Raw genomic sequence first — 121,896 nt, 5'->3', positions numbered from 1 at the left:
CTAGGGCAGGGTGAGGGTGAAAGTGACCAGACCAGCAATGGTGTTGATGCAGAGTGAAGGGCGAAAACTAAATGCGCGGCAACAGTGGGGAAAAGACAGTTTGGGCCTCAGTCCTTCAACTGGAGCCTGGGGCTCTGCACAAGCCCCTGGGGCCACCTACTTGGATTCTATTCCATACTCTGGACCTTTAGAGGTTAAAAAATCCTTCAGTTTTGATTAGGGAAAGGAGCTTTTACTCACACTAGGCGGGTGGAGGTTGCATTGTTTTTTTGTGGAAGAAGGAGTTAAAATGTGGGGTTTTTTTTAAACTTTGACAGTGTCTCTCTAAAACATACACGAAAACTGGAGAAACTTTCAAGGGCCTAAGTTCCCCCCGTGACTCTGGCCAATGTGGCAGGCAGCCAGCCTTGTTGCAGCAACTTAAAAACCCACTCAGGGACCATATGCCTAATCCAGCGGTTCTCAAACTGTGGGGTGAGACCCCAAAGTGGGTCATGACCCTGTTTTAATGGGGTCACCAGGGCTGCATTAGACATGCTGGGGCCCAGGTTCTGAAGCTGAAGCCCGGGGCTGGGGCTGAAGCCAAAGCCTGAGCCCCAACACCTGGGACCAAAGCCCAAGCCCTACCGCTTCAGCCCTGGGCAGTGGGGCACAGGTTACAGCCCCCCCCACCCAGGGCTGAAGCCCTTAGGCTTTGCCCCACCCCCAGGGGCAGCCAGGCTCACACAGGCTGCGGCTTCAGTCCCTTCTCCTGGGGTTGTGGAGTAATTTTTGTTGTTAGAAGGGGGTTGCAATGAAGTTTGAGAACTGCTGGCTGATCGTTAAGCTAATCTTCTACCCTGCGGCACAACTCCTGCTCATCCTTGGCTGACATAGACTCACATGGACGTCTGGATACGTGCATGTCCCAATTGCTGAGTGTGGGGGAAAGATTCGCTTAGAATTCTACTGACCCCAAAGACTTTTGAGGAAAAAAGAGACAGAAGTATTAGTTTCAATTAGTCTAATAAATACATATGAATGTTAGATCTAATATAGCTGTATTATTTATATAGGGCACAGCAATGTGCTAGGCAGTACATAAATAATAATAATATATACACATAGCCAGAAACCTGAATTTTGGAAGTAGTTTCTTTGGAGACATTCCAAACCATTGTGAAACGAGACTCTGAAAAGAACCCTTAATACTCTCAAATGAACTGACTTCCTAGCACCCAGAGACAAGGAGTTGTGGGAATGTCTTCCATTGAACCAACTACTGTTAGGGAGAAAGACAAGTCTCTCTCCCTAACAGACGTTGGTCCAATGAAAGAACCTCACCCACGTTGTCTCTCCAATAGCCTGGGACTGACATGGCTACAATAGCACTCCCTATTGTCCCTAACATGTTAGGCCAAGTTCATCCTGATTGAATGCTCTGGAAGTTACTGGATTTACACGTGGGATGAAATGAGCCTCCACGTCACATGGGATAGCCAGGTCCACCCTAGCTCTTGTGATAAGAGAGAGGTGAAGCTATCATGCAGCTTCTCTTTCTTGTAAGCCAAGGTGCCAAAGCCAGCTGCCCCTAGCCAATGCTGTTTAACATCATCACTTGAGGCATGTGCATGTGTTACATTTGCTGACAGAATTACCCTGTGCTGTTTCTAGTGCTGCTTCAAGTATCCATGGCTTTAAGCAATGGTGCAATGGGTGCTTCTGAGACTATCCCTGGCACCGCAGACTCAATGGAAAGGTTGGGAAGAACTTGGCCTTGCAGGAAAACTCACCCAAAGGTTTACAGTTTAACTTTGAATAGTTAATGCAGCCCCGGGTACCAGGAAACAAATAGGAACTACAGAGAGAAATCAAGAAGTACCATTGACTCAAAGGAAACAGAGAGCCCAGGGAGGTTCTACCTGTCTGCACCCTGCTGACCAGCATTTCAGAGGATGCAGACTGGAGGCCCCTGACCCCCTACTGCATGCTGTTCAGTAGGAGGATGGTGGTGAAATGACAAGGGATCATTCCGTACGTACTGACTCCAGGACAGCGGCTGCCTGTGCGTGGAGGATTCCACAACACATGAAAGCCAGCAAGCAGGGGGCGCATGCTAGCGCTTGAGCTGTGATTCAAGGGAATCCTGCTTCTGCTATGAAGACCAACAGACTCATGCTAGGTGGGGCCCACATAGCAGCTGCACTTATACAGTTGCTAGCTGTAGTTAGATGCCAGTAACTGCTGACCCGATAAACACCTCTTTAAACAGATGGAAGATTAAAGGCCTGCCATGCCCTCCCTGCTGTGGACCTGTGCTTACAAACCAACTAACACCAGCTTTTTCCTAGAAGGGGCAAAGGAGCCTCAGTTTATGGGGTGCTAATCCCCTCTGAGCACCTAAGAGGCAGGGAAGGGGCACTGGGAAGCGCCTATCTCCCTTAATGAGCCTGAATGGAGGTGAGTGAAGTAGGGTGTGGCTGATAGGTTTAGCCTGTAACTTGAAGCTTTTCCAGCAGTGGTGGTACTTAGCTCTAGCCCTGAGGCCTGCTGTAGGAAAAGACATACCATCCCTTTCCCCAGGCTCCCTTGGCGTCTCTGCAAGTCTTTGCTTCAGCTAAGCTTGTGCAACACTGAGCGGAACCGGGGCAGGAGTCAATGGGGGTAATTTCTCTTTCTTTTGGGCCAAGATTCTCCCCCCAGTTCTATTGCAAACTCAGATCGCTAGTTGTGACTCCTGCAAAGAGGCCAAGAGTGATGGCCCTGCGCCCACACCAGGAGGTGCCTCCTTGCTGGTGCCAGGCATCACCCCCGCACCTGTTGCCTATATGGGACAGAATAAAATGGATTAGAAATGACACTTCAATACATGGATGGAGGGAGGGGGAAACCAACTGAAAATGCTGGGTGGCTGATTGGAAAGTCTGATCTGGTGTCAGAAAAGGCACAGGGAGAAAAATGCCCTGGTTATTGGGAAACACAAGCATGACAGTGAAAGGGAAACACCACCTGTTAGAAGAAAACCCAAGTCTAGCTGGGATAGGAGCGACTCCGCCACTTCCTTTTATCCTGCTTGAGCACAGGAAGCTGGGAGCTCCCTGTGTGTACGTTTGAAACACGCCACTTACGGTAAGGTACGTGTTCGCCGTACCTAGGATAGCTAAAAGTGCTGCATTCGGCTCCCCAAGGAGGCAATGGCTGTCTTGAGTCCAAGCGGATGGTGGGTTTTTTTGGTTGTCCCCATTTGTTCTGTCAGTGTCTTGAGGGCATTGGCTGCAGCCCTGTCATGTCGCCCAGGAGATGGCAGCACTGTGCTCCTTTGCCTTCATCCTCAGGGCCGCAATGCTGGAGGTTTTGCGGTCAGGCTCGCCGCTCAGCTCATAGCCGTTGATGCCCGGGCTGATCCCAGCGGTGCCGAAGAGGCTGCCCATGTGAGTCTGTCCCACGTGGCTGCCAGGGCCAGAGACACTCAGGAACTCAGAGACGCCGCCAGCTGCATGGGGGTGAGCATGGGGGGACATGCAGGAGGGCACCGTGTCACAGGGAACCACGCACGCGGGGACGGGGGAGGCGGCACCATTGTTGCCAATCCAGGATGGGTTCTGGATCTGGGGGAGGAAAAGAAAGCTCAGTGGAGACGGAAGAACTGGAACAGTACAGGGAGGAACAGTCCTGGTTTCTATCACCCCATGCCCTGCCTGCCCATGGGCCTCAACCCTGACCCACAGGGACCCCTTGTAGCGGAGAGAGGGACAGTCAGGGTCTGTAGCCCAGTCAATCCTCAGTCTCCCAGATGCGACCATTAGCAAGGGGGCCAGCTAATGCGAGCTGTGCTGTGGACACCTGGCCACCAGAATCTGGCCTGAAAACCATCAGCCCATTTCACAAGGGCCCCAGACAGCCACTGCATGAGAACAACTTGCAGCCTGTGCCAACCCAGCCTAGATTCGAATAAAGACCTAGAGGGGAAATGCTCCGTGTCTATTTCCAGTCCCCACAGCCCTTCATTTTAAATTCCACTTAATGCAGCTTGACATAATATACTGGGTACAGCCAGAAAATTGCTCCCATGAGCCCCTTATGTATTGAGCACCTGCTGAGCACTGGAATGGTTAGCTTGAAAGAACACGTGAGCTACAGGAATAAAAGGAGCACAAGCAACATCGGCAGCCCTCTAGGGTCTGGCAGCTGCTGTTCCTGGGTTGGTTATGAGTACTTGGGACTGTTAATCCTGCTGGCCAGGTAATAGGGTTGAAAGAAGGCCCGTTAGCCACAAACTTGGTGTAAGTAACCACCGAGCAAGGGAAAGGTGTAAGAGTAGAGGGGGAGAATTCTTAAATGTGTGTGGGGAGTAAATCCAATTCTATGTCAAGGAAAGTTTTCCAGAAAGAAAGGGTGTGTGTCTCTAAAGTCATACAAAGCATCCTCCAGCAAGGAAACTCATGAGTGAGTGTCATATTAGCCCCCAAACCACCTGAGATGAAGTTGGGCCATGCTGTTTTGCTCAGTGAACAGGGAATGAAAATGTGTTTAACCCTTTGGATGCCAGCTAATCCCAAAATGCTTTACACCATGAGGATGGGTTCCTGGGTTTTGGGAGAAGCTGCTGAAGAGGAGGGGACAGGAAGCACTAAGTGATCATCCTGAAGGACTGAGCCTGCTTCTGGGACAATTCCGTCCTGACCTGGTCTGTGGGAAAGGCTTGCCCCAGATTCCACAGTTGCTGGGTCTGCCCTACCCAGGGAAGCAGCAGAGCCCAAGAAGTTAAGCCAGGTACTTCCTGCCGTGGAGGCCAGAAGCAGTCCTGTACTGAAGGTGTGGCTGGTGAGGGAGAAGAGGCAGCTGGGGAGAAGGTGCTAGGGGGCAACATTTCTCAGTTGTCTAAAGTGCAGGCTAAGGAGATGAGAGGGGATCATGTTGTGGCGCGAGGCAGGTGGTTTGCAGGGAGAGGTTGGGATCTGAGTCAATTCTCCTTCCACACTTCACCTGAGAAATTTGATGGACACGTCTTCAAGTTAAAATGGCAATATGACGTAAGAGCTCCGATCAGCAACGAAATGCAGAGGAATCTGCTCTATTGGCATCAAGTCCATTCCGAACAGGCTGGTTGGTGTAAGTGCTCAGTCAAGGCATCCATGCAACCACCCTCCTGTGCACATCACACCAGGCGTGGCACAGGGATGTGCTAATAATGCTGACTCAGTAGCTGTTCTCTTTTATCACCACCTGGTTCTTCCCTGGCCTCTTCCCTCTTCTGTCTTCCACAGAAATTTCCTTATGAATTGACTAATTAACGTACCCTAGCTAGGGAGAGACGCTTCCCTTTTTGTAACAGAGGCATGAAATGATCAAAATGAAAGGGGGTAGAGATTGTGTTCATATGTTCAGAGATTTTGTTCAAATTAAACAGGGGGGGGGTCAAATTAACCAATGAATTGGTTACGTGGAAGGCACCGTAGACTTCAGATTGTATCTACATAAATCAGTAAAGCTCAGCAAGTCACGGGAAAGAACAATGACATCCTGAGCATTTGCTAGCAAGCTCATAGTTTTCAGAGGATTTCCCCAGTGGAACTGACCCCAGTCTCAGAATTGGCTACTAGTAGGTGCTATGCACTAAGTTAATCAGACAGCAGATCATTGTGCCTTTACTTAGCTGCCAAGGCTTGAGTGTAGGGTATTTACCCTCTAACAAAGCCTGACATCACAAATGCCTAAAGCAGCACAAGGGGGTCAGTTTCCCGCCCCGCTTTAGATGTTAGCAAAGTCACTACTTGAGGCCAAGGAAAAGCAGAACCTAGAATGCTGGTTTATACAGGGAAAAATGTTTGAGGTCATTCTTATGTCCCAGCATATTGCGAGCACTCTCAAACAAATCACACAGCTTCCATAGGAAGGTAGATGATGGTGAGCTGTTCGCACTGTCTGGGGATCCTCAGAGCATCCAGTAGATCCCCAAAGTCCCTTCCCAATGTGCACTGGGCTCCAGCTGAAACCTGCAATGGGTTCTCTGAGATAGGCTTCTTTGGCTGTTCCACAGTCCTGGGCAGGATACAGAAAGGCCATCACCAGGATATTACGTTCACCTTTAAGTCAAGGCCTTTACAAGGCACATTGCTTCTGGGGGGATTAATTACTTATTAGTATGACAGATTATGTTTAGCAGTTGAGAAATCTAGACCAGAAATTACTGCTCAAAGACTGTAGGCCACATTTAGACCCAACGGAAAAGCGAGTGCAGCTCCACTGATGTCAGTGGACTAGCACCCATTCACATTAAGTCTGACCCTAGTCTTGCGAGGCATTGACTCTAGGATAGGATAGGGCTGCAGATGGGACTCAGGAGATCGGGGCTCTGCCTCTAACCTACTGTGTGATGTTGAGCAAGCCATTTCACCTCTCTTTGCCTATACTTCCCTGCACACCCTCTTTGCCTTGTCTATTTAGACCAGGGGCAGGCAAACTTTTTGGCCTGAGGTCCACATCGGGTTTCCAAAAGTGTATGGAGGGCTGGTTAGCAGAGGCTGTGCCTCCCCAAACAGCCAAGTGTGACCCGGCCCCCATCCCCTATCCGACCCCTCCTGCTTCTCACCCCCTGATGGCTCCCTCGGGACTCCTGCCCCATCCAACCCCCCACTTTCCCCTGACAGCCCCTGGAACCCCTGCTCCTGACTCCCCCCTGCCACCCCATCCAACCCCCCCTCATTCCTGACTGCCCCCCTTGAACCCCTGCCCCCATTCAACTCCCCTGTTCCCCACCCTCTGACCACCCCAAACCCTATCCACACCCCCGCCCCTGACCACCACTCTGAACTCCCCTGCCCTCTATCCCCCTCCACCCCCTGCTCCCTTACCGCACTGCCTGGAGCACCGATGGCTGGTGGTGCTAAGCCGCGCTGCCCAGACCGCCAGGACAGGCAGCCGCTGCCCGGATGGAGCCAGCCATGCCACCACGCAGCACAGAGACCGGGTCAGGCCGGGCTCTGCAGCTGCGCTGCCGTGGGAGCTCACAGCCCCACCGCCCAAAGCATTGTGCCGGTGGCAGAGCAAACTGAGGCTGTGGGGGAAGAGGGAACCTCGGGGGAGGGCCTAGAGGCTAGTCTCCTGGCGCAGGAGCTCAGGGGCCGGGCAGGAGGGTCCCGTGGGCCGGATGTGGCCCACGGGCAGTAGTTTGCCCACGTCTGATTTAGACTGTAAGTGCTTCAGATCAGAGATTGTCTCTTGCTGTGTGTCTATTCAGTTTCTTGCAATGCTGTTGTAGCCATATTAGACCCAGGATATTTCAGAGATAACGTGGGAGAGGCAATATCTTTTATTGGGCCCACTTCTGTTGGTGAAAGAGACAAACTTCTGAGCTACGCTAAGCCCTTCTTCAGACCTGGGAAAGCTACGCAGAGTGTCACAGCTAAATAAAAAGAGGAACAGATTGTTTAGCATCAGTAGTTAACCATATTCTAAGTCAAAGTGGCTCGTTAACACCCCTGTGGTCACTGGACAGATTGTTGTAATAAGTCATAAATCCGGTGTTTTTATTAAGACCATGATTTTTAATGTCTAGCAAAGTTATGAAAATGTAGGCTCCCAGGCTCATCTTTTGAAGGTAATGTGCAGGTTTCCTTTGAGGACAAGGGTTGAGAGGTCAGATATGGAGTGATCACTTTGTGACAAGTGTGCACCTCTATGGGTTATGGTGTTTTCGTCCTTTATCATTTTTCAGTGTGAGTTCATTTGAGAGCATAGTGATTCTCTGATTTCGCCGATGTAGTTGTTATTGTGGCATTTAGTGCATTGGATGAGGTACACCACATGTTATGATAGGCATAAGTAGGACCAATGAATCTTGATAGGTGTGTTGTGGGGGAGTGTTGATCATCATAGCAGTGGAGATATGTCTGCAAGTTTTGCATCTATTGTTATAGCAGGATCATTTTGAGTTGGTGGGTCCTGGGCTGTGGAGACCTTGCTTCTGATGATGAGTTTGAAGAAGCTACGGGATTGTTTGAAGGCCAGAAGTGTGGGTTCAGGAAAGATTTCTTTCAGAATGTGGTTTCCCTCGAGTATAGGTTGTAATTGTTTAATGATGCCCTGCATGGGTTCAGTGTGGGGTGATAGGGGACAATGAGGGGTGTGCAGTCAGAGGGGTTTTCTATATGGAAGCAGGTTATCTTGGGGGTATTTGGGTGGCCCATTCCATGATGCAATCTACTTCTCTGGTGGAGTGTCCTTATTTTAAGGTAGGTATCCTGGACTTTCTCCTTGAAGCATATTCTGTGGTATCTGAGGGCCTGTTTGTAGATAACAGATATCTTGGAGCAGTTACTGGATCTGTGAAGGTAAGGATGGTGATCTGAGGGTTTGTTGCATATAGTTGTCAGTAGGGTTCCATTGCTGAAGCTGATTGTGGTGTCCAGGAAGTTGATGCCGGTGCAGAAGTGTTTGAGAGAGAATTGAATAGATGGGTGGTTGTTGCTGAAGTTGTCGTGGAAATCTATGAGGGAGTTTAGGTCTGTCCAGAGGATGATAATATTATTGATGTATCTCAGATATATCATTGATTTCACGGTGCATTTGTCCAGAAATTCTTCCTCAAAGTAGGCCATGAAGAGGTTGACAGATTGGGGAGCCACCCTAGTACCTATGGCTGTTCCCGTCATTTGGGAGTATACGGTTCCTGACTCAATTGGGCCCTGACTTTGGTTAGGGCCTCTAGGTGCTGCTGTAATACAAATAGGTAATAAAGTGTTTGCAGCACTCCAGTATGCTTGTCGGAGAGACACTGGTGTGGTCTGGTTGCAGTCTCTGGGGCAGACCCTTTCCCATTTGCTTGCTTAATTTTTGCTTAGCATATGCCGGCTGGTTAGAAGAAGAAAAAGAAAACCCCTGCACGTGCCCCCCACTCCTCAGATAGCAAAGTCAGATTCAAGTGTCCGGCCATCTGGGATCCTGAATCTTAATAATAAAACAAAATGATACTGCAGAAGAAGAGCAGAGTTTGGCAGCGGGAGGCCCTTCCTTGGGGAATAGGTGTGTTGGGGAGGGGGGGATGAGATGAAAGAATGCAACAAGAGAAGATCCAGATGGAGCGAGAGTGTGAAGAGCCCAGCATTCCACAGCTCGGCAGCATCACTGGCTTCTGTTCCACTACTGACCTTTTACCTCCTGCAAAGTACATTTTTTTAGGCTGGGGGAGGAGGTGGTGAGGAGGGAGGGAGGCAATGAAAGTACAAAGGCAGAAGAGTGTTACAAAGTGCAGTCTAGTGCGTCCTTTGCTTGAAAGATCCTTTGGTGTCTCTCAGTTGTTTAATAAGGGCCTCTTATTCCTTCCAATCCAAAGGGGAAGCCAACCAAGGGCAAAGGTCGAGTGCTCTTGGCCTTGATGCAGGAAAGCTTGCATGCCGTGCTCTCCAGGAAGGCCAACCATGCATCTGACAGCTCAGGGTTGGAGGGGAAATCCCAGCAGCTGAGGGGAGCAAAGCTCAGCTTTAAAACATCTGACCTGGCAAACCCCAGGATTTCTTAGATCCTGCATGACAAAGTCTGGGTGGCTCCAGGGGACATGCTGTGATCACCGAACCCAACTACCACTGAGAGTTTGAGTCCTTCCCTTGGCAGCCTTCTGAGAACATGAGAGAGGAAGGCCACTGTTTAGCGTGTTGGCCTAGGCGTTGGCAGATGCAGGTTTGATTCTCTGCTCTGTCACAGGCTCCCAGTGTGACCTTGGGCATGTCACTCAGGGTGGTATCCAAAAGGGACTTAGGCATTACAATGGTGGGCGTCATGGCAACTCCACAATCACAGGAACAACACTGTGATCCACAAAGCCAGGTGTAAGTGCCTCAGCCCCCATACGATGAATGGGGAAAGACAGGCGCCTAAGAATGCAATCCACAAATCTCAGCACTAGGTGAGGAGCTGTCTAAGCTAGCCAAGGGGAGATGCTAATTCTGCCTCCCTCTCCCATGGAAGGCAAACTGCAGGGAGGTGCCTATCTCCGCTTAGAAATCCATGAAAGGGAACCTGCTGCCTGGAGTCAGGTGGCTTAGGCGCCTAAGACATTTCTTGCAGGAACAAGTTAGGTGGGCTCCACACAAAATGGCTCACGGAGGGGCCCACCTTCAAGCCCAGTGGTTAGAGCACTCCCTGGGATGTGGGAGATCCAGGTTCGGTTCCCCCTTGCAGGCAGGGGAGGAGAAAGGATTTTAACAGGGGTCTCCCACCTCTCAGGAGCATGGTCTAACTACTGAGCTATGGGATAGTCTGATGTGGGGGCTCCCTCAGTCCAGTCTGGTGATAGATAATGAAAGAGTGGTTGGAGCAGGGGGACTGGAGCCTGGGTCTCCTCCCACCTCCCAGATGGGTGTCCCAACACTGGACTAGGGAGTTGTCTTTTCTCTCTCTGTCTGGCTCAATGACTATTTCAGTATTTATCCATAGTGGAACAGTCAGTGGGCCAGAGGGAGACAGAGTGTGAGAATAACTGTGGGCTTTGAATGGGACCTGATCTGGCAGGCAGCGTCTGAGCACACCTACTGGATTGGGCCCGGCATGTGCCCTAGGTGGCCAAACATCTGTTTTCCCCCAGTTCATGAATTGCTCCACAGCTTAGGTGGGAAATAGGCATACAGGCACTTAGAGGCAAGCAGCAGTGCACATGCTCAGAGGCAGAAACACAAGCCCCAAGGGAATTTTTACCCTGAAAACTTAGTCACTGAGTGAGTTTAGGCATCTACTGGGCTTGATGGGAATTTTGTGGATCACAGTGGAGCCAAAATGGGGACTTAAGTGACTAAAACAGGGGCTTAGGTGCCTATTGGGGTTTACTTTTGTGGCTCCTACTCTTAGCCTCTTGGTGCTTTTGTTCCTTATCAGTAAAAAGGGGGTAATAGCATGTTCCTATCTCACAGGGTGTTCCGAGGATAAATACATTACCAATTACGAGGTGGCCAGTTGTGCTGAAGGGGGACATACAAGTATCTAGCTAAATGGAGAACCCTTGAGCAGGGTGTTTGGTGTCTCTTCCTGCATGAATATATAAGAAGGCTATATCTGGTGATATCACAGAAGGACAAGCTTGTCCTGGAAGATTTAAACAGATGAGAAGCCTGCGCCTGATGACTCCTACTTGATTCAGGCAGGGACTAGTGTTAAAAGGGAAGGGACATCTGGGGATTTGTTTAAGGGTGACTTTAAAGGTCCTTTCCCACCTTTTCTAAACCAATTAAATGTTTTCAGGAGCTAAAATATACAGGGATTTAAACAGAATATAATTTAAGAACTGAATAGAACAGAATTGGAATGAATGGAGTGTGGCCAATGAATCATTGTCCATGCTGCTTGGTGTAGGGTTGGTCTTGGTGTCGACACTAGGGGAGGCTGCAAAGGACAGCCCTATATTAGGGCATGGGAGATCCAGATCAACCTGCCCGCTCTTACGAGCTGGGGAGAGCTGTGTAATGATAATTATCATTTATGTATTGATTTGCATTACAGCAGCACTTTGGGGGAGAGTCCAAGATCAGGAACTGACTGTGCTACGTGTTGTACAAACACCAAGACAGTCCTTGCTCCAGAGAGCTTGCAATCTAGGTTTATGACAGGACGTGACAAGCTGATGGGAAAGACAAATAAAGGGGGGAGTGGGAAGAACAAGGTAACAGCAAAAGGAGCAGAATTAGCCCAGTAGACAGTGGCTTCACTGCACCACTGGCACAGCAGTCATCGCAGGGGTAAGTCTGAAAGAGGATAGTGTATAGCTCCAGACTGTGCTATCCCAGACTGTGCCTGAGATGCTCACAGGTCAGTACAGTGTGTGTCTCGGCAGAAGGACCGACTTACTGTGGGAAGCACAAGGGACTATAAGTCAGTGTTGTGTCAGGCATCTGTTGCCCAGATACTAGAAGTGACTCTGGTTTCGGCCCACCACCTCCCAGCTAGGCCAGCATTGCCCCAGTGCATCACAACCATGGCTAGCCTCAGGGTTTGGGAGGGAGCGACTGAAAGAGGCTGAACAGGGCAGTCAAGAAGCCGGAGTGGGGCAGGGCAGGGGACACTCACCTGTGCGTAGTTCTCTGCTCGGGTTAGGAGGGGCAGCTCATAGGCTGTTGAGAAGTGGGTGCGAACCTGCTGCATCTGACCAAACCGCTCTCGCTTCCTCCATTTTGCCCGTCGGTTCTGAAACCAAACCTGAGGGGACAAGCACAGATGGCAGAGATCAGAGAGGATGGGAGCATGGAGTGAGCTCAAAGTGCCTCCGGAGAGAGCGGAAGGTAGGAGCTCCCAGAACACCAACCTGGGGGAGACTTTTGCCAGATAACACTGCTTGTGCTGGACCCAGAGTGCTTTGCAGTAGAAGTCCCAAACCTAACTGGGGGCAAGGGACAATTTTTTATTGTAAGCATCTTAATATGATGCCAAGTGCCCACATGCAGTTGCACATAGGCCCAAATCCTCAAAGGTATTTAGGCTCCTAACTTCCATTGATTTCAATACAATGGAAGTGGGCCCCAAGTCCCAGTTCTAGCTATCTAGGCACCCACTTGAGCTCCCACATAAGGCAACAGGGCACCCCACTTACTGCTTGCCCTAGAATTCAGTGAATCAGAATCTCTTGTTTATTTTTGGCTAGATGCAATTTCTTACCTGCTCAGGGGCGGCTCCAGGGTTTTTGCTGCCCCAAGCGGTGGTGGGGGAGGAAAAAAAAGCCACAATCGTGATCGGCGGCAGCTCTACCGCCGCTGCTTCATTCTTTGGCGGCATTTCGGCAGCAGGTCCTTCCCTCCGAGAGGGACTGAGGGACCCGCCGCCGAATTGCCGCCGAAGAGCCCAATATGCTGCCCCTTCCCCTTGGCTGCCCCAAGCAGCTGCTTGCTGGGCTAGTGCCTGGAGCCGGCCCTGTACCTGCTAAAGTAAAAAGGATGCTGTTGAGACGAATGTCCCTGCATCACTGATAAGTGCCGCCCCCCCCCGAGATTAGTCAACTGGAAAGAATTTAAAATCTGTTTTTTTCTTTGTGCCAATACTCCTGTGGGGTTTCTTTCAGCACTTTCATCAGCTCAGAGGATACTAGTCCTGTCATTTTCACTTTCTGTTCAGTTTCACTCCAGGGTCCCATGGCTGCTGATCCCACTTTCTGACACTCTGGGGAAATTGTAAATCCCACAACAAATTGTTTTCACAAAAAATAGATGGAAACTTCCCTCTTCCTCTGAGGATCCCAGTCCCTGAGAACTGAGCTTCCTCCCAAGATGAAGGAAAGTGGGAAACACTTCCTAGTTCAAGAGGGAAGAGAATCGCCTCTGCATTTACAGAGCTGAGATCTGGGTTTTTCCATTGTTGGATCTTTCTGGTGCAAAGGATTCCTGTGGGAGCCGTAGAAACCCACTGGGAAAATTCCTTGAATGAAAGAAAAAACATAGCTGTCTCATGTGTCAACCTGGCATCATTTTTACAGTAGGGCAGAGAGATCCAATGCAAATGATGCTGACCCAGGAGTGAAGAAACTTGGATTCCAGTTCTAGCTCTGCTACTGACTCTGTGTGACCTTGGTCATGTCCTATCACCTCTCTATAAAGATGATAATCCTGACCCACAACCCCTGTTTGCTGTGTGGATTCATTCCTATTAGATGAGAGGTGCTGTATAAAAATACATATGAGATCAACAGGCCTGGAGTCTCAATTCACAGAGGCCACTCATGGCAATCTGCACCCTACGCAACACTTCAGGGTGCCTCCCCACCATGCCACTCCAATTTGGCCCAGCTGCCCCCTCTGTCATGATGGAAGGGCAGCGGAACCAAATTTCAGGGAATGGTGTAGCAACCTGCTGAATGGGGGTCACAGTGCCACTCAGGTTTGGCTCAGCCGCTCCTCCATCGGGGGGTGGCTAGGCCAAATCTGCCACCCTAACAGCTTCCTTGTTAGCCTACAGCTAGTGCAGCCTCAGTCAATTCATGTACTTATCTACTGAGCAGGTAGCAGCAGTGTCAGCTTTTTCCTTACTGCACCCACCGCGCTGGGGCTGTGCTGGGCAACCTCTAACAAGCCTCGTTTGGGCCAATTGATGTTTTTGCCCATGGCCTCAGCCTAGCTCTAACCAAACCCTCCCTGATTTGGAGAGCCTGGGAGTGAACATGAACATTACTGGGCTGTGTCTGCTTCCCTATTCCTGCCGAGCTGAATTATCACCCTCTGATCAGCAATGTGGATCAAATGAAGATCCTCAATAAATAGACTATATGTTGGTGCCAAGTTCAGAGCATAGATCTGGGACCCAGGAGATCTTGAGTTTTAATCCTGGCTCTGACAATGGGTAACTCTAGGGTCTTGGGTAACTCACTAATCTCTCTTCCTTAGTTTTCTCATTTGTAAAACAACACTTCCTTTCTAAGCTCCATGAAATGTAGTGGGCACTTGGTTTATGCTTAAAAGTGCTAAGTTATTATTATCACACATCCCTTATTTTAAAGCTGTATATCTATGGAGGTTTCATAAGTACTTAACTGAAATTTAGTTGTTTGGGTCTTGTCTAAGCAGTGGAAAGTCTCAGACCCCCCATTCTGTTCTGACTTTTGCTGGCTGCACATCAATGTAACTGCACTGACTTCATATATCCCAAGGCCAGAAGGGACCATTTTGATCATCTGCTCTGACCTCCTGTATGACAGAGACCATTTAACTTCCCCACAATAATTCCTAGAGTATAGATTTTAGAAAAACAGTCACTCTTGATAAAGAAATTGTCAGTGACAGAGAATCCAACACAAACCTTGATAAATTGTTCCAATGGCTCATTACTCTCACTGTTAAAAAATTAAAAATTAACACCTTATATCCAGTCTGAATTTGTCTAGCTTTAACTTCCAGCCATTGGATCATGTTACACCTTTCTCTGCTTGATTGAAGATTGAACAGCCAATTATCAAATATTTGTTCCCCATGTAGATATGTGAGCATGTCACCCCTTAACCCTCTCTTTGTTAAGCAAAATAGGTTGAGTTCCTTGAGTCTATCAGCATTAGGCAGGTTTTCTAATCCCTTAATCATTCTCATGGCTCTCCTCTGAACCCTCGTCAATATATCAATATTCTTCTTGAATTGTGGACACCAAAACAGGACACAGTATTCCAGCAGTGGTCACAGAGGTAAAATAACTTCTCTACTCCTATTTGAGATTCCTCTGTTTATGCATTCAAGGATCGCATTAATCCATTTGGCCACAGCGTTGCACTGGGAGCTCACATTCAGCTGATTATCCGCCACAACTTAAATGGAGTCACTCATGATTTACACCTGTAAAGCCAGTTCCTGTGCATTCAAAGCCTCCTGAAGCTGTGGGTCAGTGAAATGTATCCATCAAGAGCTGCTTTGAAGGGATCTGACAGATGCATGCAGTCACAAGGTGCTAGCATGTTCAGGTCAGGCTGGTGCATGAAAGGAGCTGCCAGGAGCTACATGGCAGCTCAGGGAGCATTTAGCACTGACCATTCAGTCAAGTCACAGGCGGGCTCGGGGGAGAGAAACAGCTCCACTGCTTATGAGCAGATTTCCTCGCCATGTGGGCTGGGGATGGGTTAGAACCCAGCAGTGTGACAGCAAGGAGCTCACTCACACACATGCAATGGAGCCTGCTAGCTGCAGCCCTGTCAACTGACATCTTCCCATTTAGGGATAGCCTGCATCCTCTGCAGCAATTAGCAACCCTCCCCACCCCCTCCAAGGGTAGGATTTTTATGGGAGGTAATGAAACCAAAGGGGGCTCCAAAATACACAGAGACAATGCTGCATTTAAATAATATCCCAGTGGAACAGGTTTGGTGCCCCAGGCATCTGTCTGCTTTGTGCTAGCACTGGCCCCACCTCTGAGCAGCCCAGCTGGAGGCCAGTCCCAGTGCTGGCCAGCTCCACAGAGCTTTGATCTGCAGATGCAGTCAGTGGTGGTGACCCTGCTACTCCCTATGCTGGGGAGACCATGCTGTGCATAGAAGACGGGTAGCAGCTAGGGAATGTGCTGTGCACTGCACACAAGGCTGGTGAGAACATGTGCCACACACATGTGCCCATCTCTGAGCATGACAAACACATATAGCTGTCTCATGCAATGTGCACATCCCCCACCCCACACACCTGAGATCCCCACTGAGAGACAACAGAGTCCATCACATTCTGGCAACGCTATGCTACCCAGGACTTCCCCAGGCAAGGGAAATCCTTAAATGTCCTGATATTTTGACTTTAGGTCTCCTTTACATGGCCAGAGCCTAGGACAGCATCTGGCTGCTAATGTGTATAAAACTGAGCATACTGCAGCAACCTTCAGCTTTACAGGAAAACTTCAAAGGGATAAAAATAGTGCACAGGGCTCACTTTTGTTGTTTTTGTTTTGGGTCTTGAAATACCAGAGACGTTAAGTCTTTTCAGGGAAACTTCCAGCAAAACTCTGGACGAAGGTCTCACCTATGGAGTGGGAGTTTTCTGAGCCCGTTGTGGATGGGGGGGAAGTGTTTTATTTTTAATACCGAGCTTTCCTCCTGGCTGTTTATTCAGGCATTCAGCTTCAACTAGTGTTAACAAAACCCAAATGCTTTAAACAATCCCGGTCCCTTTGCTGTGTCATGTTTTAGTTGCTTTGTATCTTTGTTCTCATAAAACTGTTAGGCCTCCAGTCTTCCACAGAGTCTTCCAGGAAAAACAGGGCAGATAAGACATATAATATAACGCTCTAAGCAAGGAAAGAAAACAAATCTTTCCAGGCCTTCTCAGTGAATTCTAAAGAAACAGAAAACAGTACAAACCCAATTTTCTTTTCTTAGCAGGGTACCTTTAATAGAGAGGAGACTACAGGTCCCAGCATGCAACGTGGCCTATCCACTAGGATCCGGGGGCAGAATTGCGCACTGAGGACTGCAGCTCCATGCTAATGGTCAGGGTGGGCAGCAGTGTAGTGTAGCGTGTTCTTCACCTGCAGGCTGCATATTGACAAGCCCTGATATAGCACAGGAACAAATCAGCCCTGTAAAATCTATAGACTAGAAAATGTTCTAAGGCTCCATATACCTCTAGCCTTATAGTGATACATCAATCCATATACATGGATACATGTTTGGGGGGTAGGAGAGGCAGGGAATAGTTTGTAACAAAGAGGTCAGTAACTTCCTCCTTTCCTCCCCTCTGCTGTTCCCCCCTTTCAGCTGGCGTTGCCTGTTCTCACACAGTGCGCAAATGCCCCCTCTCCTCACAGTGCTCAGCTGGGTATTCTGAACGCCCCACTCCCATGCTTACATCCCCCTATGCTTCTGATGCAAACAGAAGTGATGAGGGGTCGGGGAGCTCAGTATAGTTAAAGGAAAGAGGGGCTCATTCATTTCAGAGCCAACCCCCACACGCTTCAAAGTTCAGGAGTAGGGCCTGGGGCTGAGGCTGGGCCCAGCTCTAGGGAAAGCTCTTTGGGTTTCTGTCTCCCTGTCTGTGGCTGCATTTCTCTGCCTCTGTCACTGTCCAGCTCCAGCTGTTTCTGTGTTGCAATCCCTCACAAGCTCTCTCTCTCTCATGGTCTCTGCCTCTTGTCTATCTTTCTCTTTCTCACGGTCTCTGTCTCTTTCCCTTCCTCTCTTGCTGCCCTTTTCTCTCTCACGCTCAGGCTTGCAGTCTGTCAGTGTCTGTCTGTCTCAGCTCCTCCCTTTTCAAGGCCAGGCTGTCTCCCCTTCCCTTGATGAGGGCCACAAGCCCTTCACTTTCCAGCCTGCAAGAACAGAGCCAGAATTCATCTTTAAGCGCTGAAACTGGACACCATTTTATCAGTGGCCTGGAATGGGAAATTGGAGCCTGGGATGAGAGAATTGAATAACTTGAGCTTGTTTTCATTTCATGTTTAATTTCCTGCAGGCTTAGCTCAGTCTTTCCGCTCCTTCCACCAGCCTCCCAGGGTTTTATGGGGGAAAAGGGATCAAGATATATTACTTCTTGCTTTGCTTTTCTTTTTTCACCAAGGCAGTGATTTTGCTACAGCAGAGTTTGACATGTCCCCCTTGCTTTCAAGCCCCTGCCGCATCACGGGGTCAACACTGAAAAGATTTTCATTAACAGCCCTGCAATCAGGAGGCCTGCCCTGGGGAAGGGCAGTGGGGTGACATTCCCTGGCGCTGACCCCATGGGGAGGTGGCAAACCAGAATCACAGCTACTGTCTGCCAGTGAGAGGTATGCTCATGCGTTGGTATTGAGCTGGGGTGCACAGCATGGGGGTTGGAAGGGGCTGCGTATAAGCAATTATGTGGGTATGCCTGGGAGGGAGAGGCGCAGTGGTACATGTGTGTACACAAGTGTGTACCTGTGTGTGTGCATGCGCATATATGCATGGGATGGAGACTTCGCAATGGTGTGTGTGTGCATGCATCAGACGGGTGGGGGGGTGCAATGATGTCTGTGTGTGCATTTATGCATAGGGACGGGCATTCGACAGAAGATGTGAGCACATGTGCACAAGGAAGGAGCTGTGTGTGTGTATTTTATGGGGTGTGGCGGAAGGTCATGCAGTGGGATCAATCAAACCTCAAAGGGCCCCCTCGGGATCTTGCCCCTGGTCACATAGCCTTCTGCAGCTCTCACACCAAAGAACCAGACCAGATCCGTATAAACAACATTAGGTGGGACTCCAGGAGTGGGGACCTGAGGGAGGAAGCAAGGCAGGGGTCCTGGGCTTGGCGGGAGAGTTGGTAACCTAGTTACATTGATCCACTAAGTCCTACAGATTTGTCTCAGCCTCTCACACTGTATTGGTTTCACTGGTAGTTATTTCTGATGGATACATGCCAAGCTGCAGTGCTGCTCACGGGGCTCACCACCCACTTATGTGGGGAGGGGGACAGGAGGAAATGCATAGACATGGCCAGTGGCCCACTTAGGGGGAGCAACCTTTTGTGCCTGACCCATTATCCCCATCCTAGCCCTGACCTTTCCTTCCCCTGATTCCCATGTTTACAAGTTTGTTACCAAGCATTTACTCCCGATGGGTATTTCCAAGAGGGCCTAGAGACTTTAGCTTCCATGGTTCTATAGTTCTGTAACTTCCTTCTGACTCCACTGAGGACCTCCAGGGCCCAGGATAATTGAAAGGAGAAAAGAAAGGGCCAGGCTGTACATAAACAAAGCTGTGCTAGAGGTTGCAGGCCTTCCTGCCTTTGTTTACATGTAGCATGTAAGGACAGGAGTAGTTTGTTGAGTGCTCACTTTTATAAAGGTGCCCCTGTAACTGCAGCAACCTTGGTGTACATTGGGATTGGCGACTGCTAAAGTCACTGCAGTTTGGGCCCTGCGATATCTCAGCTAGCTGGCTCTTTTAAATAAGGTTCAGGGGCATCTGCAGGCAGGGAGTGAGAAAAGGAACAGCATGCTGCACCTCAGGGGACACTCAGCTTTATTGCCTGTAGACACCAGCTGTGGAGATTAGAATCCGAAGCAGGCAGAAAAGTGGCCTCTTCAGCATCTGGAAAGAGGCCAAGCTGTGGAATGATTTCCAAAGACACTCCATTCCAGAGCTCCGCAGACAGAGCCCACTGTGCCGGGCCTGCTGCTGGGGTGAGTTCTCCAGGTGCCTGGCTCCCAATCGGGTATTTCACTAGCAAAGTTTGAGCTGGGGAGAGGTTTGGAAAGAAGCAGAGCAATCGCTTGTCCATCTGGGCTCTGTCTCTGCTACAACCTCGTGCTTTGGGGACTGATTAGTTCTGGAGGGAGACCAGCTTGGCCAGAGAGAAGGCAGTTCCAGGACCAGGCCAGGCTTTTACTGAGGCAGTTCACAGCACAGAGCACCTCATCTCCTCCCCGCCAGGCTAGGGAGGCGAAAGGTCTGGTTTTTGGTTCACCTATTACAATATCTGCTCCTTAGGGACCATAAAGCTCCCTGTTGGAGTCCCAGGTTCGGTTATGGGCCAGCCACGCATTCACACACTACAGGTTAGAGCCTCAGGCAACAAACTTTCATCAAAGTCAGTGGAGCTATGGTGATTGGAAGCCACCAGGAAAGGGGGCTTATCTGGCAGGTGAAATCCATTCAGTTATGTTGCAACCATTTGGCAGGTGAAAAAAATACTGTGATGCGGACTCAGGTAACTTGCTGTGTGTTCTAACACTAGGTTTTCTCTTGCTTCTTGCAGCTTGAGCTTCCTTAGGTAAAGGACTCTAGTGACCTTGGCCACTTGCTCCATCTCCACAGATCCCTGCCCATTCTCAGGACATTTTCTGTCACCCTCAGTTCTGTAGGCCACCTTTTTCTGGCACAGGTCTTAAGTGAAGGGGCAGCAGCAGGGCAAAGCTGGACAGCTTTGGCACATATGATTAACAATCTGGTCACTCCATTGTAACAAAACCCAGGTCTGCACACAACAGACACAGATATTAACTAAGTCTCTCACACATGAGCCAGGCCTAGCACTCCAGTCCTTTGGCTCCAAAATACAAGCTTCTGTCACTGTAGAGGTGAGGTAGTGCTCTATTAGTTACCAGCAGTGGCAGGCCCCCTAACTTGTCTATGGGCCAAACTCTAGAGGGGAATATTCATTCACTCAAACACGCACAGCGCCAGACTCACTGCAGCCTTGTACTCTGTGTTGTCATTGCCACCAGTAGGGCAAAGTGTACAATACTATCACTCACTTTGCACAGGTGTGAACAATAATGAAACATGCAAGGCCATGGAAGATCAGGTACCAATCCTCTCCTCTACACTCCCTTGAGCACCCCTGGAGAAGCTAAAATGCATGAACCAGACTCTCTGGGATGAGCATGAGAAGGAGATTCCCCCATCCCACTACCACTGACATAGCATTGCCATTCCTAAGCAAAAGAAGTCAGTCTGTGCCGTGTGCGATCAGTAAACCTGAGATTGTACCCTGACTTTCAGAAGAAACCATCAGCATTTGCGATGTGTCCCCAAGAAATAGCCACTTCCTGGGATCTCTTCTATGCAAGCACCGATGAAGCCTCAGCTTACAATTGTGAGAGACCTGGCAGCTTTGCAGCCCGGGGTTGTTGTTGGACTCTCCTGTTCTTTTGGAGGTGGCAGCCATACCTTCTTGCCCCAAAACAATAGGCTTCCTGCATTGTCTCTGAGCCTGCTCGTCCAACCAGGCAGCAAAACCCATTTCAATTGTGTCTCTGCATTCTCTATCTAGATTCCCTGGCATGGCAGGTCATGATGACCTCTGCCTCCCCTACCTTGCCAGCAATGGGATGTAGCATGAGAAAGGTTGGTGCCACGGAGGCTAGTGAGCCGATGTCCCCATCTGATTCTTTTGGAGCAAAATAATTGACATGAGAGCTTTGCTGGAGTAACTATCGCTGAAGACTACCTGCTGCCTTGTTGCTTGCCAAACTGCTCCATTAGCTCAAGGAACCTCTGTGAACCTCAGAGGATACTAATCCAAAGCAAAGAAGTCTGCACTAACATCAGGCAGGAATAAGATCCCCCTGCATCTTGGTCTATTGCTGCCCATTGCCTAAGAGAAGAGCATGAGTCTGTGGCATGGACTTTAGGTATAGCCCTGTAGGCTGTAAGTTTAAGTGGAATTAGGGGTGAGGTTCTAGGCAACCTCAGCTAAGATGCAACATTGCAATACAAAGCCATACTCCAGATCTAACAAGCCTCAGTGAATTTTAAGACTCATTATCTTGCTGCCTGGAAGGTTCTTGGTTCACACACTGAAGACCTCACTGCCCCCATCCACCCCAAAGCTTCCCCCATTACCTGTACTCGGGCCTCAGTGAGATCAGTCCTCATGGCTAGCTGCTCCCTGGCATAGACATCTGGGTAGTGGGTCTTCTGGAAGACTTTCTCCAGCTCCTCCAGCTGGTAGCTGGTGAAGGTGGTGCGGTTCCGCCGCTTCTTGCCCTTGTTGCTCTCCGAGTCGGCCTTGTCCATGGGGCTGGGGAGGTCAGTGCTGGCTCTGTCCTGGGGCACCTTCACCCCGGCCTCCTTCACACTGAGGTAGCTGCCGTCCATTCCCGCAGGGTCAGAGCTTGACTGTAACTCAGCCTCTCCCAAGGAGCTCTCTTTCCCTGTTTGCATGGGAGAGAGGGGGAAACAGGGATGGAGGGAGAGAGAGAAAGAAAAGAATGTAAAGCCCAGGACAAATGAATCAGTCTGAACAGGAAAAAAAACAGGAGTACTTGTGGCACCTTAAAGACTAACAAATTTATTGTAGCATGAGCTTTCGTGAGCTAAAGCTCATGCTACAATAAATTTGTTAGTCTTTAAGGTGCCACAAGTACTCCTGTTTTTTTTGCGGATACAGACTAACACGGCTGCTACTCTGAAGTCTGAACAGGAGTCACTCCAGTAGGAAAAAGAAAAAACTCCAACAGAGAGAGCAAAGGTCAGATCGGTGATGAGGTAGGAGTGAATATTAGAAATGGGGTGAGGGAAGGAACAGAGGCCAATGGGAGAATGGGGCCCTGAGAAAGGAGAGGGATAGGAGGAGAGAGACAGAGCTGTGGGGGTTGGATTAGAGCTAGAACGTGAGAGGGCTGGGAGATGAATGGGAAGAGGGGCAGAGAGAGGGGGACTCTTTTTCTGGCATAAGGGAAGATTAACAACACTTTAATTTATATTCAGTTGGAATTTTGCAACTCTGGTAATAATGCCCTGGATGTAACCCATGGCAGAAAGTGAGACTGATGCCACCAGGGGGCAGAAGCAGACCGAAGCATCCCATGAGTCCATAGGGAGGAGGAGGGGTGAGGATTCCACCCGCTCAGAATGTCCCTGGAAAGAATGGAAGCAAATTGGGCCTCTCCCACCCAGTTCTGGTTGGAGTTTTGGAAGCCTGTTTCAATGTGAAATTCAAAGCCAAACGTGTGAGGCCTGGAGGAGCCCCCACCATAGAGTGGAAGCAGAGGCAGGTTCCAAACCAACCCAAGCCTCCTTGCCTTTGCTGATTTCTAGAGGACTGACTGTCACTAGACCTCAGCTTCAGGGTGGAACTTCCCCAGGATTTGGCGGGTCTCAGTATCTGGTCTGTGGGGGTCAAACTTGACTAATTGTATTTTCTTTAAAGTTCAGATGATGTTTATTATGCCAGTGAAGGCTGATCAAAGTAATATCACCCTCCATAGAGCTGTGTGTCCATCATAGACTCCTGTGTACCAAAAGGGGTAACAGCGTATGGAATGGCTATCATTTCCAGTTCAGATGAGTGCAAGCTGCTCCCTTCTATGGGAATAGGTCATCTGAACTAAATCTCTCTATGATGCATATATGGCCATTACCATGTTATCTGAGCACCTCACAATCTTCAGTGTATTCACCCTCACAGCACCCCATGTTCCATTCTAAACAGGGAGAACTGAAGCATAGGAAGGCAGAGAGATTTGAGCAAGGCTATGTAGGAAGTTAATAGCAGAGCAAGGGATTGAAACGGGACATCCCTGTCAGCAGCCTAACTTCTGGACCATGCTGCTTTTCCTGTTGAATACAGGTTGCTAGAAAAAACAACTGCAAATGGTAGCTATATATTATGTTCCATAGGCCCTGTTCCCCTGTCATGTACACCCATATAGCTTCACTGGCATCAGGAGAACCACTCTGATTTACACCAGTGAAAAGAAGAGGGGAACCAGGCCCACTGTGTTTTGTTAGGGCTTCAATAAGTTTTGGAAGAGAGGCCAATCACTGAAGAAAGTGATAAGATAATGGAACCCCAGGAACACCCCCATTCGAGTATTACCTAGTCAGTTTACAGCCTCAGAGAAACAAAGGGAATCCAATCGTTGCTTCCCATCAGTGTCCCCAGCAATTAATAATTAACCAAGTGACATATCAAAACAGTAGAGTGAAGAAAGAGGGTAATAATTTTATTGATACTGTGTGTTAAATTTCTGTCTCAACCCCTACCCTGAAGGCTAGAACCTCTTTGGGGCTTCTTTAAAAACATACCTCGAGTTATGTACAGAAAATAAAAATTATGTTTTATTTATTTAAATGCAATGATAAAAGGAAGGCTCTTACTGACAATCTTTTAACTGGAGATGAATTGTTCCTTTACTTTCTCTCTCCAACTGTCATGTAATATCCCTGTCAGCTGTTAAACAGCTACCGTGTTCCACACGAGAGGTGGCTGACTTTCAGTGGTGGGTGAGGTGATCTCTATACAGTTAATGGCTTTGGGATCCTCTGAGATGGAAGGCACCATGGTTAAATAATGGGAATTAGGAAGTCCCACTTGCTAATTCCAGTTCCACTAGCAACTGCCTCTGGAACCTTGGACAACTCATTTAACCTCTCTCCACAGTGCCCATCTGTAAAAATGGAAACACTATAGTACACATCTGTTTAAATATTTGAGGATTAATCAGTGAACAGTTGTAAAGAACTGTGAACACAAGATGTGCTATGTAATTGCTGGGTGATTAATTAAACACTCTACAGCATGTACAATATAGGGCAGGTATCTCTCATATTATAATTGACCATAACATGCCAGACACACTTGAGGGGCTGTGTAAAATAATAAATCATATGCATGTAAGAGAGAATAATAATAAATCTCTTATTGCTCTCATCAACAGAGTCATTATACACACACACACACACATATATATTTCTCCAACCTAACATTTCATTCCACAGCAACCAGACCCCACTGCGAGGGTAGGAAGGGTGGGGTGTAAATTCAGCCTGGCTGTGCTGACGGCCCTCTCTCAACACACTAGGTGTGAATTCATACACAGTAATTTACACCTTGCCATGTCTTATTAGTTCATTTAGCCACAGCTGATTTGTGGTGCCATGTCACCTCTTTGAGCAGAACTCAGCTCCCCTTAGGAACCACTTGGTTTTAAGCCCAATTTAAGATAGGTTCAGAGTTGTCAGGACTCCAGGTGACTGGGTATGTATGTGGCTATCAACTTGCTCACTCCGCCCTGCCGTACCAGTTGTGCTGTTGCACTAGTGTCTGAGCAGTGCCCACCTGGTGCGTACCAGCCTCCTCCCCCCAGTCCCATCTATGGGAGTGGTTAATATGGGCTGCCCTAGCAGGGTCCTATACCAGAGACGACCAAACGTGGCTCAGCATTGTGCTATGAGCCCAAAGGCCAGGTCTGATCTGCATAGAATGGAGAAGATTCTGCTACTCCTATCTTCAGTAGGGAAGGACATCTCCAGGTGACTATAGTTCCCAGCATACAGTGCTCCAAGTGGCCTGGCTACTCAAGTCAAGGTGGAGCATTGCATTTTGGGATCTGGGATGACCCCTTGTGCTGAACACAGGGTGTATGTGCACATTGTAGAACTCTGTTGGTCACACTGTGGGCTGCCCTAACCTGTACTATTCAGGATTGTGCAAGCCTGTGACATGTAAGGGTTTCTTGAAGCACATTTTGCAAAGACCGAGTACAGTGCAGCATGATGTGGTTAAGAATCACAGTTCTTCAGCCAAATGACTCCCATTACTTCACTGCTAACTTTGCTTATCAGTGACTATAGTAGAATAAAGGGGAAAGCTGAACTGAACCGCTACAGGCTGAGGACCAACTGGCTAAGCAGCAGTTCTGCAGAAAAGGACCTAGGGATTACAGTGGATGAAAAGCTGGATATGAGTTAACAGTGTGCCCTAGTTGCCCAGAAGGCTAACGGCATATTCGGCTGCATTAGTAGGAGCATTGCCAGCAGATCAAGGGAAGTGATTATTCCCCTCTATTCGGCACTGATGAGGCCACATCTGGAATATTGCGTCCAGTTTGGGGGCCCCCACTACAGAAAGGATGTGGACAAATTGGAGAGAGTCCAGCAGAGGGCAACAAAAATGATTAAGAGGCCAGGACACATGACTTACGAGGAAAGGCTGAGGGAACTGGGCTTGTTTAGTCTGCAGAAGAGAAGAATGAGTGGGAATTTGATAGCAGCCTTCAACTACCTGAAGGGGGTTCTGAAGATGATGGAGCTCAGCTGTTCTCAGTGGTGGCAGATGGCAGAACAAGGAGCGATGTTCTCAAGTTGCAGTGGGGGAGGTCTAGGTTGGATATTAGGAAACACTATTTCCCTAGTAGGGTGGTGAAGGACTAGAATGGGTTACCTAGGGAGGTGATGGAATCTCCTTCCTTAGAGGTTTTTAAGGCCCGGCTTGACAAAGCCCTGGCTGGGATGATTTAGTTGGTGTCGGTCCTGCTTTGAGCAGGGGGTTGGACTAGATGACCTCCTGAGGTCTCTTCCAACTCTAATCTTCTATGATTCTATGAAAAAAGAGGGGGCAGAATCTGTAAACTTTTCAAGCTTAATTTTGAATTCCATATGTTAGAGTCCTTGGGCAACAATTCTAATGTCCTAATGGCTTTCACCATTAGGACGTTGTCCAGGCTATTCAGCCAAATTGTCAACCCACTACGCTTAGCTCAGCCTCCCCCTTGTACCAGTACCACCTTAACCACCCCCCTTGCATTTTTCAAACACTTGTGTCTGGTTACAACCTCCCTTATAGCCCATTCATTGCACATGGGGTTTTGTCACAGGCACATATTTGAAGGCAGGAAAAGATGCACAAACAGAATTTTGGAAGTGGCAGGACAGGAGTAGGAAATAGGGGCAGGACATGCTATAGATATTTAGTAGATCTAAGCCTTGTCTTTTGGGGGGTTCCAAGCAACAGTTCATTCTCTCCCCTCCCAGTACTCCTCAGCACTATCAAGTTCCAGCTGATCTAAGAAGTAGAAGTCTAAGGAAAGGACATTTTGCAGGGATCCATGAGATCTTCTGCCCTGTCTTAGAGTCTTAAATGGCTCAGATAAATGGGGAAGCATCTGTTCTGAACCCAGACTTGCTCCAAACAGTTTGAGGTTTGTCCCTCCCTGTTTGCAATAAACTGTGTTGCTAGGAGGAGAATCACCCCAGAGGAAAAAAATGACATGAGAGAGAGGATGCAATCTAAGGAAATAGCTTCTCCCCCAAATTACCCTGCACAGGCACACCTCTCCATGACAGGGGGCAACAAGAGTTTCCTCTGCATCATAATTATGGGGGATTAAACAATTCAGGTCATCTTAATGGAGCAAAACTGTTGATTAATGACTGTAGAATATGACTGTGTTTATAAAGTGCTTGAGATCTTAGGGTGGATGGTGCTGTATATATGCCAAATTCTCCTCTTCGTGACACTGAGATAATTTTGTTGTATGTTGATGGAGTTGCATTGCATTCACTGAGAGGAGAATTTGGCCCTGTACTTTGTCTCCTGCAAAGGCTCTGCTGCCATGAATAAGCCATTGGCCGGGATTTAATCCTTAGGTTCCAGCAGCGCAAGGCGTTCTATATTGGCACAGAACATCCATCAGGATTGAAGGCACACTGCATTCACTGCCCAAATCCCCCCCTTCTCCAGCTGGAGATCTGAAACCAGCTGATGCTACCCCTAGAGCGCAAGGGGGCGGGGAGCCAAAATAATTGAACACCTCCCCTAAGTGCCCTCTGCTAACACAGCTCATATGGCATCCTGGCTAGATTTTGAAGCAAGCCTCTCTGAATGCAATTGCCTGGTGATGGTGGCAATGGTACCGCCAAAGTCCTCCAAGGTGCAGCTGCTCCTGCAGATGCAGGGGTGAATCAGGCTCATTTGGGAATGACAGGGTGTCTTGACAGCCCAGATGGAGAGGCTAGTGGCTATGCCATTCTCAGCGGGGTTGGAGCACTGACTTCTCCTGTGGTTATTACTTTGCAGCTATGCCATAGAGGAGGTGGGAGGGGCACTTTCAGTCTGTGGGGCATGGGATGGTGCATATATGCAGGTGCAACACATAGCTGCCCAGGCATTTGTGCCAAAAAAAAAAGTACATTGGACTCATAAAGCCAGCAGCCTGAATCTCCAGCAGTTAGTCTTCAAGGCGAAAGAAACATGTGTGACAGGGACATGCAAGTGCTTTTGCGGCAGTAGGGAGGGCCAGGGGAGCAAGGAAGGGAGAAGTGCCAGCATTGGAAGGGCTCTGCTAGTTAAACCCAGAGCCACGCAAATTCTCTCTGCGGAGCTGGCAGTGGAGCAGCCTGAGAACAATGGCTCGGAGAAGTGGTCAGCTGCCATCTGCCAAGCCTCCGCCCCACCTTCATCCCCTATGGCTTCTTTCCCTGTTCACTAAGCACAGGGTGGGTGGCCTGCAAGCCCTAATAATGACTACAGGAGGGAAGGGGAAACCCCCCCCACCAACATGAGAGAGCACTGAGTCTGATCTAACTTCACTGACTGCATTACATAAACCGCAGCTGGGAGTTGGACCCAGGGCTTTCAGTGGAGATATTTAGCCCTCGATTTACAAACAACACTGTTATGCAACCCCAAGGACAATATATACGGGATCTGTCCCTAACAGGGGTCGCCCTGGCTTCCTGACATCAGTTCCAACCCCCTTAGCCTCCTTTCCTTTCCTTTTCTTTCCTTTCCTTTCAAGTCCCCACCCTCCAGCCCTTTATTAGTTGCCTTTATGGGATATTTCTCAGAGGATTCTTTTTGGACAAGAGTGATTGTTTTCATGCCTGAACAGCAGAGCTGAGCCACCCTGCTCTCACCCTGCCTGTAGAGACTCTTGAACTCGCTACCTGCAAGATGGTGCCAGGTGACAGGCAGAACTTGCAGCAGCAAGGACTTAGTGATGGTTGAATTTGTAACGAGAACCTGCTCTTCCTCTCACCCTTCTTCTGTCACTCTTCCCTGCCTTTACTTGGACTAGCTAGAGGGACAAGGGGCATCTTTAAAATAATGTATACTGAATATTTTGCCCTTATTAGGTGCTTTTCATGTGAAGAGCTCAACACATTTTACAACGGGGAATACCATGTCAATTGCCTTATTTTACAGAAGGGGAAACTGAGGCACAGAGCAGGGATGTTCCTTGCCCATGGTCATGCAGGGTGTGATGGGCAGAGCTAAGACCAGAACTCAGGAGTCCTGGGTCCTAGTGTCCTACTTCTTTGAAATACACCCAAATACATGACTCTCAGAAATCAGAGGGAGAAAAAGCTAGTTCATTCTTTTTGGGTGTCAAGGCAAGATTGTTCCTTTGGTATTTTCTCCAGAGATTTATGCAGTCTAGTTGTAAATGTCCCGGGTGGTGGGGGACCCACTGTGTCCTGTAGGGAGACAATTCCACAGTCCAATAGAGATGATCATCCGTGCTAGGAATGAGTAGGAATTAAAATGTACTTTACATAACTAATCAGAATGTGATACTCAGTCAAATCTTCTATGTGCCTTTCAGCTCTAAGGCGGGATAAAAAAATCTGACTGGGGGAACTGCAGATCACATGATTAGATGAGAGCCATTCTAGTGGTTACACTCGGGGGCTGCAGGTGCGAGTCAAGACTCCTGGGTTCTGGTCCCAGCTCTGTCAGCGCACAACCCAGGCCAAGTTGAGCCATAATTTCCTAGTCTGTAAAATGGACTCTTACATACGTAACTACCGCCAGGCAGGCCGGCACAGTTCAAACGTATTTGCAAAGTGCTACGAGATCCTCAGGTGAAAGGCACAATAGGCCAGACTGTGCCCTGCTGCTCTGAAAGGCAAGGGAAGGAAAGGGCTCTCTTCCCTACACAGCAGCATGGCACAAGAGCAGCTCCTTTTGTGGAGATCGAGACACTCTTAAAGGGACACGGGGTGGAGTGGCAGCATAGCTGGCCCGTGCCAGTGCACACTATGCATAGGCCAGTGGAGCTAGCTAGCCATGCAGGGGGAAGTATGTTGTAGCAGATGCACTGCCTCCGAGTGTCAAGAAGGAATCCCCAACCTGAGGTTGTGCCTTAATGGCACAAACGAGCCGCATAGTAGCATTATACGTTTCTTTTCAGAGTGACTTGGTTCTTATGGCCCCCGTTCAGGAGTATGCCAGGAATGGTGGAGAGAAGCAAAGCCAGAAGGGTTCAGTTATGGTCAGCCCTAAAGATCAAACATAAAAATGGCTGCCACTGAACTCCATGGGACAAATTCTGACCTGGTGTGACAGCCATTGATATCAACAGAGGTACCCCAGGAATGGACGTGGCAGCATTTGCCTTCTGCTCTCTTCAGCCATTGGCAGAAACAGGCTGTCTCTGAAGTGCCAGTTCCATCCCAGTGTTGACCCAGCTGAGACTGGGGCAGGAGCAGAAGAAACCCCATTTATAACCCACTGTCAGTTGGAAGTGGGAATGGTCAGGAGTGAAATGCAGAGAATGTGTCAGACCTTTATGGAGGGGGTGGTGTTTCTTTAGCCTAGAGAGGGTTGCCAAGAGAAGAGACTTGCCTTTCCCAAGGAAAAGGGTCATCCCTGTCTAATAACCTCAAAATAGTTCTGTTAAATACTGACATGAAGTAAATTACCTACAGCTTCCTAGGGACAGACAAGTTCTGACTTCTTGTAAGCAGAGATAACCTCAAAGTTTAGATCTAAAGTTTGAGGGTTTTGGATGCAGGCTTTTTTCCTAATCACTCTGAGCTACATCATCATGAAGATTTCCTTGACCAGGAAGCAATGTAAGCATCACTTATTCTCATTACACCCTTTAGGCTCTAAAAACCCAGAGATACAGTTCCGTGCCTTCCCTCCGCTTCCCAGAACCCCTTAGCTGCCCTGAACAGCAGCGCAGGGAGACCTATTCAGCTCCTGAGCTGTATCGGTGCCTCTGCTGGCAGTCTTTTCAGTCACAGGACACCATGCCTCAAGCCACTGGATACAATTTGTCAGTGTGCAATGGCAAACTAGTATAGTTTGGCACAGAGCTCCTGAACAGCATTATTGTTCCATTGCTATGCAGGAGATCCAAGACTGGGGAGGTTCTCCCCCATCCAGATTCTGCTCCTCATCCCCTCTCCACCCCCCAAGTCTGGTGAAAGGAAAGATCTTTGTTGACAAAATGTATCATTCCTCCCACTGGATAACTCTGAGGACAGCTGACATCAGCTACTCTGAGGAAGATAATTGCTCCTATTGCAGGGGACTAAGCATTTGGAACCCACCCACCAGATTTTAGCAGATGATGTCCAGGAAGGCAAACCCCAGGAAGGTCCTTACCAATAAACTCAGAGGGAACATTTTTTCCTGACCTCAGATCTGGCCAATCAGCTTTTCAGTGTGAACCCAAATGATCGTAATCAAGCATTGTAGCCTGTTTACACTGAGACACCTCTTTTATCCACCCAGTTGGACCCTGTTATTGAATCCTGTTAAGGTGGATTCTACCGGTATTGTGCCTGTAGCAGAGTAACAGACGTTTAACATGCAATAACTAAGGCTGCATGGATTAGCAGCTCGAACCTACATCACTATATTTTGTGGAGGGTAATAGGGCCATGCCTTCCTGGAATTCTGTCCTTTCACGTTTACTGTGAAATGTTCACACTGGAGTGATATGTGAAGATTTCACACAAAGACAACACCACTAGGCCCAAGTTGAAATGACAAAATGTTTTGACATGAAATTTGGCCCTACCTCTAATTTCCACACATGTTATATTTAAGGCCCTGATACTGCAAATTGTTGCATGTGGCTAAAGCCTTGTGTCTGCATGGAGCCCACTGCAGTGTCAGGCCTCATATAGATACTAACTGCAAGACAATTACATGATCAGGGAGATGCACTTACACTGAAAATCTGTGGTTATCACTGTCTTTTAGTACTGCAGATCCCCTAGTAACCATTAGTGAACCAAAGAGGCCTGCAGGAACCTGCCATTGCTAATGTAGGTAGTGTCTATGTAGTTGATATTATGACTTTACCATGTATCTTTATACATCATGATATTCCAGCTCCATCATTGAACCATAGCTATTAGTGAAAGAAGAGCCCTGTTAGCCCTATCTAGCCCATTCCTCTTGGCGAGTGGTGACCAGTCTAGTGTTAAAGGGCTGCCTTAGGTCTAAATCGTGGCTTTGCTGTGAGCGTTGAACAAGGGGCACCCTATCCTGCCCTCTCCCTGCATAGATCACAGCTGCTCTGAGGAGGCTATGGCCCGCCCGGCCACCTGTGAGGTGGGTAACCTGTGCAGAGGAGTAAGGAGAGCTCAGCTCCTCAGAGGAATTTAGCTCTTAACTCCCCGTGAAATCAATGGGAGTTTGGCCCCTAAAAACCTTTGAAGGGTTTTGGGTGAGAAGAATTGTGGGCAAGCGCCCCGCTCATGGTAAGATACATACTGCTTTCCACTTCTATAGAGCAGAATATTGTATGGAATTGGCTAGCATGTGTGTATGTACCATGGTCCTCCGCTGAATGGACCCAGAACTGCGCAAGCCTGCTGGACTAGCTGCCGATGGAGAAGCGCTAGTCCCCTGTGTTTCCGGCATGGAAAATCAGGTCATGATGTAGCCCTTATTTCTTTGAGCAATTAAGTTTATTTTGGTTTTAATTTCTCAGGCCCAGATTTTTGGGAGATTCTTTAACCTAATCTGGGCTCTTCATGCCATTTTTGAACCCCTGTTTTAAAATCACTGCTAAACTTCTTATGATCTGGACATGGGAGCAGATAGCTGGCGAGGAAGATTTACATTACCAATCCACGCCATAGACTTGGCCATCTGTAGTAAATATATCCAGTCTTTGTGATCTTGCCCTAACTAACACATGCTGAAGCGATTATATTTCCCCCCGCAAGTTGTCTGTTACGGCCCTTTATTTATGTCTCTTGTCTACTTCAGTTGAGAAGGTGACACATGGCTGTCATTTAAAAACCAAACCAAGTATTGGTTTAAAAGATAAAATGGAGCTTCTGGATTTAGATTCACAAAAGCCCAAACACTCAGAGTTATTCACATCCAGTGAGCAAAGACCCTGGTGCTGCCCAAGTACAGAGGGAGACACAACCCTAAGATCTGAATGTCTTGGCTTTTATCACTTTATTAATGATTGCTGGGTGTTTCACAAAGCCTTTCCTCCTGAGGGATCCCACATAGATAGGGAACACTTGCTCCCCACTAAAAATGCAGCCATCTCTGGGGTGGGATGTGGCAGCTGTTAGATTTTCTAGAAGAAGCAAAGATTACACTGATCAGTTGAAATTGTAGGTGGAATTTAGGCACAATAGGCAGAATGTAATTAATCCAGCTGGAATTTGGCCTCAACACCATAAGCATCTGGCACTGACTCTCGTGGCTACTATTGCAGAGCTGGCTCACTAACATGAAAAGTACCCAGGGATCCTTAATGATCACAAGTGGTTAGCACAAGGAATGTAAGATGGATCCATAAACACAATACAGGGCTTAGTTCTGCCCAGGGCTGCCCAGAGGGGGGGGGACAAGTGGGGCAATTTGCCCCAGGCCCCACAGGGGCCCCCACGAGAGTTTTTCAGGGGGCCTGGAGCGGGGTCTTTCACTCTCTCCGGGGCCCCAGAGCCTCTTCCGCTCCAGGTCTTCGGCGGCAATTTGGTGACGGGGGGTCCTTCCGCTCCGGGTCCCGCCGCCGAAGTGCCCCGAAGACCCGCGGCGGGGGGTCCTTCCACCAGTCCCCACAACACTGGAGCTCTGTGTTACCAGCACTATCTCAGCAGAAGCCCTGATGCAATCAAGAGGCTCCTAACCCACCAGTAGCCTGGGCCAGCCCATAATCTGCAGCAGAGTACAGAGTCTAACCACACTCCTGCACCAGTTACTTTGCTAAGTGACTGGAATTAGAAGGAGATTCAAAGGCCCTGATTCTCCATTGCCCCGCACCTGCACCTTGTGCAGTCACTTATCCTACTGCAAAGCGGGTGTGAACACCATCATTCTGATGTGGGAACATTTTATACCCACTTTGCACAAGGCACCAGGCCATAGTGAATCAAGTCCCAAGTGCTGACTAAGGGATCTACTTATTTTTTCCTTAGGCCACATATAAAATGCAGCTCGTTCCCAATTCCACAGTGTGTTTCTTCTCCAGGGGCTAAAAGTCTAAATAAAATGAGCAGCTAGATGCCTCCCTTTGGACGCTGCAGACTCTGCTGACTGAAAGCCCACTTCAGCTGCTGTGCCCATTTGGAGCATGTTTAGTCCATGGCATGCTGTGCCCTTCATAGGTCTCTGCATTAGGTTGCCTTAGCTCTGGATAAGGATGAACACAAATTCCTGGGTCGCATCTTTTGGTGTCTGCCACCATCGTTATGCAGGTATGTGTGTGATGGGCTGGAGTCCTGCGGGACTGTTTGGTCTTGGGATCCTTTGTTTACCCACACCAAAGAAAAAGTCTGGCTGCTCTTGCAGCAACTGAAGAAAGCTGCTGACTTGCCTCAGAATTCTGGGTAGCTGCCCCACTCGTGGTAAGATACACACTGCTTTGCACTTGTCTAGAGGAGAATATTGCATGGAACTGGCTAGTATGTGGGTATGTATCGCTGCCCTCTGCTGAATGGACCCACAACAGCCCAAGTCTGTGTCATAGGTCCTGTCCTGCTAGCTGCTGATGGAGATTCTTTAACTCAAATGGTGGAAGCTGTGTTTTTGGAGCAGTAGGATCTGAGTTCCCATTCCTCTGCTGCTGTGATGTTCCAAATGGGTCAAATTTGCAGCATAAAGACAACTGTGAAGTTCCTGGTTGGTGCTGGCCACAGTTATGCTAGAGCATTAAATGGCTACAGACAGTGGTGAGCTGGAGCTGGTTCCCACAGGTTCCCAAGAACCGGTTGCTAAAATTAGACCTCTGTGGAGAACCGGTTGTTAAAGGGCCAGGGGGTGAGCAAAGAACTCCAGTCCGCGGGCTGGACCATCCTGTTGCTCCCAGGATTCCCAGCTGGGGAGGCTAAGGCTCCCCCGGCCCTTTACCCGCTTCCCCCCAGTGGCCAGCTGCCGGCATCAGCTGGGCAGCTCAGCTGAGCTCCGGAGTCATCCTGCTGCTGCTTTTTGAGAGTCCCAGCAAGGTGTGTGTGTGGCGGGAGGGGGTCCTGCTGCAAGCTCCAGGGCTGGCCAGAGGGGATGGGAGGGGGCAAGTGGGGCAATTGGCCCGGGTCCTGCAGGGGCCCCTGGCCCCACGAGGATGTCTTCCCCCAGCCCCCCTCCCCCGCAGAGCTGCAGCATGGCCAGCAGCTGGGCAGCTCAGCTGAGCTCCTGAGTCGTCCTGCTGCTTTGAGCTGCTGGCAAGGTAAGGGGGGGGGGAAAGGTGCAAGTTCTAGGGTTGCCAGGGGCAAGTAGGGCAATTTGCCCCAGACCCTGCAGGGGCCCCTGGCCCCATGGGTATGTCTCCTCCCACCCCGGCCCCTCCCCCGCTCCCACCCCCTTAAATCAGAACTTTTTATAGTGAACCGGTTGTTAAGATTTTGGCAGCTCATCACTGGCTACAGATGCAGCAGTCTGCCCAGAACATGCCTCCTCCTGGGAGGAAGGTAAGAGGGCCAATTTCTTTCTATCTAATGCACTCATTGTAACAGTAGCTAAGCCCTGTCTCTTCAAGAAAGACTTGTTTTTCTAAGCTGAGCAGACTGCGAGGATAACAGTACGTAAGCCCTGGAGCAGAGAAGGATGTATTGGGTAGTCACAGATGCCCTTACACACTAGCCTGAAAAGAGCCTGGGCTTGGAGCAGGGATTTGGAGCAATCAAATTTTTGAATTGCTCTGCTCCAGCTCCGGGCATAAACCAGGCTCCGCTCCAAAGCCCTGGCTTTGAGAGCCTAGCACAGAAGTGACGTAAAGGGTGCTGCAAGCTACACATTGTAAGTTGGTCCATTGGCTTTCTGGTCATCTGACACCCAATGTGTAATTTACAACACCAGTTCTGTCCCCAGTGTGTTTGGCCCAGAGACTTGCATGAGAGTCATCCCCTGCTTATATCAGGCTGTTGGTATCTGACCCCTAGTGACTGGCTGGCTATGTTTTGTTTTGATAATCCCTATGTGGGTTTTTAGAATAAATGATCTGATTTGTAAGCCTTAACTTCAGCGCATCTAACAAGCCCACGTCATGTCAGTTCCAGCAACAGAGCCTGTGTGTATTTTTATGCATGAGTAATTTTATTCTCTATGGTTATTGTTGTTTTTGTTGGGTTTCTTAAAACCATGTCTCTTTTATCCCATAAAACATCTGCTTTAGAGGCACATGTTGCTTTGTTTACTGATTAGTTGAATTCATACACCCTGTGGCTACTTGGGGAACACAATATTATCTGTTTAAATGCAGCTGGTATTGTCTGTTTCTCTCTCATGCTAGTTAAAGGACACTAACTAAACCCACTTTTGTATAAGATAATGTATTCTGAAGGCCCTGAACTGAGGCTATGGCTGGAATTCAAACAGGGCATGGTTAATGCCCTTAGTTCTTCTTACTATAGCACTTAGCTGAACTAGAAGGAAAGACAGGGGTGGACAGTAAAGCTTTTACCGCTGCTTTAACATGCGACTTATACCACTGCTCACTTCCCAACTTTCAGAATGCAAAATATTGTAATGAACTGGTGTGTGTGCGCATGTGCTTGCCACTGCCTCTGCTGGACAAGCATAAAGTTCCTCAACTGCGTGTCAAAGGTGCTATACTGCTGACAAACTAAGCAGTATTCTTGAGTTAAGAGCTTGTCTGTTTGAAGTAGAAAGATCTTAGTTCTCTCTTTGCTGGCCCTGTGAATTTCTGAGCGGCCATGGTTTTCAGTATTGTAACACGTGAAATTCTTCAGTGGCCACAGATGAGTTATACAATATGTTAGAAAAGCTACTAGGTGGCACTTTAAATGAAAGCAACATGATCATTAGAAGTGAAATTCACTGGTGTGTACAAGGTCAGCCCAAGGCCTATGCATTACTGAAGTCCCACTTAAGCAGGATTCCTCCCTCGGGTTGACCAAGATCAGCCAATGAGTTTTTAAACATGATTTGCCCTGTCTGGGTTAGAAGCAAAGTCCTGTATAAAGTCACGTAAGTTAAAGTGGGTTAGCTACTGCATTTTTACCCACTACTTTTCCCCCCTAGCCTATATGTGCCCTGAAAGAGCTGGGGAGTAAATCCTAACCCAGCTTCTGGGCTCACTTCCCTGTCTCCATAAACATGTGTGTGAGCTATTCCAAGTGGATAAAGTCTCTGCCTTTTCCCGCACTGTCATTGAACTGTTGGTATCTGAGGGCATGTTTACACTCTTGTGCTGCTGTAGTGTAAATGCCTACAGCAACAGAAGGGTTTTTTTCATTGCTGTAGGTAAGGGCAGTAGGTAGCTCAATGGAATAATTTTTCCATTGACCTATCTGCATCTACCCTGGGGGCTAGGTTGACCTTATTATGCCGCTCAGGGTGCAAACTTTTTCCACGGCCCTGAGCGATGTAGCTTGGTTCATCTAATTTAAGTGTAGACCAGGCATAACTCATTGCTTTTAACAAGAAAGGTGCTAACTCCCCCGCCCAGCAATATCCTTTCAGTGTATTTTCAGTGGGAGCCTGTACGGTGCAGAATGAGGCAAAAGAGTATTTCCAGGGCACCTTAAACAAACTTGCAACTTCCTTTAGATTTGGGGTTTGATAGCCTTCATGATGAGGAAGATCTGGGTCACCTAGGTGAGTTCTGGAGCTGAAAGAAAATGTTTCAGTCTCCCAATCAGAAGCAGCTGTTAAAAATAACAGTCCTGGCCAATACCGCTACTGCTAAGCAGCCAGGGGCCTAAAAAATCCTTGGACTGAGTATCTTAACAACAAAAGGTGGGCATTCCCCTTTATTGAGGGGCGGCAGATACCCAATCGGTCATCGCCTTCCGACGTTTCCCCAGCAAATTGACATTGCCTCCATCTTCTCTGCAATGAGCCTCAGCTATTTACCCTTCAAAGGCCCAGTCTTGGCTAAACACTGAGTAACCTGAGAATCTGGACTATCAGGGTCAAATGGAGGTGAAAGTTATCAGTGTAATCATCTAAATTACTCAGATGGGTTTCACCCAATATTCAATCTAACCACTGGCAGAGTGAGGCAACTCCAGGCCCCACACAGAAATCAGTCAACTTTGTTACAAAAGGAAAACCCAACTTCAAAGCTTATTCCACTAGAGGGATTTGAATGTAGCTCCAGAGACTGGCTATGGTATGGTTTAAACTCTGTACTGCATACTTTTATCACAGAATCCTAGAAATGTAGGGCTGCAAGAGAACTCGAGAGCTCATCAAGACCAGCCCTCTGCACTGAGGCAGGACCAAGTAAACCTAAATCATTCCTGACAGGTGTTTGTCCAACTTGTTCTTAAAACCTGCAATGAGGGGGATTCCACAACCTCCCGTGGAAGCCTAGTCCTGAGCCTAGCTACCCTTATAGTTAGAATGTTTTCCTAAAATGTTACATAAATCTCCCTTACGCAGATTAAGCCCATTACTTCTTGTCCTACTTTCAGTGATCATGGAGAACAATTGATCACCATCCTCTTTATAACAGCCCTTAACATATTTGAAGACAGTTATCAGGTCCCACCTCAGTCTTCTTTTCTCATCACTAAACATGCTCAGTGTTTTTAATCTTTCCTCATAGGTTAGCTTTTCTAAACCTTTTATAATTTTTGTGGCTGTCCTCTGAACTCTCTCCAGTTTGTCCCCGTATTCCCAGAACTGGACACAGTACTTCATCTGAGGCTTCACCAGTTCTGAGTAGAGCAGGACAATTATCATCCATGTCTTTCATATGACATTCCTATTAATATACCCCACAATATTAGCTTTTTTTTGTAACTACATCTCCTTGCTGACTCATATTCGATTTGTGATCTACTATAACCTTCAGATCCTTTTCAGCAGTACCACCACCTAGCCAGTTATTCCCCATTTTGTAGCTGTGCATTTGATTTTTCCTTCTTAAGTTAAGTATTTTGCACTTGTCTTTATTGAATTTCATCTTGTTGATTTCAGACTAATTCTCCAATTTGACAAGGGCATTTTGTATACTAATCCTGTCCTCCAAAGTGCTTGCAACCCCTTCCTGCTTGGTGTTGTCTTCAAATTTTATAAGCAAACCTTCCACTCCATTATCCAAGTCATTAATTAAAATATTGACTAGTGCTGGACCCAGGACTAACCCCCGGGGAACCCCACTAAATAAACAGAGCCCTGCACAGATACAAATTTATATCCGCGGATGCGGATATCCACGGAACTGCGGGGCTCTCCCGGGAACTACAGCAGCAAAAGGAGCAGAATGTGGGGCCACTAAATGGATTCTTTGCTTCAGTCTTCACGGCTGAGGATGTTAGGGAGATTCCCAAACCTGAGCCAGCTTTTGTAGGTGATGAATCTGAGGAACTGTCACAGATTGAAGTGTCATGAGAGGAGGTTTTGGAATTAATTGATAAACTCAACAATAACAAGTCACCGGGACCAGATGGCATTCACCCAAGAGTTCTGAAAGAACTCAAATGTGAAGTTGCGGAACTATTAATTAAGATTTGTAACCTGTCCTTTAAATCGGCTTTGGTACCCAATGACTGGAAGTCAGCTAATGTAATGCCAATATTTAAAAAGGGCTCTAGAGGTGATCCTGGCAATTACAGACCGGTAAGTCTAACGTCGGTACCGGGCAAATTAGTTGAAACAATAGTTAAGAATAAAATTGTCAGACACATAGAAAAACAAACTGTTGAGCAATAGTCAACATGGTTTCTGTAAAGGGAAATCGTGTCTTACTAATCTATTAGAGTTCTTTGAAGGGGTCAACAAACATGTGGACAAGGGGGATCCAGTGGACATAGTATACTTAGATTTCCAGAAAGCCTTTGACAAGGTCCCTCACCAAAGGCTGTTACGTAAATTAAGCTGTCATGGGATAAAAGGGAAGGTCCTTTCATGGATTGAGAACTGGTTAAAAGACAGGGAACAAAGGGTAGGAATTAATGGTAAATTCTCAGAATGGAGAGGGGTAACTAGTGGTGTTCCCCAAAGGTCAGTCCTAGGACCAATCCTATTCAATTTATTCATAAATGATCAGGAGAAAGGGATAAACAGTGAGGTGGCAAAGTTTGCAGATGATACTAAACTGCTCAGGATAGTTAAGACCAAAGCAGACTGTGAAGAACTTCAAAAAGATCTCACAAAACTAAGTGATTGGGCAACAAAATGGCAAATGAAATTTAATGTGGATAAATGTAAAGTAATGCACACTGGAAAAAATAACCCCAACTATACATACAATATGATGGGGGCTAATTTAGCTACAACTAATCAGGAAAAAGATCTTGGTGTCATCATGGACAGTTCTCTGAAGATGTCCACACAGTGTGCAGAGGCGGTCAAAAAAGCAAACAGGATGTTAGGAATCATTAAAAAGGGGATAGAGAATAAGACTGAGAATATATTATTGCCCTTATATAAATCCATGGTATGCCCACATCTTGAATACTGTATACAGATGTGGTCTCCTCACCTCAAAAAAAGATATACTGGCACTAGAAACGGTTCAGAAAAGGGCAACTAAAATGATTAGGGGTTTGGAGAGGGTCCCATACGAGGAAAGATTAAAGAGGCTAGGACTCTTCAGCTTGGAAAAGAGGAGACTAAGGGGAGATATGATAGAGGTATATAAAATCATGAGTGATGTGGAGAAAGTGGATAAGGAAAAGTTTTTTACTTATTCCCATAATACAAGAACTAGGGGTCACCAAATGAAATTAATAGGCAGCAGATTTAAAACAAATAAAAGGAAGTTCTTCTTCACACAGCGCATAGTCAACTTGTGGAACTCCTTACCTGAGGAGGTTGTGAAGGCTAGGACTATAACAGTGTTTAAAAGAGAACTGGATAAATTCATGGTGTTTAAGTCCATAAATGGCTATTAGCCAGGATGGGTAAGGAATGGTGTCCCTAGCCTCTGTTTGTCAGAGGGTGGAGATGGATGGCTGGAGAGAGATCACTTGATCATTGCCTGTTAGGTTCACTCCCTCTGAGGCACCTGGCATTGGCCACTGTCAGTAGACAGATACTGGGCTAGATGAACCTTTGGTCTGACCTGGTACGGCCGTTCTTACGTTCTTATGTTCCCAGGATCCAATGCCCAGTGCCAGAAGCTCCTCCAGCATGGCTGTATTGCCCGCAGCCCTACTCCCAGCCCTGCCCTCATCCCTTGCACGCAGCTGTCTGCATCTCTTGTCTGGGTGTGTGTGCGCTACTTGAACACAAGATCATGTCCAGGGACAGCTGCCCGTGAGCCTGGTGCCTGCTCCAGTGGGCGGGGCTACGGGCAGTACAGCTGCGCCGAAGGAGCTGCCGGCATTGGGTGCTGGCTCCAGGGAGCAGCGGCCCCATGTTCTGCTTTTTTCGCCACTGTGGTTCCCGGGAGAGCTCTGCGGTTCCGCGGATACCAATTTATATCCGTGGATATAAACTTTTATCTGTGCAGGGCTCTATAGATAAACCTTTCTAATTTGATAGTGAACCATTGATAGCTACTCTTTGACTATGGCCTTTCAACCAGTTGTGCACCCACCTTATAGTAATAGCATGATTCAGCTCATCATACTGAAAAAGTGCCAAGATGGACAGGGGTTATGTGATTTGTCTATGTGTCTGTCTGTCTCCACCTGTCTGTCAGTCTCCTTTGCAAAAGGAACAGATTAAACAGTCATGTCAAAAATACATCATTGAAGCTCAGCTGCCTCCCAGAGGTGACTCAAGACACCTGCTTTGTGCCTCGCATACAAGTGTTCAAGGTAAGATGACAAGTGGACTGAATGGAGGGAAGGAAGCAGCTTAGAGTTATTTTGTCATGAGCTGAGCAAGAGCTCAGCCACCTTAGCATTACAGGATCCTGTTTCAAACTAGTGACAAGCAAACTTCAGAAGGCTTGGAGATACAATCCAAAGGGACATACAATATGGTGGATGCTTATCTGAAACATACCTAAACTATGGCCCGGACCCAGCAAAGCACTTAAGCGGGTGCATAGCTCTGCTGATTTCAGTGGGATTACTCATGTTTAAAGTTAAGCATGTGCTTAAGTGTTTGCTGGATCATGGCCCTGGTGAGCATCTTGGGGCTGCAAAACTGATCTAACAATCTCCCAAGATAGGTTTCCATGAGGTTTCTGGTGCTTCCTAATACTGGGCCAGAAACAACACAATAGAGATGATTTGGAGACTCAGAATCACTTGGATCCAGATCTCAAACAAACCCAAGGGTCTAGAGGTGTTTGTATCTGGGGCACAGACATAGTTTGACTTCTATTTTTGGTGGGAGCAGCTCCAGTCAGGTCAATAAAGTCATGCGTGGGAGGCGCGGGGGGACGACAAATTCCCCTCCTGCCTGCCTGCAGTTTGCGGAGGCAATGCCCCTTCTCCCCTCCAAACTACACTCAGGATCTGGGGTACTAGTTCAGATCCATTTTTAGCCAAGAACAGAACTTCTCTGGGGAATTTTGGCACTTTGGTTATCAGCTGGAAATTGGAAATTGAAAGCCATCTGAAAATGAAAGAAAAAAAAAGTTGGCTGAACTTTGAAGCACAAAACAGCTTACTTTTGAATTTTGGGCTGATGTTTGGGCCAGGTACTTTACCCAAACTGTTTTGCCAGTTTTAAAAAAAGTGACCAGTTAAAAAAAATGTTCAGATGCAAAAAATTTATTTTTTCTTCCCACCTAGTTCCTTTACCAAACAGGCCTGCTCTTAGAAATAAGGCTAAAGCTTACGCCCATTCTGACTGCCCATTACAGGACTGGGAATTGCTAATGTCCCTACAGGCATAAAACATTTGTAAATATACTGGAGAGAAATTTGGATCTGGGAGCCGAATCCTGCCAATGTTCATGGATGCAATGGAGTAGGGGTTGAAAAAGAAGCCAACATCAGCTAGACAGGATTCTCTGGCCCTAAAGAATATTATATGGCACTGAGGCATCTATTGTCTAGAGGATGTTGTCAACCCCTTCAGTCCACTGGTACCCCTACTGCATTAAATGTGGCCTACACAGACACAGAGGTCTGTGTGACAAAGGAAGCTTTTATCTTAGGGCTTGTCTACACTAACAGTGCTGCAGCTGCAACCGGTGCAGATGTGCCACTGTAGTGCTTAGTGAAGACGCTACCTACGCCGATGGGAGGGCTTCTCGTGTCGGTGTAGGTCCCCCACCTCCCTGAGAGGCAGTAGCTATGTTGATTGGAGAAGCCCTACACTGCTGTCTATGCTAGGAGTTAGGTCGGTATAACTGCATTGCTTAGGGGACTGGTAGTTGTACCAACACCACAAGTTTGTAGCACAGGCCAGGGCTTAGTGTGGTCTTGAACTCATCATGAAATATATTCCCGTACCTAGAACATAACCTCTTACTGAACTGATGTCAATGTGATATGTTCTTCTTAATGTAAATCACTGAATAGATGTCCCTCAACTAGAAAGAAAGAAAGAAAATGGTCTGAGTCTGACCTGCCTGAAAACTCCCGGTGCCCCTTACACAGTCTAAACAAATATTTATTTAAATTACTCAAAATGCCCCAGTCTTTTATATGTATCCCAGAAGAGTGCCATAAAACATCTACAAACAGGACTCCATTAACCTCTGCTGCCCTGAGTTAGAGGAGCATATTTCAACTGCAGTTAAATTGAAGTTTAATAAACTCTTGGCCTCTGTTGGCTCCCTCCACAGACCCTTCCCCCTCTGTCTTGCCTCCATGACTTATTACATTGGCATTCAGTATGAACAGCAGCTGCCAATATGGGGGACTCATTAGTGCTGCTCTTGCTTCTGATCTGACTGGTAAAGCACCTAACAGTGTTCAATCAATCACAGCTCTAAGCGGCTGCTACAATCTCACACCTCTTATTTTTTCAGTGGGGGAGGTGATCGAGTGGCCCCTTCTGGCCTTAATCTCTATTTGAGTCCCCAAAGTTGGGTGATCTTTTGACTGAAGAAGGTTAGATGCAACTCTCTGTCACCACAGCTGCTCCTCAATGGGCAAAGAGGAGGTGTTCACCTCCAAAGGTCGGAACTCATCCCAGCAGCCCAGAGAATTTGGGAACAAGCCGGGTCTTGAACTTGGATGACAGAAGGCCTCCATCTACTGACACAACCACCGTGAGCTTATGAAGATGTTTGAAAATACTGAAGGTTTCACCAGTTTTAACACAGCTGTTTTATTCATTTGAACACATACATGCAAAGCTCATTATTCTCCCCTTTAACAGGCTCTTGCTATCCAATCAGGGAGTGGAAACACTACCACATGATTTGGGCAACCGATGACACACCACAATTGCCCAAGAGTCAAAACACATTGTTCACAAACAATCCAAAGGCTGAGCATGATCCACAGAAATGATATGGCAAAAGCTTACAAATAACAAAGCCATTCACAGAAACTGGGATCAGTTTGCAAATGACTTCTTAGCTAGAAAGGGAGCTAAATTTATAAAGAACATTATAAATCTATAGCTTAGCCAGATCCCATCACAACTAACCAACCTGGCTCAGGGTTGATCTGTTTTAATTGTATATAGTGAGGCACAGAGAAAATGAAATTCATTTAAAAATGCCATTGGATAATTTTGAGCAACCAAAACATTGAGACAATTGCACTCTGTTTGTGGAACTGTAAAGGAGATGATGAATTATTCAATGGATAAATTGCTCATCTGAAATCATTCACTAGTTCTTTTCACTGCAGCACATGAAATGGTGAATTTTGTTTCACTTAAAATGTCAATAGTTCCTGCAATAATTTTAAATTGTCACAAATAAACAATAAAACTAAGATTACGTGTGTCCAACAGAATTTTTCTCTTTGTTTTTTCTACGTCACTGTTTTGGCTTTGATGTTACAACCATCTGTTTCTATCAGGTTTTTCAGTATTTCACCCCTTACTACTCTAACTTCCTAAAGGCTTGATTCTGCACTAGTGACTTCAATGGGAATATGGTCATTGACTTTAATGGGAACTGGATCTGGATCAAGATTTCTATACAGTAAACATACAGTGGAAAAAAATAGTATGTGATCATGTAATTAAAAACTGGATCAGGGGCGGCTCCAGACCCCAGCACGCCTGTGGGAGGTCCACCGGAGCCACGGGACCGGCGACCAGCAGAGCGCCCCCCCCCCCCCCCGGCGTGCCGCCCTGCTTGGGGCGGTGAAATGTCTAGAGCCACCCCTGTGCATTATGGGGGCTGAATGAAGGTTCCACAGACAGACAATTTCCTAACTTTTGAGTTCTTGACTTTGCAACCTTAATAAAATTATTTTAACATAGGAAATTACACATAAACACCTACATTTAAAAAAAGCAAATGGATTCCCCTGCCCCAAATATTCCATCATGTGGCATCATATTCACACCCATATAGGTCGTCAGCAGGGTTGGAAATGTTAGATCAACCACACAGACTTCTGCCACTTGAGCTCACAGAGTAATTGATAGCAGTAGTAAGTTGTCATCCTCTGTGTGGACCAGCACTAGAGGGGGATGGCAGACTTTGCCATTGGCTTCACAGGTATTTGCTGACAGCAGAGGAATGCTGACACTCAGGAATCTTGGGTGCCATTTCAGGCTCTGGAGGAGCAGGGGTTCCAAAACTTGGTTCGCGGCTTGTTCAGGGTAAGCCCCAGGTGGGCCTCGAGACGCTTTGTTTACCTGAGCATCCGCAGGTACGGGCGCTCGCAGCACCCAGTGGCCGTGGTTCACCATTCCTGGCCAATGGGAGCTGCGGGAAGTGGTGGCCCAGCCTGCGCCACTTCCCGCAGTTCCCATTGGCCAGGAACAGCGAACCGTGACCACAGGGATCTGCGAGCAGCTGTACCTGCAGATGCTCAGGTAAACAAAGCGTCTCATGGCCCACCTGGGGCTTACCCTGAACAAGCCGCGAACCAAGTTTGGGAACCCCAGTTCTAGTGGGAACAGATTCTTCTGCCTGTTTCCCCCAAGCATGAGCCCTTCTGCCCCATGCCCTCCAAACTGTCCCTGTCCTGGTCCTATCTCTTCCTCACCCCTGACTCCTCAACTCACATGCCTCACTTAGCCAGTCCCACTCTCCATACCTTAGGCTCCTCATCTCAGTCCCATTCCCATTGCCCAGTTATGCTTCTTCAGTCAGGGAACAAGAAACAGGCTAATGCATTTAATTGCAGCTAACCTACACAGGTCAGATTTCAAATATCAAATGAATGCCTCACACTCTACATCTCAAGGCAGAGCCGTCCCTTGGGTACAACGAACCGGGGCGACCGGTCTGGGCCCCGTGCTTTGGGGGGCCCCATGCTTTGGGGGGCCAGACCAATTGGCTGGCATGGTTGGTCCCAGAAGTGATGGGTCAGTCCCAGAAGTGACACACTTCCGCTCTGGGCTCTGCACCACCATCCCCCCCCCCCCCCCCCGCAGATGGCCCTGGCCCAAGGATTACTCACAAAAACTGCTCAGCAAATAATCTTGGATCAACAATTCTGCAAAAATCATAAATTTCTCATAGACCATTCACAAACAGAAAAAAGGATAATTCACTCAGCTCTAGTCCTGGATAGAGAATTTAGTCTCTGGATCTTACAATCTGATCTATTTGGGAAGAACTTTGTGTGCATGCACAGAGTTCTACTGAATTCAGTAAAGCTCTGCATGGGCAAAAGGGACTGTCCATATGGAGCAATTTCATGACCAGGATTACAGTCCTTAAATTATGCCTCTTCTAGTCAGAGTGCAAGTAGGGAAAAAATAGCTGGGAGAATGTAATGGAACATGCAAGTCAGAGCAGGTATATGTAAATGGTGTGTGCGTGGGAAGGGTAAAAATCAGTGGTCATAAAAAATTAAATTGCACCAACATTTGTTAAAGACATGTCCAAAAGGTGGTACTTGTTTCAGAATTTCACATCTGACAGTAACCAAGCTCTCCCAGCCCCCGCCAATTTCCTTCCGCTCAGTTCTTTAGTGATGGGCCTATCTGCAGGGGCCTGGAAAGAATGAAATTAAGGAAGAAGAACAGATAAGCAATTCAGGTTCCAGTGCCTGGAGAATCATGGAATTCACCACAGGGAATACGAGGAAGGGAAAGAAAGGGAGGAAAGAAATTTGCTTAGTATTGCCAGAGACTCTGACTCCCAAACTGTCCCAGACTCCAGGATCAGTGGAATGATTGAAAGGAAAGTTGTTGTGTCTGGGGTTTTTTTTGTTTCTGTTTTTTTTTCCAAATAGGATTCCTGCTTCACTGTCGCCTCAGTTTTCTAGCTCGCTTTGTATTTGGGTCAGAATTGTGCAGGTGCCCTAAAAAGGCAGAAAAGTGTAAGAGATTTTCCTCATCAAGTATTTTTGAGGCAGCCCATTTTGTTTGTGCCACCACAGGCATCTCAGGAGAATAGATCTAGGCAGAAGTGAATAATGATTTTCCTGACTGAACAACTCCTTCAGTGGAAACAGTTAGACCATCTCCTACTGAGCCTGTATATATCAGAAAGCTGGGACTTCAGAACTACAGCTTCAATCCTGGGGCACACTGTGGAAGCACTGCCCCAGGTGCAATGGGTAAAGCTGGAATGGAGGAAGCATCATCTTTGTGTCTTTGCAAAGCACATGGTCTGAGCTAAACAGTTAAGTGACGGCAATGGAAAAATCATGCATGTGGAAACCTAGGTCTCTGTGACATTCTAGGAGGATGGTCTAACATTTCCAACAGGAGAATGGGAGTTCGAAGGTCTGGATTCTTTGCTAAGTGACTCTGTGCCTCAGTTTCCCCTCTGTAAAATGGGGATGATAATACTTGCCTTCCTCATTAGGGGCAGGGAAGTTGTGGAGCTCAGATGCTACAATAAGAAGTGAGACAGATAATAGGATTAAATAGTAACTGTTCACTTTGATAGCCTCCAATGAAGGACAAGAGAAATGTTCAAAGTATTGGAAAATAATGCAGGCAGATAGCAAGCCTCAAGGGGATGGGAATGGGCCCAGAGCCTCATAGGTATTTAGGCTCCTAACTTCCAGTGAAAACAATGGACCTTTGAGGATCTGGGCCATGGTGTCTTTCACCTCTAGTCTGCTTGTGTGAATCTAGAGAGGGTCAAGTGACCAAAGTTACTATCAACTGATGACTGTTCAGCAGCCATCGTGAAGTGCATTTGGTGGATCTTTGGTTAGTTTCTAGTGGACAACCATTTACATCACAAAAACACCAGCACAGCTGCCACTAATTGTCTCCTTCCCTGCACAGACCCTAAGACTGAATGGGACACAGAGCTTAAATGCCCCTCTAACCCTTAAATCAGGTCTGAAGCACATAGGCAGGGAATATTTTATAGCCTTTGCTTGACCTGTTCTGTGGATAAAAGACTTCACTTTGTAGGGCTGTTAAATAGGCCAGTACTTTTCACAAGCATCATACTGATATGTATATACACACACATATGCTTTTTATAGGACCATAGTAATGTACACTATACAAGCCTTGGGGCCCAAAATGCCCCTTCCTATGGATCTCCTAGTTTGTGCAAAGAGATTGATTTATGGGGGTTGAGGCTGAATGATCTGTTGGCTGGGATTTGTTTTGATACAAGAGAAAATTATACTGAATGACAAGATAGAGGAAGGATGCAGCTGTTACCCTTGTTCATCTAAATGGTTAGACAGTATTCAGGGTCTTGCCGGAGAAGCTGATGACTAAGTCAGGTATTTATTTGATACAACCCTCTTTGTTTACAAGGAATGACATAATGTTCTGTTTTCCTGGGCACAGTAGGAATCAAACAACAGAAGGCCATTTTTTTGCTCTGTTTTCCAAACCTCTTTTTCCAACCAGCACTTTACCCCAAAAGCTCTCTCAGAGTCACACTACAGGTGCTACTCTGTCTGTCCTGGACTTCCTTGTTGCCTTCTCTATCTGCTTCTGAGATGTTTCTGACTGCATCCATTCATACACACACAGCTCCACCAAAACAATACCCAACCCTCTGTATTTGCATTCAGTCCCCAGCAAAACCCTTCCACTCACATAGCCCAGCTCCTGACCCACCTTGCATATGGCCTGTGTATTGTCTAAGCTATTTTACTCCAGAATGAGTTTAACTCTTCTTACATTGATCCTGAATGATGGGCAGCTGCCACACCCAGCTGCCCATCATTCACCTAACTCCCAGCACAACCATGCCCCTATCTTAACTGACCCATTGTGTCTAGTGAGTCCAAAATGGTGATGCCTTTTATGACCCCTCCCAAAAGGAAAGAAAAAAATTATTTACCAGTTACGAATGATACAAGCTTAGCTGTTCATTTAATTGGTTAGATCTCATGCTGTTTCTTGGACAGTGCAGAGGCCAGCGAACACATTATGTGCCTCCATGATGTTCTGGCCTGAGCCAAATCTGGTGCATTATGAGGTAGGATGCCTGTGAAGGACAGATATCTGTTGACGCCATCCAGCCATCATGGTTTAGGTCTTCTGGTTGGCTGTTTCCATCCTGCTTTCATTAGGTTGAAATCAAAAATGATTCTCACAGGGAAATTGGTAGGGATTTAGCCCAGATGATCAAACAACCTTAAAAGAGCTTTGGGTGACAGAGACAACAGCAAATGGATCTCTTTGTTCAACTTCAGTTTATACCATTTGATGTTTACAGTCGTTCGGAGATGCTTCATCTGAATGGTGTCCAACTTCTTTTCTATCTTGACAGTGAAGGTCCATGTTTCATAGTTCATATAATTACATAATGTTTTTCTGTCAGAACACGTTCACATCACCAATCCAAACTGATTTTACTCTAGTCCAAGTCTCCTTGACGTTCTTCTCTCCCTGCCCAATTTCCTTCTACAACCCTAGTAGAGCTCATCAAAAAATTGTCCATTGTAATGCTGGCTGACAGACAGAAACTGCCCATTCTGTTCTAATGGGGAACTCATTACTGTCAACTCTCCCAGCCTCAGCTTCCACAGCTACGTTCTCAGTTTTGGAGGGGTAGCCACACCGAAATTCTGTCCTTCTGGTACCTCCTCAGATGGTCCTTATGAATAATGTTGGGTTTAGTCCTGGGACCCAACTTTATCCTATAAATAATGTCTTTTATTTAGGTCAGTACTGTAGAGGGTCTCTCTCAAGGTTTATCCAGCTTAGGGCTGCTACCCTTCTTTCATCTTCGGTTCTGAAACATAACCAAATCCCTTCTTTCCTTATATGACCTTCCATCATAGAGGGTTTTTATTCATTTTTTCAGAGGCTATCAAATTTCCTCCAGCTAAGGTGTGGGCTTTTTCAGTTCTGGATTGTAGGGTTTCTACATAGTTCACATGGTTCAAATCTTTGTTCCACCTCAGGAACTCCATACAAAAAGTTTGCTGGGATCCTGAGCTCATGCCCAAACGTGAAGAGTGCTGGGGTACATTTTGTATTCTCTTTGACTGCTATTTTATAAGCCATCAAAAGGAACGGGGTATGCTGGTTCCATTCCCTTTGATGCTGTTCTACAAAGGTAGTCCCAGAGTCTTATTGAACCTTTGCTCCATCCAATCAGATTGCAGGTATGCTGGGGTGTTGCAAGTTTTGTGGATCCCTAGAATCTCACATACCTGCTGAAACACTTTGAATTCAAAGTTTCTCCCTGGATCTGTGTGTAACTCACCTGGGACCCCAAATCTGGTGAAGAATTCATTCACTAGGACTCCTCTTACTGTCACAGCCTCTTGATTCCTTATTAGATAAGCTTCAGGCCATTTTGTAAAATAGTCCATGGTTACAAACTAATATGGATTGCCAGACTCTCTCAGGCAGAGGCCCAAGTACATCAACAGTAATGCACTCCCTCGGTGTCCCCATGAGATACTGCTGCCTAGAGACTCTCCCAGTCTTAGGGGGACCATTCTTTGCAAGGCATGAATCACATTTCCTGTGCCAATTTTCTACATCCTGCCTGCATTTCATCCAGTAGAAATTCTTCCTTAGCTGGCAAAGATTTTGTAACCTTAAAATGCCCAGCAGTTTTCAAATCATGACATAACCGCAAAACCTCCTTTTTCCAATATGGTACAACAAGGAGATACCTCTCAACAATATTTATCGTCTCCAGGGTTTTCCCATCTCCTATACAATATTTCATCTTTAAAATTCCAAGCTTTCCCACTCGGAGCAGAAAGCTTGTATTGTGGTGTTCTCTATTCCAAAGTGGCTGCATTTGCCAAATGATTTCCCAATCACACAATATCCTAATATTAGGATCTTCTCTTTGGGAAGCTTTTAGCTGCTCTGGAGTCCAATCCTGCAAACTCACATCCATTGTTTCAGTGGCTGAACCAGGAACATTTACACTTCTGCAAATTATGGGAAGAGAGGTGACAGCCATCAGTTCCTGAGCATACTCATTCCTTTGGGCAGCCAACGCCTTGCTCTTCTACTTCGGGCAGTGTTTGTAATGAGCCTCCTAGTAAGGCCATCTGGACAAGTCATCAGCATTTCCATGCTGGTGCCCAGACCTGTCTGTGACTATGGAAATCACAGAGCTGCAGTTTTTCCAACCACTTGGCAAGTAGCCCCTCAGGATTCCTGAAACTAAAGAGCCGTTGCAGGGATGCATGGTCTGTCCTGACCACAAACTTTCTGCCATACAAATAGTAGTGAAAATATTCTATAAATTTAACCAGTGCCAGGAGTTATTTTCTGGTGGGGCAAAAATTTCTCTCTGGAGAATTTAGACTATTGCTGCAATAAACCACCACCCTCTCAAGTCCCTTGTGCTCTTGGGTCAATACTGCCCCCAAACCGTAAGCACTAACACCTGTGTCCAATATGAAAGGGGTTTTGAAACATGGGTAGGCTAAGACAGGAGCAGTCACAAAAGCCTTTTCAACTCTGAAAATGCTAAATCGCACACTGCTGACCACTGAAATGGTTCGCCTCTCTGATTCAACTTAGGCAGTGGTTTTGTAATATTCGCAAAGCCACAAATAAACCTTCCATAACAGGAATAGAAACCTACACAACTGCGCATGTCTGCGAGTGTCTGGGGGCCAGGCTAATTCTGTACAGCCTTGATTTTCTTTTTGGCACTGGAAATTCTCCCCTCATCGACTGTGTGCCTAAGAAGGTAAGTTACCTCTTTTTGACACAGCTCACATTTCAGTTTCATCTTGGGAGCCTTAAGCTTATGGCAGACCATTTGTAAATGTATTAGTTCATGTTCATCAGGTATTAGCATGCACCAGGATATCATATTAGTATAGCAAATACACTTAGAGTGGTGTGTCATTCCATGCTCTTTCCATTAACCTCTCAAATGTGTCTGATACACAGGCCAAAAGCCATCCCTTTAAATTGCCACAGGCCTTGCCCTGCTGTGAAAGCATTCTTTTCTCTGTCCTTTGGATCTTCTTCCACTTGCCAATACCCACTTCTAAGATCCAGTAAGGAAAGCCAGACTGAACCTGATACAGCATCCAGCATACCATCTACTCATGGTAATGGATATGTGATTTCATTTCGTTTTCTATAGTACACATTGAATCTGATACTGCCATCTTTTCTTCTTAACCAGAACTATAGGTGAAGCCAAGGACTGGTTGAAGGCTCAATTATGTTTTACTGATTTGTTTCCACAATGGCCTGTAAAGCCACTTCCCTCTTTGCTACTGGTAAATGGTGAGGTGGCTGTTTAATGGGTTAGTTTTCCCCAACATCAATCAGGTGCTGGATCAGTGCAGTGCAACCTACATCTTTGTTAGTTTGGAAGAACAACTCCTGATACCAACCAGAAATCTTTTAGACTGTTCAACTGCTCCTCATTTAAATATACAACACTACATTGGAACAAGTCCAGTAGAAACTCTGGGAGCTCACCTTCCCTCCTTCCTCTTGTTGTTTTCTTTTATTCCAGCATGTATTAGATCCACTAGTTTACATTTTGCAATAGTGGTTCCTTTTTTTTTGTTTTTTAAACTATTTGCTGCTTATCAGAAACATTAAGCAAATGATCAAGAATCTGTTTCTGATTCAGATCCACAAGAACGTTAGCAGGTATAAACTCCCCTCCTGAGATCCTGGATCTCAAAGCAGATTTATGTAGTTGATGTTATCATTTCTGCGCCTGGAGACAGGACAACTTGTTTACTGAAAACCAATTGCCTATAAACCATGTGCTTCACCTGGGCTGCATCTTCAAAGGGAATTTCCACAGACTTAATTAGTAGCACATCTTTTCTGGCATTTATTGCACAGTTATTAGCCATAATGAAACCCAAACCAACATTAGCTCATCCACTGTCTTGGCTATCCAGACTTCTTGCCTGAATTCCAGAGGTTCAATATACAATTTTGCACCAATGTCTTTGCTCCAGTCACTGTATCCATTTGAGACTAATTACGTGGCTCAGTTTTGGATTCCCTATCCTTTGTGACTGGTATAATAACTATTATGTTTGAGCCAGTGTCCACTATTACTATTCAATTCACAGATCCTATCACACATTCAATAGGCAAACTCCCATTGTTGTTGTTTAACAGCCCAGATCTAAACCAAAACTATGGGTTAGATATGGGTTAGAATGGGGCTAATCCTTGTATCTCCAAGCTTTGCCCACTCAGTTTGGATGCCTCCCCATTCCTGAGCTGGGAGAGGGGCTTTCACTAGACATTTGTGATGCTCTGTCCTGGCCTGCGTTATATTTATAACAATCCTTTATGTGGCCAGTTTTTTCACACTACCAGCATTTAACTGAACTGCTTCCCTTCATTTTTTCATTATTGTCAATTTCCCTTGTTTTACAAACCAAATTGATCATTTTTCTAATAATACAAAAATGTAATAAACCAGATTAGAATACCCTTTTCCATCATACATATTAGACACAGAGCTGTACTTACAGGGCTCATGGCAACCAGCTTCTATCTTCCTCACTAGCAGCTGTTTCTTCCTTTGGTGAGCAGCTGCAAGAAAAGATTCAAGTTCTGTGACAAATTCCGAAGTCTTTCCGAGTGTCTTTGGCCCCCTTTGGTTGATCTGCAAATGCAGGTCCCATTAAGCATCTATAAACTGGTCCATTGCAAATTTATCCTGGAAAGCCTGTCCTCAATGGTAAGTGGATATGCCAGGAACACAAGTCTCCTTAGGCCTGCTGCTATTTCAGATGTGGTGTCGTCTTCTCTCTCCTTCTAGCTCTTAGCTGTGCCCTGGCCAGCTCGGATTGGATTGTCTCCAAATCAAATATCAAGGGCTTGTACCAGGTCTGGATAACTCAGTGTCTTTTCTGGGGCTAAGTTCTTCAGCACCGTCGGAGCTGGATCACCCTAGCTGGCCACTAGAAACCTTACTTTTTGTTCATCTGCCCAGCCATTTATTTGATTTATGGCATTAAACTGAGCCAAATAAGCCTCCCAGGGAGTTTTCCCTTCAAAGACAGTGGGGTTTTGCACTACTTGAGCTGAGACAATCTGACCTATCCCCTCTGGGCCTCTGTGGGTTACAAATGAGAGAGAGAAGTGTTGTAAATGTCCTACTTTATCCAAATCCTCTGGCTGGCCCAATTCCTCATCCAGGTGGCTGCTTTCCACTGTGGTCTGTGACCCTTTGATTTCCTTTTGAAGGTGATTTTTCAGTTCCCTATGTCCTTGCTGCAGCTCATGAATGTCTGCAAGTTCAAATTCGGCCAAAGCATTCCTAGTCTCCCCTATTTAATGGAAAACCTTCTGGGACATGGAAGTCAGGTAACTGGTCACCTCATTGATCCATCTTGCCATTCCAGACTGGGAATGTTGCACCTGGGCCTCCTATTGTCCCTAGACATTGTGTAGTTGCTACCCCAAGAATTATTTCATCTCTGCCTGCAGGTCAGTTTTCATTCCCTTCCTGGGAAACCTCCAGATATGACTTTATTTCCTTTTGTGAAGCTTCCAGGTTTTGATTTAGATCTTGATTTAATTCCTTCTGGTTTTGTTTTACTTCCTTTTGTCCATCTATGATTTCTGTGAGCATACTCATCATGTGTGCCATCTCAGGTCATTAGGAATCACTGGCTCACAATTTTTCTCCTAGGAAACCGGATCCCAGCCTTAACAACAGCTTAACCCTTTTGACAGAGCAGTTAGCCAATATTTGGGGTCTTGCGGATTGTGCAGAGGAGCAATTGATGATAGAGCTAGGTATTTTTTTGACGCAATCCTGTTTATTTACAAAGAAGTACATATAAAATCGTTTCCCTGAACTAAATGGGAGTCAAACAGAAGACAATTTCCTTGGTCAATATTCCAAGCCTCTTTTTCTAGCCAGCACTCTACCCAAAAAATTCTCAGCTTCTCTCAGGGTCACACTACAGATGCTTCTCTGGCTCGTCTTGTCTTCCTCATTGCATTTTCTGTTTGCTTTTGAGTGTTTCTGACTGCATCTGCCCACACAGCTCCACAACTGCACCAAAACAATACCCAGTCCTCTGCATTCAGACCCCAGTGAAGCCCCTCTGCCCACATCACAAAAAGTTCTGCCTGCCCCTTCTCACCACTCTCTTTCCAGATCTCTCCATTTCTCTCTTTCTTTGCATCTCTCTCCCTCCATTCCCTTTCCACCTTCATAGTTCTCCTCTCCTTCCCCAAAGCTCTCTATGATGGAAAGAAGAGCCTAGAAAGATCAAGGGCATTAGAACCATTCCTAGCATAGCATCTCTTCTCAATTAACAGTTGAAATATGGATCTCCATTCACTAGAGCAGAAGCAAAAATTGTGAAGTGCAATAAACAATATTTAAGAAAATACAATATTCAAGTATAGCTAAACATCATTTGTTTAAAGATAGATAGTTTTCTTCCTTCAATATGTATACTGCCATCTAAAAGTCTGGAGCAGCTGAAAAGCCAGTGACTGGTATAAATCACCATAGCATTCTCCTTATTTATATGAAATATTTCTGTTCATCTTTATGTAAATATTCTTAAATCACAAAGGTCCTAGTCTTGCTGGGGAACACCTTAGGTTCTTCCTAATTCTGAACTAATGTTCTTTCCTTTCTGAAAATACTTCTCTACAAAGATATTGGCCTTACATTTTCAAAAATGACTTGTGATTTTGGGTGCATTCATTTTTTGAATGCCCAACATGGGACATCTTAGAGACCTGATTTTCAGAGGGTCGGTGTTTGGCATTTTCTGAAAGTCTGGGCCCTTTCGGGTGTCTCAAGTTGGACATCCAAAAATGGAGTCATCCATATTTACTACTCACTTTTGAAAATGTAGGCCATTAATGTCTTTTGCAAAGTTAACTGGTTTAAGATATAGACAGGTCAGGGCACATGAAAACATCAGCTACAATTTAGTACTTTGAATAAGGGTCTGCCAATCAAGAGACCTAGTTTCTTTCCCTGATTCTGCCACAGACTCACAGTTCAGCCCTGGGCAAATCACTTTCCTTCTCCCTCAATTTCTATGAGATGGGATAATAATACCTTCCCATTTTTGCAATGCGCTTAGAGCTCAATGGATGAAAGCCACTATAGAAGTGCAATGTTATTGACAAAATAATAAATGGCTTTAAAGATTTAAATATGTAATTGACAACAGAGCCAGACACTTGGACAACTAAGGGATGTGGCTAGAGATCTCCTTAAGCACTAGAGGTTGGCTGAGAGCCACCAAGACACCTCCTCCCTCTTACAAGGGAAACTCATCAAGGCTTTGCATGCAGGACTTGGAAAGGGAATAAATCTTTTAGATCTGAGGGACTGAAGTCTGCACATTAGCTCCCCTTAAACTCTGAGTGCATTAACTTGGGAGGTTAGAAACCAAAGCCAAAAAATCTCTTTTGATTCACAACTTGTTTTGAGCAGTCAGCCATAAAGCAGCCAGTGAATCACTCCCGCCAGTTAGTCATGCAACCACAGTGAACGTACACTCCAAAAGGAGTACAAAATAAACAGCCTGCAGCCCCAGATAGCACAAATGAGCTCTGTGTGTGTTATCTGGCATCAATATATATTGTTAATGGGACTCCTACATCAAACCCTTAGTAAAAGACACATTTGTTAAGCATCCCCAAGTCTCTCTCCCCATCAGCTTCTTCATCTGTTTTGCAGCGTGTTGCTTTCAAAACAATTCAGACTAATAAACGTTTAAGACTGTTTTCCTCCTCCTTCTGCTGCTGGTAAAACCTTTGCAGAAAGAGGTGGATAAAGCAGAGTTCATTCCAATCAGCACAGGACAACTTGAAAATAAACAGCCCTAGTGCGAAAGGAAACCTTCCTGCCTAGAAAAGAAAGAGACAAATAAAGGGGAGGTTGACACATCAGTGTTATAAACAGCTTGGTTCAGGAATCCTATAAAACTCTCAAGCCAGATCTACCGGCCAAGCCAAGAGAAGCAAAACGGTTTGGAAACAGACTCAACTAAATCATCTTGCGAAGACCCAGGAACACGCACGAGCCATACCTTCTACTCCTCCGCTGCTCGCTTAGCTCACTGAGGAAATCCTACAGGTTTTTGTGCGCAGACGGGGGAGACTCCGCTACCTCCAGTGCCCGCTTAAACCTAAGTTTAGCCAAACTTCTTGGCGCGCGCACGCTCCCTCCCCTCCCTGGGAGGGTGCTGCTGGAGCCTTTGAATGGCAGATCTGGTGGCCCTATTGTAAAAAAGAGAAGGCAATTGCCAAAGCAGCGTCAGCTGCACCTCGGGGAGCCCTAAGACGCGAACCTGGCACAGAAAGCCGGCGTTATAAAACATGGGAAGAGGCCGCTTCTCAAAGGCGCCAGCTGCGCGCAGAGGCGAGCCCACGGGCCGGCTGCTCGCTAGCGCTACACCTTCTGCCCGCTGCGCTCCCTTCCTTTCTGCCTCCTCTCCCCAGCCTGTTTCCCTTCCTCTGGGGTTGTCTCATTTCAGTGTTCGCCTCTTTCTCGTCTTCCTTCCTGTTCTTCGGGCCCGACGCTTCTGTTCCCTTCCTGGCTTTTCGCGGGGTCGTCTCATTTCCCCCCCTCTTCTGGCGTTGCTTGTGTTTCATGCTGGGTTTCTTTCTGTCCGTTTCCTCCGTGCTAGGCTGGCTTTTCCCGCACCCCCCTTGCTTTTCTTCTCGCCTTTCCTTCCTTCAGCTCGCTCTCCGATGTAGTCTTTAATGCCACTCCAGTTATGTATCTCCAAAACATATTTACTCCTCCACCCCCCCCTTACTCTTTACCACTGAAGAGAGTCTGTAGATACCCGGAGTCTCTCTCAACCCTTTTATCTGGATGTGAGGACCCTTGTCAGGAGCTGAGCCAAGTTCACAGCTTCGGAGGGGAGTGAAAGTTCAGGACCTGTAAAACCTGCCCCATTCAGCCCCGGCCTAGAGAAAGTCTGACTCTCTCCTGGGATCCACTTCGGCTCTGATCCCTATCAGTCACATCTGGAACCTGAGCTCCCCTCTGATCCCGATCCATCACATCTGGCTTCAGGGCAGTACGGCGGTGCAGGAAGGGGCTTTAGATGAGGGGAGATGGAGCGGGGAACTAGATGGAGGCAGGATATGTGTGTGTAATCCCCTCGTCAGACAGTGCCAGACGCTGCCCTGGTGACACAGCCGTAGTGGGTCCCTCCCTTTGTGTGTCCCCCTCTACGACTTTCAATCTATTATTGCTTGGGGGGGGGGGCAGATTAAAGGAAGAAAAATTGGCTCTGAAACAAACTTCTCTCTGCTTCTCCGGCTGCCTTTGGCGGACGCAACAGGCGGGTCCACTGGAGGATGGAGCCCAGAGCATCACATTTAAAAAAATCATTGTGTTGTTAACGGATAGTTTATTTACATGTACAATTGCCCGTTTCCCCAATGGGAGAGGTAGATGGCTGTTCTACCCCTACCCCCCCCCCCGATGGTCAGAATCACACTGAAGCAGGGGGGATATTAACTACGGAGGGGGCTGCACTGCTTTGTCCCCCCCCCCCGCGGCCCCTCTTCAAACTCTTTCTCAGCTCTGATCCCTGTCCACCATGTGCAACAAGTCACCTCACATCCATCCCCCTTCCCAGGTAGCAGCGAATCTAACCGACTCGTAGTCCCACTGGTGTCTAAAATGCTTCATGAAGAGAGGGGTGAAAGAGGAGGAGGGGAGGGAGTTTATGATCAGGGTTAGGGAAGTATAAATGATACATTCCCCAGCGAAGGGTGACCACAGGTCCCCCAGGGGAGAGGCAAGAACACCCAGTACCGAGTCATGCCCCAGTCTCTGTACCCCCCAGGCCCAGCGTGTTGCTTCGGTTCCTCGCCTCCAGATCGCTCAGAGCAACCCGCATCTCCCTTGTACCTTTTACTTTCACTGAATTGGGACACGCCCTGGGGTCTCTCTAAGGCACCAGAAGCGCTCTCTCTCTCTCTCGCTCTCTCTCACTCACACACACACACACCAAGGAGGGGGGAGTGGGGGCATTTGAACACATTGCGAATGGAGACTTCAGGGAATTCAGCGTAGGGGATTCTCCCGCACCTGGATGGGGATCGCAAGCAACAACTAAACAAACAAAAATGTCTCTCGGTGGTCCCACGCAGCAAAGATGCTGCCAGCAGCCTCCCAGCCCCTCTGAACGCAAAGGAGGGGAAGGGACATTGCAGAGAGAAGGGGAAGCTTCTCAGGATGTCCCTTCTTCAACTTCCTGGCACCCGGGGATCTGCCGAGCCCGGCAGAGAGAACCCGAAAAGAAAGGCAGCCTTATTGACGGGAAATCATCAGACATCTTGTAAACAGCGAGATACACCAACAGGAGCCTTCTCGCCCACCTCCTCTCCTTAGCTAGCACTGTGGCGGCGCCTCCAGCCACACGCAATACGCAGGACGCGCCTCGGGTATATTCTCTAGTGGGGTCCTTATATTTCCACCCCTACATTAAAATGTCCACTTCGAAAATGTGGCGACTCTTTCCCCTTTAAGTGTGACCCACAGGGCCCTAATCCATCTCCTCTCCTCCACATGTTGATGCAGGCAGATGTGTAAGAGCTGATATTTCCCTCAATAAAACTGCTTCACACGTAGAGAGCAAATGGCAGGAGAATTCCACTATAACATGTCACCTCTGTGAGCTTGGAGCGCGCAGAGAAGGGGAGATTGGCTGCCCAGATCACCTTCAAGACAGGGAACTATGCGCCTGATCCAAAGTCCATTACAGTCAATGGGAGCTTTCCATTGACTTCAGTGAGCTTTGGAGCAGGCCCCAAATATGTTTTAAGTCTTTAACGTCAGCTAATGGCTCGTTCTGGAGCAAGGTTGTTTCTCGTATTCGTACATTTTAAAACGCTTGAAAATTCCTAGACGCTATTTTGCAAACATGTAAACATAAAAATAAAGAAAGTGCATTAGAAATATATCAGAAATATAACAGGGTGGAGAGATCCTTTAATTCATGTGGCAATTTCTTTCTACTCTTATTGATAAAACCTTATAGATTGCATTTGATATTTGCACAGAAATAAAATAGATCGTTATTATTTGCATAACTTTGTACTTAAAGATTTTCCTCTGCCAAGAACAACAGTTTGCATTCACCAACCCGCTAAGCAAACATCCCAATGCATATTTCTCTTTCATTCTCCTAAAGGATTTCCACCCCCCCAAAAAAAACGTATTTCAAAAGACAGCAATATTTTTTTTCCAAGAACTGTAATTTACATCACCTCTATGGAAAAGAAATGGCAATTCAGATTACTTTACTGCATAAACCACTTGATGTTTTCCCCCACCTCTAAACCAAGAGGTGCTTTTTTCCTGGTTCCAGTTTAGGGCATAATCCATAACTGGTAGTTTGACTTCTGTGAAAAAGGGAAAGCAGTGCTGCTGCATTCAGGAGATAGAGACGCCTTCAGTGTGCGTACAGCATGCAGATTCTATTAGTAATATCCAAAGTCTATTGTACAAACATCAGACCGAAGTTCTCTGACTCTAGACTCCGAAATCTGTTTCCACGACCTGTGTTGGTGCATGCCCGGTCTGAGTCACTCTCTTTTGATTTCAGTGAAAACAAATACAATTTGGAAATTAAACGTTATAAGTGATTCGACCATTTCCTTTGCTTTTGCAAAAATTGCAGATCGGAATAGTGAAGATGTTGTGCCCGCAACGCAAAATGGAAAGACTCGTGAGCATCACTAAGCAAACTAAAACCTTTCATTCGCCTCGGTGACCCCACAATCTAAATTCGCCATAAATGAATTGGAAGCATTTCTGTTGTCGCTTCGTTATTACACTTGATTATACCTTCCCTTATGCTATATTTATAGCTACTAGCCAGTAGATAGTAGCGTAGGGCAGCCAAAAACTTTTTATAGCCTCGAAACAACGTGTTTATTAAAACAATATATCCCTAAAACCCCTCTCCATCAGGGGATCTTTGCTGTTTGTTCCGTAGCTCTAGGTTTGTGCATTACATTCCAGCCAAGGACCTAACAGTGTTTAAAGTGAGACACCAGCACTGAGTCCCACAGTCACTTTTATTCCCATTCTTTAGATGCTGATGATCAGAAAAACGCAGAGGGCCGAGCTAAGGGGTTTGGTGTGTTTTGGATGCAGGTGGAGGAGGGCGGCGGGGGACAGCATTTTTAGAAGTCATCAGAAGCTGGCCAAACCCAAGGGAAATCAACAAGGCTAAGCCAGTTTAAATTAACAAAGGGAAACAAATATCAGAGGGGTAGCCCTGTTAGTCTGGATCTGTAAAAGCAACGAAGAGTTCTGTGGCACCTTCTAGATTAATAAACGTACTGGAGTATGAGCACTTCGTCGGATGCATGCAAAGGGAAACAGCTACTCAGAAAGAGGAGGAGGTATGGGCTGATCCTGTCGGTAAGATTGGCACCAGTGGTCCTCCCTTACTAGCCCAAGTCCTGCCATCCGGCTGGGGTAGAATCAGGTTTTTATCTCGCCCTACTTTTCTAGTGAAGACAAGGCCTGGGGAAAGGAAGACTACTGCACTCCGGATCGGGCCCCCTCCTATGTTCATTCTTTGCACGTCCAAAACCCCATGGCCTCATTGGGAATTTGGGGGCTGGGGGCAGGATCGGACCTTATTGTTCAGATTCGGGATACACTACGCGACAGCGGAGGCCCCAAAGGATCGGCTGAGCGAGGGTCCTTAGCAGGGCAAAGTGGAGTGGTTAGAAAGGACAGCGCCACGAGATAAAGGGGCCAAGGAAAAGGCTCAGCTGGGAATTTTATAGAGGGACTAAACCCAGTGCAACAAATCCACGCAGGCCCCGCCAGAGAGACTTGCTCTGCCCTCCGAAACTGATCTCCCTCCAGCTTACCAGGGAGATACAGTCCGGATCACTCAGCGGGGCGGTAAACGGAGAGAAAAATAACAAGCAAATAAAACTGCATTGTTCTTGGTTTGCAGAGCCCATTAGCGCTAAACCTTCAACTCTCCACACTTGTTGGTCACGCCCAGCTCAGCGAAGAAAGGCCGCGTGGGGCCAGCATGAAGCGGGCGATTTAGTGAGCCGGAATGCCTTATTACAGCCAGTTGACAACCCAAATGAAGGCTTCTCGCAGCCCCAGCTCTACACTGAAGCCCTCAGCCAGACCTGGGATCGGCTGCGGCCCACACCAGGGGCGCTGGAACAATTTGTAGAGTGGGGGTGCTGAGAGCCATTGAACCAAACTGTAAACCCTGCATACAATGGAAACCACTTCAAGCCAGGGGGTGCTGCAGCCCCCCTAGCTCCAGCATCTCTGGCCCACACCGTTCGGAGCAGCTCTGGCCCAGGTCCCGGCACACCATCCTTCTGTGGCAGCGGCGCCCAGAGCCTCGGCACTGCAGGATCAGCTCCGACGGACCCAGGATGGGGGTTGTTATGATGCTTGAGAAGGGGTCCCTGCTATTGTTCTCGTAGATACTGGGACTCCCTTTGGCATAAGTCTCTTTCCACAAGTGTGTTTCATCCTCAGCCGAACGTGACCCCTCACCGGCGCCAGAGTCCGCGTCTTCCCCAGACCAGGGCAAATTAGGAGTAACTCCGGCGAGGCCAATAGGGCAAGGCCAGTCCAATACTGATGCCCTGGAGGGGAGAGTCAGGGCCAGTCAGCAGAGATAGTGTCACGGTTTGGGATTAGGTTTGCCACCGAACTAGCTAACACAGAGCTAGAAACAGTTGCCCCAAAGGACGGGATTGTCAGTCGCCTGTTATGCTCAACTATGTCTCTCTACCCGCCGGAGATATATGCCCGTATTCACAGGGAGCTGAACTCAGCCTAGAGTGACTGGACTCCGAAAGCCCGAGATTAGTACAACCCTCACTGGGGTTTGGCAAAACTGCAACCCTGGTTAACCAGAAATACAAGAGAGCGATTATTCATTATTGCAATTATGCTAATTTCCAATGTATACAAATCGTTCCAGGGTACAGCGGCAGGCGTGCGAGTGTCGACTCAATATAGTGGTGGGAGAATTGCTGAAAACAACACAACGCGCTCTCTCTGGGAAGCTCGCCCTGGCCTGGGCTCCTGAGCAGGAGGCCCAGCTGATTTTCGCTTCTCTCCCACCCCCTCCTCTTCGCTGCTTGTGAAGCAGGAATTCTATCTCTGGGCTGGGGTAACCCGCAAAGGAAGGGTTAACCCCCCCTTTTACATTCCAGATACAGAACCACATAAACTCACACGGTTCTGAAATTTTCATTTAATTTTAGAAAAGAAGAAATTCCATCTGTCTGGCATGCCTCTCTTCTCTCTATGCAGCAATCCGTCCAAATCTTACAGTGGATACTTACTATTAACCAGACACTATTTTAATCATTAGCCATTACTATTATTAATTCGCCTCACAGATCCACGTGGCTTTTATTACATTGCCCTATATTCTAAGCCACATCACACCAGACTTTTAAAACTGTTAGGGGTTCTATGGTACCACTAGTCAATTGGGATTTCTGCTTAATGATAAACACAAACAAACAAATAAACGCCTAAATATGCAATCGATAGGAATACAGAATCCTGGTGGCATTAATGTGGGTGATACATTCATTTGGTTCTATACGGCCTGGTAATGTCATCAGATGTTAAGCTGTTGCCCTGGATTTTTCAACCTAAAAAAAAGAAATCCAGTTAGCAGAGAGTTTTCAGAGAAATCAGGCGCCTCTGAGGAATGGCCTCAAATACTATTTATTCACTAATTAATTAGTAATGACTTATGCAGCGCCATCCCCGTCCATTGCCCCAGAACACACGCAGATAGATCCTCTCTGTCCCCAAAAGTTTACAATCTATGTTAAAGGCCCAGCGAATTATTTAGTGGAGTCCAATATAATGAAAGTCGTTATTTAAAACATATCGATGGCACATGTTTGGGGAGTATAAGGAGAGACGCTTCCCTCCCTCCCCCTCTCCTGCCCAAGCGCCTTCTGATTTATCATCTTGAAATTCGCAGGGAGGTGTATTGGGAAATGAGTGGCTGAAAGGTTCAGGGTAATGACATATAATGTTCCAGGTGAGCATGTGGCTATTACAACTCTGTATCAGGTAACTCGGAGCGCTCTGCATCGTGCGCATTAAAATTCATACGCGCTGTAACTCACTGCACCGGCCTCTGACACCGCGCATTCCCTCCTGGGGTTCCATTCGTGGTGCCCGGAGTTACAGAACGGCGCAATGAAATTTCAAAGCGTTGGGGTGTGGGGGATTTGGAAACAGCACATCGAACGGGGAAAGCTGTATCTGTATTTCTTTTTCAGACTCTTGCAACCCCCCTTATGCACTAAATCTTTCTTTCTGCCCATGAAGTGCCCCAGGGCCAGACGCTGATCTCAGTTACACCGCTGCAGGTCTGGAGTAGCTCCACTGACCAGTGTAAAGAAGAATAGACATAGTCCCCATTGTGTCTATTCCACATGGACACAAGGGATTTGCCCGGCACTGTTTCTTTCTGACAATTCAGCCACGATGTTATGGGCGGGGGGGAGAAGAGAACTCGTGCTGCAAGCCCCATAGCAGACAAAATCCTTGCAACTCACTGCCCATTTCCCTGCAGCATTTCTGGGGGAATTCTCCGCTTTCAAGGCTCTGATATCTGTATTTTCTGTGTCATCAAAGGCCCCCGAAGGAAAATGTTTGGGTGTGAAGTCTTGGGCGCTGGTAGTTTAATTTCAGTTCTCGGGGAAATGAATCTAAATCGCTCTGGTTTCTTCTGCGCAGGGTCGTTTCTGGGAAGGAAGGTCCCACATTCCTCCCATCCAGAATGGTGTCTGTGGGAAAGGTAGGGACTGGAACTCGCAAAAGCCCGGACCTTGGCAGGTGGGGAGTGGGGCTTCTTCGGAGCATTATAAGGGGATGTTTTCTTTTTTCACGGCGATTACATGTTGTGCTGTCTGCCTTTTTCATTCTAGCCGGGGGTAGCAGCCTGTGGATCACAGCTCCCTTGCCTAGCAGCCTTTCTCCCTGTACTACGCGCGTTGTCTGCGCCATTTGCGGGTGCACAGCGCACAGATTTGCCCTGCACTTCACCAAAGGTGGGGAACTCCTTTGCAAAAGGCAAGGAGCTTTCAAATTGCTGGGACAAGGGAGACCTTTCCCCTTTCCTCGTTGGACTTTAGGAACCTCTGGTTCGATCTGTGTCTCTGGAGTTAGCTGTCATTCGGGGAAATAAATGAAGCTAACGGGGCTGGGTACAGTGCAGCTGAAGATTGGGCGTACACATATTTCAAAGCATCTTTCTCCGCTGCACCCCTTTGCGAGGGGCTGCCCAGGCCGGCTCCTTGCAGCACGAATGATGGATGGCTTGTTAATGTAACCCCGGGCCCCGTCCCTTCCAGCTTTTCCTATAGTCAGCAAACACTCCAAGCCTTCAGGAGATGCTTAGGGGGTGGGGTGGCGGGGGTGGGGGGAAGGTGCCTTTGACTTGTTTCAAGTCTGGAAAGGAGGAAGGGAGGCGTATGGAGAGAAAGTAAATAGTAAAATAAAAGCAACTGGAGTAGCTCAGACATAATCCAAACCAGGGTTCAAAGAAAATGGAACTAAAGAAGGACGGATGGGAAGTAACCCCAGCACACCACTGCTGCACTGTGGAAAAGCAGGAGCTGCAGAAGACTTAACTTTCCCTTGCACTTCTGATCTCCCCTTTGTAATACTTCTCCGTTGCTCACGTTGACTGGCATCGCTAGTGCTTTGCTTTCTCTTTATTCCTCTAGTTTGTTCCCGGTCTAGGGCTGCTTTGGGTAACTTTTGATTGATGGGACAGTGGAAAAAAAGAACTCTCACTGAGACCCGGTTTTGAAATAGCAGTGATTTCAGACTGCAGTGAAATCAGACTGCAGGAGTTAATTAACTAGCATTTGTGTAGAAACAGGGAAGATAGTGAGACAGATAGATTTTTATTTTCACTTTCCCTTAACCGGAAGAAGAGGATTTTTTTAACCTCCAAGTATAACGAAAACGCCTAAATACACGTTAGCCTGTCATTTTAAGTACATCCCCTGAAAGATAGTGAGAATAAATTCGGTTTAATTCTATTTAGTTTAGCGCCAATTCGAGGAGATGTCTTAATTGCCATTAATGAAATGAAGAGGATGCAAGTGTGTTACCTTTGATGATTCAAACGCAGGGCAGAAATCCACACGGGGAGGAAAGGCGAATACTAAAGATAACCCAGTAATGGAGAGCGCAGATTTCTCTCAGCATTCACATTTAAACAGAAGGCCACGTTAGGGAATATTTTGAGTAGGGATTAACTAAAATTTGTAGGCTTTTTAAAAGAACACAATTACGGATTTTCTTTAATTTGTAATAGCACAATAGCAATCTCTAGGTGTGGATCAGAGCTAGAGAAATTATATATATATATAAATCCATTGAGGCGGGCCGAAAGGAAATAAGCGGCTGTCATAGAAAATACAGGGGTTGGGGGTTTTTTTTGGAACACGGCTGTGCTTGGAAACACAAAGAGGCACTGGCTTTATAATAATAATAGCAACAACAATTAAATTACAATCGAGGGATGCGAGTCTGTACGTGACTTCAGTCATTTCTATGCGAAATAAAAAAAACAGAATAAAACCCATTGTTTCTCCCAAGGGCATGTTGTTGCTTTGTTTCAAAACGCGCATATCGCCCCCGCCCCCAAGACATTACTGGGACAATTTCAGAGCAACCTCGGGAAAATGGGTAGGGGGGAGCTTTTATACATCCCACCCCACTCTTTTCCTGGGAGTACGTGCATCTGTAGGGGCGGGGATGTGGTTGTTTTCTTCCATCCTCTCCCGTGATACGGTCTCTTCTGCACTGGAAGACGGGATCCCGAAGCCGGCAAAGGGCGCACACACAGTGTCAGGGGAACTGCCCGCGTTGGGTTACTGCTCAAAGTGCCTGCTGGAAAGACACCGGTACCAGACCAGCGGGGCTTTAGTCAGAACAGGGACAGCGCACCACGCGGAAGGAGAAGCGGGTTCCAAGCATGTGGCCCTGTCCACCAAAGACGCGCTCGTTTTTCCCTTTTCCTGGCACTTCAGTTTATCTGCGCTCCCCTCTTCCCATTTCCCTTCCCCCCGCCCCAGCCACTTTCAGCAGCAAACATGCCCCTGCCGGAGCCGTGTGCACGGGACTCACCGTAGCAGGAGACCTGCAGGGCTCCGTTGTGGTTGCTGGTCTCCTGCAGCTTGAGGTTGCTCTCCGGGGGAGTTTTGCAGGGGCCTCGCGGCATGTAGAGATGCTGCTGCTGCTGCTGCTGGTATTTGTTAAAGGAGCCTTGTGCCCCAGCAGAGCTGGGAGCCTGCCCGCTGCCATCCAGGGACTGGCATTCCTGCTGGCTATAGCGGCTCCGGCACTTACTGCTGCTGTCACCAAAGCCTTGTCCTTTGCTGGCCAGGAAAGCAGGGCTGAACTTGTCACTTGCTTGAAATGCCCTAAAAGGCGAGGAGCCCTCTGTGCTCTGGGAGGCTGCGTTGTAGTAGGAATCCATGGCAGCCGGATCACAATAAGAAACACAAGTATCAGCATTCATTCCTAAAATTAAAAGGCCCGAGTGTCCTTAATGCGCTTGGAGGGGCACCAGGAGCCTGCCTCTCTCCCTCTCCCTCTCCCGCTCTCTGTCTCACATGCACACTCACAGCTGGGCCAGGGAACTCTAAGAGGATTCAGATGTTCCTGAAAGCTGACCAGATCCCCAAAGCCTCCTCAAGATCTTGCAGAGCGAAAGGGATCTGCCCCCCCTTTCCTCTCTCTCTCGCTCACACTCACTCTCTGTCTCACCCTCCAAGCTATCTAAAGTCCAAAGAGACTCTTCTCAACACTTTCCCCTCTCTCTCACACACAAAAACCGAGACCTCTCCTACAATTAATATGTAGATGATGACAGTGGAGGGGAGGGGGCCAAGGAAGGAGGGGAGCAGCGTGGGGTGTGTGTGTGTGGGGAGGAAGAGATCAGATCTTTTGCATAAAAAAACTTTTTTATGATTAAAAAATAGAAAATCAAACACATGACATTAATGCAATTAGGGGATGAATATGGGGATCTGTGCAGGGCGGAAGAGCAGGGAACAATTTAATGGGTATGACACACTCGATTCGTTCTGGCCCTCTTCACTATTGACTTTGCAACGCAGCTGCAGGGACCTTAGACTTTGTAACCCCCTCGCTCCCCATTAGGTCCTTTATTAAAAGCAATATGGACCCCCCCCAGCCATATCCCTTTAAGACCCTCACCCTTCCCCCCAATTAACCCTTTGGCAGCAGCCCCGCTCCCTCTGGCATCTCCAGGATTGGCAATGACTTTCTGAGACCTTTTCAGTGGTATTTTTCTGCCCCTTGTTAAGGGCTGAAGAGAACCACCCATACCTTGCTTCTAGAGAGGTTAGTAATTAATTAATTATTATTATTACAACCCAGGGAAGATTTTCACATTTTTTTCTCTCTATCAGATGTAAACAATTCTCTGTTGCTGTGATTTTTTATTAAAATCCCTCCGGTAGCAGAGCGGCGTTTTACTCGATAACCTGCCTCCGAGGCGGTGAGACTGGAACCTGGAAGAGGGGCCGGGACTGGAAGAAGCCTTTTCTGGACTGAAAGGTCAATTGCAACCCCAAAGGGGCTTAAAAGCAAACCAGTATCAGCCCCGGTCCCATCAGCCGAACCGGACTCCACTCCTGCTTCCCCAGTTAACTCCTGCTGCCCCTTACACTTCTTTTTTTTTAATCCTGCCTTTCTTCCATCCCTCACATCTGGTTTCTATCGCGCTCTTACCTTGAAGTTCTCAGTAATAAAGATATTACGCAAACTGCATCCACAGCTCTTCAGTCAAAAAGGCCCTTAACCCTTTCCTCGCCGCCTGTAGCCGGACGATCATTCCTGCCTAACGCCGCGAGGGAGATGAGCCCAAACATCGCTAAAGACGGAAGGCCCGGCTCCTGCCCCTAAGGAAGTTAGTGGGCCCAAGGTCCGTGCAACCGGTGGTGCGCTGGGGGGAGGGGGAGAGAGGGAGGAGGGGAGACGAGAATTGACGTTTGTCTCTAAATATACACTCGGGGCTTTTGCAGATGTGTTCTCTCCCCCCCCCCTTTCCCTCCTCCACCCCCCACTTCGGACTAGGGGGGGAACAGACTCACGTTTTTAGATTTAGTTACATAGTCGGAAAAGCAAATTTGCAAAACTCGAATTTAACAGAACGGGCCTAGGGAATAATAACCCTGATTGCAAAGGAATAACCCGAGGGGAGGGGACTGGGGAGTGAAGCGGGTTAGACGCTTCAAGTGGATTGTTGCAGTAGGCAGGGAGATTTTATACTAATAAGCCGCATTGTAAATATCGTTGTCTGACAAAACTCTATATCGCACATTAATAATAAATACATTATGATACAGCAAGGGGGGGCGGGCTGTCCTTTATCCCAACGACACACCGGGGTTTCTAGTGAGGTCCTCGTTAAATAGCCAAGGATGGATTCATTTATTAGATTTCAAAACATTTTCAAGTCTCCCTCGGAGCAAAGCAGCAGCGCTGGGCTTGCTCAAGTTTCTGGTCCAAGAAAGCTTTCAGCGGATTTCCCTTCCCTATTCTCTTTATTACCTGCTTAATTCTTTCCTCATTTTTTCGTCCGTCCCCCCCTTCTCGCTCTCCCTCGCTCTTATGACTTAATAAAAACCAAATCAACTCGATACATTCACGTCTTTCTAAAAAAAAACCCACTTCTGGACGGCCAGTAGGAAATCCTCAGAGAAAACTCAGCCATGTGAGCCTGGGATTCTCCTCTGGGTCTCTTTCTGCAGGGTGAGTATCTCGCCTCGAAGACAACCGCATCTTTTCCAGGTCTGGCTCCAGTTTTATAGCAAGTAGCTGGAGTTCATTGAACTTTTAGACACAGAAATGAAGGCGAATACCTATTCGTGAGTGTCGAATAAAGGGGTTTCTAGCCAGTGGTTTCGAGGGCAGTTCTATTAGCAAAGAATCAGCACCAGCCTCAACCACTTTAATCAAGAAATGCCAGGGTATTTCACAACTCTTGGAATAAAAATGTGCGGCATGGTATTTGGATTTCTCTTCAGCAAAGCTACCATTAAAAAGGAATGAGATTCCCAAGATCCTGAACTACAACAATAAATATACACTGGGAATGATCAAAACGGCATCTCTCGATGGTTGAAACCAAGGTTCTGTCCAGTGAATCTATTCACCACTCGCTACGCCCAGCCCCTAGTTGCATTAAGTTGTAACGAAAATTCAATTAGCTTCCAGTCAGGGATAATCTGCAGCACTGTGAAAAGGTTTCCTATAAAACTCTCTCTCTAATGACCAATTTGTGTCACTGGAAGTGAGAGGTTAACGCAGGAACCGTTACCGAGTTAAAGAGTGTTTGGAAAATTCAATGAAACCTAGCGATTAAAAATAATTGGAGAATTGCTTTTCATATCTATGTTATTTTGTTGTTGTCCAAAGTCCCTTCACAAATCCGAACGATGATTATTTTTGGTTGTAAACGAAGCTATGTAAACAAATAAAAGTAAACACCGAGTCTATAATTATACACCGTCTCTGCTCCAAATTAATATAAGCACACAGCTGATTTCCCCAGACTATCAGGTTTACTGAAGGAGAACAGATTTTCGTTCCTTTATTTAAAAGGAAGAAAAACGTAAAATCTTTTTCGACTTTCCTGCAGTCCTAGAAAGCCAGACTCATGAATATGTTATCAAACGCATTTGATATTTGCAGGAAACGTATTGACCAGGCCATTATCTGACTGAAGCGACCCCACTGTCTGTTGATCAGTATAAAATCGATGCGAAAACCAAAGCTCGCCTTTCTCTGATCAGCCCCAGCCTGCTTTTATAATAAATAAATATAAAAAATCCTGGATAGCTTTCCAGTTCACCTCATGATCACATCAGTTTAATATTGTTTTGAAAATAAGTCCTTGCTGAATAAGGATTAGATATATTGGAACTCCACGTGCCTATGAACAGTTGAGTTTGACCGAGTGCACCAGACCTATTTGCGAAATCAATGGTGTTTCCCAAACCACCAGAGTCCGGGCTACTTTGGGAAATGAAACATGTATACTGAAATTGATAACGCTTATCAGCTCCACACTATCACAGCTGCAACGCAGCCTCTCGCTGGGGAAATAAATAGCGCGTGGCATCCTTGCAAACTTTTAATTTCAAGCAGATAGTCTTTATTGGAATAGAAACAGACGAGTCCATTTAAATGGTAGCGATGCCGTCTTTTGATAGAGGATTATTCAGGCAGTTCAGGCTCCAAAATAAACGTCTATTTCGGTCTAATGGAAAACCCAGGCTCGTGTGGTATCTAATGAAAAATACAGTGGTCGGCAATTAATCTGTAAACATATGCATACGTGTATATGCAGAGACATAGTATATTATTCATACACATTTATATGGTGTTATCTACACAGATTTTAGCATGGCCTTATATATATATATATTTGATTATATGATTATGACCTACTGGACATTTGTATTAATCTCTCGGATTAATTATTCTTAATGATTTAATCTGTCAGATAGAGAACATATTTCTCTGGGCAAACCGCTCACCAATACAGTTTTGAACAAGTGGCTAGATTCAATTTCTATTTTAAAAACCTTAGAGGAGCGGAATCAAGGGGAATGGGAAGGAATGGGATTCCTGGTTAAAATATTATTGTAAGGCTAAATCCGCCACTCTTCCCCATCCAAAACCATCATCATTTTTTTTCAGGCTCTGGTTGCTTCACTTTTTGTACCCCCGCTTTGCTAAAGGACCCCTTTTATTGAGACTGGCTCCAATCCTGAGCTGTGCAGGGGACTAGCTTGGAAGGCTGGGGGACGGCTCCAGCACTCTCCTGCAATCCCTTGTCTGTCTTTCTCCTATTATTCTGTGAGAGGAGGAGATGTTTCCAAGCTGTGACTAAATACCCCCAATTCCGCGAGTGGGCTCCTTTCAAAGCGTGGGGGAGGGGTAGTTTTTCACACCTTCTTCCTCTCTGTTTTTTGGCAGAGACCTGCTCTTGGAAACTATCGCGAATTTGTTTTCTCATAGGCTTTGCCCCAGACTACCAAACTGCGAGCGCCTTTTTGTACCTGAGTTGAGGGAACTTATTTCTAACGCTATTGCTGGTGCTGCGGGTGGTGGTGAGATACATTCGGTGCTAATGTCCAAAATTTTTTGCAGCGGAATTACTGTTGCATCTTTATTTCAGGAGCTCCCGGGTTACTTGGCATAGCACAGCGCTCTTGGTCCTTCAGTGTGTAATGCTTTTTACCTTTTATTTTTGTCTCCCACTAAACTAACACAGTCCATGCTGGGTACTGGCGGGAGAAGCTCATTTCATTGCCTTCCTCTGCCCTGGTGGTTTTTCTCGGAGATCTTTTTTTTTTTTTGAAAGCACATTTCTTGGGTGACGAAAGGCCACTCTGAGGAAATGGGACCTGATCCAACTCCGTCACTGAAGTCAGCAGGAATCTTCAATTGACTTTGAATCAGGCTCCTGGTTCATTATTGGCCAAATCCTTTCCTGGTATTATTCAACATCAACCCAAATAGTTGGCACCAAGGCTGAATTTGGCTCATTTTTTTCTTGCATCAAGTCACCACGCGCCTGTAAAGTCCCATGTGGATTTAGCGATATATCCAGCTGCATCTCTCGCTATTCTGACTTCTTAATTGTCCCTCGATTATAGCTAATTTAGAGGGAACATTCTGAACTGCTTGCTAAATTCCCACAGAACATGGGCTTCCACTTAAGCACAGGTTATATAATAGTTGTTTTTAATCTTTCACGTTAGGACTCAGAGAAAACCAGAGAAACCGGAGCGGTCCCTCTCTCCTCCCAGTCCCCCCACCCCCGCAGGATACGGAGCCGCTGTATCCCACCCTCACTCTCCACTTCCCCACGCTCAGAATGCAAGGGCTGTCCCTGGGGGGTTCAGAGACGTTCTTTCCTCAGCGGGGAAAATCTCACCCTGGGTGAAATGCCGCACTAATAATCACTCCCCTTCTTTTCGTCCTGATACAAACGAGTTAAAAATCGGTAGCTGTTGTACCCGCATCTGCTCCAAAAGTTTCTATTATTCTGAGGCTTCCTTTTAGCGCCACTCCAATCAAACAGAAACTTCGGAGAGCCGCCAGTGTGGATCAGAGAGGTTGGCTTGTTGAAGAATTGCTGGGATTTTGCACTGAGGTCTCCCTCTTTTCCCACATGCTCTAGCTTCTTAGGAGAACAGAGATTTCGTGTTTGCTTTGCACACCGATTTTTTTTGTCTGATCAAAGCGCAGCTTCCATCAGTAGTTTAATCCCAGAAGAGAATTTCTTGTGTCCATTATTTCATTTTGGGTCTCTCTTTTTGCTTTGGACACAGTTTGCTCATGCTGGTCAAATGTTTCCAGATAAACTCAACACCTGTTCAGTGGCTGGGCAGTCTCTAGAAAGCTTGTGGAGAAGAGGGTCCCGGCTTCAGACGCACCGCTTTAAAGATTGCATTCTACACCGATGTTAGGAGGAAAACCAGGAACAAACTACAAAATAATTTCGTGCAAAATAAAATAAAAATATCAATTGGCTTCGGAAGAGAAACTACTGTGGGACCTTTCGGTCTTATTTGCAAGCACCGTTAGCAAGGAGAATTGTAAAAACTGTACAGAAAAGATCCCCTAATTCTGTCCTTTAAATTTTCCCCGCAGCTATTTTCTGTTGCAGGAGGCAAAGGCTTTACAGATTTCACGGTGTCTGTGTCACTCCCCTCAGATTTTACTGTCGATTGGGACTGGCCATGACAAGCCATGTGGTCCCATCTTCTCTGTCCAGGAGCCCATTGTAACTTTTATGAATTCTGTATCAATCTCACTGATTTGATGCGGGGTGATGAGATCCATTTTTCTGCATCACTAGTTTGTGCCAAATAAAACCCAGCTGCAAGCTAGCCGTAGTCTTCAGGCATGTGATATGAAGCTGGGTATAGTCATTCCACTCGTGTGCTTGTTACTTGTTTAGACGCAGGTATAGATACCAACAAGAATGTATGCAATAGAACAGATTGGATCTTGCTCTTAAATCCGGAATTAATATTTGGATCGATTTGTGACTTATCAGGGAAACAAGTGAATATACTTTCCCCTACTCTTTTACCCGCGGCCTTAACCATGAATGATGAAAGTATCAAAGACAGATTGGGGTAGAAGTTTCACGGAAGGATTTGTTGCCACTATTTTAGTGACATATCCAGAAAAAAACAAACCCAGGAGTCCTGATTCCAATCCCATGGGTCAAACTGATTGATGCACAGTGGTTTAGTCTCCTTTAAGAATTTATTGCAAATCTATGTAAATATTTGGAATGTTACATGGACCTGAACCTTCTTATTTTGAGATATAGTAACAATGTGATGTTTCATTTTCAAATCTTCCAAGATTTGCTGTGTGAGGAAAAATACTGAGATTGACTTTATCCAAGGATTCCTGGGCAGGAGGGAATCCCTACGGAAACTTGCCTTTTCGTTGTGATTAAGTGTGTAGCTGATGTCCAGAAGAAGAGGCCTCAAGAAGTCCTTTCAGTTACTATTCCCTCAACTCGAGAAAAAATATAGAACTGAAAAATATTAAATTTTGTGTAAGACTCCATATCATTCAACGACTTAGAAAAATAAGGGACAATTGAAAGGCTGAGTAGATGAGATTCAAGTCTACACACGTATATAGACTCATAGACTTTCAGGTCAGAAGGGACCATTATGATCATCTAGTCTGACCTCCTGCACAACGCAGGCCACAGAATCTCACCCATCCACTTCTATATGCGAATACACACCCATTACATATGTTATATAGTAAATGACCACATAAATAACCCTCCTCAATTAAATTAAATGAAGAAATCCTGCAAAAGTGCATGTCAATTAATACTTCAGAGGCAACTAAGTCTTCAGTTTTCAGAATTAGATTCCAGATCTTGAAATAGCTGGTCATTTGCAGAACTCAGAATGGCAACAACAAAAACAAAAGACCTGGCAAACAGGCAAGTTGGGGGCATTACCTTATGTTCTGTAGCGCCTGGGCACAAGAAGAAATGAGAAAGGCAAGGGAGCTTCTGCAATGCTGCTGTCAGAGGACTGAGCTGGGGAGAGTTTCTGGGACCTGACACTCTGAATTGGGGAGCAAAGCAGTGTGGGGAAACAGAAGGGAGCACCACAGACCAAATCAAGTCAAAGCCTTGAACGTATTCCCTCTGCCCTTCCTTCTTATTTCTCCCTTCCCATTATTTCACTGTCTCAATCCCTTCATCATTTCAAAGAACCAGGAAATAATCTTTTTAGCATTGGGTGATAAGTTCCTAAAGCAGAGCTAGCCACTCGATTTCGTCTGACTCCTGGATGGTTTAGATTGCTCACGTATTCATGGTTGAACCATCCTTCAGCTGTGCCCCAATGAGCTTCTTTCCTCTGGCTATTACAAGATAGTCCGATCTGCCGCGGGGTTTTAAAACTAAACTTCCATCTTCATCCACATGCCAACGATCCCTGAAGAGGCTAGCTCAGGGTTCTCTGATGTATTGTAACAGCAGCAGCGGATTGGGATTTTCAATGGGTATCTTGCTAGAGCAAAGAAAAATTCCACTTGCTATTAACTTCCTTGGAGTTTTGTCATACAAGCTGTTATTTTGAATGGAGTCCGGAGCCTACAGAGACAAGAGTCCCGTTGAAGTCAGTGGACATTTTGTCTGAGTAAAGGCCATATAATAAGAAAATAAAGCTGATTAAAATGCAAGGAGGAGGCCTGGAAGCAGTCCCGAATGATCTTATGGCCTCTTCAGGAATGACTTTATGCAGGGACAACTGGCGGGTTTGACAGTATTTTTGCACATTAATTATTTACGCTCTTATAGATATTTCCTTCCAGAAGGGCTTGCTCAGGATGAGTGAGTGAGACTTTAGTTTATACCGTTTTTTACAACACCCCCTCATCCTTATTATTGCTTCTGCTTGGCTTCCCCTGCTTATTCTTTACAGTGAACCACACAGCAACATGCAAGGGAGCCGAATAAAAAAGTTATCCCCGAAAATGGGGAAAGGTTGATGAAAAAAATGGTGTCTGTGGATTTAGAAAATGGATTGTGTCTATGGAGCGGACTCCTGGCCCCACTGAAAAAACCACTGCCAAAACTCCCATTGATTTCAGTAGGGCCCGGAAAGGATCCCATCCCACATTACATTACCAGCGTGGGTTCAGTGGCCTGCTATTTCCAAAAGTGACTGGTGACTTTGGATGCTTTCGGTTTTGGCTATGTCCAACCTGAGACATTTCAAGGGGCCTGGATTTCAGAGGGTAGGTGCTCATCACTTTCTGAAAATCAGCCCCCTGTAGATTGTCACTATCGGGGGACCCAAAGACTAAGTCACTTTTGAGAAAGCAAATGACTGAATATACTATGTAGTTTATTCTACAGACCAGTGTTGCCGTTGTAGTGCATTTTACTCTTTAGTTTAAGAATAACAATTAACACAGAAAAAGCCACCAAGAAGCAAGGCATTTGTCCAAAGCTAAGGATCACTTCACTTCTCTACAGGCTGCCTTGGCCAAAGCCAGCGAGCGATGCTCAGCCAGTGCTCTGCTGTGGCTATTTTTCTTATAGTCCTTCTAGCTAGCTCTAGATTGCTTTTTAAAACCTCCCTGGTGTACAAGCACCAGCCATATAAAGGAGACTGGGCGAGCCGCGACACTTTCCCACTGTTGTATTTGAATCAGAAACCAGGACATTTTTTTTTTGCCACACTGGGGAACAGTTTGTGTTGAGTAATTCAGCCTGGTCCAAAGCCCATAGAAGTCAAGTGCAGTCTTTCTATTGACTTCAATGGGTTTTAATCAAGCCCTTCATCTGTGGGATCGAAATTAATTTTCCTTCAAGTGAACTCTGGACCTACAGTCTACAAGGCGGAGGGGAGTTTCTCGTTAGCGAGGGCAGCAGAAGGGGAGGTTGCTCCGCGCTTCCTTATGGTGCAGGCAAGGAGAGAAGTCAGCGGGTGGCAGGGCTGATTGCTCTGAATGGGGTATTTCAGCCCCAGCCAGGACTTCTCCCCAGAGTGCCCGTGACCTTCCTGGAGGTCAGTGGGAAACGCTCCGGCTGCGGTCTCTTGGCATCAGCTCCTCCAGCAGTTGTGGCATTCACCGCCCTCGTGGGATGCGTCCCAACCCTGGGAATTTCCTCTTTGCCCTCTACCCGGGAACACAATACAAAGAGGGCAGGGGAGGGAGGGGGCGGCGAAGGGGCTTCATCTCGAAAGGCATCTACTGGCATTTCGTGCACCTGTCAATGCGCAGCTTGAGCGGATCACCGTGACCTTTACAAGCACGGGACGAGCTAGAGCCAATGCGGCGGCCGACGCACGGGGGGCGGAGAGCGGGGAGGCGGTGAAGGGGAAGAAAGAGATGGGGGGAAAGGGAAAGAGAAAGGGGGGGCGGGCAGAAAGAGAGAGACGCTGTGCCCATGAGAGAGCGCGAGGAGAGGGGCCATGCAGGACTACAGGGGAAGAAGACAGCTGCAGAGTGGAGGGATGTGGGTAAAGGGTTGCATGGGCAGGCCTGGGATTTTAAGGGCGTCTCAGTATTTGTTTGCTCTCGAGGGCTAATATTTCTGCAGCTAACAGCCAGCACTGGAGGTGGACAATGCACGCCTGGAGCCAGGAGCGCGGCCCGACCCACCCCAGGGGTTTGAACAGTCCCGCACGGCACAAGGTTTTCTCCCACACTCGGATGCCCGCGCACCCCGTAACCCAGCTCCTAAGGAAAGCGCCCCTTGGCTTGCAGTCGCTCGCTTTCCCTTCACTGGGGAGCAGCTGGTGCCTGCTGCAGAGAACTGATGAGAAGAAGCGGCGGAGAAGCGGGGATATTTGTAATTATGGTGTGTTCAGTGAAAGAAAACCCCAGGCCTTAGCGACACCGCAATATTCTCCAGCCACTGAATCCCTTATTCCTCGTACGAGGCTAATCTCACACTTGAAAATGACGAAACCCTTCGCGTTCGCCTTTTAAAGGAGAGCTGTGCAGTTTATATGAACTTCCCCGGACGCCGACTGGCTTTTAGAGCCGATTTTGCCAATATAATAAAGAAATACGACCGACTTTTGTATCACACACCCGTTATTTTCCCTTCCTTGTACTTGTTGTCACTTATTTCTGATGGGGCCTAAATCCCATGATCATTTGAAACAAAAAAGACTAATAAATAGCACATGGCTATGAAAAATGCAGTAATGTACAATGTGGTCACTACATCCTAATCCAATTGTGTATTTATTACTAATTGTAAGAACAGCAACAGAATGCGCACGATTATGGATAGTAAAATGATTTACAGTGCGGTTATTATATCATTATTCACTAGAATATTTGTTACTAATATTCAGATGTACAGAGTCTCCCCGTGTGTGAGTACCGCATGCGGCTCACACGTACCAGAGATCAAACTGGCTTCCCATTTATGTAAAGGGAAATCACATTCATAATTGCACAGTTAAAATAAACGTGTCACGCCAAAAGACACTTTAACTAGCCAAACGATCGGAGCTAATCCGGAGCACATGCCCTGATTTCCATTGTGGTGGAATAATGAGCTCTGCTCTGGCCAGTAGCAGACATCCCTTCTTCCCCCCACAGCAAATCCTCTCTCGTATAGGATCGCTATCAGGCTGACATGCAAAGGAGAAGAAACAGTCCTTTTGGGTTACACAAGCAAACAAACCCAAAACCTCTCTTGCAAAAGTACAACGAAATGCCCCAGAGACTGAAGAAGGCAAATGAAGGAGGAAGCAACACGAGAGGATGAGACAAGACATTTTAGTTGCTTTAATTTAGGAGAGGAATCAAACCCATCCCCGCCGCTGCATTTATAACATCTTTCTGCTCTGAGCTTTTCTTATTCATTTAATAGTGACTCACTTTAAAATAATTTGCTTGGCTCATTTTCATTGTTTAAACCAGACAATGGTAAAGGCGGGCATTACACACCCACCCTTCCAGTTATTAGATAATATCGACGGTTGCCCCAAATTCTTGATTTATTACAGGAGAATGGAAACCTTAACGGTATCACTTTTGTTGCTAGGTTCAGCCCCGGCATAGGAGAATAAATGTTAACGGTTTCCTTTTGCCATAAACAGACCACATGATATAGACATAATCCGAGGTTGTATTTTGATTAAACTGCGATATAATTCGAAAGGGTCGAACCTGTTACCATTACAAGCGTTTCCCTGCCGTTGTGATAAGACCTCCAAGAAGATGTGAGTCTAGCAGGGGTTTAATGTCCCTCTGTGAATCTTCTTGGTCTGATCCTGGGGTCACTTCAATGATATTTACTTTTCTTTTTCTCATTCAATTTTTCCTTCAAAAACAATTTTCCTTCTTTTTATTTACAAGTGCCCACAAAACCCTGAAGATTAATTAAATCTTACAATGAGAACTGCATTGATTAAAAACAAACAAACCCAGATTCACAGAGCATAAAAATATGCAGAAATGATCAGATTTCTTGTTTTTCTTTAAAAACCCTTTCAAATTGTTGATCTTAAAGAATTGTGCAAACCCTGGGGCAGATCTTCCAGCATTATAAGCCAGAGAAGCTACCTATTTACACACCAGAAGAGGATCAGGCTTATTATGGCATGAAGCCTACAACCAGGAAAGCATGATTATCTCCTTTTTTCAGATTGGGAAACTGAGGCTCACCGATGAAGTGACTTTTCCAAGAGCACACAGCTAATCACTTGTGGATTTGGCAATAGAACTCAGGAGTCCTGATTCTCTGTCCAGGGCTCTAACCACTAAATCTCCCATCACATGTGATTTACAAATCAATATATACAATCTATTAACTGTGTCCCAGAGTTCCAAACCTGGGTGCCTGCAGCTAGGTTGCTAAATCCATATTTAGGCATCTAAATAAAAGTGGCTGATTTTCAAAAACACTGAGTACCCACAAATCCTAGGAAGTCAATTAAAGTTGCAGGAGCTCAGCTCCTCTGAAAATCAGCCCACTGATATTTAGGTCCCTAACTTTATGCATTTGGGTTTGAAAATTGTGGGCTGAGTGATTTCCCCTTGTAATCTAGAACACATATGCTCAATAGTCATCCTCAGATTGTAAAACCTCAGTCACCCAGAAATGGAACCCTGTCAATAGGACAAACCTGGAGCAACGCAAGGAAGAGACAGAGAATTCAAACATTCAGTTAGGCAACAGAACTAACAAGACAGAGGAATGATTGATTTTAAAGTGTTATCTTGGGGGGGGTTAAAGGTCAGGAGAACAAAATGCAGGGAATTAAAACAAAACAACACAACAACAACAACAACAACAATACTGAAGCTAACATCAGTCACTCCAGAATGATTCCAGTTTGGGATTGAGATGGACTATGGGTTGCATTTATTTGGTGGTTGGATGGAGTGGGAAGACAGTTAGAAATGACAGTCCAATCAGCTGAGTCCCAGAGCCACCTGTGTCCTCCCCGGTGCTCAGATTTATAGAGTGTAACATTTTAATAAAAAACACACACACCTCCCCACTTTGGTGCATTAAGAGATTTCTAGCAAAACACAGTAATGCTGCCATAAATTTCCCTCCCAGCACCCTCACAAGTAATAACTCAAACCCCAGCGTTTTGGATTTAATGTTTATTTTGATGGCTGCATTCCAGAAAGAAAAGGGAAAAGAGGCAAAATCGACTTTCCCCCCTGTTGCTATTAGCCTGATGTTTTCAATAAAAGTCAGTGCAAACTGGGAAACAAACACTTCGGAAAAGAAGGGAGGCAAACAAGAGAGCTTATCAGTTGGAGCAGCTGGTTAGTGAAACTTTTGGGCAAAACTCCTATTGAAGTCACTGACCCTTATGCAGGGACTTATTGAGGCCTAGATTCAAATCTTGACTTAAGTCACAAGTGGAATGAGTGGGGCAGCTTCCCGTTCTATTCCACTGTTTCACCATATCTGAACATCCCAACCAGTTGGGCACAGTTGGTGGCTGTGCTCAGAAAAGGCTCAGAGTTGGAACAATATGGGGGAAATGCATTGGCAGAACTGTTTGGAGGCACAGGGCTGGAACAGCAGAGGGCTGGAGGTTAGGACAGAGGGATATTGATAGAGTTACATAGGACCAGGTGATGGAATAGTTGTGGGTGCTGCAGGTCACTTCTGAGGTTCTTGGAGCAGCATAAAGCTTGACCTGCATATATTAAGCCATCAGTTCCTCCCTTTCACCAACACTAACTCACGTTCACCATTAAACAGGAAAATCAACCAGACAAACCCATCAACGACTCACACAAATGAGCCATGCCAATGTTTAACTAGTACGCAAGCTCCAAGCAACGATTATTGACCCAAGCAGGAGTAATTAAAATCCCATATATCACTGAATATTTACCCAGGTAGGAATTAGCTTCTGATCACTTACCCAGGAGCAGAAATCCTTGTACTCTGCCTGATTCAAGGGAGGCAAAAATTGACCTGTGGCTGATGAGAACTGTAACAGAACATAGAATCAGGCTGATGACTGACAAGTGATGGTCCCCATGCTTATAGCTAATGTGTAAACTGTACATGTGGTAGATCTTGGGTCACTTTACACTCACTGTGGATGAAATTCAGCACTGTGCAGAAGACCAGAAAAAGCTTATGGGGTTAGGGTTAAGTGGGATTTAAGTGCTGCATAGGCCTGGTGCTTGTGATCTGCACAGTGGTGAATTTCACCCTGTATTAACTAAAGGGCAGCGTGGACAGTAATATAAGGAGGATCACACAAGGGCGTACATGTCCCTGTCTTTGTTCTACCCAGCTCAAACGAGATCTGGATTTTTCAGATTGCTTCCTCCTTTTAGAGAAAAATAATCTTATAATCCCCCAAATCATTCCAGACCCCAAATGGATACAACATAAGCAGAAAATATTTTTTCTCCATGACATCTCATAACTACAAACATTTACACCCCCCCATCCTCCCATTTGCAGCTGTTCACTGGCCCCATGAAGACTCAGTAACTTAGGGACCAGGTCAATTCGATCTCATCTATAGGTTTTTATACTGTGTGGATTGCTATGGTATCTGAACATTAATTACTGTGGTATCTTCCTCTCTGGCACTAAGACCAAAGGACATGGGGCAATTCATCATCTGATATGCTCACTATCTGGCAATGAGATCAGACAGGGAGGAACAATTTCCCACCCTGGGGCTAAGGGACCGAAGAGTCACCATCCAATTCAGTTCAAGTGGCTTGGGGATTCATTTTTGGAGATGATCTCACCTATGGTAAGGCCAGCTCTGAGTTAGTCACCAACATCCAGAATTGTGGGTTTAAAGATACTTAAGTCTCTGATGTATATGGAGGCACTGTAGACTCAATCCATGTAACACTATATGACGTGACTATGTTTGATTCCTTGGTCCAGTGGGACCTGGTAAATTATAGATTGTGGTCCTGATTTTCAGAAGTGCTGGGACCTGTGAGCACCTATTGATATCTAAAGGAGTTGTTGAGCTCAGCTCCTCTGACATATTTACAAATTGCACCATAGGTGAAAGTACTTTAGTGGAACAAACCAGATATCAGGAGCACATTTTGTTACCACTGGGGAGAACTTTATGCTGTCTCAGTGCCACCTGAGTAGCATATGTCAGGATCCTGGGAAACAGGCACTAGTCTTAATGCAATCCAAACCACAAAGAGACTTTTGATTTCAAATAGACACTAGTCAAACCCACACTAAGGAAGAATGACCCCCTCATTGGCAGCGTGGAACAAAGTGTCACGATGTGATGCTAGCGAACAGGGGCTGCTAACAGGGAGTTTCGCAAGGGAGTTCTCCAGGTGAAGGAGGAGCTAATACAGCATCAGTGGGGTAAGTGACTGTCTGTAGTGTGTGTTTGTTTGTGTTTGGGGGTTACTTGCTGTGTGCTGAGCTTGTGTTTGTCAGTCTGTTTGTTTGTTTGGTTGTTTGAGGGACCGTGTGCTCTGGCTGGCAGTTGGAGGCAGGTTTGAAAGCTCGAAGCCTCTGGTAATTGGCTGAGCCTTAATCAGTGGGCGGGGCATTCACTCAGGCCAGGGCTTTATAAAGCCGTGCACAAGCGACCAGGGAGCTTTGCGAACAGGGAGTTTCGCAAGGGAGTTGGAGTGGGAAGGGAGCGGGAGTCCCTCGCCGGCCATAACCCCTTCCCTGTGGCCCCCCCCCTAAAATCCTAAAACCTATAAACCAAACTACATTCCAAGACTACTTCCGTAAACCACCCTTTCACTAACTAGGAGACAATGCAGGCAGAAGCCCAGCAGCAGAGTGGGGGCTATCCAGTTTATTGCACTGACTGTCGCATGTATGATTACCTGCCCTGTGGGCGGGTGGCGTATGTGTGCAGTCGGTGGAAGGAGCTCCTGGCCCTCAGAGACCATGTACGGACTTTGGAGGCCAGGGTGGCGGAACTGGAGTAGCTGAGAGAGGCAGAGAGGTATGTTGATGAGGCTTTCCGGGACACTGTAGAATTGTCCCACCTTCTCTTAGACAGCTCCTGTGCTGTTGAGGAGGAAGAAGGGCCCAGGGAAGTAGAGCAGTCAATGGGAGCAGAGGGAAACCTTCCCGTAGTTGGGACCCTCCTTCCAGATGGTGCTGGGGTTGCCTCTCACACTGAGGTTGCCTCTCCGGGGGAGGGAACTCCAGTTTCTAGGAAAAGGCAGGTGTTAGTAATGGGAGATTTGATTATTAGAAATATAGATAGCTGGGTCTGTGATGACTGGGAGAACCGTATGGTGACTTGCCTGCCTGGTGCGAAGGTTGCAGATCTCTCGAGGCATCTAGATAGACTTATGTGTAGTGCTGGGGAGGAGCCGGTGGTCGTGGTACATGTAGGTACCAATGACATAGGGAAGGGTAGGAGAGATGTCCTGGAAGCCAAATTTAGGCTGCTAGGGAAGAGACTGAAATCCAGGACCTCTATGGTGGCATTTTCAGAAATGCTCCCAGTTCCACGCGCAGGGCCAGGTAGGCAGGCAGAGCTTCAGAGTCTCAATGCGTGGATGAGACGATGGTGTAGAGAGGAGGGGTTCACGTTCATTAGGAACTGGGGAAACTTCTGGGATGGGAGGAGCCTATACAGGAGAGATGGGCTCCACCTAAACCAAAGTGGAACCAGACTGCTGGCACTAAACATTAAAAAGGTTGTAGAGCAGTTTTTAAACTAGGAGATGGGGGAAAGCCGACTGCTGCAGAGGAGCGTGTGGATCGGACACAGACTTCTCTTAGGGGAGAGTCTGATGATAGAGAATCTCCAGGTTATAGTCAGGAGCAGAGGAATGAGAAGTATAATGTAAGGGCCGGATCAGATGATAAACAGTCACATAAAAAATAATCTGGCACATCAGAAAAAGGCAGGCTAATAAACAGGGACAAGTTTTTAAAGTGCTTGTACACAAATGCCAGAAGTCTAAATAATAAGATGGGTGAACTAGAGTGCCTTGTTATAAAGGAGGATATAGATATAATAGGCATCACAGAAACCTGGTGGACTGAGAGCAATCAATGGGCCACAATCATTCCGGGGTACAAAATATATCGGAAGGACAGAACAGGCCGTGCAGGGGGAGGAGTGGCACTATATGTTAAAGAAAGTGTAGATTCAAATGAAGTAAAAATCTTAAGCGAATCCACAGGTTCCATAGAGTCTCTATGGATAGAAATTTCATGCTCTAGTAAAAATATAACAGTAGGGATCTATTATCGACCACCTGACCAGGACAGTAATAGTGATGATGAAATGCTAAGGGAAATTAGAGAGGCTATCAAAATTAAGAACCCAATAATAGAGGGGGATTTCAATTATCCCCATATTGACTGGGAACATTTCACTTCAGGATGAAATGCAGAGATAAAATTTCTCGATACTTTAAATGACTGCTTCATGGAGCAGCTGGTACGGGAACCCACAAGGGGAGAGGCGACTCTAGATTTAATCCTGAGTGGAGCGCAGGAGCTGGTCCAAGAGGTAACTGTAGCAGGACCGCTTGGAAATAGTGACCATAATACAATAGCATTCAACATCCCTGTGGTGGGAAGAACATCTCAACTGCCCAACACTGTGGCCTTTAATTTCAAAAGGGGGAACTATACAAAAATGAGAGGGTTAGTTAGACAAAAGTTAAAAGGTACAGTGACTAAAGTGAAATCCCTGCAAGTTGCGTGGGCCCTTTTTAAAGACACCATAATAGAGGCCCAACTTCAATGTATACCCCAAATTAAGAAAAACAGTAAAAGAACTAAAAAAGAGCCACCGTGGCTTAACAACCATGTAAAAGAAGCAGTGAGAGATAAAAAGACTTCCTTTAAAAAGTGGAAGTCAAATCCTAGTGAGGCAAATAGAAAGGAGCACAAACACTGCCAACTTAAGTGCAAGAGTGTAATAAGAAAAGCCAAAGAGGAGTTTGAAGAACGGCTAGCCAAAAACTCCAAAGGTAATAACAAAATGTTTTTAAGTACATCAGAAGCAGGAAGACTGCTAAACAACCAGTGGGGCCCCTTGACGATCAAAATTCAAAAGGAGCGCTTAAAGATGATAAAGTCATTGCGGAGAAACTAAATGGATTCTTTGCTTCAGTCTTCACGGCTGAGGATGTTAGGGAGATTCCCAAACCTGAGCTGGCTTTTGTAGGTGACAAATCTGAGGAACTGTCACAGACTGAAGTGTCACTAGAGGAGGTTTTGGAATTAATTGATAAACTCAACATTAACAAGTCACCGGGACCAGATGGCATTCACCCAAGAGTTCTGAAAGAACTCAAATGTGAAGTTGCGGAACTATTAACATAGTGTACTTAGATTTCCAGAAAGCCTTTGACAAGGTCCCTCACCAAAGGCTCTTACGTAAATTAAGCTGTCATGGGATAAAAGGAAAGGTCCTTTCATGGATTGAGAACTGGTTAAAGGACAGGGAACAAAGGGTAGGAATTAATGGTAAATTCTCAGAATGGAGAGGGGTAACTAGTGGTGTTCCCCAAGGGTCAGTCCTAGGACCAATCCTATTCAATTTATTCATAAATGATCTGGAGAAAGGGGTAAACAGTGAGGTGGCAAAGTTTGCAGATGATACTAAACTGCTCAAGATAGTTAAGACAAAAGCAGATTGTGAAGAACTTCAGAAAGATCTCACAAAACTAAGTGATTGGGCAACAAAATGGCAAATGAAATTTAATGTGGATAAATGTAAAGTAATGCACATTGGAAAAAATAACCCCAACTATACATACAACATGATGGGGGCTAATTTAGCTACAACGAGTCAGGAGAAAGATCTTGGAGTTATCGTGGATAGTTCTCTGAAGATGTCCACGCAGTGTGCAGAGGCGGTCAAAAAAGCAAACAGGATGTTAGGAATCATTAAAAAGGGGATAGAGAATAAGACTGAGAATATATTATTGCCCTTATATAAATCCATGGTACACCCACATCTCGAATACTGTGTACAGATGTGGTCTCCTCACCTCAAAAAAAGATATTCTAGCACTAGAAAAGGTTCAGAAAAGAGCAACTAAAATGATTAGGGGTTTAGAGAGGGTCCCATATGAGGAAAGTTTAAAGAGGCTAGGACTCTTCAGTTTGGAAAAGAGAAGACTAAGGGGGGACATGATAGAGGTATATAAAATCATGAGTGATGTTGAGAAAGTGGATAAGGAAAAGTTATTTACTTATTCCCATAATACAAGAACTAGGGGTCACCAAATGAAATTAATAGGCAGCAGGTTTAAAACAAATAAAAGGAAGTTCTTCTTCACGCAGCGCACAGTCAACTTGTGGAACTCCTTACCTGAGGAGGTTGTGAAGGCTAGGACTATAACAATATTTAAAAGGGGACTGGATAAATTCATGGTGGCTAAGTCCATAAATGGCTATTAGCCAGGATGGGTAAGAATGGTGTCCCTAGCCTCTGTTCGTCAGAGGATGGAGATGGATGGCAGGAGAGAGATCACTTGATCATTGCCTGTTAGGTTCACTCCCTCAGGGGCACCTGGCATTGGCCACTGTCGGTAGACAGATACTGGGCTAGATGGACCTCTGGTCTGACCCGGTACGGCCTTTCTTATGTTCTTATGTACATTGCCCTGGAGAAGGGGAGGTATTGCGGGTGTGTCAGTAGGGTATTCCTGCTATAAGGCTAGTAAATGCTTTCTGATTCCTGCCTTTAGTTAATTTGGCCATTTGCATGTGCATTTACCCCGTTTACACATGAGTAATTGCGCATCAAAATTAGATAACTTTATGTACAGGCTGTTGCGTGCTTACATAATTTGAAAATATCCCCCCTCTGCTATCATTGTCAGGCTCCCGTTAGTGAACACCCCGTGGAGATGAATGAGAGTAGCTCATAGCTCTCTTGTAGCTGTTTTTGAGGCTGTCAAAGACAGTTCTAGGCCACGGTCACATCTGCAATCTTCATAACCAGGAGGGCTTGAAAATTAGTGAAACGAGATGGATTTGCACTAGCTAAGGATCTGGTCCCTCTTTTTAAATTATTTACTAGATTTTTAAAAATAGAAGCTTAAATGCCGCAAACCCTGAATCTGTTAAGCAGGACTCATAAGTCTTAGAGCTGGGAAAATATTATTTATCAAACGTGTTCTGCAGTGAATAGCAGGAACATTTGCACAATCATTTTTTTCCAATTAATGTTATTTGGAACATTTGACCTATTCTAATCAATACAACCACCAGGCTGGATTCACCTCATGGGCCAGGAATTTGACATCCCTGTTGCAGACAGAGTTCAAGACACAGGATCCTAACACTTACCCTTTATATTTATTCCCATCTTCCAACTCAAGGGAGGCCTTCATCTGCTATATTTTTTTATTTTATGAGAAACTACAAAATGTTGGGAGAAGAGAGGAAGTTTCTCCTCAAAGTATTGAGCAGCACGAAGGAAACATATTCTCTAAGACCCTTAAGTTGACTCAGTGGACTAATACAGTTCCAAGATGCTCAGCATTTCATTTGGTATTAGCACTTTTTTTTACTGTGTTAATATTATTGTTACATGGAGAATGGGAATAACATGTCATTCTGGACAGCTGTAGTGGTGTACTTCAGTTCCACCTGCACCCATCCACCTCACAGTCCAGACAGCTCTTGAGGATGAGGTTCACTGAGGTGTGGGGGTGTGTGATATAATTTAAACAATGTAAACATGTGAAATGAGACTTTTAAAAAGTTTTTGAGGAGATGGGAAGAGATTTATTTTAAATGCTGCAGTCTCCCTGAATCCATATATTTGTTTTGCTTTTGGATAAACAGCAAGGAAGAGCTCACTGAACCACACAACCAGGCAGAGACTCACAAATACCACATTCACAAGAACTTGAGTACCGTGCTGGCTGGGGTTGGAGTGAAATTACATCCAAGGTCTCAGGTTCAAAAACCCAATGAAACCTTCTAGTGAAACCTATTTTGGTTTCTACCTGTATCCCCCTGGGCTACAAGCTGTGAGGCTGAGTTACTGCTTGGGCATGGGAGATACCAAGAGACATCCATGCACAGCAGGAAGGGGAGTGGATGATTCAGTGACAGTCTTTCTTATGATTGATACTGAGCTCCATTTTCACAGTGTGATGCAACAGGGTGCTGTGCTGCTGGAGGTGCTGTCTTTTAGATAAGATGTAAAAGTCCTTAAAGACCCCAGGGCACTTTTTGCAAGAACCAGGGAGTCCAGTGTGATGATAATACTTAGCTCTTGTCTTGCACTTTTTGGCTGCAGATGTCAAACCACTTTCCAAAGGAATGCAAATACAGTTATTCCCATTGTACAAAATGGAAAATGCTTACACAGGGAGGGGAAGTGTCCTGCCCAAGGTCACACAGCAGGTCCCTGAGAGAGCTCGGAACAGAACTCAGGTATCTGACATGGATATTTACATTCTGTCTATCTAAATGCTTCTGTACATTACATTGATACTCTATTCCTCACTGATGAGCTGTAAACGATTGGGTAGTATTGCTGGTGCTGTTATCATGGCTTCTGCATTCCAGAAGTAAGTGAGGAGAACCCTACAGGTGATGCAGTTTGCTTTAAGTCTCACAAAGGACATGATATAGCTCAATATATGTCTCCATCAACAGGTTCTGCCCTGAGATTGTTCAAGTGGTCCAACGAAAGGGTCCTCTTAAATTCTCTCTTACTTTCAATTCCTAAATAGCTGTGGCAGCAAAAAATGCTCACTTTCATCTGAGACTGGAAGATCACACCTCATCCTTTCAGACACAGATCTGGCCATAGTGAGCCACACATTTGTGACTCCCAGGCTGGTTTATAACAACTCATTATATATACGAATGAAGCCACTTTCACTGAAAAAGCTCCAAGTAGCATAAAACACATCAGTCTACCGCTCTGGCAGCTCAGGTCACTGTCAACACATCATCCTAGGGTTCCGCTCTCTGCACTGACTCCCTATTGAACAAAGAGGCTAGTTCAAGGTCTCTGTTTTGATTTCCAAAGCCCTTTCAGGGACTGGTGATAGCTCTCTAAGACGCACACTCTCTCTCTGTAACAATGACCTCCCATGACAGCTACATTTCGCTCATTCTATGAAGTTGCTGACCAAAAGAGAGAGATCTGTGCCTATGGGAGACAGAACTTGCAACAGAGCTGGACCAAGACTACGCACCTTTCTGTTAGATAAAATAAGAATGATCGTTAACCTCAGCACGTTCAGAGCTAAATGCAAACCTCATCTCTTCCACCTAGCCTTCCAGCCTCCCAATCTCCCTGCCTAATGGACTGCAGAGGAGCTGGGGACATGGGCAGGAAAAATTGATCTCTTACTTTCACTAATTTCATTGTCTCTTTCATATTGATCATAAGCCTAATATTCCCTCTTCTCTAGAAGCAGCAGCAGCCACTAGCAGTTAAATATACAGATATTAAAATTCCTCCTGACTAATTCTACAGTAATTGACTAAAAATAAAAGTTATATGGCTAAGAAACAAACAATGCCTTTCCCAAAGCTCTCTGATCAGAAATCCCCAGGAGACTTGGGTTTCATAAGGGGTTAAAAGCTTTATGATTTGTTTAACCAACCCATATAAACCCAAAGGCTATTTTTGACCCAGAGTGTACTCTTGGCAAGTAAAGGGAAAAGCATTTGTAAACAGACAGTTACACTGTCTCCTCTGTGCTGCTGCCCAGTTGGTAAATGAACATCCTTTCTAAGCCATATTGGAATGGAGCGGTTGAGAAAGCAGCTCTCTAATGGAAGTCATGTGAATTGTGTTTTTGAATTGTATGGGCAAAGACTAACACTGACATGGGTTCAATAAATTATTCTGGAGAACACCATGCTCTCCTCATGGCAATTGAATTACTACAGCATTGCTGGGAAAAGAAGAAGACAAGAACCATCAAACAATCTCCTAATTTCTCAATCTCTCTCTCTCTTTAATGGGAAATCAACACTTATGGTTACAGGTGCGGTCTTAAATAAATCTTAGTTCCCCAGCGGTGTATGGCCAAATGTTGAGAACCGAATGGAAGGGTTGTGGGGAAGGTAAAGCCAACCCTCTGTAATCTAGTAAAAGATTTATAGGCCTGAGTATTGCTTGTGGGTTTGGATGATTGCTAAGGAAAATTAGTGTAGAGATGTGTTTCTAGGCCTCCTGCCCAGCCCCCTGCAAACACACAGTGGTAATCACACTAAGCCAGATTCTGCTCTCTGTTACAGTGGTGTAAATCTAGAGAAACTCTACAAATCCAGCCCTCTGTTTCTACCCTGCTCATTTTCTCTTCCTCTTACTTTATCTCCTTAGTATACCACAGGGCACTACTTAGCAATGGCCACATACATCCTTCCCAGAGCTTGGAAAGGGAGTGTACCCCTTCACTGAAAGGCTGGTAAGAGGCCTGTGGAAATGAAGTCAATCCACAAGGCAAGTGCTTAAGCCAGATCCTGAGTTCTTAGCTTATCATATTCTGTCAACCAGGCAATACCGAGCAAATAATAACCTGATTATCTTACGTCAAGGCAGCCAATCTGAGAAGGAAAAGGATATTTACTAGTCTCTGGATTCTGCAGGACTTTGATGCAGCAGACTGGATATTTTGCAACAGCTTCTTAACAACATTTGTTTTTGATGATGTAGGATGCCACGGTGGTTTGGAGCTTAATCCAGAGATCACTGACAAAGGCTTTCTTGGACATCACTAGGGTTTGCCTAAGGCCCTTGGTGCAAACAAATAATTAACGATTGAGATGACTAGCAATAGACTCACACTGGCCGAGGCATGGCTATACAGTGGCTGAGTTAAACTGCAATGCAGTGTACAAAAGATTATGGGGAATAGTCAGTTGTCCTAAACCAAACAAAGGTCAGAGAGGAGTGGCCGTCCCCCTGCAGTAGCATGTGATGATACTAAAGCTCCCTGGTCATTTAAGCACTTTGGGGCCTTTATTTTATAGGCAGGGATAACGTTTATATTCACTTTTTTTTTCCAAACACCATCACTCTCTCTTGTGCTTTGTAGAGTCCCAAGCTACAGTTGCAGAGCTGTGGTCAGGATAAAAGCCGACAGACCGACCATAAATCAGCCAGATCCGAGTTCCTTAACCTTTCATATTAACCTCTTGCATTGACTTGAGTTAGGTGCTCCGCTCTGCTGCTGTAAATCACCCCGCAGTGAATTTATGAGCATCAGCACAATAAAGCGGGTTTTCTTTATTTCTCCCCCACCTCTTTCACTTGGTGCACTTCAGAAATCATGCAGGAAAGGCTAATGAGTGAGATCTGTGACTATTACTAACTCGTTTCCCCCACCAAAGGGATCTGGCAGGAAGAGGTGGGGAAGGAGGGGCGAGGTGTCTTAATTTCAGTCACTGGTGACATGATCAGAAAAGTCTATTCTAAAGACCCCAAGAAACCATTAGGTCCCCCTTGGAACAGACCTCCTGCCCCCAACCCCCCCCCCCCAAACTCTAGCAGTTAAACCCACTTGAGGGTTAAAATAAAAACCCAGTCATATATATACAACCATCATCCCATTCTATCTGCACCCTCAAATCCTCAAAGAAGGGCTTACGGGCTGGTTTGCACAACAGAAACCTTGAAATACCTGGGCTTTTATAACCTGATGGATTAAAACTACACAAATCATGTAGGGCCTCATGATTATCTCACTTACACTAGTGTAAATCAGGAATAACTTTACTACAGCCAGTGAAATGACACTGGTGTAAAAATGAATGTGAGTGAATGAATATTAATGACAATAAGGGCCCACTAACACACAGCCGGGCCAAACCTGCAGGGCTTCATGGTTTCCAGGACAACAGGGTGGGTGGGAAGGGGAGACAGGGATGGGATCACTACAAGGTTTCACACGGTAATGGAGCATTATTTAGTTTTCTGATGGGACTTTAAAAAGTGAGGTCCTCCCTGTTCTGTGCAGACACTGGAGATCCCAGGGGACATTTTTTGTAAGAGCAGGAGCTTGCACAATGTCCTTGACCAAATCTTCCCTTCTCCCACTATTGTACAACATGTTGCCCCCCTAGTTACTGCTCTCCACCCCAGAGATTACTGCATTTCAGTGGTCAGTATAGTTTATGAAGTGCTTTGAGATCCTTATATTAAAATGAATACAGGATTGAAATTTGTGGCTCACATCGTTATCCTGGAATCTACCAGACAATCTACCAGTCTAAGGTATTTCTTTGGTGCCCATCAATGAGATGAGATGAAAACTATGAAAGCTATTGTGAATACAAATGAACTCACTCCTAAATCTGACCTTGAAACGTAGCTGAGCGCCTCATGAGAGGTACTGAATGCCCTCAACTTCCACTCAAGTCACTGGGGAGTTCAGGAGACTCAATATACTGAAGGACTGGGGGCTATATGCTAGTGTCTGCTGCTCCGTTTAAACATTTTAAATGCTTCCAGCACCATAACATCTAGGCTCCTGATTTGTATGAGAGTAGTTCTTACACATGCATGAGCAGTCCCGTAAGTCATTGAGACAAATGATACGAACGTAGGTTACTTGGTATTAGTAAAGGGTTTGTAGGCTAGGTCTCTTTGTTCTAGACTAGCAATACAAGTAAAGAAAACTGGCAACAGCAGGGGAGAGGTACCCCCAGAACTTCACTTAAGAAGTTATCACATTTACTTAGATTGGAAGCTATTTAAGGCAGGGATTGTGTCTTTCTCCAGCATACCGTGGACACTACCTGAATACTACTACTAAACCAAGAGTAAAGGGAGAGTGCAACTCCAAAAAACTCTCCTGTTAGCTTGAGCTAGCAAACTGGGAAGGGCTGCTGCTTTTCTCACTAATGGACAATTTAATTTCAATTTGCAGTTAAAGAAACAGAAAGCACTGGCTAGGGTTTGATTAAAAAAGAAAAATTAACAGCTTTCTGCTGTACCTAAGGGAGAATTAATCTCAGTGGCACTTTCAAAGATAAAATGGGTAAACATAAGCTTAAACATAACTATTAAGCTCCAAAAAAACCCATTCCTTTTCCCTTTGGGATGATTGCTTTCTACAATTCATATCTACCAATACAGCCAATGACCTCAAACCACAGTAACTTTACATCTGTTAAGGATAAAGAAGGTAAGACTCAAACCCAGGTCCAATTACACAAGAAACCACACTGCAAGATTGTAATCACCATCAAACAAACTTGCATTATGTTACCCTGCCTGGGCAAACAGCATATGACATTCCATTTTTCTCCCCATCAACATCCTAGGCAAGCAAATGGTTATGCCTGGCCCAATAGATATGTTTGATAATATAGTAAAGCTGCATTAGGCTGTTCACCGTAACAAGCTTCCTTAGGATCTGTATTGTTCTAATTAGGGATGCAATGCAATGGTTTCATGTATAACATGGCAAAAGACATTTTGGAGTAAATATTCAGACAGAGGTGAAAGAGAGCAAGGTTCATAGTACCAAGCAAAGAGGAGGAGGGACTGGTTTTGTGCCCCCCCCCTTTTAATTTGCTTCTGTATTATGATGTATGAAGAACACTTGAGATGTTTTTTGTTCAAAGGTTTTCTTCTGCTTTCCCTTCCTTCTCTGCCCACTGTTAGAAATACCAGGAATGCCAAGTCTTGCAATCAATGATTTTGCTGAAGGACTACTTGGATGTCTCAGCTATACATCCTGGGAGTTTTCTCCCTGGTTTAGGGTTTTCTCTAGTACCCACCGCTGAAGTATCTAAGCTGTTTTTCAGTCCCTGACTTATGGGCCAGAGGTGTGGAAACTTTAATAAAGGCCCCACTTCTCCAAGCCGATGGAGCCTCATTTGCTTCAGGGGGCTCTTTGAATCAGTTTTCAGAATAGAGGGCAAAGATATTATGGTGATGTGAGCCAGAGAAGTACCAGGAGAGAGAGAGACAGAGAGTTTCCAGGCCCCCAAAACATTTTAAATACCTGTTTGAAAAAATCCTTTCCAGGTCACCTTTAAGAAACAGTTTCAGACTATATTATCAATTAAGTGAGGAAGGATAGCCTTGGGTTTAAAGCACTGTTGTGGGACTCAGGAGAGCTGAGTTCAGTTTTAAGCTTTGCCACAGATTTCCTGGGTGACCATGGGCAAGTCACTTGATCTCCCCTTTCCTCAGTTCCCCATCTGCAAAAGCGTATAGCAGTACTTCCCTTTTCCCATCCTTCCTTTGTCTTGCCTGTTGCAGGCTCTTTTGGGGACAGGGATGGTCTCTTACTATTGCATACCTACAGCATCTAGCACTATAAGGTTCTTGGGACCTCAAAGCGCTTCTTTAATATAAATAATAATAATAAAACCCATTGGGAAGCAAGATGCCTTGCCAGTAGTAGCTTTCCCTGGATGCTCAGAATGATTCGAGCTCAGTCTCTTCTTTCAGCCAGTTCTGGCTGGCTAGAAAAGATATATAAAGGTATATAAAGGCCTCTCTACCCCATCCCTTTCAGCAAAGAGAATACTCATACCTGGGGTTTACTGAAAATCAACTCAGATCCCTTATCTCATCTCTTTCTGTTCTCTCTGAACATCCAGCTTTCCTGCAGTCCCTGCAGTATGTTTCTTTGTGACTAAGGCTCCACTTATAGAGGATTTTGGAGAATGAATTCATATTATCAGAATAATATTCTATTAATCTTCCAAATGCTCTCAGTTTGGCAGGATTACAGCATTTGGATTTAAATATTTAGTTTGCTATAAAACAGCAATGACCCCCAGCATCCCACATCAGACAGGCACACTAGTGTCCCTTCCCCAGCACCGTGGAAAATGTCTGTAATATAAAAACAAGAGACACAACACAGAAAAGCCCTGATAATTCAAAAGTTACAAGTTACAAGTTTGTTTACCTTATACAAAAGTTAATTGACTCCTTTTGATCTTACATGGGAAACCACAAAGGAAATTTTGTTATAGTAGGAGCAAACTGAAGCTTGTAAGTTATTCTCCAACTCGAGATATTCATTAAAACAATTCTGTTTGATTCTTAATTTAAAGAAAACATTTTAAAATGTTTTCCTTGCTTATTATTAAGAATACCTCTGTCCCTAGGCTAGGATGTAAAGTGCTTTCCCTACATATAATTTTCTTGCTAGCTGTCAACATTGTGCAGTTTATAATCTGTCTTTCGGGCAGGGGTCTGTGTGTATGTATGTATGCATGTATACACATTACCCCCATAATATTTTATACATATTAAGTCTGTAAGGATGCAGTCTTTAAAAATTGTCAAATATCCAAGAATATTCTAAATCTTAATATCATTAAGAATAATGGTGCTTGCTTTAAAGAAGGCTATTTAAATTTTAAAATCTAAGTATTGTAGATTCTAAAGTGTAAACATCTTCATTTCCAAATCTGGCACAATTATTAAAGTGAAAACTTTGAAAGAAAAATTTCTTTTTTGAGGTTTAGCTAATTAGTATGCAATGTTAGGGAACAATCAGTGCAACCTAGTTTTGGAGAGGTATCAGAACATAATAATAATAATAATAAGTAATACAAATAAATGTGATATTTAAGAGAAAGCCAAGTAAGAAGAAAGTAGCTGATTTTTTTCTCAAATCTCTAGATATTTAAAATTTCGAGTAGGTTTTAGACACCAAAGCTTTGTTGTCTATATGATTTTTATTTTAAAGATGGGAATTATTTCCCCTCTCTTTTCAGCAATCTATATATTTTTCTGCAGATAGCAGGATTAAATATCATCCAGATAAGGAGGAAAATACAAACAAACAACAGAACAAAACAAAAACAAAAAAGCAAACAATGCCCTCCCAAAAAGAAGCAAGTAAGCAAAGAACCCAAACACTGCAGAGCAGTAGAACCGACTTGCTGAAAATACTGAAGGAGAGAACTGGTGAAACAAAACAAAATAAAAATCAAAAGTGATTTGCCCTCATATTGGGAGAAAAAACAATGGCTGATACAGATAAAAATCTGAAGGCACAATCTTTGGAACGCCTTTATGTGCAAAGCTCACAAATGTTAATTGTAAAACCCAATGGTTTTAAAAGGTGAGATTTATAAAACATGTTCTTGAATATTTTCCTTGTTCTCACTTTAGAATCAAGCCACACCGTGTGTCTAGGCATACATACATATGTGATTGTATATTTTTATCTCTCTATCTGTATACACATTGTCATTCAAATATGTACTCATATCAAAGAAAATAGACAGACTGAAAACAAAAATTAGTGTGCGGCAAAGAAATTTCACAGTATTACTGTTGCATATAATAAAGCCATGATTGATTCTACACTGAACACGAATAATCTGAATGCTAGTTAGAATTTTATGCTTTAAGACATTTTATTTTAATTAAACATTTAAAAACCCACCTATATAATTACTAAGAAAAATAAACTAAGTAATCCTGAGTTAAACGCTTAAAATATTGATTGGATTCTTATAATTTTTGCTGCTTCAATTTTCAGAAGTAATGCTGAATGGGATAAATTTTTAATTCTTCAACAATAAATGGAAATGTTTGTCTTGACTGTTTTTGAATGTTCAGTTTAAGAATAGCATGGAACTACCCTGATATAATAATAAAAACGACATTAAACTAGTTCTTGCTTTTTGTAGTGATATACCAGAAACTGCCTCTTATTAAAAACAAACAAAAAACCTTTGAAGAAAGCTGTTATAATTCCTGTTTACATTATTACTGTATATTTGGTATTTCTAGTTTCAAAATATTATTTAAATTTTTATAACCATGAATATTTCCTTTTCCAAGCAATATAAATATAGACACAAACAATGAACCCAAATATAATAAAAATCCATTTTTAAAAACAGGATGAACATTAAGATATTCCATTTCTCAGTTAAGAAACCAGGAAATGATTGAATAAATATAGATGATATTTAATTAAAAATAAATGATACTGGACCATTGAATTGCTTAGAATGAAAAGCAAATAAAAAGAATTGGAGTATTTACATTTTATCTCTTCTAAAAATATTATTCTGAGCTTTTTATGTTGCACATTTTCTTCCCACCACAGAAGGGTTTGTAGAATTACAAAAAAAAAAAAAAAAGAGCATTGTTTTAAAAGGAAGAAATAACCGTAACCAAAAATTCCTGCAGGTTTGTGACTAAAATTAGATAGTTCATAAGAGGGGAGAGGAAGAAAGACAGCGAACTAACAGAGTGATGAAAAGTGCAATCAGGCACTGGAAATGCAAGTGTCCCTTTGCCTGATTCATCTCCGTGTTAAAAGAAATGAAGTTTCCCGGCAAGGAAAGAAAAGTTCGGACCCTACCTTTTTCAGCTGAAAAGTAATGGGGGAACTTGTTCCAAAAGTGGGTATGACCTGCACTGCCTATATGGTACGCCTTACCTTAAAATCTATACATTTCTAACCAAAACAGCTTGGAGCAATTCATATAAAACAGACCCAAATGTTACCCATTCCATGTAAAAGATCAGGTTTCTGTCTCAGCTCAGCCTCAGCCTGTGATATCAGGCTTGTTTTTTTTTAAAAAGATATGTATTCTTATGTTTCCAATCCTCCAACACACTTTTTTCATCTTGGTAAAGTTCTCTTTTCAGAGGGGGTGTTTGAGAAGGATTTCAAACTTGTCAGGGCTCTCTTTTTTCAATACAGCTAAGCTTTCACTTTTTGAAAGCCTGAATGATTTGCTGTGGTCACTGGCTCTCTATTATTAATATTGTTGCAGATACATAAAGTTTACTACAAGCTGTAAATATGTCAGGTTTTGCCATAGGGGTTGCTAATAAAAAAATCTTAGAGGGGGATTATTGATGGGGAAGATAATCTTTTCAATAAGAGTTCCTGCTTTTTTCCAGGGACATCAGGGGCATTCCACACCAAGGAAAATGCAGACATTTGAATCTCCTAACCTTTTCCTCCGGGTCAGGCATAAGGAACTTTGGGCATAGCACTTTATTCTTGACTTTCTCCTGACTAAATGTGATCCTATCTTTCAGCACGATTTTAAATGCCCCATTAGTTTTATTAATATCTTTGGTACTATAGTTTAAAGAGTTCTTAACCATAAGGAACTGATTGATTGCCCTGTGACACTTCCAAGTTATTTCCATAGCTGTCCCCTTGGGTTAATACAGTGATAGTGAAAATAGCTAATAGCTTTGTTTCTTTAAGATTCAAGGGATATCATGAGGTTAATCAATTTTTTAAAGAAATCGTCTTAAAAGAGCAGAGCAGATTTTTATTTCTTTTCCTCTGGCATTCCCCCAGGCCTCACAAAAATAATTTTTTTTTGGGTCAAGTCACAATAAGTGGCTGATCAGTCATTCTTAATTCACTTTGGTATTCATTGTAATAACAATAAACATTCTGAGCTCATCTGGTGCTAATGTGGTTGTCATTTGGTTGCCCAGAAGAATTCTATGGACATTTACCATGACTTAAGTGCATCATTATGAATTGTGTCTACAGTAGAAAAAGAAAAGGCACATGAAGAGGCTTGACTGCAGGGGTTAATGGTGAGTTATTATTGCACCTAAGTGAAAGTTAAAATTTCAGTTCTGTCAAAAGAAGGCAGGAGGACACAATAACCTGCAAGAATGTGTCAAAATGGGATTGGCTCTAGGTGTATCAATTAATTTCAGAGACCTTGGAGAAGATGACAGGACAGTTTGCTTATGGGAAGGTTTCATTTGACTCAATGAGAAACACTAAGTTGTAGCAGGGGAAAGAAAGCAGCAGACGTTTAAAAAACGGAGGCCGGTGGGAATTTACCTTCCTTTCCCAAGAGTTTATACATTGAGTACTGGGAAATAGGCTTCTTTATCATGGAGAAGGTTTTCGAGTCCTCAACTCCCCTCTGCATCCTTGGAAGGGTTCCAAGCCTGGAGAGCTGGAGGAATGGTTGTGGATGGGGAAGGGAAGCCAGCTGGAACTCTCTGTATTCTCCTCCCTGCCCTCATGAGGGACTCCAGGGGAAGTCAGTATTGACTTATGGTGTTTCCTCCTCCATGCCATAGGAATTTCTGGGGGAAGCCATGGTAAGGACATAGCTACGACAGTGATGGGCTATAGAAAACTGTCAGATAGCTGGGAAGGTCTCTAGGAACACTCCTTTTGGATGAACTGTGCTACTCAGGAGCTGGAGGAGATCTGTGAGGCTGAGGCCAAGTGCAGTGTGTGGATGCCTTTGCCTCCTGAAGATCCCGAGAGATTCAAAGAAAATCTTGGTGGATTGGTGCATCAAGGCATGGAATTCCCATTGGGAGTGTGTGGGGCAAACCCTGCCTCCCTATGGAGGAATGAATAGGACACTCTGCAAGTTGAAATTCTTAGAGATTCCTCTCTGTGAATCATTCCTGCATGATCATTCCTGTATTGCAGTGGTGGGCAGGAAAAGTGACCTTTGTGTAGAGTTTGTATGTCAGTGTAAGTTTGCAAAATCCTTTGTGATATGAGGCATGATGCAAATGGATATTAGCATTAGTTAAAGCATTGCACTGGAGAGCACATAGTAGATCTTTTGTTATTATTATTATTACTTTTAGAGCACCCGAGCATGTTCTGGGCACTTGACAGAACAAACAAAAACACAGTTCCGGCCCTAGAGAGTTTACTGTCCAATTGTAGAGGCCATGGTGAGTGGAGTTAACAGACAGTAGGGAGGGTTTAGGGTGAGGAAGGATGAGCGATATAGCAGTGCAAGTCCCAGCAGGCATGAGATCATCTTAGTAGCTCAGCTGAGGGTTTTAGTGTAATTTCTAATGTAAATAAGTTATTATTATTTCCTCACTTCTCTTTGGCATCACAGTGTTAGTCCTACAGAAGGATGTGAAGGAGGGGTGGCCTGGCAAAGAAGAGGCGGGGGAGAGTGTTCTGTGCAGAGGGTGGGTGGTGCACCCATGCTTCCAGGAGAATCACAGGGAAGAGGCTGGCATAAATGGGGAGGAGATCGTGATGTGATGAGCATGTGCTTAAAGTTAAGCACATGCTTAAGTGCTGTCCTAAATAAGGATAGATTTTAGCATGTGCTTAACTGTTTTCCTGAATCAGGGTGTAAAAGCAAACAGAGCAGCCTGAGTCTTTCCAAACGTAGGACTCGGAATTACTCACATAGTACGAACTCTAGCAAAGGAGGAGAGCTGTCACCATGGTCAGGATCAGTTCAAAGTTTTGCTGTATAATTGCAAGCCATTCCCATCTAGGCTCAGGAAAACTGAACAGGGGGCTTGTTTATTTTAGCCTTATCCCCCCCACCCCTCAGGCAGGCGGCTAGGTTTAGATTTCAGCCTGATAGCTGTTCAGACCAATGATGTGAGAGCACAAGGGCTTTTTCGCTCCAGTCAGAGGCCTCTGCTGAGCCTGTATGAGTCTCCTGGCACTTCATCCTGACTCAATGTTAATGAAACCTCTTAAAATAAACACTTCCTTTATAACATGCTCCTTGACATGGGGTGGGGGTGGGATCCTTTCATTGGGCTCAAGAAAGCACCATATCAGACAGAGGCAGGTACATCATGATGCAATCCATTAGAGAGAAATGGGCTGATTTATTCCAACAGGTCCTGGGTACGATCCTTTAGTCCTTTCTTCACTTTTTCTTTCTCACCTGAATCCTTGCAGGCAGACATGAATTAAACTGACACAAACAAGCTAACTCATTAACGCTGTCTATGCATTTCTAATAGTGGCCTTGACTGCAAAGTTGTAGCACAAGTCGTGATTGTCTAGTGCCCCAATGAATTAATGGAGGAGGATTTCCTGGCATAAAAGGCTCTGAGGAATGTCAAGCTAGACATATGCATTTTAGTCCATCTGCAACATTGAAGGGGCCTCTCTGAGATTAGAGGGCCGGATTCTGGTCTCAGTTCTATGGGTGTAAATGGATTTCAGTAGAGATACTCTGGATTCACACAGGCATGAGATCAGATTATGGCCCATTGTAATGGATTGATTGCAGTGTTGCTGTACCCATGCTGCTCCCACGATATTAGAGAGACAAAGTGGGTGAGTTAATATCTTTTATTGGACCAGTTTCTGTTGGTGAAAGAGACAAGCTCTTGAGCTTACACAGGGCTCTTCTTCAGGTCTGGGAAAGGCAGCACTCAGCGTGTCCTTGTACTGTACTGCGTCACGTCATCTTTCCACTCTTCCTGCCCTGGTCAGATCCAGGAGTCTGCCATGTGGGCACCTCTCTTCCTGATGTCTTGCCAGAATTTGATTTGGAGCTCATGCTGATGAATGAAAACTATGCCTCATCTCTCCCTTCTAACCATTTGCATCCCTAGTATCAGGCCCATATTCCTCTTTGTTCTGCACACTGCTACTATCTAACCTCATTATGATAAACAGTCATAAAACGGTGCTCTTTGACATCAATAGAGATCTACTAAAATACTAGGGTACAATATATTCTTATGTAAGCGATACTAATATGTACTATGCACCCCTGTACTCATCACCTCTGAATCAGGCCCACACTGGGTGTAACTGAGTCTAAATTAATCTAAGTTAGCATAATTTATACATCAGATACTGGAAGGTGGAAGAGACACTATATTACCTCTTGGCCCCTAGTATCTAAATGGGAACCTGGTATCATAACCTCACCCACAGAATCTCTAACAGGAGTTGGGGGCTGCTCAGCACCCTGTATGACCATGGCCCACCTGGGCAAAGTAGGGCAGGGCCCCCTCTTTCTACCAGGTGAAATTGCTGCGTGTAGGTTAAACTGAAGTCCCACACTTTGAAGAAAACAGGTACAGTTTCCCAAGCAAAGAAGAAAATAGTGAACATTTTTGCATTTGTAAAATCTGACAAGTCCACAATAGTACAGCTCTAAATATTTCCCTTGCCCCTGTACATGATCTGGCAGAAGTGGGCAAGAGGGCCAGATTGTGCTTTGCCGCGTGCCCTCTTTATGTTGGCCAGCTAGTGGATTCTGGCTGTAGAGCCAGTGGATCCAGCCATGTGAGGATCAGCTCAGTGCCAGGGGAATCCTTCTGGGGGTCAACAAACTGATCATGTGCTTAAATGCTTTCCAGAACTGGGGCCTCAAACTGTATTGGTCAGAGCCCTACACTTCTCATTCAGAGATGTTGCTCTAGCCAGCTGTTCACCACAGGGTTAGACTGCTGAATTGGGGTTGAGTTATTAGGCTGCTAAGCTGCTACATTGGCCTGAAAAGGTTGTGATCCTTATGATATTGAACTCAGTTGTCATTCTGAACCTGATCAAACCTACACTCCTGGTTACACCCCCAATGGAGCCCTGGCAGAGCCATCCCTCTCTCATGACTACCAACACTTTCACACCTGCTGCGAAGGCCCCTAGCTTCTTCGTCTCCTGTGAAATTTTTCTTTTCACCAGAATCTGCCTGAAATCAGTGCATTTTCCCCTGGAGACCCCACTCTAGTATCTTTTACATTAGAGTACTGCTACAGATCAAGGGCAGTTCTTTCTGTTGCTTTGACACATGGTCAACCCGTGGAACTTTTTGCCAGAGGATGTTGTGAAGGCGAAGACTATAACAGGATTCAAAAAATAACTAGATAAGTTCATGGAGGATAGGTCAATCAATAGCTATTAGCCAGGATGGGCAGGGATGGTATCCCTAGCCTCCGTTTGCCAGAAGTTGGGAATGGCCGACAGGGGATGGATCACTTGATGATTACCTGTTCTGATCATTCCCTCTGGGGCACCTGGCATTGCCCACTATCGGAAGACAGGATACTGGGCTAGATGGAGCTTTGGTCTGAACCAGTATGGCCGTTCTTATGTTCCTGAGGACTGTTTGGTAAGTATTTTGCTCTCATTTGTGATTGTTACAGTGCTCAGCAACTAGGAAAAATCAGATCATTTGACTTTGTTTGGAAAAATATGTCTTCTTATCTCCTGTTGTGTCCTTTCCTGGTGGTATTGATGTAGTTGTCCTAGCAGCACTTCTAGGACTTCTAGGTGAACCCATCACCAACAAGAAGGATTTCTTCTCTCACCAGCCTTTTCATCTGCCCTCTCAGGACAGGCTCAGCTATGCTATAGGTGCAGTGTGCATGAGCAAATATTTGTTACTTTTATTTACTGAGGATTGTGCACTACTTTTATGAAACATAGAAAATACAAGCTCGGGCCCAAAGGTGTTGACTTTTTAAATCCCACGTGCAGTTAGAAACTCAGTGGATGGACTAACCTTAAATGCATGCACGTCACAGCAATATCATTACCCATAGTGCTATGTAAGTTTGATTAACACTGATAGAGTTTTAGGAGGGATTTAAAAACAGAGAGGGTGATCAAATGGAGCACAGGTCCAAGTTCCAGGTGTAAAAGATGGCATGGCAAGAGACATGCAGGGGAAAGTGGGGCATTGAGGTGTGTGGCTTAGGGACGGACCAGGTAGCATGAGCAATTGGAAGCGGAGAGAGCAGACCTACAGATAGAGGAGTATTACACAGAGATTTGAAAGTGAAGATGAGATGTAATGTAGATGAATGACAGCCCCTGAAGGACATAAAGCTGGGAGAGGTGTGGTCAGAGTATCAGGAGAGGAAGATTTAACTGGAATGCAGGTGTGAATCATGCCTCCTCATAATGGGGCTTCTCACTTTTGTCCCTCAGTTTATGAGCATTTTTAAATGAACACAGTGTGGCAAAAATCATGACTTTAATAACCCCAAACAGCTGATGTCAAGTATCTCCTAGGATGAGAGCTCTTTGATTGTTCTTATATGTATCTTAGAGGCAAGTCATACTAGGTCATCCAGTGATCCATCCCCTGTTTCCCATTCCCAGCTTCTGGCAACGGAGGTTAGGGACACTTCAGAGCATGGCTTTGCATTCCTGCTATCCCGGCTAATAGCCATTGATGGACCTATCCTCCATGAAGTTATCTAGTTCTTTTTGAACCCTGTTATAGTCTTGGCCTTCACAACATCCCCTGGCCAGGAGTTCTGCAGGTTGACTGTGCCTATTAATTTCATTTGGTTACCCGAGTCCTTGTGTTATGAGGAGTAAATAACACTTATTTACTTTCTCCACACCAGTAATAATTTTATAGACCTCTATCATGCCCTCCCTTAGTTGTCTCTTTTCCAAGCTGAAGAGTTCCACTCTAATTAATCTCTCCTCATATGGAAATTGTTCCATACCACTAATAATTTTTGTTGCCCTTTTTTGTACCTTTTCCAATCCCAATATATCTTCTTTGAGATGGGGAGACTTGATCTGTACACAGTATTCAAGATGTGGGTGTACCATGGATTTATATAGAGGCAATATATTTTCTGTCTTATTATCTATCCCTTTCCTAATGATTCCCTACATTCTGTTAGCTTATTTGACTTCCACTACACATTGAGTGGATGTTTTCATAGAACTATCCACAATGACTCCAAGATTTCTTTCTTGAGTGGTAACAGCTAATTTAGACCCCATCACTTTATATGTATAGTTGGGATTATGTTTTCCAATGTGCATTACTTTGCATTTATCAGCATTGAATTTCATCTGCCATTTTGTTGTCCAGTCACCTTTTGTAGCTCTTTGCAGTCTGCCTGGGACTTAACTATCTTGAGTAGCTTTGTATCATCTGTAAATTTTGCCACCTCCCTGTTTACCCCATTTTCCAGATCACTTATGAATGATATGTTGAACAGCACTAGACCCAGTACAGACCCCTGGTGGACAAATTGTTTCCTTCTCTCCATTCTGAAAACTGATAATTTAATCCTACCCTTTGATTCCTATCTTTTAACCAGTTACTGATCCATGAGGGGACCTTCCCACTTATCCCATGACAACTTACTTTGCTTAAGAGCCTTTGGTGAGCAACTATGTCAAATGCTTTCTGAAAATCTAAATAAATTATATCCACTGTATCACCCTTGTCCACATGCTTGTTGACCCCCTCAAAGAATTCTAGTAGATTGATGAGGCATGATTTCACTTTACAAAAAACATGTTGACTCTTCCCAAACTAATCATGTTCATCTATGTGTCTGACAATTCTGTTCTTTCCCATAGTTTCAACCAGTTTGCCCGGTACTGAAGTTAGATTTACCGGCCTGTAATTGCCAGGATTGCCTCTGGAGCCTTTTTAAAAAACTGACATCACATTAGCTATCTGCCAGTCATCTGGTACAGAAGCTGATTTCACTGATAGGTTACAAACCACAGTTAGTAGTTCTGCAATTTCACATTTGAGTTCCTTCAGAACTCTTGGATGAATACCATCTGGTCCTGATGACTTATTGCTGTTAAACTTAACAATTTGTTCTAAAACCTCCTCTAATGTCACCTCAATCTGGGACAGTTCCTCAGATTTGCCACCTAAAAAGAATGGCTCAGGTGTGGGAATCTCCCTCACATCCTCAATCATGAAGACCGATGCAAATAATTCATTTAGTTTCTCCGCAATGGCCTCATCTTACTTGAGTGCTCCTTTAGCATCTCGATCGTCCAGTGGCCCCACTGGTTATTTAGCAGGCTTCCTGCTTCTGATGTACTTAAAAAAAATGTTTGCTGTTACTTTTTGAGTCTTTGGCCAGCTGTTCTTCAGATTCTTTTTTGGCCTTCCTAATTATATTTTTACACTTCACTTGCCAAAGTTTATGCTCCTTTCTATTTTCCTCAATAGGATTTAACTTCCATTTTTTAAAGGATGCCTTTTTGCCTCTGCTTCTTTTACTTTGTTGTTTAGACAAAATCTTAACTTGTATTAATTAAATTGTTAATTATATTACTAATTTAAACTGTTATTAAAAACATGGCTGTGTAGGGATAGATTCAAATGATATTAATTACCTTGGCAAATGTGGCCTAGCAGACAGAGCACTGGACTGGACTCAGGACATCTGGGTTCATTTCCAGCTTTGCCAGTAGCACGCTGGGTAAGCTTGGGCAAGCCACTTCCCGTGTGTGCACCACCGCAAACTGGGGATAATAAGATGGATACTGACCTCAGACCTACTGAGGAAAAGCACTAGGTATTGTTTTTATGTGGGCTATGAAAAATCCAAATGAAATGAAGTTATGTATCTTTGAAATCACCACCCATGAGGATATTGGCACTTCCTGCTTTAGTTATTGTAGACTGATGCTTCAGAGGAAAGAGAAAAAAACCATTGTGGACAATTATGGCATAACTTGAGTAGAAGATTTTTTTTCATAACCTCAGGCAATTAATCTTTGGTTTATATTCTGAAGCATGAGGGTTGCCTACTTTATGCTTTTCCACACCAGCTAGTATGACTGCAGCTCCTCCTATTTAAATAATTTCTAATTCTTTTGAGGGGCTAGATAGCTCAAGCTGTTGCTGGTGGACTATAGAACTTTCCATAGGTAGCTCACACATTCAAATCCAGCACAAGTCAGCAGTAACTGAAATGTGTTACCATCTGATGGCTGTTTGATGACCCAGGTGAAGCAAGTTTGTAGGGCTCTTTCCAGTTCCCAGAGGATGGATGTCTTCATCACAGAGCACAAAAAGGCAATCACAACACCTCCCACCATTCAGGGGCAGCTCTATAAATTACGGCGTCCCAAGCAGGGCGGCGCAGCCCCGGTCCCTCGGCCAGGGCAGAAGTGTCTGCGGCGGGTGCGCTGGTTCGCGGCTCCGGTGGAGCATCCGCAGGCATGCCTGCGGGAGCTCCGTCCGAGCCGTGGGACCAGCGCGCCCTCTGCAGTCATGCCTGCGGCAGGTCCGCTCGTCCCAGGCTCCGGTGGACCTCCCGCAGGCATGACTGCGGAAGGTCCGCCGGAGCCAAATGCCGCCCTACCCCGACAATGCCGCCCCACGCGCCTGCTTGGCGCGCTGGGGTCTGGAGCCGGCCCTGCCACCATTATAGCTGGTATTAATTACTAATAGGCTGTCTCAGAAGAGAAATTAAAGACCGAAAGAATCCTGAACTGCCTCATTACTCTTATAGGTTGTGCCTCCATGTCAGGCAGGGGGTACATTAGCAGAAAGTATGAGGATGCTTGCACTGCCACTGCCCATGCTCTGTCTACTCCATGGGGGTAAACTGAGGGTTCTCGTCTCCAGGACTGCTAATCCAGAACCTTTCACAAGAACTAAATAAAATGGAATCTTAGAAAAATGTTACCTGAATTAGAAAAAACAAACACCTGTCCTCCTCTTTGATGCTGCATTTCTCACTGTGAGCATTTAAGGGGCCAGATGGAAACATTCTTGACCTCCAACACAAGGGGAAAAGAATTCATACTTGTTCTCATGGACGGGTTACAATAGGTGGACAGTAATAGTCCTAGATTAGAACTGATTTGCTCTACCTTAGAACAGAACATCTCCAGACTATTTGAAGTTCAATACTGGTACATTTCCAGTCGCAAGGCCTCTCTTAACCTGCATTTTACGAAGTCCCTTGCACTGGATTGAAAAACGTATTTCTTTGCCTCTTGGCTGGAGAACCTGTGCATAAGCTGAAGTCTTCAAAGGAAGGTTCAATTGGCTCAAGAAAGCCTCTAAGACCCTTTCCCCATCCTTTGGTATCATTTCTTAGTCCGTGTCTAATTGGTTCTGCCAATCAAATTCCTTTCTGTTTCCCTGTCACTATATCAAGAAGTCAGTCTTTGGCACAAAGGACCACAGCACAGCCACATTTTAATATTTTGTTCTCAAACATCTTCCTACCTCCAGATATGTTTCCCATGCACTTTCTTCTTATCTGCTTCTCCATCACTGGTAATTACAAAGGCCCACATCCTCAAAAGGTATTTAGGTTTCTCACTTCTATCGATTTCACTGGAAGTGAGGATCCTAAATACCATTGAGGATCTGGGCAAAGATGTTTGTTCAAATAGAAGCTATCTTCTTTATAAGAAGTAAACTTAGACCACACACAACCTCCCACCCATAGCTCTGCCAGTGTTCCTCAGTGCAGACTTCTGGCTCACAGCAACTCCAGCTATTTCAGTTTTGGGCTCCCCACACACAGAGCTATGCCAGTGCACCTCAGTCTTGGGCTCTTCACATACAGCCCTGTCAATTTCCCTCACTCCTGATCTACAGCAAAACCTCCTATTGTAATCCCATCCTCCCGCCACTCTCCTCTGGTCTATATACCTTGGAAATATATTTATTACATACTTGATTTGTCCAGCATTTCAAATGGCTGGCAGAATGCTACTTGGCCAAAAGAAGTTTTGAAACTATTGCCTCCTGATCTGTTTAGTAGATATTTTGTAATTGTTTTCTGACTAATAAATGGTATAGACAGGATAACCTCTACTAGGGCAGCCTCAGTAGCCTAACTGCTGTCATTTTAGCTGTAGCACAAGACTCTAGTATTTGAGACATTTATTTTTTCCCCACTTTTAGCTCCTGATCATGCAATGAGCTCTTCGTGGGCCTTCGTGTGGTATCTTCTTTATACAGTCTGTCACCTGCTGACTTCAGCTACATTGTAACAAACAAGACTCTGGGATGGGAGGGGGAATGTAAGAAAAATGACACAAAATTAAATAAAACAAACACTTTATGCATTTGCAGGGACAACAGTTTTCGAGGTAAAAGGACATATATTAAAACAGAGGAATGTTTTCTATTTGCATTTACCCAAGAGGCTTGTTGCTTCTGGAACCCTCCCTGCTATTGGCTGAGAGGGTCGCCTACCGCTGTGTGGTCACACACAATAGCCTCAGCAGAAGCTAACTGAAGCATTTTTATAGCAAAATTGTGAGGGAAAAAGAGTTAAGATAATTTTCTCCAGAGATCAAATCTAACCCGACAGCCTTACCACAGTTTATTGTTATTAAGAAAGGGGGAGCTGGTAGCAACCCCTATATTTAGGTTATCTGACACTTCCAATTATAGTGGATTTTTGAGAAGCTCCATTACATTATATCACAGCGCCCACCCCACCAGGGAACCCTCAAGCATCCAACCACAGTGGGATAGGATAAGTCCTACCTCAGTTACCCCTTTACTGTCCCTAGGGCCAACTGAGTTGCCCATCCTTTTGCCTACAGACCCAACCAGGAACCATCACAACTACCCAGAAAAGGAATGATGTCTTTCTCCAAGTGCCATTCAAGGCCTGCCTCTAGGCATTTTTTTAATACAGTTCTAAAATGAGAACATTCCTGGACACTAAAGTAAAAGCCAGAAGTTCTCTTGTCCTTATTCAGGGCCCATTCTCCCGTCCATCTACTTGTGAGTGAATAAACACCATTTTGTAATTCCTGCATCCCTATTCCAAGTTCTCCACACCACTGGCCACTCACCACAATTTTTACAGCTGTTTCATCACACTCTGAGACCAGGGCACCTGTAAGTGGGCTCCCTACATCATTCCACTCCTCAGGTCCCTCCACCTGGGAGCTCTACCTCTGCCAAACTCCTCCAGGATCACCATCCTGCTCTTGGTTTTGACCAGCCCCTGGGTAAGCCTGTTCTCCTTTACCTAGGGACCTCCACATGAGCCTACTATCTATCAAGCTTCCCTAGTTCTGACCAGTTCTGTCATACCTTCTCCATGACAGCTCTTCCGCCCCCTAGCAGCTCCTAGGAGAAGTCCATCAATAGCTATTAGCCAAGATAGTCAGGGACACAACCCTATGCTCTGAGTGTCCCTAATCCTCTGACTGCCAAATGCTGGGACTGGATGACAGGGGATGGATCACTCTGTAATTGCCCTGTTCTGTTCATTCCCTCTGACACAGTTGGTACTGACCACTGTCAGAAGACAAGACACTAGGCTTGATGGACCATTGGTTCAACCCAGTATGGCCTTTCTTTCGTGAAACAATATGCCCTAGATCACAGAACATCAGCTGTTCAGAAGAGTCAGGTGTGTGATGGGGAAGGAACAGTCAGATGAGGGGGATCTGCAGGGACAAAGAGAAGCTGTGTAATGTAGCTCTGGTTTGAGGAGCGGGTACAGAAGTAGAAGAGCACAGTTTTCAATGTGTTCATTGATGCTTTGATGCCACTTTGCTTTTAGAATAAACATAGTTGCACTATGCTAGGAGAAGCAGCACTTGCTTGTGGTTAGAGCAGTGGACTGGTGTCACGGAGTTCCCGGGCGATGCAGACTGTCTTCAGGGCAAGAAGCTCACATGGCTTCCACCTTCCTGGGTCTGACCTTGGAGCATTCAGCATCCTCTGCCCCTCCGTGCGCTTCCCACAGCGAGTCCGCCCAGGCGGGGTCCTGGGGAAGCCACAGGGTCCTGCACCGCCACTTTGCAGTCAGACGTGACTCTTAGCCAGCCAGTAAAACAGAGGTTTATTAGATGACAGGAACACGGTCTAAAACAGAGCTTGTAGGTACAGAGAACAGGACCCCTCAGCCGGGTCCATTTTGGGGGGCAGTGAGCCAGACACCCACGTCTGCACTTCACTCCATATCCCCAGCCAGCTCCAGACCGACTCACTCTCCAGCCCCTCCTCCTCTGGGCTTTGTCCCTTTCCCTGTCCAGGAGGTCACCTGATTCCTTTGTTCTCCAACACCTTTAGCTAACACCTTGCAGGAGGGAAGGGCCCAGGCCATCAGTTTCCAGGAGACAGAGTGTCAGCCATTTATGTACACCGGCCCTTTGCTCTGCAACAATTACACCCCCTTATTCCACCACCTAGAGACTTAAGAAATGCATAGGGGAAACTGAGTCACCCCTACAATATTCAGAGGAAACTTTAAGAACAGTCCCACTTCGTCACAATTGGGAACCAGGGCATTTCCCACATTAATCACTATGGCTGAAATTCACTCCATGCTGTGGGCCAGCACACAAGGCTTATGCACCATGTAAGTTGCACCTAAGCTTTTTTGAGGGGTTAATTGTGTATTTGGTGAGTGATGACTTTCTATATTGAGATGAATTTCTTTCTGTATGACCTAGGTCAAGTGACTTGACCTATCTGTGTATCAGTTTCTCAATATGTCAGATGGAGACAATGATATTATCTGCTTTTCAGGGGTGTTGTGAAGGCTAACGTACTGTTTGTGATGTGCTTTGAGATCCTCGTGGAGAAGGCACTGTTTGCATGCTAAGTGTTATTGTTTCCCTCCTATTGTGGGAACTAGGAAAGCAAAGGACAAGGAAAGCACAGGTGTATTGTTTGTGAATCCAGTTTCTTTTGCCCTGGAACGTAGCCTACGGTGTCAATCTAAACCCAACTTCAAATCTTTTCAAGTTTTATTTTTTCATTTCAAACCCACCCAGCTCCTCAAGCCAACCTTTCAAACCCTGGAAACGGATGAATCACTCACCTCTTTATTTCTGTTGTGCCATAAACATTCAGTTTCATAGGAGTCAATTGGCCATGAAAGATGAACTGTTACAAAACAGACAGCCCTGAGCTATGTTTCAGGCAGTCCTCAAGCTACTTAGAGCTGGTTAACACACCGTAGCATGAACTATGAATCGACATGTTTGTTCTGCCACTTAACCACCAGCTGCTCCTACAAGCCCTCAGCCCCTCCTAACCCAATAGCTTAGAAAGCCAGACAACGATCAATGCTTCTGTGTTCAGCAGAAAGGACTCCTGACACAGGGGATTATTTTTCTCTCTTATGAGATATCTGTCTCCCTTCTCCTGCTTACCCCATCTTCAAGCAGAATCCACAAACTGAAACATCATTTCCCCCAGCCGCTATGGGAACATATCCAGCCACTATATGGTGGGCCCCCAGGGGCCCCTGATATCTCAGAATGAGATAAATGCTTTTGAATGATAGCAATTAATCCCAGAGGAAATAGTTTACTTAAGGACGGTGCCCCCTTATGTCTAAATTGTTTTTCCTCTTTGTCTTTTTATTCCAGTGACGTTGAGGGGTTTGAATAGAAATTTTCCACACATATTCCTTCCTGCTTTCCTTCTTTTAAGGCTTTTGCCTGCCTTCCTCTCCATCTTTCTTGCAAGACTTTGGTAAATCCCCTCATGCATTCACAGGAAAAAAGCAGAACTGCGGCTTTGCAGTTGGCTGCACAGGTCATTCCCCACTTTGTGGTTCCAAACCTTTGTTCACTCTTCACAGAGGAGAAGGGGGCAGAAAAGAAGCTTCCGGCATAGTTTAACTATGTTGAATGTTGCTGATAACTAATACAAATGGTAGAAGCTTTGACTTTCAATAAGCAGAGTTATCCAAAGGGAAAAAGAATGCATAGAAAAAAATTGTGAAAGATAAAGGAGTCACTTAAAAGTGAACCAGCCACACTATTCCTTTGCCATGGCTAAACAAGGGAGAATCTTTCAAAATGATCTGAAGAAAGTTACTCAGAATGTAGCACTTTGTCAGGGGAAGCAGATGTAACACCTCATCTTTCTGTTTCCTTGAAACTAGATGTGAGCCTGAGCTCCAGAATTCAAATCTGGATCAGAACCATCCTCAAGTTTCAGGGTATTCGGAGCCACCATTTTGACTCAAGACCATCTTTCTGACCATGAAAATCACTAAAACAGAAACAAAGTCAAATACACCTGCTTTTATGTTTTCTTTCAAACTCAATTTCAGCCAAAGTTCATGAAAAGGCTCCCTAAGCTTCATGAACCTTTTTGGGGAAGCAGGGCTGATTTAACCCAGCACAACTTTGAATGGTGTGGTTCATTTTCAAAATTAAATCACCAAGCACACACACAGATCTTGAGCCTATTGTTGTGCATGGCACTTTTACACATAGAATAAAGGTGCAGCCTGTCCTGAAGATCTTACTATCTAGGCTGAGAGTCTGGGCACCTTCTCCTCTCTGAGCCTCAGAGTACTCATCTGTAAAATGGGGATAGCAACATTTATTTATCTTCTGGGATGTCATAAAGATTAGATAATGTTTGACATGGATTTGGGGATTCTGGGATCAATAGAAAGAGCAGTGCAATAGAAAAGCAAAATATTAGGTCTGATTCTCATCTATCCTAAGACTTCTTGATACTGGCCTGGCATTGTAATTTGCACCCACTTCATTTTGTAGAGCTAGAGTATTGTGTTAGTGGATCTCCAGGTTCCTCCAATCTGTTATTGCAGGAGAAATAGAGTCCAGCATCCTGGGGTGGGTCTATGCATAATTGGCAACTGTTTCATTTTCTTTTTGCAAGGATGCAATTGCCCAATAAGAAAGGGGCAATCATTCACTGGGCTTCCAGACACTGCTGGGCGTTGTGCATACTCTGGTGGATTTAAGCATTTACACAATGCTTTATAAATCTTCATTAATTGCCATCTTTACCCACTGTTGAGGTGAGTAAACATTATTAGCCCCATTTCTCAGATGGAGAAATTAAGGCCAAAAAGTGAAATGACTTGGTCAAGGCTACAGAGGGAGTCAGTGTCTGAGCCAGGATTATAATGCAGGAATATCTATCTCCTCGCACTGCCCTTAGCCCACTAAACTACATTACTTCTTGTGCTATTTAGCTGCTGATTCTTGTGGCCAGAGGTCACAGTGGCTGCTCAGCAGTGGAGCTAGCTCAGCTTCAGACAGTAGCTTGAAGTGTCTCTAGTGTCATTAGTGATCTCCATACCTGCAAACTGATTTGCAGTCCTGGAACCTGAGGGATATGTGGCCATAGATTTGTTCTCTGCCCTTTGTTCTACACTCTTAGCCAGGCCCTGGAGCTGTGTCTGAGCTCTGTGGCCACAGAGCAGAGGGGCAAGAATTTGGACCAGTGCATTTATTCATTTCACATATTTCCACTGCAATTGCATCTGCTTTTGACAAATCTGAATTTGGTCTGAAAATATGCATTCTGGGATGGTCTTTCAGCTCTAATAAAGCCCAACTAGAGACTTATCTGAGTAACACTAGGGCCATGTCTACACTACCACTCATGTTTGCAAAACTTACGTCGCTCAGGAGTGTGAAAAAAACACCCCCTCCCCCGAGTGACATAAGTTTTGCCAGCATAAGTGGTAGTGTGCACAGCGCTATATTGATAGGAGAGTGTCTCCCACCGACATAGCTACCGCTGCGCGTTGGGGATGGTTTAATTATGCTGACGGGAGAGGTCTCTCCCATTGGCATAGAGCGGCTACACAAGAGATCTTCCAGCAGCGCAGCTGCATCAGTACAACTGTGCTGCTGTAAGCGCACTAGTGTAGACTCAGCTGGAATGGGTAAGACTCAGTGACCAAGGGTCAGATTTCCTAATAAGTTAGGCACCCAACAGCTGAAGCACCTAAATAAGTCATCAGACTGTCAAAAGATCTGCATCCTTTGAGAACGAGCGTTGCTGAGAGCTGAGCACTTTTGAAATCTGGTCAAATATACCAGGGCCCTACTTTAAGCTGTTGAAAGCTGAGCTCTTTTGAAAATCTAGCCCAACGTGTCCAACTCACCTTCCGGAAGCAGAGCAGAGGGAAACAGCACACATCTCTCAAAAACAAGGTCTGGCAACACCACATGGGCACTTTTCTCATGATGTCATTGTCTTGGAAACTTTTGAAAGCACATTGCCAAGGAGGAAGCCTTGTGGGCCTGAACTTACCACGAGTCTCACTGAGTGGGCCAACCTTTGCTGAAAACAGCTCATTATCTAAAGTGGGAAAAAACATGTTGGACATTGTTTACCACTGAGATCACCCTGGTGCATCTTCCAGCTGCCTGAGGATAGTGGGGAAGAGACACAACACGCCTGTTAAAAGATTTCCTTCCTTAAGGTGACAAGTTCTCTCTCTTTTATTTGTTTTTAAGACATCTTGTCCATTGAAAACAAATCTTCTCAAACCCTGCATGGTTCAGAACTCTGGGTCTGCACCAAAGTTTGAAGATGCTTCTGAGGAGAAGTCCTCCAGCTTGGTTTACCTTTCAAGCCCTTTTATAAATTTGGTTTCCCTGTGTTTCTTGGTTCTGCAGTTGGGGATGTTGCCTATAAGAAAAGTAAATGGATGTAACAACTCCCATACAGTAAGGAGATAATTCCAAGTTTCAGCCTCATTGACATTATAGTTCAGCTCCAAAAAACCTCAGCAATAGAGATCTCTAAGTTGTTGTACTTTGCATACTTTTTTCACAGCATCTGACAGTGAAGCACCTCAGAATCCTAGAAAGAGAAGGACAAATTCAGACACATGCAGCCTTCAGAAACTCAGGGATGTAGGTGAAACTCTCAGGAAAGTCTCTGTGTCTCATTAAGCTGTATCATAAATGATGGGGTAGGTTACATGTGGTGTGAAAGTTGCTTAGGAAACAGAAGTGGTAAGGTAGGATAAGCTCTACCAATTTAAATTTCGACAGGTGTGCAAACTGAATGTAACTCACACACTGAGTACCAGATTCTGATTTCACTTTCGCCAGTGTACACCCAGAGCAAATCCAATGAATTATGTGGAATTACTGTTCATTCATATCAGTGTTACTGAGCTCAGAATCTGGTTCCAAGTGCCTGCATCAAACTCACCAGGAGATACAATAGTGGCACAAATCATAGTCAGCTACAAAGAGATGGACAGTCTTCCCTGGTTTGGAGCTTTAGTTCACAAGAGCTTCCAAGAGCTGTACAGCTTTTGAACTCCCTTTGGTTTAGAAATCTGATTGGAAATGCCACAAAAACAGTCTCTTCTCTGGTGACAGACTTGCTTCTTCCATTTCTGGATAGGCTGCTAATTCCAGACAAACGGCCTTTCGCATAGCATTTTTGCAGCAATTCTGCTTCCAGCAAGAACTAGGAAGCCCAGAGACACACAAAAACTAACACAAATTAGCTGGACCTTGCTGGACTTCAGAAATGGTTCCTTTTAGGTACGGATCCAGTAAACTCATTTTATTCCAATCTGCGTTTCTTATTATTTTGCATTGCTCTTGAGGTAGCACCCAGAGGCACCAGTCAGGACTGAGGCCTTTCTGTGTAAGGTTCTGGACAAACACATAGGAAGACATGAGCCTTACCCTGAAGAATTCACAGTTTAAGCTGGTAGCATTTGTTAACCCCCACACCAACTTTCCACTAATTAATAAAATGCATCCTCCTCCATCAGAAAAGGAGAGAGGTTTTAAAACGATGGTCCCTGTAATCAGTAATAAATTCCAGGGGAAATCCAGCATGAGAGTGACATTCTTTATATGAAAATTAGAGATGGAATGAGAACCTTAAATTCCCGCAAAAGATAAATCTAAATAAATAAAATCCAACTCAATTGAACTTTTAAATTGTCTGATTCAAACTCACCCATGTTCCTTTGGTTCCAGTTTGCAGTCAAAACTGTAAAGAGGATCCAAAGTGCGGATGCTACTCTAGATAGTGGAGATTTCACCCCAGTAAATGGCCACAGTTGCAGAAATCTTGCATGAGCAGCTGATCTCATGAGACTTCAGTGCCAAACCCAAACCTTAGCTCTGGTTCCACCGTGAACCTAAACTCCAACTCCTAGCCTAAACTGGATCTGGGTTGAAAATCCCAGCATTCAGAAGCATTTGGCCTATTAATTCAAAGCAATTATGATTTTAAAAAAATTAAAGGGAATTAGTGAAAACAACAAGGAGTGGAACAGAACTAGATAGTTTTGTCTACACAGGGCCTGTCTGAATTATTTTACTCCTGCTTCCCAAAACAGAAAAGGGATGAGGGGGAAACCTTGGCTCTTCTAGTTTGCACTAACTACTGTATTTCTGCTCATAAGGCAGAAAGTGGCACGATGTACAATATGGTTCTAATATGCAACAACAGAGCCAAAAAGGGATTTTTCCTTTCCTTTTTTTTTTCTTTTTTATAAAAGAAGTTAACTTAATTTCAAGAGCTTGTGTGTTTTTCATTAGCAACACAGCCTTTTGAAATCTGTCAGAAGAATGCCCAGCAGAAACTGAAATTGATATAAAAGGGTTTGACTCAAATCACTCACTGCACCCTGCTACCTTGCTTCAGCTTGATTGCTTGGGAGGGGGGAGGAGGGAGAAGGAATGGGGAGGGGAATGGAAAGGAGACACAGACCAGTTCTCTTCTCTCCAGTCTTCATTCCTTCTCGGTAGGAGGAACTCAGGCATGATTAGGCTTTGGAGCTGGGAAATACATTGTGCCCCTTTTCTGTTTTTTTGATGAAGAGCGTTCCAGACGGGACATTCCAGGTAATGGTAGTACAGCAGGCAGGAAAACAAATGGGGTTATGCTGCCTGGGGTAAACTGTGACATGATCTTCAGACTTGAATCCTGTCAGAGCAACTCTGCTCTGAGTGAAGCCCTTGCCTTTCACCACATCCTCCATTTTTATTAGATTTTTTGGCCAGGAATTGATGACCCGGTGTAACAAGTGATCAGCCTGGAGAGTGTGTGTGTGTGTGTATATATATATATATATATATATATATATATATAATCTTCAACTATGCCATATAAACTGTCACAGATCTAAGCTAACCTGACTTGGGGAGGTGGGCTGTACGGGATGCTACATATGTAAAATTTATAGGGAGAAATTCTGACCCCATGTACATCCATATAAACAGGAAATAACTCCACTGTCTTCCATGGAGTTACACTGGATTTACACCAACTGTAAGAGAATCTGGACCATATTTATATTAAAAAAAGCAGCAGTAAGTTCCTTATCTTTGCTACTCATAACATGTTAGAGTGAAAGAACTGCAAAGATTTTCAAAATAAAATTTGCTGTCCATCATTGGTATTTTTCTTTACTTTTTGCATTATACAGTACTTAGCTTGATCAGTTTCACATCCAGAGATGACTTCTGAATTTGTTCACACTTGTGTGAACTGGTTATAACTCCACCAAGGTCAATGGAGTATCACTGGTGTAAGTGTGGTGAGAATGAGACTTCTTTTTCCTAGCGAGAATCTTTCCAGTTCTCATATGCTGCCCTAATGCAGCTGTGGTAGGGATTCACGGAAAAAAAGAAACATTGTTTTTAATTTAATTAAGATCCTCTTCCACCTTAGTTAAATATGAAGTTTGGGCCTAATACTAATCAACAGTATCTCTTTTAGCAAATCTGACCACTTCAGGGTTTGGGCCAATGAACTGGAGACTGTCACTACTATTGGTTATTACAAGCTGTCAGGAAGCAAAATCTCTGCGAGTGTGGATAAACAAGCAGTATCTGTACAGATTATTTGTACATTGGGAGTATAGTTGGCTCTTGAGTGGAGAAAAGCCACATCAGAAGTCTGTTAATGCTATACCTCCAGAAAGATACTGGTCTCATTACAAAAGATGCTGTGGCTGTTTTTTTAAAAGAGGGACGACATTCTTTGGAAACACATTTTTTTCTTCTTTATTCTCAGTCCCTCAAAGACCCTTCTTCCACTCAATTCACACATCCAATAAGGGCTGAATGCAGTGTTGTGTTCACGGCAAACACACAGAGTACTTGGATAAAAACAAAGTACTCTTGTTGGAAAGTTGCAGTGGAACTCTACTTTATTTCTTAGAATTAAGAACAACACACAAGAACCCCAAACCAGAGAGACACAGAACAGGTTGCTCCCTAAAACAGAGAGGCACAACTCAACCTACCTTACTCTAAGCTTGCCCTCTGCAAACTGACTGCTGAAAGATCCAGATCAGATAAGAACATAAGAGCAGCCATACTGGATCAGACCAATGGTCCATCTAGCTCAGTATCATGTCTTCTGATAGTGGCTAGTGCCAAATGCTTCAGAGGGAGTGAACAGAACAGGGCAATTTATCATATGATCCATTCCCTTGTTGGCCAGGCCCAGCTTCTGGCAGTCACAGATTTAGGGACACCCAGAGCATGGGGTTGCATCCATGACAATCTTAGCTAATAGCCATCGATGGATCAATCCTCCAGGAATTTATCTAATTTTTTTTGGACCCAGTTATACTTTCGGCCTTCACAATATGCCCTGGTAACCAGAAGTACTTCCTTATGTTTGTTTTAAATGTGCTGCCTATTAATTTCATTGGGTGACCCCTGGTTCTTGTGTTAGTGAAGGGGTAGATAACACTTTCTTATTTATTTTCTACACACCATTCATGATTTTATAGACCTCTATCATATCTCCCTTAGTCGTCTTCTTTCCAAACTGAACAGTCCCAATCTTTTTAATCTCGTCTCACATGGAAACTGTTCCTCACCCCTAATTTTTCAATTTCTCTGTACTTTTTCCAATTCCACTATATATTTTTTGAGATGGGGCAACCAGAACTGCATACAGTATTCAAGGTGTGGGTGTACCATGGGTTTATATAGTGGAATTATGCTATATTCTGTCTTATTTTCTTATCCCTTTCCTAATGTTTCCTAACATTGTTATCTTTTTTGACTGCTGTTGCACATTAAGCAGATGTTTTTAGAGAACTATTCACAATGACTCCAAGATCTCTTTCTTGTGTGGTAACAGTCAATTTAGACCCCATCATTTTGTAAGTATAGTTGGGATTATGTTATGTGCATTACTTTGAATTTATCAACACTGAATTTCATCAACCATTTTCTTACTCACTAACCCAGTTTTGTGAGATCCCTTTGTAATTTTCTGCACTCTGCTTTGGACGTAACTATCTTGAGTAATTTTGTATCATTTGAAAACTTTGCCACCTCACTGCTTACCCCTTTTTCCAGATCATTTGTGAATATGTTGAACAGTACTGGTCCTAGTACAGATCCTTGGGGAATACCACTATTTGCCTCTCTACGCTGTGAAAATTGACCATTTTTTCCTACCCTTTGTTTCCTGTCTTTTAGCCTGTTACTGATCCATGAAAGGACCTTCCCTCTTATCCCGTGACTGCCTATTTTGCTTAAGAGCCTTTGGTGAGAGACCTTGTCAAAGGTTTTCTGAAAGTCCAAGTACAATATATCCATTGGATCACCTTTGTCCATGTCTGTTGATCCCCTCAAAGAATTCTAATAGATTGATGAGCATGATTTCCTGTTACAAAAGCTGTGTTGACTCTTTCACAACATATTGTGTTCATCTATGTGTCTGATAATTCTGTTCTTTACTATAGTTTCAACCAGTTTACTTGGTACTGAAGTTAGGCCTACTAGCCTGTAATTGCCTAAATTGACTCTGGATCCTTTTAAAAAAATCAGCATTACATCAGCTATCCTCCAGTCATCTGGTACAGAGGCTGGTATAAGTGATAGGCCACATACCACAGTTAGTAGTTCTGCAAATTCATATTTGAGTTCCTTCAGAACTCTTGGGTGAATACCATCTAGTCCTGGTGATTTGTTACTATTTATCAGTTTGTTCCAAAACCTCCTCTACTGACACCTTAATCTGGGACAGTTCCTCAGATTTGTCACCCAGACAGACTGGCTTCGGTGTGTGAATCTTCCTGAAATCCTCTGTAGTGAAGACTGATGCAAATAATTCATTTAACGTCTATGCAATGGCTTTGCCTTCCTTGAGTGCTCCTCTAGCTATGCAGAAGAGATGCTCCTCTGCAGAGCCCACTAGTCTTCAAGGAGGACCAGAAAACCCCCGAGAATTGACAGCTATAGCATATAATTATTACACGCTTTCTCATATATCACATTCAGCTCTCCAGATCCTCTTTTTAATAAAGTTTCCTTTCCCTGAGAAGGAGCTTATTATTCCACATTCTCTCAAACTCCTTGATATGGCTACGCAAAGCTGTTGGGAATTTACTTTCAAACTGTGTCATTTTGCACCCAAATCTCCCTAGGGAAGACTTCTCTTCATGGTGTTTTTTAATAAGTCTGTAAGCAACAAGGCAAAGATGATCCTCCCTCCATCTCTCACCCTCTTCCCTGAACCACTGTCCATGCTTCTGAGTAAGGGCTAGTCTACACTAGAAACACTACAGTGGCACAGCTGCATTAATGCATCTGGTGAATGCATCTCTATGTCGACGAGAGAGAGCTCTCTTGTCAGCATAATAAATCTTCCTAGCTATGTCAGCAGGAGAAGCTCTCCCACTGACCTAGTGCCGTCCACACCGATGCTTAGGTCAGTGTAACTTACACTGCTCAGGGGGGTGGGCTTATTCACCGGCCACCCCAGCGATGTAAATTTATACCAACGTAAGTGGCAGTGTAGATCAAGCCCTAATATCTAGCTCTGAAGTTCACCAGGCAGTAGGGTACTGCACAGGGTAGTACGTAAACAGTGACCCCTGCTGGCTGATCAGGAGCTGCATTAGCTGAGTTCATTAGCTGAAATATTATGGGTCAAATCTTGCAAGAGTTCTAAGTGAAGCTGTGTCAGTCTACTATGCTGAGAGTCAGAACAACATGGTAGAGGTCAGATAAGGGGGAAAATGAGGCCTTCATTGAAAGTACAGATTTAACCTGGATCCTGCCATGGTACAGGGATACTGCCACTGTTCT

At 45.2% G+C, this 121,896-nt stretch overlaps 1 protein-coding gene across 1 annotated transcript; it reads right to left on the bottom strand.

The window, feature by feature from the left end:
- Positions 1-747: 747 nt before the first annotated feature.
- On the bottom strand, positions 748-69,030 carry ALX4 (ALX homeobox 4). The gene is made up of 5 exons (XM_045012880.1): positions 68,923-69,030; positions 67,291-67,686; positions 21,716-22,026; positions 12,034-12,162; positions 748-3,587 (listed from the first exon to the last, which is right to left on the bottom strand). Exons 2-5 carry the CDS (start codon positions 67,682-67,684, stop codon positions 3,264-3,266), a joined length of 1,158 nt encoding a protein of 385 aa, XP_044868815.1. The 5' UTR covers positions 67,685-67,686; positions 68,923-69,030; the 3' UTR covers positions 748-3,263.
- Between the last annotated feature and the right edge of the window lie 52,866 nt (positions 69,031-121,896).

The sequence above is a fragment of the Mauremys mutica genome, chromosome 4 (genome assembly GCF_020497125.1).
Source record: "Mauremys mutica isolate MM-2020 ecotype Southern chromosome 4, ASM2049712v1, whole genome shotgun sequence".
NCBI lineage: Eukaryota > Metazoa > Chordata > Testudines > Geoemydidae > Mauremys > Mauremys mutica.
The sequence above is the reverse complement of the archived record's forward strand: the minus strand, read 5'-3'. Positions and strand labels throughout refer to the sequence as shown.

What these genes read in the sequence shown, in the direction of transcription:
- ALX4 (XM_045012880.1), bottom strand. Translation starts at nt 67,684, where the DNA reads ATGAATGCTGATACTTGTGTTTCTTATTGTGATCCGGCTGCCATGGAT. An exon ending in TCACTGAGGCCCGAGTACAG is followed by an intron (nt 12,163 to 21,715) that starts GTAATGGGGGAA and finishes TTGTCCCCTCAG; the next exon opens with GTTTGGTTTCAGAACCGACG. An exon ending in GAGCAGAGAACTACGCACAG is followed by an intron (nt 3,588 to 12,033) that starts GTGAGTGTCCCC and finishes TTCCTCCCCCAG; the next exon opens with ATCCAGAACCCATCCTGGAT.